This window comes from Barbus barbus (genome assembly GCF_936440315.1).
Source record: "Barbus barbus genome assembly, chromosome: 36".
Taxonomy (NCBI): Eukaryota; Metazoa; Chordata; class Actinopteri; order Cypriniformes; family Cyprinidae; genus Barbus; species Barbus barbus.
The window spans coordinates 24,832,340-24,954,235 of NC_136714.1; the positions used below are offsets into that span (position 1 = coordinate 24,832,340).

The window sequence follows — 121,896 nt, forward strand, 5'->3', positions numbered from 1 at the left end:
TACATATATGTATGTGTTACATATATTGCTATGTGTGTGTGTATGTTTTATATATGTACAAATTATATATATATTTACTATTATGTATGACATAAATAATTTTAAAGTATTTAAAATTATATTATATAAGGACTACAGAAGAATATCTACCATGCAAGCTTATTGCCCAATAAATCAGACAGTTGCTGTGATTCTCATTAACCAACTTATGCTTTTAAAATCACATAGCTACCTTAAAATGATGGTTTGTATGTAAGTATGTATGTAACACAGACCTTTTTTACTACCTCCACTTGCAATTTCTGAGGAAACACATGGCTTAAAAATGCTGCAGTATAATTCTCTGGTTTTAGCACTTGTTATAAAAAAATGTCATGATGCAAAAATTCTAATGATCCTAAAAACATGCTTTATTTTTCTTTTTTTTTTAATTAGTCCTCTTCGTCCCATGTGAGACATAATTATCTTTATATACAGAATATTATGCACTCTTTTTCTTTATATTTGAGTGATTTTAGGACTAAGTGTGAAACTAGCAGCTCTCTCATTTGCAGTGTAGCCGTCTTTGTTGATTAATAACGTGTGTTCCAGTTTTGTCTTGCAGACGGAGTATGCGTGTTCAATAATTGATGTTGAACAAAATGAGCAAATGGTTTGTCGAAGTCTGTGTGTGAATGTGTCGTTGTGTTCGTGTCTGTGGTGCTTTCAATTACTACGATTTCTTCAGCTGTTGCCATGGGCAACACACATCGGACACATGCGGTGAGGGTTCACACTCGACCCCATTCCACCACACACACACACACACACATTATGCCTTTCGTTCCTGGGAATATACAGCAAATTAAATTTTCTGTGTTTTATTGTCAGTATGTGCAATAAACAAAGACTCAGACAGAGAAAAGAGGCATTAAAACCGAAATGACAGGACAATATAAACCCTGCAGACTCTGTCACTGTGTATGTGTGTGTGTGCGTTCTGTGCTCTTATTGGTGATAGTGATTTTGTAAAGATTTTCTCTTTGGGGACCCAAATGTCTTCTGTTTTCTGTCTATATAAATAAGTCATGTTGGCTGCAGTGAAAAACAGGCCTGCTGAAGGAAATAATACATTCAATCAGTGACTATTTATGTGGACATAGTGACCTCGATCTCTCTCTCATTAATTGTGGGACAAATACAAAGATAAACAGTGATAAACTACCTCTATTCCAGTCCCTAGTGAGCTCCCTAACTAGACAACAGAGCATCACAGGTGCAAAAGCTGTTCTAAATTAGTAATATATGATAAAAGACAATGATGTTGGGTGTATGTTTAGATATGCAAATCACAGAATGCAACAAGCTAAGTGAAAATATTCATCTATGATGTCTAAGATGAGAAAAATGTCAATTTGAATGAAGAATATAGATAAAAAAGATCAAATATTGGCTATGTATTCTTATGTTTATTACAGTAATGCATCGGCTGGTCATGTGACTTCAACATGATGGCCATCATGAGGTCATATGACTGGAGTCTCCGAGTGCATGTCATTCATAAGCAGTTCTTTTATTTGTTTATGGTAGCATTAAATGTATTACAGGATTGTAGCTGTAAAAAATCACCTTGTTTAAGAGATGTGCCTAATGAGTCGTCGTGCAGATGTAAATGTCTGTGTTTGTTTATATTCTCATTGGAGCTGAAGGAGTGCGTTTTGTGTCAAATGAAGTGTGAGTCAGTTAATCTCTTAGCCATGATGCATTCATCCTGCTTTATATTGATTTGTTTTGGACAGTCAGAAACACGCACACACTCACACACTGATTGAGCAATGGCTGAGATCGATATGAGTTCATTCATTTAGTTTGGAAGGAAACAGATCAATACAGCACAGGACATATTACACCTGTGGAGTGAGAAACACACACACACACACACACACACACACAACCTCACGTCCCTAACCAGTTGCATTCAGCATGAACTAATAGTTTAGTTCTTTCATTAACACTGAAGTAGCTGCTGCTACTACTATTGTAAAATCGAATTAATATTGGATATTTGACCAAATTCTTCTATCCTTTCCACATTTCTGAAAGTTTCTAATACTGTTCAAAGGCAATGCCAGATTCATTTAAAGAGAATATTTTAATTTGGAGAATATGAACATTTTGAATATTAGTTAAAATATTAGACTACAACAATAAAGACATAATAGCATTATTATGTATTATTATTAGCATTATTATAATATACTATTATTATTACTATTCAAACTAGACCCTATATTCAGAGAGAATGTATTAATTTGGAGAATGTGAACATGCATTCTGAATGTTAAAATATTATTAGATTATAACAATAAAGCCATAATAGCATTATTATTATTATTATTATATTATTATTGATAATAATAATAATGAGAACCCATATTTATTTAAAGAGAATATTTATTTAGGAAAATATGAATATTCATTATAAATATTTGAATATAACATGCATTATGCAGGGGGCAGATAGAGAGTTGGACTTGTAACCCGAAGGTCGTGGGTTCGAGTCTCAGGTCCGGCAACCACGACTGAGGTGAGACCCTTGAGCAAGGCACCGAACCCCTCAACTGCTCCCCGGGCGCCGCATTGATGGCTGCCCGCTGCTCCAGGTGTACCTGGATGAGTTAAATGCAGAGAACGTCCCTTTCCCCCTTCCCCTTTAAATTTCTTGGGGGGAAGTCGTGGCCTAATGGTTAGAGAGTCGGACTCGTAATCGAAAGGTTGCGGGTTCGAGTCCCCGGCCGGCAGGGATTGTAGGTGGGGGGAGTGAATGTACAGCGCTCTCTCCACCCTCAATACCACGACTGAGGTGCCCTTGAGCAAGGCACCGAACCCCCAACTGCTCCCCGGGCGCTGCAGCATGGCTGCCCACTGCTCCGGGTGTGTGTTCACGGTGTGTGTGTGTGTGTGTGTGTGTGTGTGTGTTCACTACTCACTGCTGTGTGTGTGCACTTGGATGGGTTAAACGCAGAGCACCAATTTCGAGTATGGGTCACCCTACTTGACAATACGTCACGACTTTTTACTTTATTATGGATATTGTACTTATTATTATTATTCATAATTTATGTTCATATTCTCTCAAATATTCTCTCTAAATTAATATGGGACTTACAACAACAACAAAATAATAATAATATTGCATATTATGGTTTTATTGTTGTAGTCTAATCATCAAAACAATTATTAGAAATATGCATGTGGGTAATGCGACACTTACAATCATCTGGTATCGGTCAAACAATATCATTATCAGGTGATTCCAACTTTAAATGAATTTGTTCATACTATAGCAACTGAAGTAAATACGGATTTCAAGTTACTCTGTGTACTGAATGTTCCAGTGTTAAATGTCTGAACCTCGATTCAAATCCGTCTGTATCTCTGCTACAGATTACTATCATTCAGATGCTACTGGATGGAGGGAGTGAATGGGAATATATATTCAGTCTGTTTCCTCTGGATTCCATTGGGACTCACCTCTGTTAACACATCAGCGCCACACTTTCACACTCACAGCTGCCCTTAAGAGCTCATAGTGAACCTGCGACCATGTGAAATGATTCTAATGTTTTGACCAAACGTGAACAGCGTTGAACACAAACATTCTAATGAGGCCTGTATAAGAACAGCTGGTGAGCACAGCCTACACACACACACACAGAGACCCTCTCTAATGAGTCCCGTCTCAGAACTGTCACCCTGAACTCTGAAACGCCAGCTGAGGAATCGCAGCAGACGGGAATGAACCATTTTTAACTCATTATTCCGCTGTTCCTTTTCCCTTTTGTTTAAATAAGAAACAGTTTTTCTTTTAGTCTGCATTGTGGAGTTCAGTCACACTTTTCAGGGCTTCTGTATGTTTTATTAAAGTATATTGAAGCGTTCTTAAGACAGTTTAAGCAACACAATGAGTTGTATTAGCAACACTTTAAAAATACTACCAAAAAAGCATACTTGTTTTGCCATAATTCCAATGTGAAGCGTCACTTTTAATTTTGAGAGAGAGAGTGAGGTAAGATGGAAGTAGCGAAACATTTAATATTTTACAACTCTTTAATTATAGAAGCAAACTACTCAAGATTTTTCCCAAACACGGCTGTTTGGAATTGAAAATATGGTATAATTTACACGATTCAAGTAATTCCTGACTGAATGTGACGAGACACAAAACATTTTCCATTTTTCACATATTAAGCATACAAATAAGAGCGCATGTTATGAAATGTTATTGGCAAATAGCTCAAAATAATTACTAGAGTTAGACCTAGAATTTCCTTCACTATTCTATTTCTTTATGCTGTATTAAAAAAATGGTCCTCCACAGTGTTCAAGGCTGAAAGTCTAGAGTAAGGAGTGTATGGTTAGGCTTAGTATTGGGTAAGAACATATTATGTGACTGAGCAAATACATGTAAACTCCCTCTCATCTTTAGTATGATCTCAGAACTGTATCCTTGATCTTTATATCAAAATACAAACCAGAAATAGCTGCTGTATATCATCACATCACATATGATGTTTGTACCACACGCCGCTTTCTAAAAAATGGCAAACAGAGATTGAAAGATGGAGAAAAGCGCCACGGGCAAGACTGTGTTGCTTTTAAACTTTTCTGTAGTTGTGAGCTCCTTCAGCTTGAGACTATTTTCAACAGCATCTTTTTATCATTTCACAGGCTCATATGACTGATAAAACAGGGAGGAGTGTCATAGAGAATGAAGAGGCACAAAGAAAACTTGAGAAATGACTGAGAGAACGACACTGAAGGTAAATTTATCTGATGGATAGAGAGGCGCTGAGATTGTGTTGATAAGGCGATGGAGGGATTGTTTTTGGAGGAGTGCGAGTGGAATGGTGTGATTGGAAGGGAAACGCTGTGGAGTGTTGATCATGACTGTCAGGATTCTCTCTCTGTGTGTGTGTGTGTGTGTGTGTGTTTCGTGCTCATTAGTATAGAGGTTTAAGTTTCAAACCTGTCAGTACAGGGTGACGGCAAACTCACCCACCCGCCCACAATCACACTCTCAGTTTAACAAAAAGAAAGAAAGTATTCCTGACAAGAAAAAGATAAAAATAGAGAAAGAGAAAGAGATGGAGAGATAGATAAAAAATAAGAGCTCATCATGAAGGAATATTTGCTAACGCTACCTGTATTACAGGATGATTCTGATGTAATTCTAGTTTAAACATATGTATATATAATATATGTCAGGGACAGTTAATGTATAAGTGTATATTCTATGTATTTAAATTAATAATATATATGTGTGTGTGTGTGTATGTGGGTGTGTGTGACCCTGGACCACAAAACCAGTAATAACAGGTATATTTGTAGCAGTATAGCCAACAATACATAGTATGGATCAAAATGATTGATTTTTCTTTTATACCAAGAATCATTAGGATATTAAAGGGGTCATATGATGTTGCTAAAAAGAACATTATTTTGTGTATTTGGTGTAACGCAATGCGTTTATGTGGTTTAACGTTTAACAAAAACATTATTTTCCACATACCTTCTGAAACGCGTCGATTTTTGCAAAGCTCATTGTTCTGAGAAGCGAGGTGTGCTCTGATTGGCCAGCTATCCAGTGCATTGTGATTGGCTGAATACCTCAAGAATGTGATGTTACGCCCCTTACCGTATTGTGATCCCATGTCTCAGCGCAACGACACAAAAACAATAAAACCCATTATAAACAAGGCATTTGTTGCATCCAGTGGGGACATAATTACTGATTATAATGACTTATACCGTCTTTTTACCGGCTGTGAGTCAGAAGAGTCATAAGGACAAGACTGTCCTTGCAAAGTTGGAATTGCCTCACTTTATAGAAACAGCCTTTGTTCACAGCTGGCATTGTAGGCTACTCTCCCAGGATCAGGAAACAGTCATCTGTTAAATGCGCTGCACGTACTCTAATATTTGGGTTGAACTGTTCTGGAAAAGTGTTGTAAATACAACTTAACCACTGATTTCTAGTTGTGTCCTCTTTTGGAAGCCCAAACAAAGTAGTTTCGCTTTCACAACGAAACACAGCGTGTCCAGGACATGGCGCCGGCAGCAGCAACAATACTACAGCGAGAATAATAGTTCCACCTTCTTTCATTACGTGTATGTTTGGGCGGTGTTATGCACATCTCTCCACACCGTGATGTAGACATGTGAGGGCGTGTTTGAATGAGCCGTTTTAGGAGGGCGTGGTCGAGTCTTAACTTTTATAAAGATTATCTCTTTTGTTTTGAGACTCTAGTCTTTGCAACTTTAGGAATCTTATCACAAACTATGGTGTTATTTTACTGCCAAATGTCGAGAGCACATTTTTTCAAATTTCCTTTGCTCTTGCACAAAACCAGACCACTTAAAACGTGTCTCTCCTCTCGCTCAAGTGTGCGTGTGCGCGCTCAAACTTTGTCTGCACTTGCATATCTCTCCGTGCTCTTGCACTAGATATTAATTATTTTCACACTTGGATTAAACGTCAAAAGTGATCAACCAATCAGATTTTTCTATGACTGACCCGATGAAAATACAAGGCCTACGTGACAAACAGCTCCAAAGAGAAAGGAAAACTTTAAATCGCATCATATGACCCCTTTTAGTAAAGATCATGTTTCATATTTTGTATGATAAAAAGACATTTTGTAAATTTCCTACCGTAAATATATAAAAAACTTAATTTTTGATTAGTAATATGTGTTGATAAGGACCTCATTGGACAACTTTAAAGGTGATTTTCTCAATATTTTGATGTTTTTGCACCCTCAGATTCCAGATTTTCAAATAGCTGTATCTCGGGCACCAAAAATTGACCTTTATGACTGGTTTTGCGGTCCAGGGTCACATATATATTATGCCGAAAATTCAGCTTTGATCACAAGAATAAATTATATTTTAAGGTATTTTAAAATATAACATTTTAAATTATAATAATATTTCACATTTTTTCTGCATTTTTGATGCAATAAATGCAGCCTTGATGATCATAAGAGATTTCTTTAAATAATATAAAAAATCTTACTGATCCCAAACTTTTGAACGGCAGAGTACAGTATATTCATTGATCATTTTTTTATATTATTATTGTGTAATATTTCATAGAAAATTTTGCAATTATAATGTGCCACAATAATGTAGTGTCATAAATGTATTTCTCAGCAAAAAGGTATTTATATTTAATTATTTGTGACCAGCATATCATATAATTTATATAAAATGTTAATCAATTACCAACATAGTTCAAATCCAACCTCTTGTAATGGTTTTGGACTGTTTTGTTCTGTATTCCAATTGTTTCCTGTCTGTTCTTAGTTTGCTTATTTCTTTTTTCATGTATGATTTGATTTATATTTTGACATGCCATGAATTTTTTTGTTCTCTTGTGTCTTCATTTGTAGAGTAGAGCTCTTGAGTTTTTGACAAAAAACAAATGCAGGGTTTTTGTTTTTTTATTGTATCTGACAGAAGAAAAAACTTGGAAGATGACTAAACCTGACTTGACAGGACTGTCAAAAGCTCATTAAAACATTCAGTTAACACACTGTAAAATATGTCACTTTGTTAATAAACAACATTAATGACACTGAGGTGAGAGAGAGAGAGCAGAGGTGAAGGTTTGTTGACCTCACGGTACATGCATATCTCTTTTTTCACTGTCCTCTCGGTCTTTCTTTGTAGTAAAGCTAGTGTGTCTCATTTCAGGAGCTCAGCTCCTATTAAGATCCATTTAATCTGTCTATCTGCTGCTGCGGTCTCTTTCTGTCCTCGTTCAACGAACGAATAGTTGGTTAACAATTAGTCAGTTGAGCCAATTTGCAAATAGAATTTACAAATGAATAGCCTAACAAAATAAACTTTACATTATTTTTTTTTTATTAGTGGAATGTAACATAATATATTGTGTAATATAACAAAAGTTTGAAAGATTTTTTGAAGCTTCCGTTAATTTGAAACATGTCAGCAACAAGAGCTTGGGCTGTTTCTGAGAAGTTAAAGGACACTGAGATCGTTGTTTGTGTGATTTTGCTTTTACACACCAGTTCAATGAACAAGAAGTTAATTTTTGAGTAGCTTTCCACGCAATATTTCCAGTTTCTGAGCTGTTGCAACACACAGTAATAGAGCTATTTTTTTCCTAAATGATTCAATGCTTTTGAACAAATGAATGACTCAATGATTCAGTCATAAATACAGTCTCTTGTTTTTAATGAATCTGTTAAATTAATCATTTGGCAAATTAAATACAGTCTCTTGTTGTGTTCCTGAAGAAGTTTGTGTTTTTGAACAAATCAGTTGAGTGAATCATTTAATGACTCACTCATATTTCATTCTTGAATGAATGAGGAGCATCTTGCTGCAGCCCACAAGATCCAGGGGGCGTGGTTGGATCCAGGTCCAACTCCTCCCACCTTACATATAACTAAACCTACCCATCTCCACCCCCTTATCCCTAAACCCATCCCATCTCCACACCTAAACCTACCAATCTCCACCCCCTCATCATTTAATGACTCACTCATAAAGGCAGTCACTATAGTTTCATTCCTGAATGAATTAGTATTTTTGAACAAATCAGTTGAGTGAATCATTTAATGACTCACTCATAGAGGCAGCCACTTGTTTCATTACTTGGATGAATTAATGCTTTTGAATTAATTGGTTGAGTAAGTGATTTAATGACTCACTCAGAAAGGCAGTCACTTGTTTCGTTCCTGAAATAATTAGTGTTTTTTAATGAATCAGTTGAATAAATGGGGCGTTGACTGGCTCATAAAGACAGTCCTTCATTTCCACCTACTGGCTAATCGATGTTACTTGCAGAAAAAGTTACTGACAATGTGATACAAATAGAAAAAAATCATAATACTGTTTTCAGTGTCACGTGATTTGATGCTCAAGAAGCATTAACTATTATTATCAATGTTGAACACATTTGAGATGCTTAATATTTTCATGGAAAGAGTTAAATAGAATAAATAACACTATGCCTTTGTCATAACATCTTTACTGTCACTTTTGATCACTGTATCCTTGCTTAATAGTGCATCCTTGCTTAAATGTTGTTTGAAATGTTTCCTGTCAGCACTCACTCAAACCTCTTGCCCTGCCTCGTCAGGTTAATTCAGGTTTGTGCGCCTGTTTTTTGCCTTGTTTCAGTGCAGAACTTCCGTTCGTCTCTCATCTTCTGATGATGCAATTTCTCCTTGACACGAATAGCCTTCGGTTTTCATCAAGTGATCTTTCACTCAGTGAGGAGCAATTGTTGTACGACATGACAGGAACAGGAGAAGGAAGAGGAGATGACATCTCATCTGCAGATGAATAATTAAAAAACAGATTGATCAAAGTGGGGCCAAATGCACCCTTTCATTCACCTGTCATTAACGGAAGGTTTGGCCTCTGTAATAATTCATCTTTTTGTTCTCTGACTGCGTAACATGGACACTGATATTCTTGCTCCAGGGCTCATCAGGATGTCATATTAGGATCCTTAAATGCGGCTTGATACTCTTGACAGCAGATATATCTCTCCCAGTGCGATCACATCCCTCTTCATCTCACATTGTTTCCTGCCTTCACAGACTTTGACTTTGAAAGTTCAGAAATGCAGCCCATCAGCCTCATGATTGGTTCAATTACTTTTCTATTCTAATTTTGGGAGAGGAAGTGTGTGATTCTGTGTGAAAAAATGAGACGAGAGCATATACGTGTGTATAAAAGACAGTGGAAACGTGTGTGTGTGAGTTGGTTTAACTTTTCTGAACTGGTAAAAAAAAAATTAATAAAAAAAAATCCCAACCAAGTTGCTAAAACTATAATGTGCTTTGTGAAAATATCCATAAAATAACTACTAAATTTGTTATTTTGCCAAGTAAATGAGAGTTTATTAATAACTACAAAACATATAAGAAAACAGAAAAGAGGAAATTCAAGATGACTTCTAACATAAAGACTATATTTTACTTTACTATTATATCAATATTTTCGATAGACTTTTCTCATATGTACATAGATAGATAGATAGATAGATAGATAGATAGATAGATAGAAAAGAGAGATGGAGTGTGTGTGTGTGTGTGTGTGTGTGTGTGTGTGTGTGTGTCTGTGTCTGTCTGTGTGTGTGTGTGTGTGTCTGTCTGTCTGTCTGTCTGTGTCTGTGTGTCTGTGTCTGTGTCTGTGTCTGTGTCTGTGTCTGTGTGTGTGTGTGTGTGTGTGTGTCTGTGTGTGTGTGTGTGTGTGTGTGTCTGTCTGTCTGTCTGTCTGTCTGTCTGTCTGTCTGTCTGTCTGTCTGTCTGTGTGTCTGTCTGTGTGTGTGTGTGTGTGTGTGTGTGTGTGTGTGTGTGTGTGTGTGTGTGTGTGTGTGTGTGTGTGTGTGTGTGTCCGGAGCCTCACTTGAACTTACTCTCTCTACTCACTGCCAGAAACAGCCTATTACCCTGCAGTACTGAAATAACAACGTAAAGAGCCATATGTTCATTATCCTTTTGTTGTACTAATCAGTGCAAATAATTCAATTAACACTAGTATTTCATATCACAAACACAGTCAGAGTCTGGATGAGGTGTGTGATAGCAGTTAACACATTTTCTTCATTGAATCTGACTTTTGGTTTGCTGTAATGTACAAGTGTGCCTCACTTCACTGCTACGACCAGTGCTAACAATCTACTGATGACAGGCAGACAGACAGACAGACAGATAGATAGATAGATAGATAGATAGATAGATAGATAGATAGATAGATAGATAGATAGATAGATAGATAGATAGATAGATAGATAGATAGATAGATAGATAGATAGATAGATAGATAGATAGATTAATCGTGTGTGGTTTGATTGTAAATGAGTCCCTGAGTCTCCAGAGATGAACATCACACAGAGAGACTGATGAATTTACACATCAGACGCCTCTCTCCTCCTGCACCTCTCTCGCTCTCTCTCTTCTGTGAGTTCAACCCTCCTTCCACAGGCTGTGATAGAGAAATGTACCCTGGCTTCTCTTAATGTGAAGCACGTTCCTTCAATTCACTTCCACAGATACTTCTGCCTGTAATATCGTCAAAGGTGCACTTTCCATTTCAAAGCTTTCCTGTCTCTCGGTGAGAGTGATCGCACCCCAGTGTCCTCGCAGTGCGCCTTCATTTCAAAAACTCCTAAAGGCCATGTTTGCTGTTACAGCTTTATTCTTTCATTCATGCTGTACATAAATTATAGGAACCTTTATGTCTGTAGCTGTCCTTCATGACGTCCTCTCTGCTTAGATCAATGGCCGTCTATCAATCTCAAGAATACAGTATTTAGGAAGGAGTTAAAATAAAAATGTTCAGAATAAATACTGGCATACTGCTTATTGTATAGCTACTGCATGGCTACTGTCTACTATTTTTTTTAATAACTATCATTATGTAATATGAAACGGTATTCAACAACATCAATAATAGGCTATGCTGTTTTTGAATGACCTCGCATGTTTACAGTAATTCAGTACCAGTGTTTATCTTGTATTTTAATCATTTATGCCTTAACATTTGTGTAAAATACCTTAACTAATATTTTTTTTCTGCTAGCAATCTGATGAGATATGGACGTTGAGTGACTTTCCTGAAGTAAAATTTGTCATGAGACGTTGTTTATTCCCGTCTTTCTGCATTTGAAAGTGTTTTGTCAGTTTCAGTCCAGTTTTGAGTAAAATATCTGTAGGCTACTCAAATATATATATATATATATTTTTTTTTTCAAGCGAACTGACGAGATATGGAAGTTGAGTGACTAACCTGAGGGCAAACAAACCATTACTTGATATGTTTTTCACAAGTTGTTTTATTTACGTCTTTCCATGGTTAAAAACACTCCATTGTCTATTTTAATCCAGTTTTGTGTAAAATGCCTTAACAAAATTAGTTTTTTTTCTAGCGAACTGATGAGATATGGACATTGGGTGACTTTCCTGAGGTAAAAGTAACGCCACGTGACATGTTATCACCTTTTTTCACGGATGAAACGCGTGTTTTGGCAAGTACACGAGAGCTACATTTCCATAAATTGTGCTCTAACATACTCAATGTTCATTTATAGTTGTCATGCTACATTTACTAGTAATGAGGGATGATCAGGTACATAGAGCGATCTATCTCGTAGTTTGCTTTAATGAGGAATTAATAATAGCAGCCTTTGCTATTAAACTACACTGACCATTCCAGCACTTATCTATGGTTGGCTCAGTTTAAACTTCAGTTCATATTTTAGAGCAGAATCTGCATTTGAGTAAATATTGCAGGAGTATGAATTTTATAACCCAACAATAACACCTTGGGCATTTTCATTAAAGACAAACTGAATGAACAAGATTTGTCAGCAATAAGAGGAATTAGATTAAGTTTTCTTCTTTACTTTGTTAAACTGTCTGGATCAGTAACAGCGAGCTGTGTGATTGTGGTCTCTCACAGCTGAGATGGGCTGACGTGCCGGATATGTTAATATTCCCTGCTCCAGCCCTGCAGTCGGGGCTGTTTGAGATGGATCTAGGCCAGTGACATGGGGCTCTTGAGAAAAAGACTCCAGTCACTGAGCTCTGGGTTATTACAGCTGTCTGTGTGCACTTTACTACCTTCAGTTATAGAGAAAGATCTTGACTTGATTTATATTTAATATCGGGAAAATAAGAAAAAAACTATCATTTTTTTCAGACTTGAAGTCTAACTTCAGACTGAAGTTAGAGCAAGTTGTACTTTGCTGGACAAGCTGTACTACTAGTCAAATGTTTGGACACACTTGCTCATTCTTATTTCCTGCTCATTTTATAACAATAGTACTGTATAGTTGTATAAAAAAATATGTTTTTAAACTGCTTCATTGTCTAGATTCCAAAGTGCAGTTTTAGGGTCGTCCAATCTTAGAACTTAAGAAATATTTCTTAAAAAAAAAAAAAAAAAAGTTAAAAAATCTGGTGAATTCAGGTAAATTTGAAATGACTCGGGGAAAATGTCCCAATTAATCAGATTTAATATATTTAGATTAATCAAGACTTGTTCCATGATCTGTTTGTTAAACCAGTTTTTACATCCTTGGATTGTTCTTCAAGGGTGGTGTCCAAAACTAGAAGATTATGTTTTATAATGTAAAACTAAGATATAAAAATAAGACGTATTTCTGTGTGTCTAATCAAGTAAATGTGTTTCTTTGTACAGGCGGTCAGAAGTTCTTGTTCCATTGAAGCACAAGATCCTCAGTGGATCATCTCAAGTCATGCTGCAGAACATGATCATCAGGTTTGTTCATGTCAAAATAATAATCATACAGGGATCATTCCAGCTTAAAGTAAGTCACTTTCTGGTTTGTTTAAAGAAAAGCTTTTTCCGGCTTTGTTCCAGTGATATCCTTTCATTTCACTTGAGTATTTGACATGTCCATGCGTCTCCTCTTCTGCAACTCTACATCGATGTATCACAGTGATAACAGTTATCAGATATAAAGATGTATATCTGATATCAGATATAAATTTATCAGATATCAAGAACACTACTGGTATCAATTAACATTTATTATTTTTAAATAATACAATAAATATACTACAAATGAACATGGGCTTTGGTAGAGAGTTACAACAAACATCGCTCTCTCTCCATTTCACAATGAAGGACAGGCCTGTTTTCATCGGAGCACTGAGAGGATGTATCATACGGCTGATAAAAAAGAAATGTGGCTGTGGGAAGAAACATGAACAGAAAGCTTAACATTTTCATGCATACAGAAAAGTTTTAATGCTTCAAAAGACATACAAGGGTGGGTGGACACAGTAAACCTGAATTTATTGGCACAAAACCAATATCTCTTCTATCTTCTCGTACACAGGTTTGACACGACCGCAAATATTACAAAGACAAAAAAACAAAACAGAATAAACTTTATTGGCAGCATTACTGCTGGTTTTGAAATTTACAGAAGAATCGGTTGAAATTTGTTTCGTACTGATAAAATTGTGTCAAAACCGCATATTCCATGTTGAATCCTCTTAAAAGAAACAGTTCAAGTCATATTTAATCAAAAATTAGAGCAAGAGCTTGCAGTAGCAGGTCTAGTGGTCAGAAAGCAGAACAAAAGAGTGCAGGAAAATGTCTAGTGGCAAAAGCTGTGATAGATGAGTAACAAGATGGCTCTAGTCAATGACAACAGGTGAAGGAATATACACTAGCGAAATTTTGTAATGTACAACATACTTGAATAATCACACAAGACAATCTGATTCTTGGTCTTCAAGTCTCTTAAATTAAGAGAAATCTCTTTGGAAGGAAAGCTGAAATCGGCAGTCGAGTTAACTATTCATTCCTCTAAGCATTTTGGTTAAAATATTCACAGAACCCTCCAAAAAGATCTAATGAATAGGTCCCGAGCTAATTCTCCAGAGCGGTTTTAAAAGCTAAAACTTTTAGTGAGTGAAAAGGCATTTCATTTCCATCGCTTCTGTTAGCTAGAGTAACACTTTACATTCCAGGATCCACGTTACATGTGATACCTCAATCAAAACAGCATTAACAGTAATTGTGCTCCGTTTAACCATTTCAGATCATGTGAATAGAACGTTGTAATGTAAAGTGTTTGGAGGACCATAAATTATCTCCATATAACAATCTGGACATGGTCAAACATGGTGAGGAAAAACGTGTTCTCATCTATAAATGAATATGATTTTACGGCATGCATAAAAATACTTCCCCACCTCGGGAAGCAAAGCTAGGACTTTGACAGAAGACATGGAACCGCTTGGGCATCACCGTAGAGCCGTTTTCAATTACAACACACAAGTACAGGAAAAAAGGTATATATTTTTAGCACCACAGACAGAAGGAAATAGCACCTAGTTTACCGATATTGTGTTTCCTCAGTGTGATGGTGTGCTCTTCTGATACAGGGAAGCACCGAGTCATGAACGTCAGATCAAAGATTCCCCTCATACAGGTGGGTCGCGATCTCACAGACCCACAGAAGCCACTTCAACATGACAGGTAGCAAATTAATGCTCACATTACGGCTGTTTCTTACTTTTATTGTCATTTTGTTGTTTAAATTACAAAAAGACGTTGTTCACATCTGGAATAAGACATTTTGTCGTATTTTAATCATTTCCTTTATTTTCTCTTCTTCAGATTCACTGGAAATTTCCTCAGGCTCTTATTTGGGGGGGGATATTTAATTTTTTTCCAATAACCAGCAGCTCTGTCCTTATCGCTCAATGGGTTCACATGCATGTTTTGAAGCCAGACCCAAAAAAAAAACACTTCACCGGAAAAAAAAAATATACAGAAAGTACTTACAAACATAGAAAAAAAATATTTATATATATTTATATATATAATCACCATTCCAGGGAATGGAAGACAAGTATGCACAAAAAAACAAAGCTTAGAAGTGGAAAGAGGAACAACATAAAACCCAAGCAAACAAACCAACAGAAAAGATTTCTCGTACGAGAAAGCCCGAACCGGACGTGTGTACAGCTACGAGTCCAAGAAGAGGAGGGAAATCAAAGGATGGATCTAATCTGTCTATACAGCCAGTGGGAGGGGCGAAGAGTTGGATGAGTGTAAAGTGGGCGGGGCTGGGAGAGACATGAGTGATGACCTCATCCAGTTTCAAAACTTGCATGTGATGCAGAGGGTACACTGAGGTTAAAAAGGTTGCTCTGTTATAAGAACCCATTGTTTGGACATCCATTCTTCCAATTTCTTTTATCCTTACTTTGGTATCTGTTGGGTTTGTTTGGAAACACAAAACTTTACAAATAAGTCGTCCTATTTCTTTCTTGTGTTTTGTTTTCAGAGAAAATTATATGTTTTGTTCGCGTGTGCTCGCTGAGCAGTCTTAGCCGATGAAGCAGGCCGGTCCGACCTCAAAGCCGAACTTCTGTGTCGTTCCGCCGAAATCGTTGAACATAATGTCAACAAATGGTACCTGTTCCACTTTTGGTGTGTTGATCTCAAGAATAGTCTTTTCATAACCCTTTTTCAACTGCGGGAGGAAAGAAAGTATAAAGAAAGAGTTTTCAGTCTAAACTTGCTAACAATTCGGAAACCGCATAATATTACGATGTATTTTTAAGGTTGAAATAGTAAGTTAATATGCAGTTCTGAATTCAGCAAGTATTTCCGGGTCTTACCGCGCATCCGTCGACGGCGGCTCTGATGTACGGGTTGTTATCGTAAGACATCTCCTCATCGTTGGAACCCAGGAAGCGGATGGCTTTATCGTAAGAGTCCATGTCCAGGTCGTGCCAAGCCACCGACTGATAACAGTTGTAGGTCAGGTTCTGCCGAGCCGTGGCACTGAGTAAACGCAGGAACGTCATCTGGACCACTCCGATCGGATTGCCCTCCGCATCCACGTATGAGAGCTGCGCAGACAATCAGACAGCGGTGCGGTATAGATTACTGCCGAACAAACACCCCCTAGAGGTTCTGCTGAAAACTACACATCACACCCCTCTGATCCTACGCTACTTTGTGATCGCTGTTGTTTTAGATTTGGGTTCAAAACTGCAATGGCCAAAAAAAAAAAAAGAAAAGTTAGTTCTTGTTTGAGGAATATTTCAGGTGAAGTGTTAGAAAATAATAATAATAATAAAAATAATACAATTACCAAAGAGTTACGGAAATAAGATACATTACCTGAAAATAAGACTTCTTATATTCTTCTTCTTAAGTAAATTTTTGTCAGTTAAATATTTTATTGAAAAACAAAACTTAAAAAATGAAGGCAATTTTGTATTTGCAGTGAAATTAGTTATCAATTATTTGTCAGAAACCATTGTCAATCTTTTTGAATAAATACTTAACAATTATGTACATACAGTGCCGTTCAAAAGTTTGCATTTTGCATTTATTTGATCAAAAATACAGTAAAATCCGCAATATTTTTAAATATTATTATCATTCCAAATAACTGTTTTCTATTTGTTAAATTTTAAAATGTAATTTATTTCTGTGATCAAAGCTGAATTTTTAGCATCATTACTCCAGTCTTCAGTGTCACATGATTCTTCAGAAATTATTTTAATATGATTCGCTGCCCAAGAAACATTACTTTCAATGTTGAAAACAGTTGTGCTGCTTCATATTTAGTGAAAACAACATTTATATGTAATGCATTTTTTGTAACATTATACATGTATTTACTGTCACTTCTGATCACATAAATGCATCTTTGCTAAAAAAAAATAAAAATAAAAAATAGAAAGCAAAATCACTGCATAAATAGTGTCTAAACACTCTTGTTTCATCAGTCAGGCAAGAGCAGGAAACTCTTTTCCCAGTACAGATCAGCTCTGCATGTATTAAACACCAAAATTCATTTACACATTCAAACATGGAAGATAAACTTGTTTTGTTACAGACTCCACTGAAAAATATCACTAATATATTCAAATGAGTTGTACTGGTTTATATGCAAATTCTCCCCTTGTGGTGTGATGCAACATTTGCATTACGGAAATATGCAAATGTTTTGTTTTCATTTTTAAATATACCAACCCATGTTTAGAAGAAAACTCCATCTCCTCTGATCCACAAACACACACACATGTGACTGACTGAGAGAGCGAGCGCATGCTCCATGCACACACACACATCATTATATACTTACGATTAGGGGGTCCTCTGACACACTCATATGCATTGACTTTGCATGCATGCATGCAACCCACCATGAACACCTGCCCATTACCACATTACCTCATGATCACAGTTGAATGTCAAGAGAGACTGAACCCAGAAGCTCAGTGACTGCGATCTGCTACGGACACAAAGGCTCTGTTCCAAACGCGTGAATGTCTACTGTCTATCTTCAAAGGCAGCTTATATTACATTTATCTAAAACTATATATGCAAACTTACTTCTGCAAGTTGCCAACATTTCTCATTTTCATTTAGTTACCTTGATGTACTAAAATAAATAAAACTGAAAGTAATTTTGTTGTGTTTTCATAAAATGTGTTAAATATAAAGTGAAAACAGAATATCTAAAAAATTGAATTAATTCAAAATATTAACAAAAACTGTAATAGTATATCAATGGTACTTAAATAACACTGCCTCATAGAGACTGATTTGAAATAATCTTCATTAGCCAGAATTTAAATATAATCAAAATAATCATGAAGCATGGCATTAGGACTTTTTGTACTGTTTTTTTTTTTTTTTTTTTCATAAATAAGGTTATTCATACTTTTTACCTCAGAAAAATAAATTGAATAATATTTTATGGTTAAGTATTGTTAAATACAACATAGATTTTAACAATATATTGACTTAATTATTTTCAATTAATTAATTTAGCTAAAAAGTTTTCATATAATTTTACCTTAAAATTACTTTTATTGTTTTGTTGTATCTTATACATGATTTTTGCTTTATATTGACACTTAGTCCAATTATAATGTTAATATTTATTTTCAATGTTGAAAACAGTTGTGCTGCTTCATATTTAGTGAAAACAACATTTATATGTAATGCATTTTTTGTAACATTATACATGTATTTACTGTCACTTCTGATCACATAAATGCATCTTTGCTAATAAAAATAAAAAATAGAAAGCAAAATCACTGCAAAAATAGTGTCTAGCTTAGTCCAATTATAATGTTAATATTGACTAAATGCTGGGTTTTAATTTTTTTATATAAAAACTACATTTACTAACTTGACCTATGGTTACAGTTGATTCCAATACAGTTTGACGTTACCATGTTCTTGATTTGAATAGTGTATTTTTAAGATTGAACTATTTTCTATTAAAGGGGTCATATGACGTTGCTAAAATTAACATTATTTTGTGTATTTGGTGTAATGCAATGTTTATGCGGTTTAAGGTTCAAAAAACTCATTAATTTTCCACATACTGTACATTATTGTTGGTCCTCTATGCACCCCCTTTCTGAAACGTGTCGATTTTTACAAAGCTCATCGTTCTGAAAAGCGAGGCGTGCTCTGATTGGCCAGCTATCCAGTGCGTTGTGATTGACCGAATACTTCAAGTGTGTGATGGAAATGTTACGCCCCTTACCGTATTGTGATGCCGTGTCCCGGTGCGACGACACAAAAACAACAAAACCCATTATAAACTAGGCATTTGTTGCATCCAGTGGGGACATAATTACTGATTATAATGACTTATACTGTCTTTTTACACATTGCATTGCATCGCGCCGCATTACCATGTCTGCATTTGTGATCGGTGAAATGACAAACAACAAGCACTACTCTACTCTGCTAAAACTCGCGTTTGAATCGTCAGTGGCAAATTCTTTAAATAAGAAAACATACTTACAGGATGTGAGTAGAAGCACCAGTCTGTCCTTGCAAAGTTGGAATTGCCCCACTTTATACAAACAGCCTTTGTGCAAGCCAGCATTGTAGCTACTCTCACAGGTTCAGGAAATAGTCCTCCGTATAATGCGCTGCACATACTCTAATATTTGGGTTGAACTGTTCTGGAAAAGTGTTGTAAATACAACTTAACCACTGATTTCTAGTTGTGTCCTCTTTTGGAAGCCCAAACAAAGTAGTTTCGCTTTCACAACGAAACACAGCGTGTCCAGGACATGGCGCTGGCGGCAGCAACAATACTACAGCGAGAATAATAGTTCCGCCTTCTTCCATTGCGTATACGTTTGGGCGGTGTTATGTAAATCTTCCCACACCGTGACGTAGGCATGTGAGGGCGTGTTTGAATGAGCCGTTTTAGGAGGGCGTGGTCGAGTCTTAACTTTTATAAAGATTATCTCTTTGGTTTTGAGACTCTAGTCTTTAAAACTTCAGGGATCTTATCTATGCACAAACAGCTTGTAACACTCCAAAGAGAAAGAAATACTTGAAATCGTATCATATGACCCCTTTAAACCTTTTCAATACTGTAAAAAAAAAACATCTATACACAGCTTTTCACTAAGCTCATCGCAATGCGATCATTTTCGATGCAAAGGATGCATGCAATTCTATAACAAGTTATCGTAAATGGAAGCTGTTTTGATACACCTTTTGCATCTCACTAGTATTTGGAGCAGAGCGACAATCGTGTGTTAGCAGACTCAGTCACTTCAAGGTGATTTCCTCAACCTTACAGGAACAGAAGACAGGTTGGATTCCATCAGTCAGATCTTTCACATGAACAAATCTACAAATTCTAGGGAAGTCAGGTTTATGTCAATCACTTTCTTGAGTCTTTTTGCTAGGGCAATAGACTGACTGACGTCTCCGCCCACAATCCTCAGATTGCCCATAAGTCTGAGCAAACACACTTTTTGCTGCCGTTCTGATGATGACCATGCTCGGCCACGAAGGAATCCAAGAAGCATGCAGAAGCACGGGCCACCAAGATACCGATGGTCCGGAAACACTGAGGATCCGCAGACCCTCGGTACTGGCCCGTTCTCTCATGCACTCCTACTTACCATGGACCCTCTCTTGTAGCGACTATACCATGTGCCTGGACTGTCTTTGGGCCAGCGAGCCATTTTGCTCTGTAAAATAGGAGACTAGTTCAGGAGGACAAAAAAGAGGAGTCACTCTTACCAGTTTACCACGTTTGAATTCACTGAACCACGACCCTGGATTCTCCTTCACCCAAGAGGTGAGTCTGGCCTGAGAGAGAGAGAGTCAGCTAGAGTCAATACTGAAGACAGACAGACAGGAAGTAACAGGCAGCCTGTGGGAATAATTTTGATCTATTTTGCAGTGTAGTTGTCAATATGTCTGAGGCAGAGGTTTTCACATATGACATGTTCTTGCAGACAAGTGTTTGAATAGCCGTGTACATAATGGACGTCATAAATGAACACATTAAACCTACAGCCCTACAATTAACAAAATACAATCCTATGAAAGCGAGCTTTACACAACTATTATGCAATCTATAACTATAATCAAATCAAATAATTATTTAATAATATTTAATAATTGTTTTTTTTTGCTGAGCAAACTAGGCCACTATATACTCTAAAGAAGTTTTCCAAATTGATATAAATGAATAGTATAATTTTTACATAACAAATTTTTTGTGCGAACTACAAAAATGCCACTTTTTGAAAACACAAAAACCTAAAAAGTATAAAATAATAATAATATAATCAAATAATTCCGTTTTTATGCTACAGACTTTGCTTTCATCCTGAATCAACAAAAAAACCCTAGAACTCAAATATGACCAACAAAAAATATTTTTAAGTTTTTTTTTTTTTTTTGCATCCGGCGTGGAGCAGTCCTGCAGGATGCAAGGGTTGGTTTGAATTTAAAGCTTGCCCTGGTAAATATTTGTGTGAGGTGAGAATAAGCCTGAGGGTTTTTTGTTTGTTGTTGTCTGCATCTGCTGGTGTGAAGAGTGAACCTGTGGAAGAACTGAAGTTAGTGCTGAGAGTCACCTTCACACTCATCAGTGACGCTTCTGAGACTCATTAAGGCAAATAACTCGTCACACTTGTGTGCAGAATCTAATACACAAACATCATTAAAGATTAGGATGTAAGAACCCTCCTTTTATTCAGGAATGGTGCTTCTGACTAGTTTTGAATAACTGGTAGAGACCTTATTCAGGTTGATGTGAAAGAAAGTACAGGTTGGTCAATATGTCATTGTGATGTGCAGGGTATGTCTTCTCATAGATTTTCAGTGGAGAAAACCCTCTAAATCAGATGTGACCTTAAGACAGTGTGACATTGAACAGACTGTACCTCTATTCCTCTCTGCATGTTAAGCTGAACAATTTCTCTCTGGAGGTTTTTCAGGAATCCGTGGACTATTAACTGTGAGATGACTCTAGTGTGTTTTTGTCTTAATTTTGATATGATGCTTTTTAAAGAAGTGTTGTGCTTAGAGATTCTGACATCAAAGCTGTTTTGCTCTTGATGTGGACTTGTGGGAAGTTTTCTGCTTTGTGGCTGTCAGGAGAACATTTCTTACCCCTTCACTCTTTTTATCAGGGAAGATGCAGCTCTCTCCACCTGCTGTGAAGTTACAGTACACTTTGAAAGAGTCTCTGGAGCAGCCCTGGTTTGGATCAATCCAGTATTCACCTGAAAACAGAGAAACAGGGGCCATCGTAAGCTTTATGTATTGCTGTTATTTTCAAACGAGGCTCATATAATACAGGGCTGAGAATCGGATTGTTTTAATTATGTGATTTGGCACTTAATCATTAAAATGAATTGTGTATGTCACTATGCATTCAATTAAAGCTTCCGAATGAAGATAATTCTTGGACAAATCTTAATTAGGGTTGCAAAGGTGTAGAAAAAGTATGGTAAGTTTTCAGCAGCATTACAGAACATTTGGAAACTTTCTAGAATTGTTTTGAAAACTTTTTTGGAAGCTTTTGTAAAGTTTCTGAAAATTTAACAGGACGTTTTCTGCTGCTTTGTATCCTTAATTTTAATTAAATGCATTTTTTTAAATGTATTAAATTGTTATTACATCTATATTGCTAGGTTTATTTTATTTGCATCATGACTTTGGGTGTTGCGTGATCATTTTGGATAGTTGATAGAGTGTTGCAAAGTGGTTGCCAGGCCATTACTACTGTAAACAACAAAACTCTCCACATAAATGTTTGGATGGTTACTAGGGTGTTGTTAGGTAGTTGCTAACTGTGTCGTTACAAGAATGTTCTAAGTGGTTGCTAGAAGGATGCTAAGCCGCTATTAGAAAACATGAATAGTGCTTGGCCTTGCACAATGCATCACCTTAACGTTTGAGTGGTTGCTAGGATGAGGTTTGGTTACTAATGTGTTCTAGTTATTTGACTGTAACTAGGGTGTTGTGGGTGGTTGCTAGAGCTTCACATTTTCTCTTTATGTTATTTTTTTTATTAGCATCATGGTTACCCTCTGTCTCTCTTTATTATTGTTGTTTTTCCTGAGGCTTTGTTTAAAGCAGTCATTAACACACTTGGAAATGTGTGTGTGTGTGTGTGTGTGTGATACATACCATCTGGGAAATCTGGGTGGCACAGCTGCAGGTCTTTGCAGGTGCGGGCGGGGTTACTCTGTGTGCCCAGCGGGTGTTTCATCTGTTCAATCTCTAGTTTGAGAGAGTTCAGAGAGCCAAATATCTCCTCCATGCCGTCCTCATAGTCTTTGTAGTTGGCGTCTGCAGCGTCGTCCATCATCTGGCTGGCGTCAATGTTCCTCTTTGCCCGTTTGGGGCTGGACTGGAAGGGCAGAGGGTGGATGACATCACCAGGTGGACCCTTGACGAGAAAACAACCATTAATATTCACATATCATGCGTTATTTAGAGCTAAGGTGTTCTGAGGGACTCTAAGGTGTTCTGGGTGGTTGCTAAGGTGTTGTAAGGAGGTTGCTAGGCTGTTACTAAAAAAACTGGCTTGGCCACATTTGGGTGGTTAGTAGGGTGTTGTTAGGCAGTTGCTAAGATATGCTGAATGGCTGTTTGTTTTTTAGGTGGTTGCTATGGTGTAAATAGGATGTTTTGGGTGGTTGTTAGGATGATGTTGGGCAGTTGCTAGGTTGTTACTGAGTGTAGGAATAATGCTAGGAATAATAGTGTGCTCATTAGCAGTTGCTAAGGTGTTCCGAGTGGCTGTTGGGTTAGGAGTTTTTTAGGAGGTTGCTAAGGTGTTGTTAAGGTGGGTGGTTGTTAGGCAGTTGCTAAGCTAATTTGAGTGGCTTTTAGGTTTTTTTTAAAGTGTTGCTAGGGAGTCACAAAATTGTTGAAAATTTTGAGTGTTGCTTGGCCTTTATCAATTGCTATGATTTTTCAAGTGGTTGCTAGAGTGTCGTGAGTGGTTGTTAGGGCACTACATTCTCAATGCTTCTAATTGTTTCCTGTTCTATGACTCACTCTATAAATAAAAGTGGCATAAAAAAGCTCAGTAATAAAAACTACTGTAATAAACCTGACAAATAACTGTATCTAGGATTATCCATCTAAACAATTAGACCTTTACACTGACATTAACTAAACACTTGCATTTCTCTCTGTGTCCTAAGGCTGAGTTACTCAATGTGTGGAAACAGCAACCGACACAGTCTGTAGATGTGAAATATCAGGGTTTCTCAAGGAAGCAAAATCCACTGGAGCTCTCAGAGGAACCTTAACAGATTTGCTTTACACCACATAATAGAGCTCAATTACACTTACGTAGCATCTACTGCAGAATCATCTGTTTAAATATGTGCTTATCTCACAGAGGAATAACTCGTTTGTGTGTTGAGTTTTGGTTTGTTTTATAGTTCAGTTTAGTGCAGTTACGTACTGGGGGTCCAGGAGGTCCTGGCACTCCAGATTCTCCCTTCGGTCCAGTCTGACCCTATAAAGACAGAACCAGAAGAAGGTTTAGGCAAATCAGAGCTAATTAAAGATGATAAATGAATCTGCTAATTAAAATGCTATTTAAATGAATAAGAACATGAACTTACAGATGATCCTTTAGCACCTTTAGGACCAGGAGGACCCTGAACAAAATTGAAACATATATATGAATCACAATTATGAATTACATTTAATATCCTTTAAAAAAATAAAGGTTAGAATTACAACTAAAAAGATGAAGAAACTTTTTAATCTACACACACACACACACATATATATATATAATTTATTTTTTAACACAAAATACTGATTCAAAGAACCACATTGCAACTGAAGTACCTTGTACAGGAAATAAATGGTTCTTGATAAGAAAAAAGTTATTTGCTGCACCACTGAAGAACTTAAAGTATACATAATAAAGAATTTCAAAAAAACATCAGAAATGGTACCGGGAGACCAGGAGGTCCAAGGGGTCCAATAGGTCCAGAAGGTCCTGAAATACCCTGCAGAAAAAGACCCATATTGAAGACTGCTTTATGAAAATACAAAAGATTTAGAACGTTTATACTAGGTTTTTATTGCTGTATGTGTGTGAACATGTTTCCATACAGTGTCTCCTTTAGATCCTGCAGTTCCCTGTGGACCTGGCAGCCCTCTGTCTCCCTTCTCTCCCTGTTCTCCGGGAGGTCCGATGAGTCCAATGAGACCAGGATGACCCTGAAACGAGCCGCTTGTTTACTAAACACATCTGTAATGAACATACTCCTTCATAATCAGCAACGCCAGCCAGAGTTCAAGGAATGTACTGGACATATAAAGTCATTACTACAGCTGTGTTCCAAACACTAGAGTATCACCTACCTAGACTGAGTAATAGTGCAGTTAATTAAGAGCATCAAATATGGATTTGCTTCTCTCACCTTTTCACCTTTAATACCAGTATCTCCCTTCAGTCCAGGCAGTCCAGGAGGACCCTGAGAGAGAGAAACATAAGAAGAGTGAGGACTGTAGATTGTCATTTAAGAAGTAATGAACTCATTCTCAGAGGAATATCATGTCGGTACCATCGGTCCAGGAGGTCCATCGGGTCCGGGAGCACCGGGCAGTCCTTGTTCTCCCTACATCAGGATCAAACAGATCCATTTATTAACACAAAATCACTGCCTTAGAACTGTATATGAGGTCTGGGATTATATTCTGATTATATTCGGTTGAAAGGGTGATTTTTACTATAATTATTTCAACCAAATTAAAATAATTATTCGTTATAGTAATATGTTTTATTATAGTATTCTATTATATATTGTGAACGGTACCAAAAGATTTTTGCACTGTGGCTTTTTTGTTTTTAAAGCAGCATGAATTAACATACTAGAATGTGTGTATATATACAATTTACAACGATATATGCAGTATCTCCAAAATGTCTTTATCATGCCAAAGAAATTATAATATATATATATATAAAATTATTTATATATTTGTGTGTGTGTGTGTATATATTATAATTTCTATGGCATGTTAAAGACATTTTGGAGCATTAATATATAATTGGTATTTTTATGTTACAAAATAGTTTTTAATCATTAATAAAACACAATTTATATACAAATTTTTGGCGCATTCTAGAAGAAAGTTATTTTTCTTAAATAAAATCCATTTTTAAAATAAGTAATCTTTGTCGCATTCTAGATGTAAGAGTTATTTTTTAAACTTAAAATAACAATCTTACATTTTTGGCTCCAAATTCTATATTATATATATATATATTTTTTTTTTTTACTCTGTAGTGAAATATGACCCGGGTAGGTTATATACAGGCTTTGTGAGATTGACAAAATACATTTGGCGCAAAATACACTTTACATAATGCGCCATTAGGAAATAATGAGCTGTGCCCCATAAGCACTCACCACTGGTCCAGGCACACCTCTCAGACCATCAGGACCAGGTTTCCCAGGGCTTCCCTGAGGACCAACTGGACCTGTCTTACCAGGTGGACCCAGGAGACCAGATTCACCCTGATTCAGAGACACAACACCATTGAAAGCATTGCTGTAATGTATTTGTAGCTGTATTGTAATAGCACTTAAGTTAATGAAGGTGTGTACGACTGTGTGAATGTTTGCATGTTACCTTGCCACCCTTCTCTCCCTGTCTTCCTTCAGGTCCAGCAGGTCCAGGAGGTCCCTGAAGAGAAAGAATGAAAATTGAGAGCCATATATGGGTATATTTACTTTAATATTATTAATATTAATGGATAGTCAGAAATATTTTGTTAAATATTTGTAATCAAAATTATATTTATAAGCATTACTCACTCTCTTTCCTGGCGGTCCAGTGGGGCCAGTTTCACCAGTAGGTCCAGGTGATCCCTGAAAGAAACAACATTATAAAAGCAGCAAACATTATAAAACACACATTTGCATGCAGCTGACACCAGAGATGTCAAATGACTGTATTTAAATCATACTCACCGGCTGACCAGGCTCTCCATCATCACCCTTATCTCCAGAAGCACCATCCAAACCCTGTAGAGCAAGAAAAAGAATGTCACTTCCGGAAACAACCTGAACATGTCTCTGTAATTACTACATTTTACATGAATAGTACTTACAGCTGGACCAGGCTCTCCAGGAGGACCAGGATCACCAGGGAAACCACTTGGACCCTGAAAATCAAACCACAGCATTTGAACATTTCTATATTTGATCAGAAACATGGTAACTGCAAGGTCTCATAAGCACGAAGAGTAAGGTACGACAAGCTATGCTTATTGACCAATAAGCATGCAGAACCAATAATACACTCTCAAAAATAAAGGTTCTAGAAAAGATTAAAGTATCTTAATTTCTTATTCATATTTTAGTACAAAAAAAAAAAGATGTAAAAAAAAAAAACTAAATAAATTTGGTTTTAAAAAATCATTTAAACATTTCAAACTTTATTTACATTTTTATTTAATATTTTTTTTTAAATGTCATACAATTTAATACAGTATATATGGTTGGATATAATGCAATGTTTACTTTTGCCCCACAATCTTCAATCATATTAGGCAAGGCAAGTTTATTATTATATTATTATTAGAATAATAAAGAAGATAGAGCACAATATTAAAACGTTTGGGCAGTTGCTATATGCAATTTTGTCAAAATAAATAAATAATAATAATAAGTAAATAAATGGCCAAAATTTTAATTCTATGTTCTTCTAATAAAAAAATAGCAAAATAAACCATATCTGCTCGGTTCAAACAGCGGCGCAGCGCAGAGCGAGCTGACGAGAGCAGAACACAAATGACTGGTATAAACTAGTATCAGTCCATATCAGTCAACTGATATAAACTAGTTTAAATCCAGATAAAACAGTGCTGACAAACAGCAGAAAAACACTGTGTGCAACGAGACAGTCAGAAGGCTTTTCAATCTACAAATCGCCATCGTTTACCATGGATTTACTGTAGTAACACTAACTGCACCATGGTATTGTGGCAGAAATGTGGGGCTAGCGTTTGTGCATTTGTAATAAATGTATTTAGACTACTGTTTTACATATAAATAGGCTACCTAGAAACCATATAGTTGCATTTTTACCACAGTATCGAGGTGCTATATGTGTGGTTTTAACTGGTTATCATGATGTAAATGTATGCTACTATGGAAGAACAATGGTTAATTTTAATAAAACTCAAACAGTCAGAAAAATAACATTTCACCAATAAAAAAGGAGGTTGTTGCAATTTTTACAGATGTTACTGATTTTGATAATGAACATAAATTTACATATGCATCCTAACTCAAACTACTACTGTCAACTCAATGTCAAATGTGCATTTCTAAGAGACAAAAAAAATTATATTATTATATATATGGGCGTGTATAAATATAATACGGGGAGGGGGATTACCATATGTGTACGTGGGGGGGGGCCATGAAAAAAAGGTTGGGAACCACTGTTCTATGGCACTGTTGCACAAACCTCCTTTTGGAAGCTTTATTTTTAAGAGTGTCTTTTTCAGACACCAAAGAAATCATTAATGGTGAGAACATACAGGGCTTCCTTTAGGACCATCATCTCCTGGTGGTCCTTTTGGTCCGGGGGGCCCAGCAGAACCAGCGGGTCCGGCTTCTCCCTTTTCGCCTCGCTCTCCTCTTGGACCCTAAAACACACACACACACAATATATGAGATATGAGTGTGTTATTCTGAGACTTACAGCTTTCTTTTTTATGTTTTACAGTTTTGCATGTGTGAGTTTGTTGTTTATTTTGCCGTACTGGAGGGCCGACGTCTCCATGTGGGCCTGGTTCTCCAGCTTCACCGGAGTCTCCCTACAGAAAAACAGAGAGAGATGTAAAGTAAAGTAAAGTAAAGTAAAGTCGTGACGTATTGTCAAGTATGGTGACCCATACTCGAAATTGGTGCTCTGCCTTTAACCCATCCAAGTGCACACACACAGCAGTGAATAGTGAACAAATGCACACACACACACACACACACACACACACACCGTGAACACACACCCGGAGCAGTGGGCAGCCATGCTGCGGCGCCCGGGGAGCAATTGGGGGTTCGGTGCCTTGCTCAAGGGCACCTCAGTCGTGGTATTGAGGGTGGAGAGAGCGCTGTACATTCACTCCCCCCCCCACCTACAATCCCTGCCGGCTGGGGACTCGAACCCGCAACCTTTCGATTACGAGTCCGACTCTCTAACCATTAGGCCACGACTTCCCCCAAGTATGGTAGGGCTCTTTTTTCTCCTCAACACTGCAGAGATTTTGTCCACCGGACAGAAGAGTCAGCATTATCATTCACTGTCTTGTCAGCAAATCTGCTTTCCTCTGCAGAACGCCACATTCTAGCACCAAAATCTGCACGACATCGATATTCAGACCAACAAACGACCTTGATGACGACCAGTTCCATCAGACATCAGTCGAGAATGGAAATCATTATATGTATCCAGACACTTCTGAATTGGAGCGATGACACTTTGAAAAATGAACTAGACTTTGACGTTTTCTGAGGACGTGAGGGATGCTCTTGCAAAACTAGCTGTCATTATTCTCCAGATTTGTTGGTGGTTGTTTAGCATTATTGTTTAGCATAAGTCAAGAGCCCACAATACGCATCACAACATTATAATGCACTTAGAAATTAAAGTGTTATTAAATTATGCTTTTAAAGTTTTATTAAATTATTATTATTAGAGTAACTTTAAGTGAGCATTAGATGACGGCAAAGGTAATCGAAAGGTAAAACAGTGATGCTTCCCTAAATCAATCAGTTTGTGACTAAACATGCAATATCGTCCATCCTCCCCCTGTTCTTTCTCTCGTGCTTATAAACATGTATATGAGTTATTCTCTGTGCTCTTAGAGGCTGTTTAAGTGTGTGTGTGGATACTTCTGCACGTCTGCCATATTGAGGGATTAAGAGTCTCTAAGCCGCTCTGAACTGCATCATTCGTGTGTGTGTGTGTGTGTGTGTGTCAGTCTGAGGTATCTCTGTCTCTCTGTAGTGGGATAAGAGGTCTGTCAGAGTGAAGTGCTGAGGTAAATCTTCCAGACTAACAGCAAACAGCCTTGTCTCCAGGTCTCATTCTATCATCTTTATCTGTTTTCTTTAAGTCCTCCCCTCATCTGTGTTTTTCTGGGTCGTTTCTCTGGGCGAAACTCCTCTCTAAGCACAACTGAAACGGGTCCTTGGTTCCGAGGCAGAGCAATAATGCTGAAGTGCCATATTAAATAATATTGACAGTGGCTGGTGCTGAGGTGATGGAGCGCAGTCATGCGAACGCACGCTCTGCTGAGACATACACAAAGATACAGACACTCACAGCTCACTGTCATACAAACACACACTACAGAGAAAAAACTCAAGATCACTGCACTGAGCATAAAGCATGAAGTTAAGCAACGTGTTACTTGTTGAATTTTGCCATAATACCTTATCTAGTAAAGCATGTTTAATGCACGTTTAAAAAAAATCTTGTCACACCATTTAAAATGAACTTCACACAGCTGCTAAAGGCAAATAAACTGAGAAACTGCATTAACATTTTTAATCTTGCTGCATTATTTTGTTAAAAATGTCTTTTTATGACATAACGTATTTGTTGTCAGAAATACACCATATTTTATTTTCAGCTATATTATTATTATTAAATCATTCAGATAAGAATTAACAAAGCTATCAATACGTCTACAAAGTTTATAGTATTTGCTTTAAAATTACATTAAATTCTTATTATTGTTATTATTAATAATAAATCATTAATTACAACTAACAAAATTACTGATACATTTACCTGTTTGGTCATTGCACACTAATTAAATTAAAATACATTTTTATAATTATTATATGATATATATATATATATATATATATACATATTTTTTTATTATTAATAATAATATATAATAATCACTAATTAGAATTAACAAGGCTATTGATACATTTACCTGTTGTATAGTCACTATTTAAAATTCTTGTTATTATTATGATTATTTTATACTAGATATAAATGTATTATTAATATTATTAAGAAATTAATTAGAATAAACAAAGCTATTGATACATTTACTAGTTGTATAGTCACTACTTTAAAAAAATATTATTATAAACTATACTAATGTATTATTATTACTGTAAATCACTCTAATTAGAATTACCAGATCTACTGATATCTAAATGGTGTATAGTCAATGCTTACTCATTAAATGAAATGAAATCATTTTGATTAGAATGAACAAAGCTGTCTGTCATTATTGCATAGAAACTAACTCTGGTTAGGCTAATGCTGCTGGTCGTGAAGCTCAAACCAAGCATCAGAGACACCGTGTTACACTTTTTGAGGATAATAATCAATGAATGGCTTACTTACAGTCTGCACATTAAACTGAAAAGTATTTAACACTCACAGACACACAATCAAACACGTACAGAGCTTTAACTCTAGAGAGACGCTACAGGAAACCAGAGTCACGAGAGACACGCAGATCCTGAACTGACTGAGCACGCACACACACACACACACACACACTGGGATCATTACTGGCACATTCTCCCTCAGATCATTAAGGATGTCGGTTTCTAATTAAAAATGAAATGATAGTGTTTTGTTCGTGGCGTTGATGCGGATCACCTTTTCTCCCACAGCTCCTGGGTTGCCGATTCCTCCCGGGGGTCCCTGTGGTCCATCGGCTCCTGGGGGTCCGGAGGGGCCTCTGGGGCCAGGAGGACCAGGTGGACCCTGAGAGAAAAGTCAAGAAAATGTAGAAAGAAAGCTCAGTTTCTATTAAAATACAATGAGATTTAATCAAAATGACTGCATGGATGTGGATGTGTACCATCTGACCGACGTCACCAGTCTCTCCCTTCTCACCCGGGGGTCCAGGCAAACCCTGCACACAAACACAACTAGTTAAAACCAACCGCAACTCATACCAACCGGTTCAATCCTGTCCAAACTACATAAACAACATTTACAGTCCACATTAAATGCCATTTGCAGTCCATTTCACTTCCACAATCTGACATATTTCCAAGGTGAGACTTTTATCCATCTGGAATAAATTTGCTGATGAATTAAAAAATATATTATATTGTGGACTATGGTGCAATAACGGTTTAAGATGGGGATATCATGGTATTTAATGATTATCATATTCACGTGTAATTCCATGCACAAGTTCAGGGTCAGTAAGCGTTTTTAATGTTTTTGGAAAAAGTCTCTTATGCTGACCATGGCTGCATTTATTTGATCCAAAAATATAGTAAAAACTGTAAAATTGTGAAATATGATTCCATTTTAAAATAACGGTTTGCTATTTTAATATATTTCCAAATAGTAATTTATTCCTGTGATGCAACGCATCATTACTCCAGTCTATAAAAAACATTTCTGTATACTTGGAATAAAATTAATGTTAACTGAAATAAAATAAAATATAAAAAAGCCTTAATCTTATTTTATTTCAACTAGTTGCTAAGCCAATATTTCTATATTTTTCTATATTTCAATATTTCTCTAGTTTAAATTGAAGCTCTAAAATAACTAAAACTGAAATCAAATTGACAAAAACTACCATCACATAAAAAAATTTAATTAAAAATGTTAACAGAAAAAAATAATATTAATATAAAAAGCCTTAAACGTATTTTTTATCAGCTAGTTTCCAAGGCAACAGTAGTTTAACTTAAAAAAAAACTATATAAAAAAATATTTAGACATTAAAAAATCTAATAAAAATGATAAAAACAGCTGAATGATTAAAATATTTTTCAAATTAATATTAGTCAAAATATGAGTGGTAAATATAAGGATTACAATAAAAAACTTAAATTTAAATATGAGTTGTAAATAAAAGAATAACATCTAAATCCATTTAATCAATTAATAAATTAAATTAAAACACTGTAATTTTAGTATATTTGATGTACTATCATAGTTTTTATTAAACAAGCAGAAACCAAACTTTGAAGTTCTAACCTGAAGGCCGACGGGTCCGGGTGGTCCTGGGAAGCCTCGTGCGCCCTCATCTCCCTTCTGCCCAAACAGACCCTGCTGACCTCTGGGACCTGGCTCTCCATCAGCACCCTGCAGGGAGGAAGTGACATCAGTAACACCGCTTACACCACAGCAAAAGACACACGCCATGTGAGAAATGGCTGATTTCATTAAACTCACAGATGGACCCGGCTGACCCGAAGGACCTTGGCTACCGACGGGCCCTGGAGGACCCTGAAGAATGGCAGAAACAAGGAGGGAAAAAAAATTAATGAGAAGAAAAAGCAAGCAAGTACAACTCATTGATTTTCATAACAAAGACAACATCTATATTCATAACAGCGCAGTGGTAATAACAGAACGAATGATCGTCGTGGGAGAACGCCACAAACAAACAGACGAATCCAAACACAACTCATTGAATAAATAATGTTTTCAGACTCAAGTGAAATGTAAATGTAAAGAGTAAATTCACTCACCTGCTCACCCTTGTCACCTTTGCTTCCCTTCTGTCCTGGCTCTCCAAGCTCGCCCTGTCACAATAACACAGCATTTATGCAAATCTGATCTGATCTAAAACAATATCTAGCAAATATGTCACATGAAACAATAATACAAATTATACAAATCCAGTATCTGTTTCTCAAGACCAGTCTTTTCAGTAAAATTGTGAAATATTATTGCAATAACTGTTTTCTATTTGAATATATTTTCAAATGTCATTTATTCCTCTGATGCAAAGCTGAATTTCATTACTCCAGGCTTCAGTGTCACGTGATCCTTCAGAAATCATTCTAATATGCTGATTTGCTGCTCAAGAAACATTTCTACTATTATCAATGTTAAAAATTCATTTTTATGAATATCATGAATATCTTTTTTAGGATTCTTTGAGTAACAAAGTTCAAAAGAACAACAGAATTTGTTGTGACATCATAAATCTCTTTACAGTCATTGCTGATCAATGTAATACAACCTTTCAGAATAAAAGTATTATTTTTTCAACTTTTGAACAGTAATGCATTCATATTCATATGGTATTTCCATGAAACTCCAAGGAAAATCAAATAACACAATGATATTAACATTGGTCTCTTTTTTTGAAGGAAACTAACACTGTTATTTATTCCTCTGACTATATTTCCCAGAAGGCTTTGCACCTGTCACCTGTAGAGCCAACACATACATTCTTCAAATATCGCTCACACCTTAAAGCTGCCAATGCTAACACAAGTTGGTGTCACACACACCCTAAATCTGTGTGTGTAGGTGTGTGTCACGGTGATGTAATTTCCCTGACACGTTCACCTAAGTGTTGAATGAAATCATTTCCAATAAGGCTAACTGCATATTTGATTCCCTGCGCTGTAATATCACGTATATTTCTGTGTCACATATATTTCTTATTTGAATGTGACATTGCTATGTTGCTAATCTAACGGTTTGATACTCTAATAAACACAAACCATACAGAAAACACCTAGTATTTAATGAAATAAAATGTAATGCATGCTAACTTATGAGTTTAATCACAATTAAACATGAATTTAAAGTTAAAAACCTAGTATTTATAATAAACGCTTCTTTTGATTCTCAAATAATTGGTCAAGCGCAGAGCAAATACTGAATCATCCATCTATTCCTCTAGAAAAACTATTGATCAGACAATGGAGTCATATGATCTCTGTGTGTGTGTGTGTGTGTGTGTGTGATGTGACCTTCACTTAATCATCTAGCAAACCCACCAGATTCATCCATGATCATCAATTTCATGCCCACATCTCTGTCTTTAATTCATTCATTTCTCTTCTCAAACCTTCTTCTGTCACTTCTTTTTCTTCTGTACCTTATCACCGTCCTCTCCCGGGGATCCGATGGGTCCGGCCGGGCCTGGAAGTCCCACAGGTCCCTGAATACCATCTCTACCAGCTGGGCCTTGAGGTCCTTTCTCGCCCTAATAGGAGAGGATATCCTCAGTTATTTAATCATGTGACAGTAAAATGAAGCTCAGAAATGAAGATGGAGGAAGTACTCACAGGTCCACCTTTCTCTCCAGCAGGACCCGGGGGTCCTTGAGGTCCGGGTCTGCCTGGGAGGCCGTTAGGTCCAGCTGGGCCAGCAGGACCACGTTCACCTGGAGAACCCTATGAATATGTGAAAATAAAAGTTCATAACTGATATACTTGCAACGACTGCCATTTACTAATGAAAGCTTGATGATCTGTTTGATTAATTATGCATTTTTTTTTTTTTTTTAATCATATGGAGGCGTTGACAGCCGACATGCATATATGATTTTTAATGCAGAAATAAATGCTGTGTTTTCAAGTTACTGATTATATAATTACGCATATTGCAACGTTATATAAGATATCAGTAAATCTGAATATTCAAAATCCTGGTGTCAAGACTGCATGAAAAGAGAGAGAAAAGAAGAACAGATAAACCTTTTGATCGTTTTTAATCATCTATCATTTATAAATATACACAAGTCTGACTTAGATTTTTTCCTTTATTTATTACTATTTGCCACATTTTATTTTAATAGTAAATGTATTTAAACATAAAATATAATGATATAAAAATACATTCATTACTATATTAAAACATTTAATATAAATATTCATATTTGAGCATCTTTTTGTAATCACACTCATTAATAAGATGTTCACATGTACACTACCATTCAAAAGTTTAAGGTTTTAAGATTTAAGATTTTGTAATGGTTTTGAAAGAAGACATTGTTTTATTTACTTTATTTTACAAGGCATCATTGCTTTGATCACAATAAAACAGTAATATTATGAACTGAAATAAGTGCTTTCTGTTGTAATATATTTCTTTAACAATTGTTAGACGAATAGAACGTTTAAAAAAAAATCAGTGTTTAATTGAAATAGTAATCTTTTGTAACATTATAAATGCCTATGCTGTCACTTTTGATGTATTTAATGCATCCTTGCTGAACAAGTGTTATTTTCTTACTGACCTCAAACTTTTGAATGGTAGTGTATGTTGAACACTTGTTGATGCTTTTTCTGCACTATCCACTCTAAAACATGAATTAAGTAGTATACAAAACTAATTTCCAGCACGTACATAAAAAAAAAATTTAAGTTTTAATGTTTGCCTGGTACTGTAAATCATCCATGTCATATGAACTAAATCACTGTACTCACTGAAAACCCAGTGTGTGGAGCAAAAGGAGAAAGAGAAAACAAGGTAAACAAGTGAATAACAAAGCAGTTGGAGAAGAGATGGACAAAAAGAGAGAGCATGTCTACTTACAGCGGGTCCAGGTGGCCCTGGAGGTCCTTCAGTCCCTTTCAAACCTGCTGACCCCTGCAAACACACACACACACACACATAAACCTGCTGAACGCACACAAACCCATCCATGTGCTGCTGCACGACACGTTTGATGGGTAGAGGTGATACGGGGATGTACTATTTATACTGAGCAACAAACTAAAAGCTCAAAACATGAAAAGTGAGATGCTCACCTGTGCAGAATTTAAGGGCGAGTTACACAGAGTGTAAAACTTGGGGTTAGGGGTTTGTTCAAATCGCGCGTTTCGTTCATGATACTCACCACAGGGCCTGGTAAACCTCTCTCGCCTGGGAACCCTCGGAGTCCTGGAGGTCCGTCTTTACCAGTGGGTCCTGCAGGACCTGGATCTCCCTATAAAGACCAGATATGAATCGATGAATAGATAAATGTATTTGCATCTGTGTATATGTAACTTTATTGCGTGTAAATGTTGAAGTGCGTATGGCCTGAATTTGTTCGCACCTTTGCTCCCTCTTTTCCTGCAGGTCCAGGTAGACCCTGTTCACCGGGTGGTCCTGGGGGTCCAGGGTGGCCTCGCTCTCCCATTGGTCCTGTCTCACCTGTTGGTCCCTGAACAGAAAGAGAGATGGATTATGGTTAAGGTAGTGGGGTAGATGAATCTTTAGGGTGACAATGAATCATTTCAATTGATGATTCCTAGTGAATTAATTCAAAACTGATTTGCAATTTCAGAACGGCTTAATTCACCAGTTTTCATGTGATTTATATATGCATATTTCTATTTTAACAAAACATGATTAATTCAAATGATAACATTTTAAATCTAAATGAAAAACAAGATAGGATATTTCATGCATAAATAAACATGAATATATATTATATATCTTATAAATTGTACATCTTTAAAACCTGAAAATTCAAAAACGAAAATATGAAATAAACTTTTAAAGATAAACCTATAAACATCTATCATTGATAATTATACACATTTAAACACAACTACTTATTTGACTTTATTTATCACGAATTTTCCACATTTTATTTTAATAGTAAATAACTAATAAATTGATAAAACTAATAAAAATGATTTAATTCACCTCAACAAAGCAATTTGCAGAGTTTGCACATGATTAATTTATGCATAATGCTATTTTAACAAAATAAGATTCATTCAAATGCTAACATTTTAAATCTACAGCAAAACAAATAAATCCTTATTACGAAGTCATATTTAAAGGTCAATTTTTAATCGATGAATCTGGAACACAAGGAACGGTTGTACTCCTAGTTCTTTCATAGTTCAATAGTGTGTTTGTACAGTATAATCAAGGACAGCAATCAAAAAGTCTGGGAAACATACATTAATAAAGATGCTACAGGTGGATCAGTGGATATGCTAATTATGCAACATGAAGAACGAAAGAAAGAAAATCAGATTATATGCATCCATTTGGATGGCAGAGCATGTGTACTTGAACATCCATATGTGTGTGTGGCACTGTTGAAACCTGTGCCCACCTCAACATTTGCATAAAAAGCAGAATATCATGATAGCTTATGAATAATACATTACTAAGTCAGCGCCAACATCTAACCGCATAAACAAAAGCATGTCAGGAGACAAAGCACAGACAGGCCAACAAACGACCCATATGTAACCTAATGGAGCCATTATGATTCCCCGGTGACAACCTTGGGACACCTTTAAGATAATCTAATGAGTGAGTGATGGCTGCTGACAGCCTCATGAATATGTAGCACATGTCTCTGGCCTGGAAAAACAGATGGGTGAGTGGGGCGTGCTGTTTTCTAAGCGAAATGCTTTATAATATTTTATTCTTCTGCGGATGGTAGATGTGGCCTAGAGTGGAGCGTGTCTAATGCCCCCAGAGCATTAAAGATACAACAGAGTGTAGAAGCAGCTTAAAATGCTTGAAAACAGCCAAAATTAGCATAGCACTGGAAAGCAGATTTTTACATTTCCTGAGGGACTCTGACTCGTTTAAAACTCTCTGTCAATTCGCTAGGTTGTTGTGAGAGGTAACTAGAGTATTGCTTTGTGGTTGCTAGGGAGCTCTGGGCGGTTGCTAGGTGGTTTTTTGCTGGTCCAGGTCAAAAGGTCACAGGTCTTTGAAATATTTTGATCCTGGATTAAAGAAATGTCTGGACAATGTTGTTTTAGTATTAGTTATATACTATTGTACTCATGTTTGAATTTGCTTTTATTTTATTATTTTCATAATTCAGATTTTTTTTTTCAAGTTTTATTCATTTGGTTACGTGTTTGTGCTTTAGTTATGTTTTAGCCATAAGTCATTTTATTTCAGTTTAGTCATTTTAATAATACAGCTTAAACATTTATTTCAGTTATTTAATTTCAAGGCAACATTTCTAATTGTATTTTTAGTTTTTCATCTAATATTTATTTTTCCTATTATTTAAACTTGATTTTTATTCCAGAAAATAGTTTTAGTTAACAATAACAACACTGTCTAAGGTTAGTAATTTTAATAGTATGTATGTGTGTGTGTGTGTGTGTGTGACCCTCTCTGTGAAAACCCAGCTAAAGTCATTTTTTTGTGATTGACTGTTTTCTACATGAAATCATCCAGCATAATGTAAAGAACATTCTGTGAAAATATTACATTGGTATCTTTAATATTGACTGAGTTAGACCATGTCAAAGATTTGCTTAATTTCGGATTCAGAAAATCATGTTTTTGAGAAATTCCAACGGAAAGAAAAGCTTATATTTAAAACTGCAACACATCTGAACCATAATAATCCTGACTATGTGCCATATACCACATTAAAGCTGAGATTCTCCCATTTTCAGTTATATATGTCACATTTATGGGAAAATTCTTTACGTTTCGTAAAACAGGTCCATTTATTATGATGTGCATGTCCAAAAAGCCACAAGAGCTTGATTGTAGCAACAATTCAATGAAATTATTTGTATAAGGTTATTAGTAAAATGAAATAAAAGTAGAAAATGTCATTAATAAATTAATTAATTAAATATGAAATTTACGTAAATAATGAAATTTAATCTAATTCATTGTGAAACATTTGGAATAAATCCGGCAATACACAAAAAAATAATTATCACTGTATAGTCTTTATTGTAAGTATTTATTATAAATAAACTGATTATTCTTAGCTACTAAAATTATTCACTCAAGAGCAGCAAGTGATTCACTTCATTTTCTATTGTTTGATTAATATTAATGGCATAGACGGCAACATAGGCTAATGCATAGATCTAATATTTGTTACACATTAGATGTTTTTCCCCAACTGTTCCCCAAATGTTCAATTAAGTCATAAACCGACTATGTTTGCTTGAATACATGCCAAGACTTATTTTGAGATACTGTAATTCTGTGTCTGACCGTTCATTCGGGATCCAGGAGCACATGCTGTCTGAGAGACGCATCTTTCTGTCGGCGCTGCAGGTATGTGTCCATTTTGTTGGAATCTTACTAAAGGCACTATTTAGTGTGTAATTCTAGAATCATTTTTGAAAATTTTAAGATTCTGTGTTCCATTTACCTGAGGTCCGACTACACCTGGTGGTCCGGGAGGTCCAGTTTTACCTTGGAAACCCTGCCAGAAGAAAATACAAGTGAGTTTTTTAAGCACAAGTGTGTGAATGAAAGTGTGTACAATCATAACAGATGCCACTCACAGTCTCTCCTCTCTGGCCAGGGTGTCCGGGCAGCCCGTCCTTTCCGGGAGGACCCTAAAAACAAGAGAGAGAGAGGAAATCAGGACAGATGATCGGATGAAAGAAGAATTTATATAGTTATTTCTAGTGTTAACATCACTTACCGGTGGACCCTTAGGGCCGGGGAATCCAGTAGGCCCCGCTGATCCTAACGGACCCTACAAGACAGGAAAAACAAGTGTTAAATCTCTCTCTCTGAAGCAATAATCGATACTTTGGAAGGATTTGATTATTATTTATACCGTACCCGTTCACCGGGTGGTCCTGGGGGGCCGTCGCTTCCTGAGTTGCCCTGTGAAGGAGGGGAGGAAAATTAAACAGAACGTTTTAATATTTCAGAATGTTTGTATAAACGTCCATGCAAATGCGATTAATTATTAATAACGTAAAACTTATGCTTATTGCCCGAGGTATTGAGTGCCATTAAAGATTTGTTTGACTGATAGAGGATATGCAGATCGGTAAAATCCCTGTTGCATTTGGATTCGCTCCAGCTAAGCCATTGAGACAAACCTTGCGTTTTGAAATGGGAGCACCATTTGCTCCTGTCAACACGTTTAGCTTTCACAGCACAACAAATGATGAAAGAGGTTTAAAATATCCTGAAGCCCGAGATGTTGTCAATCAGGGTGTGTGTGCTTTTCCTAATTGAATTTTTATGTGCCAAACACTTGTTTTATGTACGCTTGAATGCATGCATGATACGATTTTCTTGGTGTTTTTACATTTGCATGTCATATTATTTAAAAGACCCTGAAAAGGGACTTTGCCTCAATATGTCATCATATTCATTATACAATCTTACAAATGCAGAATATTGTCACCTTTGGTCCTGCTTTACCAGTTGGTCCCCTCGGCCCTCTTTCACCACGGGGTCCCTACAGAATCGATCACAAGAAGTATGAGAAAGCAGCGTGTGAAATCAGTCATAAACTGATCAGCAAAAGGGCACGCATTGTTTGTTTTTGTCCTAACTTTGTTGCCTTACCGTGGGTCCTCTCTGTCCTCGGGGTCCCGACTTTCCTGCTGTCCCCTGTTCGTGAGAGAGAGCATAACGTGAATTAACGGAGAAAACAAAAACAACAAATTTATGTCAGTTCCCTATTATTACTTTTATTATTATTATTATTTTATTTTTAAAAGATATTATAAGGAATACATTCTAATAAAATAAGATGCATAAGCATTACTAGATATTTGTTATATTTAATAAATTCTAGTAAAATAAATATATAAATATTTTTAAATTAACAATAATATATAATAATTAAACCATTGAGTGAATAATAACTAATTTCATATGATTAATTTTTAAAAGGTATTTGTTACATTTAAAATATTAAAAATACAATAATAACATATAACTACACTGGATAAACCATAATTAATGTAATACTATTTTTGTTTTAATAAAACATTTACTAAAATGTAGGAGAAGTAGAGATAACTAAATAAATGTTTTGCTTTTAAATTCCTATGCTTCAATTTATGCTCTTTTCAACTAATTCAGTCATTCAAAATTATGGTAATTATTTTTGTAATTTCAACAAAACCATAAAACCAATATTTCTTTCAGCCTAGTAGAACATTGTGATTCATTTGATTATCTGTAGATTATATTAGCATCTCTCCGTCTCATGAATACTTCATGCAGATAGTTATGGTGGAAAAAAATAAAGCTTTGCATCAACAAATGAGTGCAGTGTGTGTGTGTGTTTAATGGCTTGAGAGAATAAGAGGTTTTTGGATTATAATGTGCTTATGGGAGACTGCATTGTCTTCCTAATGGCAGCCGGCTGCTGCTCTCAGCTTAAATGTGATGATATACAGCCAATAAAGCATTGGTGCAGAGAGCTGGGGGGGGGGGGGGGGGGGGGGGGGTTACTCAGAGAATGTTAGCTTCCATACACTGAGACAAAACCGTATCGTGTGCACAAATTGAAATTATTACTTTTATTACATTTATTTGTCATTTTTATTTATTCTGCTATGGTATGACATGACTGTGAGTAAAAGTATTATTTTAGTATCATTTACTTTTTAGTATTATTTGTATCTTTTTATATTTTCAGTTGTCGTTTTAATTTTTGGTTTAATGTTTAGTTTTTGGTTTAATTTTTAGTTTAAATATTACTATTTAGGTTCATTTTTAGTTCAGTTTTTGTTTATTTTTATATTTTCAAATTTCATTTTAATTCTAATGTTCAGAAATGTTATATGCTTTTGTAATTATTGTTTTTTTATATTACATTTAGGCTAAATGTATTTTTATTTCAAAAATGTATTTTTATTTTTATTTAATTTTAGTTTAACGTTTAGTAACTTCATGTTCTTTTGTCATTTATTATTATTATAAATATTACTATTTGGGCTTTTTTTTCTATTTATTTTAATAATTTCAGTTTTCAGTTAATTTATAGTTTTTCCATCTAATAATATAGTTTATATTACTTCAGCTTTATTTCAATTAAAATGTTTTTAACAATTTTAGAATTAGTTAAATATTCCCCTAACGGTGCTTCTGAATTTCTTTATTTTTAATATCTTAAAATAACATGATGACAGAGAATAAAAATCTAACCGGAATAGAGCTAAGTGAATTTTCTTGCTCACTTCATAAGATTAATCAAATTGCCTTTATTGAAATGGTTTATATTACATCAGTCCTATTCTACATGTTATATTCTATCTTTTGCATTATGTTAGCCTAAATGATTACCCTGCATTTCTTTCTCAAAATCCACAAACTTGAGAGAAATCCAGTGAGAGTATATCTTTTCGCTACTCAAAATACATAAATAAAATAAGATGAGGAAAAAGGGTGTGTGAGATAAACAAAATGAGGCCATACGGATCTCTTTTTTACACACCCTCGCGCCTTTCTCTCCGCTGGTTCCTTGGAATCCCTGGAATCCTTGAGAACCCTGAAGAGGAAAAGAGAGAGAGCGATTAATTCACAGGTCCATCAAAGCGAGGAGGGAGAGAGGGATAAAAGGAGGAGAAGAGAAGAAAAGTGCTGTTGCAGCAGTGCATGCTGGGTCACGGTCAAATGGAAAGCTGACACCAGATGGCATTATGGGTAAATCCACTTAGCTTTGATCAAGAAGTTCAAACATGTCTGCCTTCCAATCCTGCTCTAATGCATGCGCACACACACAACCTTGTCCTTCTATCAATACATGAACACACTCGAACTGTGGATGCTGGGTAATCGCAGGCAGATCGGGTTTATTTACCTTGGGGCCTTGTCTTCCTGGATAACCTGGCAACCCGGGCACACCGAGCTTACCCTAAAACCAAAGTACACAGAAGAAACATAACTACTCAGTCGTGACAAAACACTGACAAACTTCACGACGCATTTATAGATATACACTCACCTTCTCTCCGGTCGTCCCGAGTGGTCCAGCGTCTCCAGGTAAACCGCTTCTTCCTTTGGGTCCCTCAGGCCCGTCTTCACCTCTGGGTCCAGCAGCACCAAGTTCTCCCTGAATACATTAGGGTTTATATGAGACTTTTCCCTCAGAAACGAGAGATTTTTATATTTTTTAGAGCCCTGTTCCGATGAATGATACATACAATGATAGGATAAATAATAGCTGTGTGCCAGCCAATCATATCAGAGAATACTTCATTTACATTTACACTAACATTTACTGATGTAATAATTGAATGCATAAATGAAAAAAGTTGCTTTCAGGGAAAAACTATTCCCTTTAAATTACTCAGCAAACTTCCAAGTGGGCCTCAAAATGACAAAACAGGCTTTAGAATGAGCTAAAACAACCAAAATTACAATATTTTTCAATTGAATTCACCCCCAAAATTTCTAGAATGTTAATTAAATTATTTAAAGCAAACTTCCAAGAGGGCTTCAAGATGTTTTAATAAAAGACAAAAAAAAAAAAAAAAAAAACTTTAAAATGAGTAAAGGTATCTTCGAATGTTTTTGGTTGGACATCTTTGAATAAGCGATCCTAGATTTTAATAAAGAAACAAGTTTGTGTGTACAGTTAGTGTGTGTTTGATGTTTTTGCCACTTTAGAGATATAATAGGCAAAGACTGGCACTTGAGCAGCATGGGAATAGTGAAATGTGTGTGTGCGTGGCATTTAACAAGAGTAAATGGTAATTTGGGACAATGTCCACCCACTTAAATCCAGAAGCGTTTGCATATCGGTCCCTAAAGCGGTGCGCGTTTGCTCATTACAGACTTTTATCCAGCGCCACGGGTGAGTCAGCAAACTTTATAACAGCAAAAAATCAGATCAATTAGGCTGGGTGAATATTATACATGCCCTTCGACTCACTTCTGGAGTCCTAAATGACAAACTTTCTCGGCATTTTGTGTGAAAAATGTCAGTGAAATAGATTCAGGAGCGTGTCGTCTGGGGATATGTGATCGCTAAGGTGTTTTTAACACATTTCGATGTGGCCGAATTCCCACGTTATGGTCCTTAGGGCCCTTTTTTCTGTGGAGCAAAACTAATAGTGATGCACCACTAAATATAGACCCACTGTGATTTATGTGCCTCCTCAGAGAAGCTCTGAGAATTAAAGATCGACCCAAGTGAAAAGAGAAATCAAATCCCATAATTCTCCAGAGATAAAGACAAACATAAATAACCTCTTCAACCTGCGAATAAGTCTCTTACCCTGTCACCTTTGATGCCCATATCTCCCTTAAATCCCGGAAATCCGTCTTCTCCCTGAGAAGGAAAGAGATGAAGATTTGTCACTGAGAGCCTTGCAAACTTCCTTTCGCACATAATACCCCTTTTTTGACAAATGCAAAGGGACGGATCTCCATGGCAACTGCTATTTCTGCTATTTGCCGGGGCCTGATCTTATTTTCTGCTGCACTCTCGCAGGATACAACTTTTTAATGACCAAAGCAGGAAGGTCAAAAATGCATCTTGGAGTACACTGGTTTCAATATTCAGCAGCAGAAATGAAACATTAATGACACAGGAGCAGTGCATTAGCCGTCGGCACACACACACACACACACATACACACACACAACAGCTCGTCTCCATACAGACGCACTCTGAAATTACCTTTTCACCCTTGTTTCCTTTCAGCCCGCGGACTCCATCAGCACCCTGCAGACAGAAAGAGTGAAAGAGCAAAAGAAAAAAGATCAACAGAGTTCATCTAAACTTCAAACATCTCAGAAACTGAACCCCTGCGATTGACTCAATGTATCACGAACACTGACTAGAAACCATGAAGGTGATAAAAGCTCTCAAACTCTAACAAGCTGCATTACACTCTACTGTCTATATCCTGTAGGCAGCAACCAGACTCACTGTGCATTTTAATTGAATTACAATTTTTTTTTTTTTTATCTATGCTTTAATTTGGTATGAAATACAGGTATATTTATATTAAACAATTATCTTATTATTCTTCTGCCATTTTGGATAATGCATTCTTCACAAAGCATTCTGGGATTACATTTTACATAATATAATATAATATAACAGAGCTTTCAAAACGATTAATCACGATTAATCACACCAAAATAAAATTGTGATTACATAACATAACATAACATACTAAAATTGGTGCTGTCAAACGATTAATCGTGATTAATCGCATCCAAAATAAAAGTTTTTGTTTACATAATATATATGTGTATACTGTGTATATTTATTGTATATTGTGTATATTAACTCATGCATGTATATATTTTAGAAAAATATGCTGTTTATATATTAAATATATTTATATATAACATAAAATATAAGAATATGAATGTATAAATGTATAAATGTAAATATTTTCAAAATATATACTGTATGTGTGTGTATTTACATATACATAATAAATATACACAGTACACGTACTTATATAATGTAAACAAAAACGTTTATTTTGGATGTGATTAATCGCGATTAATCGTTTGACAGCACTAAATATAATATAATATAATATAACATAATATAATATGGCTGTAAAATCAATTAATCACGATTAATCGCACCAAAATAAAATTAGTTTACATAATATACGTTTGTGTACTGTGTATATTTATATGTATATATAAATACGAACACATACATGTATATAAGCAATGCATGTAATATATATTTAAATATATATATATATATATATATATATATATATATAAATAAATATGAATATATATTTTGGTGTGATTAATTACAATTTGAATAATCGATTTGACAGCCCTAAACATAATATAACAAAATATATTATTTATTTATTTTATATTTCAGACTTTTTTTCATACGATCGCAGGACAGTTGAACTACCAATCGTTTTTCCCCACTTTAATTCAGAAATTCATCTTCATATAACTTCAGTGACTGTCTTCTAACAATTAAATCTAATTAAATCTAATCTCTAATCTAATATAATGTAACATAATAATTGAGAAATGTTTCCTCATCACATTCAATTTGGACACAAGTGTCTCATCAAGTCAAGTCACTTTTATTTATATAGCGCTTTTAACTATACAGATTGTGTCAAAGCAACTTTCCAATATCAAAATAGGAAAATAGTGTCAATAATGTAAAATGACAAGATTAAACGCTCAATTTTCAGTTAATTTTCAGTTTTCAGTCATCAGTGAATTACCTGCACTGCCTTACATTGTGCCTTATCTTTGATGCCTAAAATGCTGTCTAGGTAGGCAAGTCTTGGAAGAAGGCTATAAAGTTCAGATGATTCTGCCTCAGGAAAGTATCAGAAACATTGGCAGGGTGCCGTCTCCGTTTCACTACGAGGAAAAAGCTAGAGGCTAAATGAGTCGGGTCACTTTTCACTGACATCTTACTACTAAAGAACTACAATACCCACTAAACAATGAGAGCTCGTTATGAGTTCTGCTATGAGCAATGAAGATTAAAAAACACCTGCCTTAACACCTCGAGGCCCAGGATATCCGATCGGCCCCTGAGGACCAGGAGGTCCCTGTAAAACACAATCAGTTATCGATGGAGTTATTGATCACATCTGAATCTACATTTGTGCAAGAGAACTGTCTATAAAGAAACTCTCCGGCTAGAAGAATGAAGGATAAACATACCAGATGTCCTTTCTCTCCGGATGGCCCTTCTTTTCCTGGGTGGCCCTGTGTTTGTGACACAAAGATAAAGAGAAATGACACGTTATGCTGCAGTAATTAAATATAAAACCATGAAATGTGGATAGAATAGGCATTGAGAATAGATGCAAACAATGTGTGTCTGTGAAGAACTGCCAGGCAGATCACTGTACTGTAATTATTAAAACAATGAAATCTGATACACAAACAATGGAGCTTGAGATGATCAGACGTGAAGCACGTGTGCGTTTCCCAGACTCACCGGAGGTCCGTCGGCTCCTGGCATTCCCGCTAAGCCTGGTTTTCCAGTGGGACCCTGAAAAGAGGAAAACCAGCATAAGCACTCAGCACACACTTCCTGTTTCAACACACATTCATGAAGATCATCCACTAGTGCGATCAATCATTTAAAGTGGTCGGTGTGTAGAAGGGTTAATATCAATGTAATATCAAATATCAATGTCCAGAAATCTACTTTAAAAGGATGTGCTCAATTCTTAAATATGTAAACTTTTTATTCATGCAGGGTTGAAAAAAAAAAACAAAAAAAAAAATTCAATCAATATTTTACTTTAATGACTATAAAGAAAACCAAGTGGTGTAAGTTAAAGTAAAAATTAATAAAATGTACACATTGTCATAATTATTTTCAAATCATATCATTTCTTGTTTTATGGTTTTCATGTCAAATAACAGTAAAATGGCTTTGATTTGGCAGTCAAACTTTTATATATATTATATTCTATTACTACTACTAATAATAATAATAATAATAAAACAAAACTGTTAATAATAAACAATAACAAAATATTTTACCAAAATAATTATTCTTTATTACAATCTGCAATCTTTAAGCCCAGAAAAAAAAAAATATATATATATATATATTATCAAAAATAATAATAAAAATAATCATTTCAATTTAGAAATGAAAAGGTTATAATCTGTAAGATTTTTTTTGTTCTTGAAAGAAGCCGCTTATGCTCATCTGAGCTGCATTTATTTGATCAAAAATACAGTAAAATAAAAAAATATTATTCCCATTTAAAATTGCGTTTTCTATTTGAATATATTTTATTTATTTATTTATTTATTTTTTTTATTATGCAAACAAACATGCTATTTACAGGTGACAAATCAAATACAGAGTAACCAGGGTCAACAAAACATACATGACAGCCAACATGGTTTGTGTGAGTATGAGTGTGTGTGTGTGTGTGTGTGTGACTGGGTGTTGTAGGCCTATTTGAATATATTTTAAAATGTAATTTATTCCTGTGATTCAAAGCTGAATTTTCAGCATCATTACTCCAGTCTTCAGTGTCATATGATCCTTCAGAAATTATTCTAATATGCTAATTTATGCTCAAGAATCATTTTTTATTATTATCAATGCTGAAAATAGTTGTGCTGCTTCATTTTTTCTTTATTTATTTTTTAAACCCTGATACATTTTTCTCAGGATTCTTGAATGAGAATGAGAACTGCATTTATTTGTAACATTATACAGTTTCATGTAAATGTCTTTACTGTCTTGATCAATGTAATGCATCCTAGATTAATAAAATTATTAATTTCTTTTAAAAAAAAAACTTAAACTTACACTTTTTGAACAGTAGTGTACTTATGAAATGTATTATAATCTTCATCACTAAGAATAAATATCTTGTCATAAAACATAAACATTATCAATAGAAACCCCCCCCCCCCCCCCCCCCCCCCCACACACACACACACACACACACACACACATACAAACTCTATATAAAGGCATTGTTCCATTAACCAGAGAAGCATCCTTCCATCGATCATCCACACATGCAATCTCACCTTCTCTCCTAGAGGTCCGATCGCTCCCTGAGGACCTGGAAGTCCCTGTGGAAGATGACAGGATTAGAGGATATTGACTGGTTAATGAAGTCAGCGATAGGTGGGATAGATAATGTCTGAGTGGGCGTGGCTTGATGAATACCTGAGCTCCGGGGTTGCCTTGTTGTCCTGGAGGTCCTGGCTCACCTTGAGGACCCTGATGGTGAAAAAAAGAAGCATAATAATGTGAATATGTGTGTGTGCAGAAGCAAGTTTGTATGTACAGAAGTGTGTGTGTGTGTGTGTCTCAGACTTACAATGTTTCCTTTAGGTCCAGGATGTCCGTCCATACCAGTCACACCCTAAAATAATAAAAGGATCAAAATAAATGAAAAAAATGTACACATTTATATATTCTCACATTTTAAAAAAACTATTAAAAATGATTATTTATAATCATTTATAATTAAGCTATTTATTTGTAAGTAAATAAATACCATGAAGGCTAATGACTTGATTCAGATAAAGATGAAGTTTGTACTCACGGGAGGTCCTGGGGGCCCCTGGGGACCTTTGGGGCCCAACAAACCACGAGGACCCTGAAAAAGAGAAGATGATGAAACAGAGAGTTGTGTTCAGCTGAAAGTGTCGGATAATAGAGGTGATACTGAGATAAAGTGGGTAGCATTCACCCGGTCATGTGACCTCAACATAAATAAAACAGCTTTTTCTATGCCTCTTATATGGTTTCTCATCTCATGTGCCTATTTCTTATTCACCTGAAATAAAAAATAATATTATGTATTTAAAAATAAAATAAATCAGACAAAGCGTGACAAACTTTCTTGTTCAAATAATGCATTTAAAAAATTAAGACGCTATAAAGCGTTCCATTTATTTTGAAATGTTCAATATTTGCACAAATAAAATCAATTAAAGTATTCACCCAGCCATGTAATCTCAACGTGAATAAAAACGGCCTTTTTTATCTTCATCTCATATGCTTCATTTTAAACATACTTAAGTACTAATTAAGTTCTTATTTAAGTCAAATAAAATACATTATAAAATAAAATAAATTAGTTATAAAGTGTTCCACCTGTTTTAACATTTTCAATAAATGCTCAAATAAAATAAAACAAAATGGTTTTTGCCCAGTCATGTGATCCCAACCTGAATAAAACAGCTTTTTCTATGCAACTCCTCACCCTCATGTGCTATATTTTAAACATGAGTACTGTCTATTTCTTATTTACATCAAATAATGCATTTAGAAACAAGATAAAATAAATGTGTTCCACCTTTTTTAAATGTTCAATAAATGTTAAAATAATAAAATAAAATAAAAGTGTTAGCCCAGTCATGTGATCTCAACATGAATAAAACAGCTTTTTCTGTGCCACTTAAATGACTCTTCATGTCATGTGCTTTTTTTTAATAAAAAATACTACTGATTGTGTTTATGTGTAGATGCAAGAGTGGATGAAGTCACTCTCAATCTAAATGGTGAATTTGGAGCACCCCCTGCTGGACAGAGTCTTAAACTGCTTATTTAACTAGTGGTTAATTGACTGAATGTTTTCAGCTCTACTACACTTTCTGTCTCACTTCACATCCATAATGAGTCAAATGCAGCGGACACGTCAAAAAAAGAGTGACATGAATCTGTGGTTTCACTGGAGGAAGCGTTATGTTATGTAACACTATGATCTAGTGGATAACAGAGGATAAGAGAGCATGCTGGGATACTCGAGGAGATGTGAACTCACCGATTCTCCGGGCAGACCTCTGGGGCCGACCTCACCATCATCGCCCTGGGATACAGGAAATGATGTCATCATGACGTCAAGATTCATTTAGATATAGAACAATAACATTGATGATGAAGGAAACAGGAAGGGATTCAAATAAGAAGCTCATACTCTTTCTCCATCCTCTCCTGAAGGCCCAGGTGGCCCCTGAGGGCCCGTCTCACCCTACAACAACAATGACAAAGACGTTTTCATAGAATGAATCACCCTCCTTTTAACATGATTACTGCCAAATAAATAAACGAATGGATTAAATTTGACCTTAACGCAAAAATTGTTTTATTAAATTGGCCAAATCAGAATAATGTATTGCAGAAAGCCATTTAAAAATAAAATAAAATAACAAAGTCTTACAAAAATGTATTTGAAAATAAATTAAAATATAATACAATAAAATAGCTGTTCACCTAAAGTGTTTCACCTATTTTAAAATGTTCCTAAACGTGTTTACACTGTGATGCTTTTACTGCTAAATAAATAAAAAAATGGACATTAACTGAAATAATTTTGTGAAGACTGGCCGATCAGAGGTTGTCGATCAACAAGGTTATTATAGTTCATTTAAACTAAAACAGGAACTAAAATTAAAATTGAAATCAAATAAAATATAAAAAACTTTTTGGCTCATTGCTAATTTTAATTTGAGTTTTTAAATTTAATTTGACATACTAAAATAACTAAAAAATAAAAACAATATAGACATATTTAAAATGATAAGAAAACTGACAAACACATAAGAAATTTATGTTAAACTATAGAATATAAAAATAAAAAAAAATGATTAAAAAATACTAAAATAATCTCAAATATACTCAAATAAGACTGGATAAAAAGCAATAAAATAAAATAATAAAATGTTCCATTTATTTTAAAATGTGTTTACCCTGTGACCCTTTTCTCCAGGCAAACCAGCGAGCCCATCGAATCCTCGGTCACCCTGTGAAGCACACAGACAGGAAACAGTTCAGAATGGCAGGATATTAACATTTTAGAAATAAGAAACTACCTTACTTTCTCTACATGAAATCAAAGTTGACGCTTTTTACTTTCTGGCATCTTATTGTGCACAATTCATTATTGTGTGTTATGCTAAAATATATTTGTCGTAAAATACGTTTATCTCATTAGTTTTACCTTTGGTCCCGTCTGTCCAGGCATTCCTCTGGCTCCATCTGAGCCGGGACGACCCTAAGCCACAGTAAACATGATTCTTGTTCATAAATCTTTTTATACAGAATGATCAGGTTAATAATAATAACAAGAAAATGCAAACGTACCCTTCTACCAGGCTTTCCAGGAGGGCCTATGGATCCCAGTGGACCACGAGGACCCTGAAACCACACACACACAGCTCTCACAACAGCTCTATCCTGCATTAAAATGTCATCAAATAGCTGAGGATTGTGGGTAACATGATGCCTACCTGAGGTCCTGATTCCCCAGACTCTCCTTTCAGTCCAGGAACACCAGGAGAACCCTGGGAAAATCAAATCAAGCACGAAACATATCAGATTCATCATAATATCATAGATATCATCCTTTCGTCAGACTGAAAACAGATATACAGACGTACCAGAGGACCGGGACGGCCCGTCAAACCCATGGGTCCGGTTGGACCCCTCATCGCCAGCTTTATAATAATGACACAGAGCGATTAGTTTGCGTGTGTGTGAAATATAGTGCGCATTACTGTAAGTGTGTGTTTTTACCCTGGCCTGCTGCATGATGGCTTGCATCTGAGCCTCTTGGGCAGAAACAGCAGGACCTTTATGTCCGCTGTCGCCTCCTGTACTCATGCGGAACTACAGAGACAGAACTTATCAACATTTAGACTATGATAGTTTACTTTAGACATGATAGAAAGAGTGAAAAATGTTCCACCTGTTTTAGAATGTTCAACATATGATAAAGTAAAATAAAATAAAATAAAATGTACTTGAAAATAAAATATTTCAATAATTAAAAATAAATAAACATATACATTCATTTATCTTAACATTAACTTTTGTGTGTGTGTGTGTGTGTGTGTGTGTGTGTGTGTGTGTGTGTGTGTGTGTGTGTGTGTGTGTGTGTGTGGAATCCAAAACACAAGTTGAATGCTACATCCAATGAGTGGCATCCAGTTATTGCAATAAATAAAATTCATCTGAAAAATGTTCATTATATGTTCAAAGAAAATAAAATAAAATCGATTTAAAGTGTTTCACCTCGTTAAAAAAATTAAATAAAAATAAAGGAAAATAAAGTTAAAAAAATAAAAATAAATAATAAAATAATTATATTTAAAAAAAGTAACTCTAAAGTGTTTCACCAATTTTAAAACATTCATTATATGTTCAAATAATAAAAGAATAAAATAATGCATTCAAAATGAAATAGATCTAAATTGTTCCATCTATTTAAAAAAATCATTATATGTTAAAATAAAATAAAACAATGCATTTAAAAATAAATCAGTTCTTGAATATAAAATATTATAAAATAGATCTAAAATGTTTCACCTAGTTGAAAATGTTCAGTATATTTCCAAATAAAATAAAATAACTCTAAAGTTAAAATTTGAAAATAATCATTTTATATTCAAATAAAATAAGACAAAAATAAAATAATGTATTTTAAAATAAAATAGTTCTAAATTGTTTAATCTATTTTACAAAGTTCATTATATGTCAAATAAATAAAAAAAAAATTTAAATTGCAGTAGTGTACAGTACGTACTGCAAAAATAAAAAATAGAACATACATACATAAATAAAAAAAGAATAAAATACGTGTGGTAGCATGCAATTCCAAATGTACTCTCGAGCTGAATTCAGACTAGCATAATACTCTTACTATTTCTACCATGTAAAGATAAGGCAGAGATAAGATAAGGCAGAAATAGTATGACTAGTAGTCTGACTAGTATGGTAGTATGCAGTATTCTGTGCCTTAGTGTACATGAGTCAAGTTATTCAGCACTGCCATCTGGTGGCTGAACTCAATCACTACAACTTCCAAGAGTATGACCACTGGTTTCAAAATGAATCTGTGCTTCATGGCTCTGTATGGATTTCCATGGGTATTCGGGTGGGGGGGGGGGGGGTAATTACAATCACATGTTGACTATAAACACATATACAACACGGACAACATCATTTTTTAATGTGGTGTTCAGAACATCTGGATTTGCCAGGGAAGCATTCCAGAGCTCTCGACATTGTGAAGTCGATACACGTTCCAGAATCAAAAAAAAAAAAAACCTGTATTGGAGTAACAGCTGGGAAAGAGGAAATTTGGAAAAGCTGAGAGTATGATGTGGAATTTGCTAAATGTCTCGCTGCATTAACCAGCGTGTGATTGATGGGGAATCACAGCAGCAAAGGGAGCATTATGTTTCTGATATCTCTCTGACATAATTATCACTGTTAAACCACTCTGAAAATAAATCAAGCCAGTGCAAGAACTAATGGTTTAACATTATGACGCACTGCAGATCCCATCAACAGGCTAAAACTGACCTCAGTACAGCGAAACGGGGCTTTAAATTGAAAAAGTTAAAAGACGTGCAAACGTGTATCAATCAGTTGTTTATGTGTCATTTTTGTAAGTGATTGTGCTCAGATTTACATACAGGCAACATCAGGACAGTCCCTGGAGGTCCTGGAAGACCATCAGCTCCAGGCAGACCAGGGCGACCAGGAAGACCCTGTCAAAAGAGCAAAGGATTATGGGTAATGCATTAAACAGCACTGTGATCTTTAATATAATCTCTTTCAATCAGTGTAATCAGGCTCTCTAAAGCTAAAATGTCATTTTATACAGTACGATGAATCACATAAAGAAATGTTTCACCCTGAAAAAAAAAAAAAACATTATTTTTATGACAATTAAACACATTTTCACGCGCACACACACACACACACACACACACACACATACATATTTTTTTCTGTTGTTTGTTTATTTATTGTTCAATACCTTGTTTTTATTGTCATGGTTACTTACCCTCTCACCGGTATCTCCAGAGCTACCTGGGGGTCCCGATGAACCTGGAGGTCCGGGGAGACCCTAAAAACAACACAACGGTACTGTGAGAAACATATAAAGCCATCTCAAACACACAAGGGTGTTGGTCCGGTGAGGTAAGACTCTAGATCACTGCTGGACTCGTTCCATTGCTCCATTTCTCAAGCTCATGTTGTTCTAGTCCCTAAAGAGCCATCAGATCCATCAATGCTCCAGCTGAGAGAAGAGTTGCTTTATAAATAAGTAGGTCAAGAATGAAACTGTTGCAACAAAACAGACATAAAGCTGTTCAGCATTGTCAGCAATTGTCACAGGACTTAGAAAACAGATTAGCTTTCCTAGCAACTCAGCTCAGTTTTCCAACAAGTAGTGGTGTGCATTACTGTTTTTTATGGTGCAATGTATAGCACAGTCTTCTTTGAAGTCGCTTTGGGAAGTACAACTCATTTTAGTGAACCAGTTGGCTTGAATCAGTTGACTCGGAGGATTCAATTCAATTGGGGCGCGTTTAGAAGGTTCATTTTAACGATTCAGTTGACTCAGAGGATTTCATTCAACTGGTTGGTTTTGGAAGGAAAGCAGACTTACTGTGGGACCCTCTGGACCAGGTGGGCCTTCAACCAGCATTCCCTACAAGAACAGAAAAAACACAAACACATTAGAATAACAGTATAAGCAACATCAAAATAAGATCTGAAGTGTGAGAGCACCACAGCTTTGGTCAAAATCATTTACATTTCTGTGGACTGTGTATGTGAGATGTGCGCTTGGCCGCGGGTCTCTGTGACGATCATACCAAACAGCAGCATCAGGAAGTCTGTTAAAGCACTGGTGCCTGTTTCTCATGGCTCTGACTGTTTATGAAGCATGTGAGATGATCTTCAGACTTCCACAGCTGACTGAACATTCCGGAACTTCTAGAATTAATCTGATAGTTACAGTTCCACTGCTAATATCTGACTGAAAGATTGGAATGCCATGCCATGCCAACTACTACTGCTATTTTCATGAGGAAAACTGAAAATGAAGCACTGTGATGAGGGAAAAACGGTTTTGAAGTTTATTTTGAATTAGCATGTGTTTTTATATTTTTAGCATTTATTTTCATTTCAGTTTAGGTTTTAGTAATTTTGTTATGAAAATATTTCTATATAGCTTTAATTGTTTTCTTTTCCGTTTTAGTCATTTTAGTGCTTCAACTAATTTAATTATAATTCTCTTTGAAGTTTTTAAAGTTGACAATCTTATCTAAAATGTATATTTTATTTTACTTTATTTCAATTACCAAAATGATTTGTAATAGTTTTACTTTTAGTTAACAGTAACTGGTTGTTTTATTAGTTGTATTTAAGTTGTATTTATGTGTTAAATAATTAATCATTCATATTGCTAATAATTAATCAATAATTAATACTGTTTTGTGCTAGTTTATTTTTTTATTAGACTACATGCAGCAATCTGATAAATAGTAATAATTAATAAATAAATAAATAAATAATGTTTTTAAGTTAATTTTGAAGTAGCTTTTATTTATTTAATTATTATTTTTCATTTTAGTTTAGGTTTTAGTAATTTTGTTATGTTTTTGCAGTTTTATTATTTCTTATATGTATATATATATATATATATATATATAGCTTTTTAGAATTCAATTATTTTAATTTATGTTTTAGTCATTTTAGTACTTTAAGTTAATTTTTTTCAGTAAGTTGTCAAGTAAATATTTTTTAAAAGCTTTTTCATCTAATATTTTTATTTTGCTGTATATTCTTCATAAGAATCAACCGAAAGTCCTAGAGGATTTAAAACCATCACTGTCTATTAAATCAAACCTCAAAAATATTGGACTCTGGCATAAAGGGAACAAAGGAGGATTTTCAGCCATTAACAAAAACTTGTGACGAAACTGTTGTAAAACAGGCAATAAATGGTTGCCTGAAAACCATAATCAGCATACGGTTATACTAATGAACTATACTAGTTTGTGAAAGAACTGTACATTATTAGTCACTTTGGATAAAAGCAGCCGCTAAACGCATCAATGTATTTATTAAATACTGTGCTTATTAAACATTGGTGCATAATATTGTCAGACGAGGCTAAAAAGTCAAAGTTACAGGGAGTTTTAAACAGTGCATATAGTTTATACATGCACAAGATTTCCATCATTGCATATATGTTCGGGAAAATCATATTAAAATTGATCAACTATAATTTACTGCGATCTGTATCAGGACATACAAGTTGTTTTGTCTGGAAGTCTTCAATCATGATGTGCTTGCACAAGTTGCGTCATAACTACAACAGTGCAATTAACCCAAAAATCCTGTGAAGATTGAATTACAGTCACTGAGAGGTCCAGAGCCCACAGCGCAGGATCATTACATATGCAGAGCTCAGTCTCTCTTAAGATCCAGAGAACTCTTAGATAAAAAAGGACTTGTTAGTCGTAACATTGTGGTCTAATCTGGTGCTTTTTAAAGATGCTGTGGGTCTTCGCTCTGTCCAAAAGGCATCGTCCAATAGGGGTGGGAGAAAAAATCGATTCTCCAATGCATCGTGATTCTCTCTTCAACGATTCTGAATATTTCAGAATCGATTTTGAGCTTGGTTTTTTTTCCGCATATGGCACGTGTGCGCTAGAGATGCGGCGGCCTTCATTGCACAGAATTTGCGCTGTGAGACACATGCACATTGCTTAACCCGCCGTGTTTTCTTTAGATGTGTTTTCATTTATGCCGTTTGGAATGCAGTACTATTAGATGCATGAAACTCACGCACTGACAGACTTTCACGTGCACTTTGTGTTTGTCCTGAAGCTCGATTGCGGCTGCGGTTAAATCCACTTGCATTTTCAAATACTTATATACTAAATTGATGTACACACTGTCAGTTATGTTTTCAGAGCAGGACAAAACATCTGATATATCGAAATAGATCTGTGCATTAGTCTGAAAATGTAGCCATGTGCAGTAATATTGAAAACTGAGAATGTGATGCATCTTGATATTGAGTTGATAGTGATAATCGTAATTGAATTGAATCGTGAAACCAGTGAAGATTCACACCCCCTACTTTTAAGATGGAAGTACTGACATACAGAGATTCGAAACTACAAACAAAAAGCATCGAAACTGCAATTTTGGTTCAAATGTAAAGTTGTAAAGATGTATTTGCACAGCAGAAGAATTAATTTGGGAAAAAATGTAGATCAAGAATCGTTTTGGAATCGGATCGTGAAGTGCCTGAAGATTCCCACCCCTATCATCCAAGTGTGCTGTCGTGGCAGTGGGCATGTTCGCTTAGTTTTGGTGCGTTCCATACATGCCAAAAAACACAGAGTGGACACAGTGTGTGTGTGTGTGTGTGTGAGAGAGAGAGAGACAGAGAGAGAGAGAGAGAGAGAGAGAGAGAGAGAGAGAGAGCAGAAACGAGAGAGAATGTGGGCGCTTGCTGAAAGAAGCATGTGATTTGAGCATTTTTCTTTCTGCAAACCACATGGTCATCCTTCATTAAAACCAGCTGTCCTGATCTGCAAGTTTGTGCTTTTCCTTGACTCTGATCTTCTCATTGATCTGTTCTTGTATCTCTGTAACATTACCCTGAAAAAAACGTGTTTATCTAAAAGCATACCTCCATCAAACTAAAATATATAATATAAGGGCTATAAATGTAATTATTTATTTATTTGGATTTAATGGAAATTATTTGTTTTTATTTTTATGAGATGAAATGGTAGGTAGCTCGATTTATGTTTTTTTTATCCTATAAAATTTGAATTTTCAATATTGTTTATTTGAGAGTAGAATTATTTAATTTAATTTTATTTTTTATGTGTAACAGGTATTTGAACTTCTTCTCTTTTTCACCAGTGTTGAAATGAGTGGTTGGGTTTTATAACATTTTCTGTTGTTTATTTATTTATTTATTTTTTACATAAGAGAAAATATTATATACTTTTAAAAGTAATTTAGCTATTTTTATTGCGAAATTGTTAAAATAAAATAAAAACATTAAGGGGGATTATTAAGGGGTCAATTAATGGGTCAATCATTATTAGATTGACCAAGTAACATTTTGGCTTACATATAAAGAAAATAAGTTAAGTGGTCTTTACATGGTCTTTATATTTTTTGTTGGTCCAAAGTATAATTTTTTCAGTGTACAGACATCTTAATAGTCTGTAATATGATATGATATGGCCTGATATGACTGTGAAGGTAAGATCTTGTCTCTTTCTCCATCCTGATGTTCATTGATAATAAACCCAGATGTCATTCTCTCCCGCTGAGATTGCAGTGACATCTGTTTGAAGTCTCCCAGCTGTTAGAGATCAAGAGCCATGTGAGCAGTAGAGACTGTATGCAAAGACAGACGATGATTCCCATCATGCAAATATAACTACGTGGTAAACACATCTGCAAATATGAGACACGGCAGAGTCTGAAACAGGATTGACTCCCTCCTTTGGAAATGCAAATGCAAATCAGGAGTGAAACCAGATTAATCTGGACAGACGACTGATTCAGGGGTCTTTTAAAACGTGTTTTTAAGATGCCCGAACATGTGCATGAATGCAAAATTGGACGGATGTGAAATTGAGCGGAAGATGCAATAAATGCAAGACCACACTTGGACACCTTCCTTGAGTTTGTGTCAATAAAGGGTTGTCGATATACCAAACAACTTCAGGAAAAAAATCTAATATGCAAGTAAATGCAGCCTTGGTGAGACTTCTTTCAAAAATATGTTAAATACCGACCCCAAATCTTTGAACAGTATTATATATGTATCATATAGTAAGTGACACTTACGGGTTCAATGATGGCAGGCTCTCCTTTCTGGCCTTTCTCTCCCCTCAGTCCATCCACCTTTGGAGACACAACCTCAATTTAATTCAGTGTATATCAGTGTAAACACAATATGGAATAGAACAGTTGCAGGTAATAAATAAATCAATTCTAGCCAAAAATAAACTATAGGTCACCTTCATGTTGTTCAAAGCCTGTCTGAAACCCAAGGTGGGGAATTATATTGAAAAGAGCGGGAATTCTCCTTTTATATTAATCAAGAAGAAAAAGTAAGCCATACAGGTTTGAAACAACATGAAGAATGGAAAATGATCATTTTTTAGGTGCATTATTCCTATGAGTTTGCACAGAGGTGGGCGGAGCTAGAGATCACCTGTCCGTAGATCTCGTCGGTCTCTGCGGGCAGCGCTTTGTCGCCGTCGGTGTACAGGTCATCATATTCATACATCTTCTCCAGGTCTGCGTCGGTGTAATCCTCTTTGAACTTGTCGATATCGATGGAATCTGCCTCTCCACCGATTCCTCCCTGTCCTCCCATGGCAACAGATCCCGCCCCCACGCTGGCCCCAGCGCTGCTGGATCCGCCCCCAACTGAGCCACTCGAAGAAACAGACCCGCCTCCAACGGAAACAGATCCGCCCCCTACGGACACTGAAGTGCTGCTGTTGCTGCCGCCTCTTTCCACGGTATAATCTCCCTCGCCGTATCCTTCTCCATATCCCTCTCCATAAGTCAGATCTACACCGTACTCGCCGTACTGGGTATCATCATAACCACCATCAACCTACACATCAGACGAACACAAGGCTTCAGACATCATAACCATTTATGACTCAATGTTTATCAACTTTATTTATATAGCGCTTTTAACAATACAGATTGTGTCAAAGCAGCTTTACAGTATTAAATTAGAAAAAAGTGTAATAATGCAAAAGTTTGTGCAATGCATATACATCCATCTATTGATTTTCAAAACTGAATTCTGTTTGTGTGAATATCACAAAAACAAAGAAAAGTAAGACTACTTTTTTGTTTTTATGACAAAAAAGCACATAGTTCTTTTTTTAGGAGTCGCAATCCTGTAGTACAATATTTTTATAGTCCTAAAACAGGCTTTATTGTCTTTAAACAAAAATTCTGATTATTTTTTTCAGTTTACAGTATATTTGTTTTTATTAATTGAAATTAAATATAACTTGGACATGTTCCTGACAGGCTCTGATGAAAGAGAATATTGTAGTAATTGCAATAATAAGCAAAACTTTAAAAACATATTAAAGACATTTAAAACACATAGAAAATTCTTGAAATAATAAAATAAAATAAAGACTTAATTCCTGAGTTCAGTAAAATCCACTTCAGTTTAAAACAACTTGCAAAACATATGAAAGATATTTAAAACATAATTAAACTATTTAAAAAAATGTATCATTTTAAAATACAATATTTAATAAATAAAATAAAATAAAAGGTCTTATTAAATGTTGCCAATAAAATCTATTATATCTGAATTAGATTCGATCCAATTCGAGTTCAGTAAAAAACACTTCAGTAAAATAGGATCTTAATACATTATACTGTACTAAACACAAAGTATTTCTAAATAACTGAATTCATTCTCACTTAAAAGTTCAACTGTTTGGGATAACTAGTTCCAACTAAACTCACCGTGGTTGAGCTAGAGCTGGAGCTGGAGCCGGTACTGACTCCAGAGCTGGAGCTGGAGCCGGAGCCGGTACTGACTCCAGAGCTGGAGCTGGAGCCGGAGCTAGTAATGATTCTGGTGCTAGAGCCAGTGCCGGAGCCGGAGCTGGAGCCGGAAACAGAGCCGGAGGTTCCATTGTGAATGACTGTGACAGGTGAGTGCACTCTTCCACTTCCTCCTCCTCCTCCTCCAGACGACGATGATGATGATGTGACGATCCGCCTGTCCAGGTCTCCTCCCAGTCCCAAATCCACCTCACTGCCAAGTCCGATATCCACTTCTCCGCCGGTACCCGTGCCTGTGCTAGTGATGCTGATGGTCCGGGAGCCGTCAGGCCGCGAGGTCGACTCATCGTAGTATGTTTCGTATCCAGTCTCGTATCCATCGTAGCCGTCGTACGGTTCCTCGCCAGTAGTCGTGGTAGAGCTGGAGGATGATGAAGAGGAGGACGAGGAGCTACTCGAGGAACTGCTGGAGCCTCCTGTTCCACTGGTGATAACCGACGTAACCACGCGACCGCTATCCGGAACAGACACCTGGTAATCACAGGAAAGAGACACTTCTTTAGAATAAATAGTTGAAAACAAATGATTTGATGAACGCACTGATTTCTTGATTCACTTTCAATTCATCTGATCCCAGTTAGGAATATTTATGTTACAGACTAATGCTGGGATCTGAACTATTGATGGCAATTTTGAGCAATAGTCCCGCTCCACATTTTTAATTCATTTAATATATTTTTGCAAATATGCCATATTGTAGGAGAAAAATAGGTTACGAACAAAGTTTAATGTTGAATTTAGAAATCAGTATGAAATTTCGATTACTTACTTCAACTAGTCCTAACTGTTCTGAATTATTTTTTTATAATTAAATTCTATTTTCGGTAATTAAAAAAAGCTGACATAAAGTAATATTAAAATATTAGATAAATATCAGATAAAACATAAAACTTAAAAAATGAAAATTAGAAAGGTTGCCTTGGCAACTAACTGAAATAAACTAACTTGAAGTTGAAGTTAGGGCTGTGCAATTAATCGAATTCTATTATCATGCGCATCTAGTCAGTAAAGTCGGTTTCGTGATTCGTGAATCGAAGGTGATTCATCTGCGATTATGAACGCAATATTGCGTAGCTTGTCAGTGAACTACGGCTCTGTGTAGTAAATGCTGCTCCATCGGAAAACAGGTGACGGCGATTTACTACTAATCACGAAACCGGCATTAATGACGAGCCCTAGTTGAAGTTGTAAAATTTGTAAAACTATAGCTATAATAAAAATTCATTTAAAAACTATAATAAAAAAAAAATTATATAAACATAAATATATATAAAAAAAAATTAAAAAACGACAAAAGTACATGATAAAATGACTAAAACTTAAAATTAAATTAAAATGTAAACTGAAAATATAAAAATAAAAGCTAATGCGTTAATTAAATAATTTATTAAATTAATAAATACTACATTTTACATTTATGCATTTAGCAGACGCTTTTATCCAAAGCGACTTACATTGCATTCAAGTTACAGTTTTTACATTTGATCAGCTCTTGGTTTCCCTGGGAATCGAACCCATGACCTTGGCGTTGCTAGCGCCATGCTCTACTATTTGAGCTACAGGAAAGCCTTATGTACTACAATAGTACATAAGTAGTACTAAACTAAGACTGACCGTTAGGTCTTCAGTTTCGGTTCCAGTCGCTTCATCGGTTGTCGTTTCTTCACCGGTTGTGGTCTTTTCAGCGTCCATGTCCTCATAGTAGGGATATTCGTAATAGTAGTTATCATCCTCTGTGTTCTGAAGAGAAATGTAGAAAGTGTAGAAGTGTTATTACATATTAAAATACTGTATTATCACAAGTGTTCCAGAAAAAAATCTATGGTACCTTACAATTAGTTACTAATAAAAATATTCTAAAGTGTGTTAGCATGCATTTAGTCATTTTAAGCTTTCTTAGTTCTTTGTAAGTGCATATGGGTAGTTGACAATGTTCCATGTAGTCTCATGGAATGAGATCATACACAGTGCATGCAAAATAACTATGTTAGCAAAATGCTGTTTAAACTCGTTTCAGATGGAATACAGCACATCCATCCCACCACATATAAAGCTGCACATGGATCCATTTTGGCAATGAGCAATACAAAAAAACAAATGAGTTCTGAGCCTGCGGACATGAACATGAGTTTAGCAGAGTCTCTCAAGAGTCTTTCAAGCATAGACATCTCGTAATTATGGTAATTATGAATGCAACATATGTTTAGAATTTGTGTAAATATTTATAAATGAATATATATTGTAAAAATAATTATAGCAAACTATTTAGAAAAATATTTGACACTTTAAAGGACATAATATGTAGAGTATTATAATTTTGCATTATTATTATATATAAATATTTAAAATTTGATAAAAATATATATGGTGTTTGCATTTCATTCATGAGTTATAATCACAGCATGCTAATTAAACAATTCAAGAAGCCGTCTTGATTTAATAGACTCAAATTCTCTGAGAAGAAAGAGCAAAGGAAAGGAGGGATTCCCTCCGACTGAGTCCAGCGGAAATCCATGTTCTCTCTTATCTAGCGAGAAAGAGAAGAACGCAAGGAATTCCAACCGCTCGCCGACCTCTCGCCCGGATGCACCGTTCTGCCTCTCTCTCCCTAATTCCCACACATTAGCACTAGATAACTCATCACGTTTTCATCTGTAAAGAGGTTTCGCTGATATTTAAACGGCAGACTCGACTTTTGAGGGGCTGATCAAAGATGCAGCGGGTTTTCTTTCATGTTGCCTCCTACTAATACCCCACACTCAGATTTACAGCTCCTGACACACACAAAACTGAAAAAGGTGAACGTGAGGTCAGCAGAAGGACATTTCTGTGCCAACATGCTGACATCAAAGCCCTGAAAGATGTAAAAGTCCATGCATGGCTGAAAACGCACCATATGTTGCAGTCACGTGCATATCATTTCGTTTTACAGGCATAGCTCAGAGACAACTTTACCATATGTTGGCCCCAACAGTTTTCCAGTAGAAAGCTTTTTATTAAGATTACTGACAGCTGTATTAATTTTTTGCATTTTTTGTTCATCTGTGTTATTGAATATCAAATGGTAAAGCAAGTCGCAAGTAGCAACAGCAAGGTCATGGGTTCGAGTTAGAAAAATATTTCCAAATGCAGTCAAATACACATTTTGAATGCAATTAAAAATCCCAGCCTGAATATGCTGGAATTAAATATTCCAATATGTAAATGTGCGATTTAAGACAAGACACTACAGGTGAACAGGGTAAAATATTTAAGACTTCACCATACTTACCCAGCTGAATGATTACATCAATAATTGCTAATGTTTTCTCAAATGTCATCTTTAAATCAGGTTTATTTTGTTGACCACAAAATTTTTCAAAATTGAGATTTATGCATCATCTGAAAGCTAGGATAGGACAATATATTTAAAGATATGTACTTTAAGTGAAATCTTAAAAACACAAATAGATAAAGTGCAATAAAACAAAAACTTAAAAGTATTTCTTTCCACGAGTCTGAAACAGCACATCATGAAAAATCTCAAAATTGACCAGTGTCTGAAAAACAAAGTTTTGCCCATAAGCCGCAAACTCCAGCACTATTAACACAGAGTTTTACTTGTCACATAAATATAAAGTGTGATTTTGCACCTGTCATTTGCATTAAATTAAGCATTTCTCCACTTTTTGACATAGCCATTCGTTTTGCCCCGTGGTCAATCCCATAATTCTCTCGAGCCTGCCTTTTGCTCAGCTCCCATAGAGAATCAATTGAAAACGGTTGGCCATCTCTGTGTTACTCAGCTTAAACTATTTTCTCATCTGTTTCACATGCTAAATCTCCCAGTCTATCATTTAATGCCTTCTCTTCCTTTCTCCATAGCGCTCAGAGGATATTAGCATCTGAGTGAATCCAGATGGACAGAGACCGAATATGAACACTCAATTTTTTTAATATGAACAAAACATTTTTTATGGTTTTTAGTCCATATCTGCTCATCTTTATGTTGTTATACTCATTTTACTCAAACATATAATATTTCTACAAGAAAGACTTAATTTAGTGACAAAATAATTACCTTTCTTTACACATTCATTAACCCAGCCTGAATTAACTGGAATTAAATATAGTAATATATATCTATGTAATTTAAGCATTAAATCCACTAGAAAGGCATTAATGGCAAATTTTGAAATCTCATCTTGTCACATAAATGTGAAATGTGATTTTTCTCTTCTCATATGTCTAACAGAAAGACATGAATATGAAAATGATGTGTTTTTATTAATGAACTTATTTGTTTTTTACATTTTAAATATAAATGCAAGATTCGATTTGGAAAAACTTTATTTCCAAATGCAGTCCATTGAATGCACATTTGTTAATCCAGCCCTAATTAAATGGAATGAAATATAGTAAAATACATCTGTGTGATTTAAGCATCGAATCCACTAGAAAAGCACTACTGGCCAAATCTGAAAGTTTAATTTGTCACATAAATGTGAAATGTGATTTTTCGCTTCTGGTACTTGATATGACTATAACATTTAATTTTTAATACAGTATGTCAGCAATGCTGATCCCAGACGTTCTACAGGCTGAGACCTGCTTCAGAGCTCTCATCTCCTCCCTCTATCTCTCTCTCTTTCGTTTCTCTGGCTGATGAGGTCATACATTTGGTTGGAAAAATAAATTCTAAACAGACTGCCTGCAGCTGGGTCTTTTCCGATGAGATGGAAAGAGCCATAAAGAATTAATACGCCTGAAACACACACACACACACAAGTGTGGGCAGGTATTATTACTCCATTTTAATTTGTCTCTCATTCCAAAGACTGAATGAAAGCTGAATAAATAGTCAAAAAGCGAGCGCTTTGTGCTGTCAGATATGCCAACTGTAACACCAAAACCAGATTCTACACTCATGGAAGAAAATATGAGCAGCACTTGCACTAAATCATTTACCATTTAAAATAATAACGGTTCACCATTAAAACGTATCTGTTACTAAAACCGCCAAGGCTAGGGATCATTGTTAAGTGCTTGGCTGATGTGATGATTTTATTTTTGATTTAAGATTTAAAAGAGCTTTGGGGTGCCCCAACACTCGATAAGATGTTCTTGAGTTCAATAGAGGCGAATCTCTGCTGTCTGTTTTGGTATGGTGTTGTTCAGAGGGTTCTGGCATGTCCTCAATGCTCTTCCAGCTCTAAAGGAAATGAATGTTGGAGGAAGTACAGTATATGAACTTACATATTCATCAGTGTTTGGGTCTTGGTTCTGGGGCTGTTCAGGTGCAGGAACCTCACAGTCGGGGCTGTAGTGCTCACAGTAGTCAAATGCAGCGCGATGGTCCGAAACAATCATCAGCTGCTGGATGTCACCCTGGAAACAATGAAATCATCTGTTAGAACTTCTGAAAATAGCACAAAACAAATATGGAGGATTGGCATATCTTTGTACTTGATGCAGGCCATGTAAGAGACAAATAAGACCAGAGAAAGCAACATTTCTACTCCCTATAAGACAGGAAGTGGATGCCATATTTCATTTGATGCAAATGAAAATGAGGCTGTGAGGGAAGGGAGTACAGTCCATTCAATGCACTTTTAATAAACAGTTATATCTTATAAAGCATACAAGGCTCACATTTACTAAGTAGCTTGATTTACTAATGTTTAAAAGACCCAGCTAGAGCTAAGGTATCAAAAAAAGCTAGATAAAAATAATTTATATAATTCCAAACATTTATGTATAATAATGTATAATGTGCATAATAATGTACAATAATTTTAGTAATAATACAATTACATATTATTACAATTATATATAATGAATAATATAAAATACATTTTTATTGCAATTTAATACAATTCATTAATATTAATTATAAGGTCGTTATATTTTTAAATGTACTAACATTTTCCACACACACACACACACATATATATATATATATATTAATTAATTAATTAATTATATGTAAATATATTTATAAAATAATGTTAATTGATTATAATTCATTAAAATATAAATTTAAATACAGTTAATTATGTACATATTATTCATAAAATGTTCTGTTCTCATTATGTTGCCAAATGATGAGATCTTTCAGATTTCATGTGAACCAATCTAAAAAAAAAAAAACATAATCTGAAAAATTAAACATCATTCAAAAAAAAAAAAAATGTTTATGCAGCACAGAGTCAGCAGGAATGAGGTTCACTAATTAGTCGTTCTCCTTTTATATAGCGGTTGAGTGAGTGAGCCAGATTACTTCACTAACTGCTCAGACTGATTCGTAAGTGTTTGGAAGAATGCAGACGTCCAAGAACCATTAACAGAAAAACAGAATAAGAACTGTTCTTGGTTTGCCAAACCTAACATTGAATTGTATACTAATGCATGAAGAAACATCTACAATAATATTCTTCATATGAATCAGGAAGTCAAAACAGCATTATGTCAAATTCATCCAAAATTCAAAACACACATAGAAACAGGAGAGAAACAGCTGTATCCTTTCATTCAATAACCATGGTTTTTGGAAAAATAATGAATACAGTATGGAAAAGGGATGAAACACCTGTTGCAATAGGACAGGAAACACACACACATACACACACACACAGTGAAAGTGGGTCACATTCTGGGAGGAGAGAGTTGAGCCAGAACCTGAGTGAACGCCAAAACTGTCCAATTGAATTAGGGCACAATGACCAGCACCTGTACACTTACACTTACACACACACACACACACACACACACACACACACACACACACACACACACACACACACACACACACACACACACACACACACACACACACACTACGAGACAGAAGCATTCCCTTACCATCTGAAAAGGTAATTTTGTGTTTTACTGTGCTCACAGCAAAACAATAATCCACTTGTCCATAGTTACTATCATTTGTGAGCATTTCTCTCTCATTTCCACATGCACAAAAACACACACAATCCTTTCGGTTATGACCAGTATAATCTTATAATCACTGGCTCGAATCAGATTGGATGTTTACATGGCATGTAGTTGAAGTTAAACATAAACAGCTTTATTCACTTTAAAAAAAACTTTATTATTTTTAATTTGATAAATGTTATCCTAATGAAATACTAAAATATTGCGGCATCAGCTACACACACATAATCCTTTCAATTATGTGTAGTGTAATCTGATTCACGAACAAATGACTCATGAATCACTCAAAAAGATTCACAAACTCAGAATGAATCAGTTTGAATCAAACTCTATGCTTATATGACAACATGTAGTTGAGGATAAACATTAACAAAAACGCTTTATTATTATTATTACAATAATTATTAATTTAATAAAATAAAACATTATGACTAGTGTAATCTGATTCTTGAACAAATGACTCCTACGAATCAGTCAAAAAGCCTGACAAAGTCACAAGTAATAATATCAATATTATATAATATATAAATAAATACAATAAGTAATATATAAATCTAAAATATCAATGTAAATATAAAAATTAAATGGATTATTAATTACATAAGTCTACTTTTTTTATATTTCTATAAATATATACACAGTATACACACACACACACACATTAAAAAATAGGCTTAATTATAATAAATGTTATTTTATTAAAATAATAAAAAAAAACATGAAAATATTGCAGCATCAGCCACTTTCCCATGATGCACTGACGTGTTCATTGTTAATTATTGTTATTAGAGTGTTTATAACAGCAATTGTTTTTGTTATATTCAGTGATATTTAATTGAAGTGATATTTTTAGTTCATTTTGAGTTTTTCCACTCGTCGTGTGTGTGTGCAGCTGAATGAAGAATGCATAATTTATTCAAAAGCTGACATTGCATCATCACTTTAAAAATAGCATTTTTTCATTCCGTTTGTAAATGTGCAGGGAATGCTGCACTCATTTATTATACCAGTCAGATTCATATATCAGTCTAATCTGTGATTCGTGCTTGTTATACACGCACTACTACACATTTTTCCCACAGCGATCTGACAAAACTTGTACAAGCAGGCGGAGAAAATGTGGGCAGAGTGTGAACTCCTGAAGATGAAGTTTAGAGTCAAACATGAAGAGACTAGCGCGCGCACACACACACACACACATTATCTAATGAAGGAGATTTAAATCATCATGGGAAAACAAGAGAGAGATAGAGAGACAGCCGTGCAGAAGGATCTCCAGGCTGTGTGGAGATTTGGCTGTGAGAGCGACCAGACAGAATCAGCACAGCAAACACAAGAGCCACAGGAGATACTGCAAAACAAAATGCTTCTGGAGTCGAGCAAACAGCTGAACACAGAGCTCCAGAGGACGCATTGCATAACAGAATTATGGGTACTTTTTTTCTCAGGGAAACTTTGGTGCAGGGTAACATGCTTTAAGTTTTGCTTTAAGTGAAGTGAAGTGAGGTGACATACTGCCAAGTATGGTGACCCATACTCGGAATTCGTGCTCTGCATTTAACCCATCCAACGTGCAGCAGTGAACACACACACCGTGAACACACACCCGGAGCAGTGGGCATCTATTTATGCTGCAGCGCCCGGGGAGCAGTTGGGGGTTCGGTGCCTTGCTCAAGGGCACCTCAGTCGTGGTATTGAGGGTGGAGAGAGCGCTGGACATTCACTCCCCCCACCTACAATCCCTGCCGGCCCGAGACTCGAACCCACAACCTTTGGATTACGAGTCCGACTCTCTAACCATTAGGCCACGACTTGTTCAAGCAAAATATGTTCAGCAAAAAAAGACAAAATAACGACATTTATAATGTTATAAATGCTGTTCTTTTGAACTTTCTTTTATGACAATTAACATTAGTAATAAGGGGAAGTCGTGGCCTAATGGTTAGAAATTCGGACTCGTAATCGAAAGGTTGCGAGTTCGAGTCCCCGGCCGGCAGGGATTGTAGGTGGGGGGAGTGAATGTCCAGCGCTCTCTCCACCCTCAATACCACGACTGAGGTGCCCTTGAGCAAGGCACCGAACCCCCAACTGCTCCCCGGGCGCCGCAGCATGGCTGCCCACTGCTCCGGGTGTGTGTTCACGGTGTGTGTGTGTGTGTGCATTTGTTCACTACTCACTGCTGTGTGTGTGCACTTGGATGGGTTAAAGGCAGAGCACCAATTTCGAGTATGGGTCACCATACTTGACAATACGTCACGACTTTACTTTACTTTACTTTACTTTAGTAGCCATATAAAGTAACATGGGAAATCCAGGAGACAATTATTTTTAATAAACAAATGCAACATGGAGCATTAAATTTGCACTGTGTATCAGAAAAAAATCACATCTGAATTTAAGTCCCAGATGCTAAATCTTTTTCATTAAATCATTCATTTTTAGTGATTAGGCATGTACTTTGCATGTAAATGCACATTTGCATGCAAATGAGATGATTCAATTATGGCTTAAATTCAAAAATGCATGTAAAATGAAATTAGCATGCCGTTGTTGTGCACTACTGTTCAAAAGTTTGGCCTCTTTTTTTAACTGAAGAAATTACTTTTATTCAGCAAGGATGCATTAAACTGATCAAAAGTGACAGTAAAGACATAATGACATAAAGTGTCACAGAACACTTAGGCCCCGTCCACACGAAGACGGGTTTCTCTGTATACGCATACATTTTTTACCGTATAGGCGTTTCGTCCACACGAAACTGACGTTTTCGAAGAGTGAAACCGATCATTTTTGAAACCGGGTCCCAGGGTGGATAAATTTGAAAACGCCGGTTTCATGTTTTCGTGTGGACGGCGAATCCGTATATTTTCTGAAACGATGACGTCATCAGACCACGTCTCGCCCCTAATCAGACACCGCTACGTCACATAACAGCGACAACAACAACAACAATGTCAGACTACGTGCCTGTGTTCGTGCTGCAGAACCTACTGAGCTCATTAGTTTTATTAAAGCAAAATCTTCTGCTTTGTGTGTTAGTTTATATTCAGGTTTACGCACATGGTCCAAGTCTTCTTCTCTGTTTTTTTGTGTATCTCTGTGGCAGAATTACAGCGCCACATATTGGTCTGGCATGTGTACTACATCGTTTTCAGTCGTTTTAAGTGATTCCGTGTGGACGCAGATATTTCCTGAGACGACTCCATGTTTACAGAATTTGAGGCAAAAAAAAATATTGGATACGGAGAAACCCGTCTTCGTGTGGACGTAGCCTTAGAGAGCGCCGTGGAAAAGACGAGGTCTGGGTCCAAATGCAGGTAAGGCTCTCTTTAATAAACGAAACAAAAAGCCAACAAGGCAAAACAAAACAGATTAGAAACGGGATACATCAACGGCAACACAGTGCATGTATCCCCAGAGTTTCAACAGTGACTAAGACTTATACAATAAATTACAATTAATTCACCCAGGCAAAGTGGTGAGAGAGAGGAGAATATATAGTCTGTGGCAATGGGGAACAGCTGAGGGTGTAATAATGAGTGTCAGGTGAATGATATGCGGCAGGTGTGTGGAGTTAGGGGAATGGAGTCCGGGAGGATGGGAGATGGTGAGAGAAAGGAAGAACTGCAGCCCGGACTCGTGACATGAAGTTTCTATTTCTCATAAATAGGGCTGGGTTTCGAGTTCGATACTTTTTAGGCACCGACCGAATTGCCTTGATACCACCGAATATCGAAAAACGTCTTGTCGTTCGGTACCAAATTTCGATACCTAAGGGGTTAATATCATTAACGTCAGTGAGCCAATAAGCCTGCAGCACTAGGTGTGTTTGACTAGAAGCGGCGCGGCGCTGATAGATCAGTGTTTGACATCCGCGAGAGCGATTAGAAAGCGTACGGAGCAGTCTGCTCTCTATATCGCGCAGTTTCGCTTACTTGACACAGACTGAAGCTCGCGTGACATTTCAGCGTCTGCCGTCTCACTAAACGAGGACATAAACACATGAACAACATCTCCAGAACTGCTCTGAGAGTCACTTCATCAGCATTTTACCGTTTGATTCGAGTAAAACTTGCGTCATATCATATACACACAGAACTGTAAAGGTATTCCCGGAAACCCGTCAAAATAAAAGTTGGTTTAACTTGGAAGACACTGCGGCAAAAATAAATTAATATTGTTCAGCAGAGTGTACATACTGCTACTACTAGGCTACTATTAAAATTATTAAAACTCTTATTTTTTAATTAATGATCACACAACATTTCTTCCATGTTTTAATTTTAATAGTAAAATTTTGTTTGCCAAAATAAATAAATAAAGTTTTATTTTCAATAATTTAAAGGAAAAATGAAATTAATGTTTTATGCCTTCATTTGAAAACCAGATACAGAACACAGAATTTCTGAGGAAAAATAAAATATTTCATAAGGCTGTTTTAAGAATAAATTTGAATAAACTAAGTAGTTTTTATGCATTCAAATAATTAGGCATACTACAACATAGAATTTAATAACAATAAAACATATTGTGAAAGAAAATAAAACATCCACTTCTGAAAGTGGATAAAGATTTTAAATTTCTTGAAGTCTTTAACAACCTAGAATAAATGAATAGAAATGATGATTCTGTCTGAGCTATGCGTTTTAAAACGAGCACGCACTAGTGTAAACTGAAAACTATTTGAGCTTTATTTGTACTGATTTATTGTGTTGGCTATATTTTGTTCCTTTGTGCAGTGGCTCAGGAGATGAGTCTTTGAGTCTGTATACATGTCAACAAGCTGAAAAAAATAAAACCAAAGTTTTTTGAGATAATGTAATCTTGTTAAAACTGTTTTCATAAAATTGGTATCGAAAAAAGTATCGTTCAGGAACCGGTATCGAACTCAAGGTATCGGTATCGGTATCGAACATTTTTGAACGATACCCAGCCCTACACATAAATGCTGTTCATTTGAAATTCTATTCATCATATAATCCTGACAACAAAAATATGAAGCAGCACAACTGTTTTCAACATTGTGAATGTTTCTTGAGCAACAAATCAGCATATTAGAATGATTTCTGAAGGATCATGTGACACTGAAGACTGAAGTAATGATGCTAAAACAAATTCAGTTTTGCATCACAGGAATAAATTACAATATATTTAAATACAAAATAGCTATTTGAAATTGGAATAACATTTCTCAAAATTCCTGTTTTTACTGTTTTTTTATCAAGTAAATGCAGCCCTGGAAAACATAAGAGGCTTCTTTGAAAACACTTCATGAAGACACAGCATCAGTGTCTTTCCAGGATTAATTTCCTGTTTTGTTCTCTTTGTCACTCGTGACATTTTCCTAAAGCTTTACTGTAGGAACAATGACTGCAGTCATTTCTTGCTGACTGTTGCTCTGGATTGTATGCCAGTGTAAACATGTGTTTGGACTTGACACCAAATTCAGATCCAAAATCCAGAGTCTGCTAAATCCACACACACTTCAAACCTTTCAAACCGGCCAAACACACACACACACAGACAAATCTACTGTTCTTAATGCAAACTAAATATAATCACAGAGTGGTAATTTTAGCACAAGCTCTTATTCGAAGCAAACATCTGTTGACAAGTAAGCTTTCAATTATTATTTCACCACTATCAAACACATTCAGATGAGCCCTAACCTTAAAATAAAACTTTTGGCAGTTCTAGACAATATATAGTCCTTTATAAATCCCTTGAAGCTATGATTAATCACCCTCATCCTCCTCTGCTCATAATCTAACAATAGTACAAACTGAACCGGCCGTCTTCTCTAATACTTATTTCTCTGTCATCTGCAAATATTAATATTTTCAACCGGAATAAATCTGTAAAACGATCCCTTGGACTTTCCACATTACTCCAGATTTGAACATACAATATTTCTGTTTGCATAGCGTATGAGGAGAAGCACAGCAGAACAGGCAAGAGGAAAGCAGAAACAGAGGTGTACAGAGACGACAGATCTATTCTGAGAGAAATTTATCACATTAATCTGGGACAGAGAGAGGGAGAGAGAGAATAATAGACACTGCAGAGCGTCTTTTTCGCCAAAAGTTCCCCACATCTCTCTCTGGAGTCCGAACTAACTGTTTCAACAGCTGCCTGTGATGACGTGTGCAGCCAAAACATTGTATGCACACACACACACACGTTTCAAATGTTTCAAAATAACACAACTTTTAGCATCACATGCAGTCAACAGAAGGGGGCGATAGACGGCGCTGCTGCAAATGAACAAAAATGGAGGAACGATCCCAGACTTCTTCTGGTAGGGAGCCCAGAGTACAACACATTCCCTTCAGTACTTGAAAACATCTCGATTCCTCGTTCTGTTCTGCCATATTTCATTTCGACACACATGCGACATGTTCACACACACACACATGCACGTACTGTACACACGCATTGAATTAATCTCATGAAAACACGTCTGACTCATATTGCAGCCCAAAATCCCATGCATATAATTAATTAATTATTTAAATTATTATATTATTTATCTTACTATATATTAGGGATGCAACAATACAGTTAGCCTACGGTTCAATACATACCTCGGTTTTTTAACACGGTTTTCGGTTCGGTTCTGATGGCTTGACACATAAGTGTTTTTTTTGTTATTCTATGCTTAGGCAATAGGAACAGTAAGAGGTTAAGGAGAAAAAAATAAAAACGATTTATTGCAATGCTCCTTTATTTTACTTAAAAGCAAAGAACAGTAGCCTACACTAGTTCCTAGTGTATTGTATAATAAATAAAAAATTAACACTGAAATCTTAGAGCTGCTGGTAGCCCATGTACAAACTGGGGAACACATAAATTTGTTGTTTCTTTTGCTCAAATAGCGTTATAAAAAGCTTATTTCTCAGGCTAGATCAGCCAGTGCGCATGCGCAGTCCTGAGCGCGAGTCTCAGAGCGCTGACTTGCAACCGGGACTTCTAACGGCAGTGACGCGCTGACTTTACTGATTAACGATTGATTCTTTCATTCAGAAGGCGGGGCTTCCTGCGATTGAGCGGCCATTTTTCCCCATTTAAAACAATACGAGTGACATGTCTTAGGTATTCTATAGTCTTTGATTATACTCAACGGCAAAACCGAAATGTCTCCACATCGCGGATTTGAAAGACGCCGGCGCTTCCTCGTACTGTTGCCTCACTTCACCGCCGCTCGCCATGTTAAAGTGTGGAATGATGGTTAAGCGCCCCCTAACTTTAGAGCATATGATTGAATATTCACTCGCGGGAAGGAGTTTCCTCATCTCAGCTCGTAGACTTACAGGCACACACAAACAGTCAATTCGGAGAGAAATAAAACGCACATAAATTATTTAAACGTAAAACCGAAATTCACAAGCGCGTATTGAACCGTGGATGTCGTACCGAACGGTTCAATATTATATTGAGAATTGTGGCATCCCTACTATATATCTATTTGATCATAATTAAAATATATATAAAATGGCAAATATATCATATAATAAATATAAACTATTAGGATTACAATTTATAATATAATTAACATACATACAGTATACTTATACATATATATTTTATATATTCTATTATTACTGATATTATATGGTTAAATAATAAATAATTATTAAACAATAAAATGTATAATATAATGAATTATATACAGTATATATAATTATGCAAAAATAATAATAAATATAAAAATATTAAATAATATATTAATAATATTAATATTATAATGATCCACATTATACTCTATATCTATACACACACACTGTGTGTATATATATATATATATTAGGGGTGTAACGGTACACAAATATGATGGTTCGGTACGTACTTCGGTTTTAATGTTACGGTTTGGTATGATTTCGGTACAGCAGGGGGAAAAACTAAACTTTTTTTTTTTTTAAACAGTGGTTTAGAGGAGTCACGTGACGGGGTCATGAACCTAGTCGCACTTGAATAGAGCTCCATACATTTGGCCCCTTTTTGCTGATTTTTTTCATTAATAATACTTTCCCTGATGGCATACAATCGGAAACAACAGGAGTTTTCTCCGTCGGCTTCTCAGATTAAGAAGAAATCCAAGTCACCGACCGCAAGCGATATGATGGACAAGATGGCGAACACTGTTCCACACTTTGAGGACATTCTAAGAACCGAGTTGACGGCAATGCAGAACGAGTTCGCTTCTCACACGTCAGTTGTTCAGTCGCTATGCTCTAAACTGGATCTTCTTACAGGGGAGATGAGAGAACAAAAGAAAGTCGTTGCAGATCACGATAGACGAGTAGCCGCGCTCAAGCAGCAGGTTGTGGACTTACAGGATCACAATAGGCTCAGCAATCTGCATCTGGTCGGATTGCCTGAAGGTTCCGAAAAGGACGACCCTATGGGTTTTTGAAAAGATTGCTACCGACATGGCTCCCGTCTCTGGCTGGCAAAGAGATTGAAGTGGAGCGAGCACATCGCGTGTACACAAGGCTCTCCTCAGATCATCTGCTGCGGTACATGGACAGGGAGCTCATTCTGCGGGCCACCAGACTTCATGCCCCGGTGAAAACTTACGACGGAGCAACGCTGTCTTTCGTTCCAGATTTTTCTCCGGTCACCACAAAAATAAGTGTATTTACGACAATTAGGAAGGAGACGCTGGCATCCAGAATTTTCTCCTTTATCCTGCAACGCTGAAGGTCATTCTCAATCAAAGTGAACCTAAAATGCAATGACTGTGTCTTTTAATGTTCACTTCTTAATTAATAGTTCATTGTGCATAAAGTATCGCTTACTGATTATGATATTTTATTTGTTTTAGTTGTATTCTTTATCTCTCTTCTCTGTTTTTTTTTTTTTTAATAGAAATACTACCTAGTCAATATGGGGCCAAATGTTGGTGCTACAGTAATGTGCAGGTTTTTGTTGACGCCACGGATCATATTAAGGGGTGCTGGCAGATCAAGGTTTGTTCTTGGTTTGATCTGCCATAGTTAAGGGGAATGTGTTTGTGTTTTTTTGAATGGTAACGGGGAGGGTGGGGGACGGTTTAATGGTAGAATCAACTGGTTTTATTCTCAAACTTGTATTTTGTCTTATTATGCAGTAATTCTGTTTGATACCTATGACTGACCTAATATTGTTGTAATATTAATGGCCTAAATGGCCCTCACACACGTACAGGTTTTCTGGATTTTTTGCGAAGACGAAAGATTGATATAGTTCAAGAATCCCATTTGAAAGAGGAGGATATACGCAGGTGTAATATTAAGTTTTATGAAGTGGTATCTCACTCATCTTCGGATACTAAAACCAAGGGTGTCCTAATATTGGTGCGTAGGACTTTAAATATTACTATTTCAGAGAAAGTTTGTGATACAGACGGTAGAATAACATATAAAAACAATAGTGGAGAATAGGAATATTGTATTTCTTTCAGTTTATGCCCCTTGTACTCCTGACCCTACTTTTTTCTCTGTTTTATCAACCTATCTCTTGAATCTTGGTGAGGATGTGCATGTTTTGTTTTGCGATCAGGTATGGGATATGTTTGAATTGTCTTCTAGGGGCCCTGGTCGCCGGGTGATTCATTCATTGGAGGTTGCTGCGTGGGGTTTGCTTGACTCCAGTGAGACATTTTTGTACAAATCTGTCATCTAATCTCTGTTTTTTTATTTTATTTTTATTTTTTTTAGGAGTGCCCCCCTCTCTCTCGCCTTTTTGGACTCGGCTCTCACGGGACCTATCATGTTTGTTGGGTGCTGGGATGTGTTTGACTTGTGGGGCTTCGCCTTGTCTGCCCGGCAGGGATCTTTGCTGTTGGCTGCTCTCACGGCAGCAGGAAAGTTGCTGGTCAGCTGTTGGGGTCCTCCTCGCGCAGTGGACGGGCAAACCTGGACTGTGTATCTTTTGGACGTTGTCGCGATGGAACTCTCCGCTTCTTGTATGCATGGATCTATTGTGGGGGCTGTGGATTTGTGGCGTTCGGCTTTTGATGTCGTCTCTTCTTTTCTAGGATCTTTGTGGAAGTTATTTTGTTATTTGGGTTTATCTATTAATATTCATTTATTTTTATTATTGTTGTTTGTTTTATTTTATTTTGCTTATTTATTTGTTTTATTATATTTTGGGGGTCTGCCGGGGGGTGGGGTGGATTCTGGATTTGTACAGCATCTTTTTGTTTTGGGCTACTGTTCCCGGAAAAGATCAATAAACATTTGTTAACAAAAAAAATTGGTTGGTTTACACAGTGGTTTACTGAACAAGTTGCTCTTTCTTTAAATACATTCAGTTATAGTTCAAATATTCTTAGTGATAAAAATCTACCTCAGCTTATGCTTAAAACTATAGGGAGCCCTTTTACAAAATAAGGTTACAATTAGGCCAAACAACTTAACCCAAACTTGAATTTTATTAATATTTATTTTTAAATAGATGATCACGGTGCGTGTCCAACAGCGCATGCACGAGGTGAATGTTGAAAGAGTGCAAGTCAAGTTGGTGGTACTGCGCATGTGTCGAGCTCGTCCTTCCGCACTCATCCGCGGCGAGTATACCTTGAAAGCTACGCGGACGCGTCTGTGAAAGTGAAGTATACCCAGGCACACAGGAACAGGAGCTGATCGCGGCCACTCGAGTTTGCTTGTTTTTATACCAGCACGTTTCTGATGCGTCCCAGAAGCGGTTCTCCGAGGCGTTTATACAGCGATCTATCATGCCACATCAAAGACTGTCAAAAAGCCATTTATTATTTGAATTTCCTGGAAAAAATAAAATTAAATAAAATATTTGTTCGGTACACATGCGTACCGAACCGAAAGACCCGAAACGGTTCAGTACGAATACGTGTACCGATATGTATATATATGTATATATATATATAATCATAGATAATGAGACAAACACAGCTGGACAAGAATTAACTGATAATCACACTAAACAAGGACAGGAAACAATCCAAATATGGAAACATGAGACGGGAACACAAGACACACACGACAGAGGACTGACATAACCGTACCAGTTCCACTGGGGAGGGGGGTGGGCACACATGGACAGCCTTACAGGATGGGGCTCTCCAGAGTGGAACAGACAGATCGGAGGCCATGGCGGAACTCGGAGCTCCGGGGGCCATGGCAGTGCAGGGAGCTCCGGAGGCCATGGTAGAGCAAGGGGCAGCTACAGGGTATAAGGAGCCCTCCGGGGCTAGACAAACAGGACAGGACAGCCCACAGGAACAGGAAGCCCTCTTAGGGCTGAGCTCGGATGCTGAGGCTTCCTCTGGGCATGACGAGTTTGATAACAATAATAATGTTCTTTATAATAATTAATTTATTTAAACATAATTTTTAAGGAATATCATGTTTGTCCATGTTTCAACTTAGAATACCTCTGTTGTGCAGCACTTTGCCAAAAATAAAAGTTGTTAAATTTTCATTTGATAACATTAATTAAAATGTTAAAGTGTGATATAGATATACATAAGGCTTATGACTTTATTTTGTAATTGTTTTTTTGTTTTTGTTTTTTTTTCCTCAGAAGGGAGGCTTACTTTCATTAAAATGATTGCAAGTTTGTTGCAATAAAGGATTTGTTCACTCAAATAACTTATTCTTATTATTTTAAGAGTCATTGTTACTGATAAGAATTATTGTTTAATATATACAGTGAAACCGTGATATTTTCTGAGACGATTAGCATACCGTGAAAATCTCATACCGTTACAACCCTAATATATATATATATATAGTAATAATATCTATTACTATTACTTAGAATTTAGTTTGCATATGCATCAAGAAAATATAACTTTTATGGTAGGATCCTTTACATTTTTTTGGATTAGCATACGTTTTTGTGTAATTCTTTAAATTATCATAAAAAATTTACAATGTTAAATATCTTAATAGCCCTTAACACTAGAAATCCCAGAGTTTTTTACCCCTCCTTTAGCCAAGTGGATGCTAACTGGCTAGTCTTTTGGCTATCATTAGCATCAATTCATGTGTAAATGTGGTCATTACCTGAGCAATCTGCAGGGGGGTTGGGGGTGTGTGTGTGAATGGTTGCTGGTGGCTTGTTTGTATGTGTGGGGGAGGGAGGGCTGCTAAAAGCAGAGAACTTCATTGACCATGTCTCACATTGGCATAGCCAAGTCAGCAGTCTTCTCCATTATTGTTGTTTCAGCGAAGAGATACCCAGAATTTATACTGTAGGGATGGTCATTATTTGAAACTCAAATGTAAATATTCTAATATTTTGAGATACTGATTTTTGACTTTCATCAGCTGTAAGCTATAATCAAACAAAAAACAAAAAAAAAAACTTTTGAAATGTTTTACTTTACATGCAATGAATCTAAAACATATGAAAGTTTAACTTTTTGAAATAACTTACAAGAAAAAATGAACTTTTTCACAACATTCTAATTTATTGAGATGCACCTGTATATTTAACCGTGGTAATATTTTAATCCCGGTTTGTACTAAACTCATCTGGTGGGTTTGCTGCCAAAAAGCTCTTTTTTCAGTTTCTTCTGACCATAGAAGCCAGTGCCATTTGAAGTTCCAATCGTGTCTGACAACTGAATTTGTTGGAGTTTGTTTTTGGATGAGTGAGGAGAATTTTCCTTGAAACCCTCCCGAACATGTAGGTGATGTAGGGGATGTTTAAATGTTGTTTTTAGGTTTCTGACCCAAAGACTCAACTAATCTTTACAATTTTACAGCTGTGTCCTCTTCCAGGCAGATTTTTAACATCTTTAGTTGATTGGAAAGAATTTTTCAATGCTTTAACTAATTTCTTATTCTGCACATCAGAATTATATTCTTAGGTTTTACTCCTTGTGATGGATGATTAAGGGAATTTGGCCTTTGTGTTCCTCATATTTATAATCCTGTGGAACAGGAAGTCATGGCTGGACAATATCATACTCTTAGTCACCCTCGTGTGCTAAAAAATATAAATATGAATGGGAATATATGCACATACACGTACATATATAGCTACATATACGCGTGTGTGTGTTATATTACACAATTCAAGATAAGGGGGCAGGGAGGGCTGCTAAAAGCAGAGAACTTGATTGACCATGTCTCACATCGCTGTCACTTGCGCATAAACTCCTTAGCCGGAAAACCACCATCCTCGGCACAGTCAACAAGATTCGCCGGGAAATCCCTCAATCCGCTAGACACACAGATCGCAATGAATTCACCACTCAGGTATGTTGCAGGTCTTTTGTGGTTCTATGTTTATGTGTTTCTAATTTTTAGAATCAACACCGCCAAGTGTGTCATTGTGTGTAAAAGTGCTATGAAAATAACAATTTATCTTATTTATTAGGTGTTTTCAACCACTGCTGCTACGCTGACGGCGTATGCGCCCAAATGGAAGAAGACCGTCTACATTCTTAGCAGCATGCACAGCGTGATTCAGACTGATAATACCACCAAAAGGAAGCCAAACACTGTCACCCTTTACAACACCACAAAGTGGGGCGTGTACTCACTCACTTTTTAATATCATTTGTAAATGTGTACAAATGGTTGGTTTCTTTTTTATTTTATTTTGTACTGTTTTTATCAATAAATCTCAGCAACAAAGGAAAAAAAAAACATGTGTGTTGATTTCTCCCTAAGATGGCAAAGTGAAACACCAGTTTCCTTGAAGTGGCTCAGCATGGCCCCACATTGTTTACATAACAAAAGCAACTGTTCACAGCCAATTAAGGATATTAGCCTAAAGCCTTCCAGCCCATCGGCTGTCCTGCGGGTTTTATAGGTAGAAAAGCCAAATGGCTGCTCTCTGGGACTTCTAGTGTTAAAACTGCTGAGTGTCTACTGATTTTGGAGTTAAATATGACCTAGACATGTTAGATTCACCCACACAAACACACTCTATCCGGTCGAACCACAGTTTCAAAGCTTGAGGTCTTGTACTTATTAGGTTTGTTTAAAAATTACATCATCGCAGCTGCTTATGACCTCATCAGCCCAAGACACAGGAATCAGGCCGCATGTGATCCGCATTAGAACATGGACCCACAAGATCCATGCGAGAGATCGCAAAGATTTTAACAAAGCAGCATGAAACGCTCCACAAGAGCGACTCAATATCTGGGCGAACTTGGGACCGCAATTGCCGCATGCAGACGCTCACACGTGTGACGGGGTTCACACACACACACACACACAAATCCAGACAGCGTCTGGCCATTCTCAAGAGTCAAAAAAACCAACCACAGAAACCAAACCATCCAATGACGTGAACACACACACACGCCACAGTGGCAGCGTCTGGAGACCTTTAAGATCTTTGCCAAAAGCAACAGGCATGTCTACCACTGCATTTTCCATGCGTTCCTTTTGTCCACCAATCCTGAGTCAGCATTCACCCCTTCATTTCTCCTTTTCTCCATCACTCACCTCCACTTTCACTTCTCCGTTTGATTATAATGCCGTCTCTGGCCCTACAGCAAAAGTTTCTTGGTCTTTTATGTTCAGCTTCCTTAACTGCAGCATTGAATGATAGATTATTCAGACTGTGTTTTCACTAGGAACCATTATGAAGTTGAATTTGGAATGCCGGGAAACTACTGAACCAAAACATCTGTGCAATGTATCTTTAATGTTCTCCCTCATTCGACCTGAGAAAATGTATTCACCCAATTTACATATAAGCACTGCGTATTTAAATTTGCAATTTGTAATTTAAGCAGCACCAAGCAAAATATTTAAACAAATACAGTCATTTTAAAGAAAAATAAACAAATATTTTACTTGACTATTTGGGGATGCAAATATTTGTGTTTGATTTTTGAAAGAAGTCTCTTATGCTATCAAGGTAGCATTTATTTGATTAAAAAAATACAGTAAAATCAGTAATATTGTGAAATATTATTACAATTTAAAATAACTGTTTTCTGTTTCAAACTATTTTAAGATATAATTTATTTCTATGATGCAAAGCTGAATTTTCAGCATCATTACTCCAGTCTTCAGTGTCACATGATTCTTCAGAAATCATTCTAATATGCTGATTTACTGCTCAAGAAACATTTCTGATTATTATCAATGTTAAGAAATGTTGTGCTGCTTAATATTTTTGTGGAAATGCTATTTTTTCAGGGCTCTTTGATGAAAAGAAAGTTTAGAATAACAGCATTTATTTTTAAATAGAAATATTTTGCAACATAATGTCTTTACTGTCACTTTTGATCAATTTAATGCATCCTTAAAGAATAAAATTAGCATTTCTTAAAAAAAAAAAAAAATTGTAGAGTGGTGTATATAGGAAAAATAATATAATCATATCACAGCCTAACACATTTCAACCAATTAAATCCTGACTATCAAGTCTTCTACACGGTATTTTGTTCCACTCAGAAATGCAGAACATTATAGAAGTTACATGTATAGTGATTGCAGTTTCATGTCTTTATGTCAGCTCTCTGCTGTTGGCTTCTTTAAAAGTGAAACTCTAAACATTAAGCATTTCTTTCTTTAAATGTCTTTCTTCTCTCCTCTCTCATTTTCTCTTTCAGTCAGGTGAGACAGAATGATAATACAGATCGAGCAGACAAATGCAGTGACTGACATGTGAATCATGCTGATTTCAACCACACATCTGTAGGATTTGAGAGATTCACACACACACACACACACACTTCTGCTGACCTGTACATGTGCTGTGGAAACCCCCTCAATGATGTCAAGAGACATGAGCTTCAAACTCCTCATTCTGACCAGAACTTTCCACAAAAACATCACCTTTGTCTCCGTGTGTGAGATATTTTCCATCTGATACAAACCTAAAACTGATAACAGTGAGATGCTGCAGGATTCTGAGGATGAACATCTGCATCTTATAATAAAGCAAACAGTGCTTTCCTATGCAAAACTCCCTGCTAGAATTAAAGGGCATCATTTATAATTTTAGTATGAGGGTAGAGTAGCATAAAATAAGTATAAGAATACATACCAAATATTGAGTGCATATTAACTAAACAGAACTATTTACAGTATATCAGTATTTTTCATAAAAGCCCACAAATGAAGTATATTATTTATAGTCAAAATGTCTCATCTGCCATGTTGGATGAAATCACCGAGCTCATCCCAATACATTCTGGGATTGTCTTATCTATAAAGCATACATGCTGTCGATTTCAGCCAATAGAAACAGTATGGTTAGAAAAAGTGTGACTATGATGCAAAAAAAATGGAACATGCACAAAGTTTTGGAACATGCATTATTTTATATCATTTTAAAGAAACAACTTGGGAAATTTAAGCACTTAAATCCAAATAAACCCAACAGGTCAACTTTGTGCAAACAACACACCATCTAGTGCACGCTTTTTGTACATTTCCTCTCTGATTTTGAGATTCCCTCTTATTTCTCTGTCTGTCGTCTATTCTCTCTTTCTGTTTATCTTAGTGAAATGTGTCAGCATTTAAGGGAATTGAATTACACATGCAGACTCTGAAATGAAATATGATTTTGCTGTGTGTATACGGCAGGGGTTTGTTTAAGGTTCTGTGGTGACTCTGTGTCTCGCTCTGTGGAAAAAAACACACGGCTCTTTCCATTTTCTCCAAACACTTTAACTTCAAACAGAAAGGTAGACCAAACCTTAAAGACATATCAGCATTCCATGAACACCGCATGTCTGCGGTCAAAACCCTCGGGATGAACACTAACATTACCTACAGTCCTTCTGAATGACTCACATCCACTAACCGACCGTTCCAATCCCACAATCCGTCAGCTTTTGCTATCAGGACGCACTGAGATTAAACAAACAGCAACAAATTCAATTTTCTAAGATGTTTTGGGTTTGCATGTGTTTCTGAAAATAATTGCTTCCTGCATACAGAACTGCACTATTAATTAGCATTTTTGTCCAATATTGTGCAAAAACATTTTGACTACTTTTGACTAATCTATCACAAAAACTAATATTCTAGAATATTTGCATTTGATGCAAAAGTATTGCATTTCTCTCAAAGAACTTCACGTTTTCGCACAAAATGTTTGCATTTTCTAACAAAATATTGCATTTCTCTCAAGAAACTTTGCTTTTTCTTGCTTAATATTTGCATTCTCTCGCAAAAGTATTGCAATTCTCTAAAGAAATGTTGCATTATCTCGCAAAAGTATTACATACCCCCCAAAAAACTTTGCATTCTCTTGCAAGAATTTGCATTTTCTGGCAAAAGTACTACATTCACTCAAGAAATTTAGCATTTATTCACAAATAATTTGGATTCTCTGAAAAGTTTTTTGTGTTTCTTTCAAAAAAAAAAAAACTTGCAGATGAGACAAATATCCTTTTTCCTCCCACCACCTCAATTAATTCAAACACAAATGTCTTGTATGCAAACAAAATTTCTCAGGAAAATGCTAAAGTTTTGCCAGCGAACATAAAAGAACTGAAATATAATTTAAAAAAAAAAAGTTTTTAATCTCATCTCATTTTTTACTATCTCTATGTCTATTTGGGGGACACACTGACAGCATAAATAACATGGGTACTATGATATATCTTTCTGAGCAATACAGTCTGACCGAATACAAGCAGAACCACACTTCACATGTACTGTATACTTATTTGAAACATTTATGGTCGACCTGAACATTACACACACAAGCACACATGACAGTCTATAAACCCTTGTGCCACAGGGTAACCCTACAATCTTACATTAGCACTACATAACCACAACTAGGTGCTAAACAAACACCCACGTGTTCCTCTCTCACATCTCCACTGGACACAGTCACAGAGAGATGCGGAAACATTTCATCACTCAGTGAAGACCACAGACACATGTCCGCTAAAGACTCACAACACACTGACAACAAGACCAAAGAAACACAGCTCAGTGCAAATGAGATCTGAGATCTTCTACTGTATCTCAATTCTAACTCTAAGACAGCAACGGCTCACATCAAACTGTTGGGCCATGAAAGAGCAATAAGGAAGCCTTTAAGGAGATGCACTGAGAAGACGTGAAGAACTTTTAGACTAATATTCTGTAGGAAAGAGCTGCTTCTTACCTCAAACACCTCCTCATCCAGGATACGCGTCCCGAAGACCACGATGCCTTTGGTGTCGATGATGGGGTGAGGGCTTCTGGATAGCGTCCGTGTCACCTTTTTCTTACAGTCCAAAACCAGAGTGATGCTCTGTTTGTGAACACTGATCGCCACACGGTGCCACCTGACACAAACACACACACACACACACACACATATGAATGAGGTTCTATCCATTTATCCATCTACACATCTATATATCTGTGTATCCGTATATCCAGCCATCTATAGATCTGTCCATCTGTCCGTCCATCCATCCGCTGTCTATCATCTGTCTGTCTGTCTGTCTGTCTATCTATCTATCTATCTATCTATCTATCTATCTATCTATCTATCTATCTATCTATCTATCTATCTATCTATCTATCTATCTATCTATCTATCTATCTATCTAAAGATTTCCATATGCATATATGTTATTGAAGTGTTTCTGCGATGTTTATGTAGTTAGACAGGGCGTCACACCTCCGTCTGCTCACCTGTGCAGGTGTTGGCTTCACACCAGTGTGACAGATTAAATATGTCACACATCAAAGCTAGTAATGAAAACCAAACACACTAAATCCTAACCAGACATTACGTAACCGGCACTAAAGTTTCCAGTGTCAAGAAAATCGTTCCTGACAGTGAAATACTGTGACAAAATCACACAACATATTTCATATTTAATACACAGCTTGTGCGTGTGTCTTACTTTCCGTCTGCCAAGTTGACCCCTCTGAAGAGCGGGTAGTCCTCCGGGCCGGGTTTGCCCAAGTGATCCTCGTACAGAAAGACAGGAGAGCGTCCTATTTCCAGACCGAGCTGCTGGATGCCCTGTTCGTTATACACCGACAGCAGGAAGGACTGACTGCCTTTCTTCGGCCTCACCGTCGCCAAGATGGAGAAGTCCTCAGGAAACAAGGACGCTAAAGAGGGAGAGAGTGTTATTTTTTAAAATCCAAAGTGTTTTGGGGGGTTTACTTGGCACAAAATATTGAAGACAGTGTGTGACAGAGCATTACATCACGTCTATGAGCGGACAGACGCTGTCAGGTAACAAAGATAAAGGGTTTGACATGGATAAGAGCAGAATGGAAAACGGTTGGATCTCTGGCACATCTTTGGGAAACTCTGTAACAGTGTGTGTGTGTGTGTGTCTAACGGTGTTGATAAGAGTCTTGGTTCTACTGGGAGGGAGTAGAGAGCGCGAGAGAGATGGAGAGAGTAATGAGGAGAACAGCTGTTCCCTAAGAGACATTTTATTACTCTAATTCATCTAGCAGAGAGAGGTGGAGAGAACAAGCAGAGAGAGAATCACAAGTACAAACAGAGACATTCTTAAAGGAACAGTTCACTGTTTACTCACCATCATGCCAGCCCAAACTATGACTTTCTTGTGAAGAACATAAAACGAGATGTTTTTGGGAATCTCAGAGTTGACTCTTTTCCACACAATGAAAGTGAACTGGAGAACTATCGAGCTCCAAAAACACCAGTAAAACATCATAAAATTATCATAAAGTGGTCCATTTGATTTGTGCACTATATTTTGCTGAAAAAAATTTGGAGTCAGGAAGTTTTTTTTTTTTTCTGAAAGACAGTAAAGACATTAATAATGTTACAAAAGATTGTTGCAACATTCATAATAATAATAAATGTCTCATGAGCAGCAAATCTTCATATTAGAGTGATTTCTGAAGGATCATGTGACACTGAAGACTGGAGTAATGATGCTGAAAATTCAGCTTTGCATCACAGAAATAAATTATATTTTCAAATAAATTTAAATAGAAAACCGTTATTTTAAATTGTAATGATATTTTACTGTATTTACAAAATAAAATTACTGTATATACAAATAAATACAGTCTTGTTGAGCATAAGAAACATAAAAAATCCTAGAGACCCAAATAGTAGTGTATTTAAGACCAAAATGTAATCTTTTGTTTGCTTAAAAATGCAAACTTTCTGTCACCGAGTTTAACCTGATAACGTATTTGAAACTAAACCTAAAAGCAAACAAGATCTTTATGGTGCTTTGTTTTGTCTTTTTTGAAGCTTGAGAGCTCCTTGTTCCTGTCTGGAAAAGAGCAGCTTTTAGATTGGCATTTTTGGGTGAACTGTCCCTTTAAGACTGAACTTTAAGTCCAGTCAAACTTCGAAAAAACAAAGAAAGAGAAGGAAAAAAGGGTGAAATTAAACAGTCTCTTTCTAAAACGAGAAAAGCAGACTCTTTCTCACACAAACACAACATGTGCCAAACAGATGCCCGTCGCCAGGACCTCTGGGAAAATCTAGGCTGCTTGGACAGGAAGTGAGTTTTCCAGTCATCCAAAAGACAAAGCATCCATACATGTGTGCAGTAAACACACCTAATGATTGCTGCAGTGTTTAGTGTTTATGCTTTAATCAACAGCACAGGTTTAGAGTCCATTACTGGACTTCACTAAGTTTCTAATGATTTACAGAGAACATGTTACTAAAAACTCTCAGACGGCCTTCCTGGAATCCCGTCTCCATGTCTAACTCCTCCTTTTCTCCTCTGTTTATGTCTGGAGATATTTTTTAAGTCTTCAGATGTGATTCTGCTCGAGTCACACCATTACAGACATCTCTACATCTCTAAAAACCTCATACAACCTTCATCTCATAAAACAGATTTCTAAAATATCTCCGTTCTCTAAGAACAGAGAGGTTCATTTCTGCTTTTGTTTACATTAAGTGCTTAATTTCACACACTGTGTAGAAATGTAAAAAAATAAAGCAACTTTGTATCTCACAATTTTTATTTATGAACTTGCAATTACTCATTTAAAGCACAATTCTGTGAAGAAAGTTAGATTTGTAAGAAATCAATTTAAATATCATATATTTATAACTCAAAAAAAGTCTGAAATGAGTCTCAATTACCTTTTTTATTACCTTTTGCGGAAATGGACTTCCATATACAACAATCATAAAAAAATATAAAATATAGCATATATTCTGTATCACAAAATGTCTTTCTAAGGGATTCTACACTGGGTTCATTCTTTGTGAGATATTCTAGATCTTTCCCTGCTGCTAAAGTGATTTTCAGAAACAGATATTCTAGATCACTTCTCTGTTGTAAGAAGCCTTTATTGTTTGATAAGTGATATTCTAGATCACTTTAGTGTTCATAAGAAAATTCTAGAATGCTTTACTGCTTTATAAGCAATAGACACAGGAGATAAGGACAGAAAAGAGAAAAGAAGAGTCTGTTTTTCCCATTATTTGTCCTTCATGTCACTCCTGATCAGTCTGTTCCTTCTCCAGAAATCCATATGTGACATGCATGCATATGAGTGTTTGTGTATAAGTAATGAAACTTCACATGATGCTTTTATGATTTCATGAGTTTTGTGCCATGTTCACACAAACACCAGCTTCACACACACGCACGCACGCACAAATACACACGACAACAAGAGATGCTTTTGTCCTGGTTTCCTATGTTAAAGACAGAGCTGAAGGTCAAAGGGCAAGAGCCAAGGGCCATCACTCTGGAGACGAGGTATGCCCGTCACCAGGGCAATATGAAACAAAACCAGAGTTCAGAGAGGACGACATATCTACGGTCTCATCTCTCCCTTCCCCTCCAGTCAGAATTAGGTCTTTATGCAGAAACCTAAAGGAATTCTGGAGTCTATGACGCTGAGGAATCACATTACTCCTGAATCCTTTCACCCACTAACTGAAGTGATTTCAAGAGAATCATCCTGCTGGTCATACCTATAAATACGACTGAAAAGTTGTGAATTAGCTACTACACTGAAAGAAATGGTGGTCAGAAATGGTCAGAAATTGCTAGTAAATTGAATAAATAATTAAAAAGAAAAAGTAATTAACACATTGAATTACACATAGTAACACAGTAAAAAATAAAAATTTATTTTAATTTTAATAAATTTTCTTCCCTGGGTTATATTTTAAAATAAAATAAAACAATTGTCATAAATTATGTTATTTAGTTTTAAATAGATACATAAATAAATGTATCTTTATCTTAAAAATAATTATAGCTGATGTTTTTATTTCGATTAAAACAAGTTTAAAAATCAGCATTAAACATAACATTTTGAAGAAGAAACACTGGAAATAAAATAAAATAAAATTTGCTTCCCTGGGTTATATTTTAAAATAAAATAAAACAATTACCATAAATTATGTTATTTTGTTTTATATAGCAATAAATCAATAAATGGATACATAAATAAATGTATCGTTATCTTATAAATAATTACAATTAATGAATTAATTTAATTTGATTAAAACAAGTTTAAAATCAGCAATAAACATCAAATTTGGAAGTAGAAACACTGAAAATAAAATAAAATAAAATAAAAAGTTAAATTAAATTAAATTAAATTAAATTAAATTCCCTTAGTTATATTTTAAAATAAAATTACATTTAATTTAATTAAATTGAATTATCATATTTTTTATATTGTAAAAAATGTAATTGAATATTTACATTAAAAATAATTAAAATTATTTATTCATTTATTTATTTAGATTAAAGCACTTTTTTATATAAAATCAGGATTAAATGTGACATTTTGAAGCAGAAAGATTAAAATAGTATTTTCTTGTAAAACATACTCCAGTAACCTTTGTTTTATTTACATCAGTCAAAAACTAATTTCATTGTTTACAGTGCAGTCTAAACTGGTTTGCTGATATTTCAACTGGTTTTCAAGACTGGCCATGTTCTCAAAACCCCTTTAAAATCAGCGAATCAGACCAGACGTTTTTGGTGCATATCCTTTTTAGAGTCTGAAATATATATGTCTAAATCTGGAACAATCATCTCTGTCTGTACTGTTGTGACCTGGCTCTGTTTTTAATCATGTCATTCTAGAGGTTTGGCTTTCCAGCAGGTTTACAAAGCATCACCAGAACTCCAGTGAAACTACGACCCCTCTCTGATACCCTGGAGACACGTCACAAAAGGAAGACAATGGCTTTATGGGTATGCATGAGAAGGAGGAGCAAGACAAGAAGAGAAGGAGGAGTTAAGAAAAGAACTTCTTGGCCAAGAGAGCTTTTCTTAGCCAGCTGCATTAGTGTGTGTGTATAAAGTAAATCCTGAGCATCTGAGTGAAAAGTGTACAGAGAGAAAGAACAGATGCATTATATTTGGAGCGATAGATGATTCATTTCTTCCATATGCTTTCACTCTGCCTGTGCATTTCTCAAGCAGTCAAGCGTGTGTGTTTACTTCGCTGTATTTAAGGGACAAAACCATCCCCAGAAGTGAGCTAAATCTGACAAAACCTCCCTTCTGGGGACAGCTGGGGACATCCTCAAAGGTAAAATGAGTTAGAAATGAAGGGATGTGTTTTTTTTAATTAAGACAAAAAAATGAGTAAGCATATTCAGCTGAAACCAAATGCAACAGAAGTCAAGTACAAACCATATCCCCTTTAAATAGCTAAACGAACGTGTAAACATTGGGAAAACTATACTGAGCTGCGTTTTAAGGACAAAAATGGCTAGATGAAGCATAACGGAAGGGAATATCTAGAAAAAGTCAAAAATTTTATTAAGGAAAGTAAAAAAAAAAAAAAAAAAAGCAAAATAAAATAAATTAACATTTCTTCTTCCTCGGTTTTATTATATAGATATGCTTATTTTTTAATTGTTTAATTTAAATAAATTAATAACAATGAATCTATTAATAATTATTTATATTTTCCTATACATAAAAGCTTTTTTTTTAATGTTCAGCATTACATACATATTTCCTTCTCCAATAAGAAAACTGTGCCATGTGATGCATTCGATTTTAGCTGGGTGTCACGGTGCACACAGCAGGGAGGAACAAGGAGCACGCAGACGAGGATGTAAACTCAAATCACAGTCTTTAATGATGACATCAAGGCAAGGCAAGGCAAGGCAGACACTGACAGGAACACCGGGGAGTAACGAGTAGACCAGACGAAATCTAACTGAACAGACAGGACTAATATACACAGGTAAATCATAGATCACACGAATACGGCTAGACAAGAATTTCAAAAACACCATCATTTAGCACATTCTGACTGAAATGCGGTCGCCTCATTCGCGCGAATCGCGCCACAGGATGTCTATTCGCGTCTTTGCATTGACTTAACAAGTAAATCACTAGCGCTTAAGGGGCCGTTCACATATCGCGCCTAAAAACGTGTGGAAAACTCTGGGCGTGCAGCTTTCTCCTTTTTTCCAAACCGCTCGGGCGGTTGCGCTCCGGAGGCGTCGTTGCTAAGCAACCATCAACTGCGCTCTCCGTTACAACAAGGAAATTTCAGCAATGGATTTCCACCACCGAAAAACCCTTGCTGTAACTCTGTTACAAGATTTATTTACTAAGAAAAGTAAAAAACGCCGCAGTGTTTGGGTGCACCCCATACTTCAAAAAAGCTGCTGAGGTTTCAAAGTAACAGAAAAGGCGAGGAAGCTGATTGGTTGGTTCTTGTCACATGACCTGCGGTGCACTTGCGGCATTCTGAAAAGCTGAGATGTTTTTATCTCGATGCGGCGCGGACGCGCCTGGAAAAAACGAGCGTGTCGCACCGCGACCGTGTCGCTTCCATTATGAGCACGCAAACCGCGCTTCTACATTTGAAATAACGAACTTGAGCGCGCAAAAGACGCGATATGTGCACGGGCCCTCACGCTTCATTCGCGTCTGGTGCAAGCACCATGAGATGTGTTTCCTGTCGTATAAGAGAGTTTTGTGAAACAGTTACGACAGATTGTGTGCGCTTTGTCTACGACACGAATTCCATTCCTGTACTCCACTGGAAAACCAAAGTTTTCCCACACAGGAGACTTAAATGTGTCCAGGGGATCTGCAATTTCAGTACTATGTGAAGCAGCCATCCTGCATATACTAGCAACCGAGTGTGACGCTCACTCCCAAGTCACGTGAAATGACATGCACTTGGAAAACAGTAACTTTAGAATATAATATTTAGAACAAAATTTAAAAAGCTCTTATTAGTCGTTACTAATACAATTTAATCAAATGTAAGCAAAGAAAAATTAGTTTAAATTAATAGTTAGTTAGCGATAAGTGCCATTAACCTCAACAATGGGCAGCAGGGGGCGTGAGAGTACCGCGATTCGTGTCGTGGGTGGTGTATCGCGATCTTTCGGTTCGGTTTGTGATATTGTTACACATATACAGTGCCCTCCAAAAGTATTGGAACAGTAAAGACAAAATTGCTCTGTTGGCTGTGGAGTCAAGACATTTACAAATATGATTAAAAGATGAATATGAGACAAAACTACAGAATGTCACATTTTATTATTAGCCGTTTCAACGCATATGTGTTTTACCACATAAAAAGAACAGCACTTTTAGAGTTCATGTGAGCATAAGTATTGGGACAGTTGAACATAAGGCAGATATAAAATATTAAAAGCTATTATTTAGTTGCAGATCCCTTGCACACAATCACAGCAGTGAGTCTGTGACCCATAGACATCACCAGACTCTTGCTCTCATCCTTTGAAAGACTTTTCCCAGCCTTTAATGCAGCCAATTCCAGTTGTTGCTTGTTTTGGGGAGTTTCTGCCTTTACTCTCCTCTCCAGCTGGTGAAATTCATGTTCAATCAGATTTAAATCTGGAGATTGACTTGGGCAATCTAAGACTTTCCATTTCTTTGCTCTTATAAACTCCTTGACTGAACTGGCAGGGTGTTTTGGGTCATTGTGCTGATGCAATATGAAGCACTTCCCAATTAATCTGGTGGCATTTTCTTGAATATTGGTAGGCAAGATGGTTTTGTACCCTTCCAAATTCATTCTGCTACTGTCATCATACATTAAGTCATCAGTAAAGTTGAGAGGGCCTGTTCCAGAGGCAGCCATGCATGCCCATGCCATGACACCACCTCCACCATGCTTTACAGATGAGGCTGTATGCTTGGGATCATTGCAGTTCCCTTTTTTTCCTCCACATTTTTGCTTTCCCATCACTTAGATAAAGGTTCATCTTTGTCTCATCGGTCCATAAACACAGTTCCAAACTCTTCTGGCTCACCTTTGTGCTTTTTTACAAACTCTAATCTTGCCTTTCTATTTTTGGTGCTGGTCAGAGGTTTGCATCTTGCTGTGTAGCATCTGTAATTCTGTGTCAAAGTCTCCTGAGGACAGTAGATTGTCAGAGCATCACCCCAGCTTTCTGGAAGTTGTTGGTGATTTTACAGACATGTCTTTTAGGATTAATTTTCACAGCTTTTATTATTTGTCTGTCATCAACTACTGTTGTTTTCTCAGCCGATCAGGTAGTTGTTGGTTGCTGGTGTCGCTGGTGGTTTCCAAACTCTTGATTTCTCCATGCCCTTTGTTTCTGCTAGAGCTCTAACTGACTTCCTCTTTTCTGTTAGCATCCAAATCGCTTGCTTTTCTCTCAAAGTCGGCTCCCTCGTCTTCATCCTGGTTTGTGTGTGTCATCATCGAATGCAAGATTCAGAATACAGAAGTAATGTATATAACTGATACGACACGTTCCCTGCTTTTAATATCTGAAGAATTAATGCAACAGGATACAGCTGATCACTTAGAAAGACCTGAGGCAACTGTTCCTATACTTATGCTCACATCAGATAGAGGGAGGAAACTCTAAAAGTGCTGAACTTCTTAGCGAGTAAAACATCTATGTGTTGAATCACCCAATAATAAAATGTGACATTCTGTAGTTTTGTCTCATATTCATCTTTTAATCATATTTGTAAATGTCTTAACTCCACAGCCAACAGAGCAATTTTGTCTTTACTGTTCCAATACTTTTGTATATATATATATTTAGAACAGCCTTTGTAGCAGTAACAGGCCTAACAAGCTCAAAAATACTGTCTATGTAGGCAGCAGACTAGAGTTTGGAATACAGTCAGTGTGAGCTGAAGTAAGAGAGTCAGTTTGATCTAGTCTCATCTAGTTTAGTCTCATTATGCTGGTTTTGCATCTCTCTCATCTGCCTCGTCTCTCCCTCCTTCCATCAAATTCTTGAGATTTTCAGAGTTCCTGCCAAAAGGAGGGTCTAGGGCACAGTGGCTGCGGCCCACTGTGTAGTGATGAGGAGCTCAGACACACACAGACAGGTCAGAGAGCGACACATACAGTAAAGCCCAAAATATACCTAACAGTATAATTTCATGTTTTTAGCCTCGTAAGCTTTTCATCATCCGAAATACGCCTGAATGGAATTCATAAGAAAACGAAAGAACGTATTGCATTTGCAAGGGGTGCAGCAATGGATATTAGCATAAAAGTCAAGTCCAAAAGTCTGAGAGCACTAGTGAAAATTACTATTTTTATCCTCCCGGGTTTTGTTTAAAAATAAACAAATTTATTTTACATTTAAACTTCCAGGATTTAAAAAAAAATAAAATAAAAAAATAATTTCTATCACAATTCTTTTTTTTAATTCATGTTAAAATAAAATTGTCCATGCAACAGGACCATGCACTGGTCAAGCGTTTGCATCTGTGCACTTGCATAGAAACTGTTTCTGGCCCAATGCGGTCACATTAACAGAACATTGCGTCATCTCTCTCATCTGTCAAAATAGATTATACAGTATGTCTGCAGAGGATGGGAGGATGAAAGAGTTTCTGAAAGAGTTATTTAGGGCAGAGTGTCTGTGTGCTCTGAACAGACAGCAGCAGCCCAAACACTGGAAAGATGGAGAAGAAAAGTAAACAGGTGCACCTGCATGTGTTTATGGGTTCATGCATGCTAACGTGTGAGTGTGTTTGTGTGTGTGTGTGTGTGTGTGTGTGTGTGTGTGTGTGTGTGTGTGTACTCACAGGGGTAGAGTTGTTTAGTAGGAGCGCTAAGCTGTGCATCTTTTGTGACTCTGTAGGCAACATCAGGCCCTTTTGACGACTTCCGGTGTGTGCAGAAGCCTGTAGTTTTCGTTACACCCTCCGGCAAACTGTGAAAATCTAAAATCTTTAGGAGATTGGCTGGCTCAGCTGCAAAAAGAGAGGCAGAGAGACACAAAATTAGTTTACAATCATTTCAAAACACTTTTAAAAACCAACAACTGTCCCTCAAAAACAATAACACAATATAGTGTGTCACACTATAACACATTATACCCCGGTTTCACAGACAAGGCTTAAGCCTAATCCTCGACTAAAATGTAAATCTGAGCTGTTTAACTGAAAGAAACTTGCACTGACTGATCTTAAAACATGTCAGTGCCTTTGTTTTGTCTTAAGATGCACACCAGTAATGCTTTATTCTAAGGCATGTTTATAAAAATGACTTAAATGTCCTAATTAAAGTGGCCTAATCCTGGTTTAGGCGAAGCCCTGTCTATGAAACCGGGCATATATTTAATTATATTATATTATATTATTAAAATAATTTTACCTTCTAGGGTTTTATTATACTTTATTTTATTTTATTTATTTTATATAGTAATACAATAAAATACAGTAAAATACATACATGCATATGTACATATATATATATATATATATAATGCAAATAAATAAATAAATAAATAAATAATCAATCTTTACCAGAAATCTAATTTAAAAAATATTTAGATTAAAACTAATTTTAAACAAAAATTTCAGTAGTGAATATATATTTACATTCCAATAAGAAAATGGATATTATATTATGATTTTTTTTAGACTAACATTTTTCATATATTTTTACTTTTTATATTATAATTTTTGTCATTATTTGTCATTTTTATTTACAAATACTTACAGTATGGACAGTAAAAGTTAAGGTATCTTTAAACAAATAAATACATTAAACATGAAAAAAAAAACTTGTGTTACAAAACACTTGACAACTTAGTATACTATCATGTCAGAATGCATGTTAAAACTAGTATGCGTTACACATTATACTGTATACTGTGCTGTATGCAATAATGCCCTAAAGTCATTATGCCCACAAAACCACAAACATGTCATTTGCAACCTAAAGCACCATCGGAATGAGCGACCACGGAACGACAAACCCAGCCAAGTGTTTCATGTGTTTAGAGGTCGGCTGACCATACGAACGCTGTATACACTGTCTACAAAATCACACACACACACAACCTTTCCACTCTCTCTGGTGGAGATATGGAGTGCAGACCACACACAGTTCATCTGCTTTAAATGTGCACACACACACACTCATGCTAAAGTGTTTGTGTGTGCTAAGGTGATCAACTTGAGAAACAATTTCATTGTCTGCAAATCCCCTCCAGCTGCAGCTTGTTAAAATCACTCGAGGAACACACACACACACACACACACACACATCCCTGGTCATTATCTCAAGCAGGTCTTATTTACATGAAGACAGAGTGACAGGATGAGGCAGACAGACAGTGTTTATCACGAGCGCTCGCTGTGATTCTGATCAGGTCAGTCTGATTTAGTCTAAGAGAAGACAGCGCTGAGATGCTGCACAGCGTTTACATTTTTCCTTGAGGTATTTACATTAAAGTCTGTCTGTTCATTTCACTGCCACTCGCGAAGAGCGACTAAAAAGGATATTTGGATCTAAAATGAACAACTTTAAAACTGAAGTGTGTCACCAAATACGACCCTATTTACTTTTTAATACACATTCCTGGTCTAATTCTGAATGATTCAATAGTGCACAGTAACAAAGAAAATATTTGTTTTCATAATCTTTCATTAAAATACAACAACTTTCTCATCCTCTGAAATTACTTTGGATAATGTTAATTTTATATATATATATATATATATATACAGGTCCTTCTCAAAAAATTAGCATATTGTGATAAAGTTCATTATTTTCTGTAATGTACTGATAAACATTAGACTTTCATATATTTTAGATTCATTACAACACAACTGAAGTAGTTCAAGCCTTTTATTGTTTTAATATTGATGATTTTGGCATACAGCTCATGAAAACCCAAAATTCCTATCTCAAAAAATTAGCATATCATGAAAAGGTTCTCTAAACGAGCTATTAACCTAATCATCTGAATCAACTAATTAACTCTAAACACCTGCAAAAGATTCCTGAGGCTTTTAAAAACTCCCAGCCTGGTTCATTACTCAAAACCGCAATCATGGGTAAGACTGCCGACCTGACTGCTGTCCAGAAGGCCATCATTGACACCCTCAAGCAAGAGGGTAAGACACAGAAAGAAATTTCTGAACGAATAGGCTGTTCCCAGAGTGCTGTATCAAGGCACCTCAGTGGGAAGTCTGTGGGAAGGAAAAAGTGTGGCAGAAAACGCAGCACAACGAGAAGAGGTGACTGGACCCTGAGGAAGATTGTGGAGAAGGACCGATTCCAGACCTTGGGGGACCTGCGGAAGCAGTGGACTGAGTCTGGAGTAGAAACATCCAGAGCCACCGTGTACAGGCGTGTGCAGGAAATGGGCTACAGGTGCCGCATTCCCCAGGTCAAGCCACTTTTGAACCATAAACCGCGGCAGAAGCGCCTGACCTGGGCTACAGAGAAGCAGCACTGGACTGTTGCTCAGTGGTCCAAAGTACTTTTTTCGGATGAAAGCAAATTTTGCATGTCATTCGGAAATCAAGGTGCCAGAGTCTGGAGGAAGACTGGGGAGAGGGAAATGCCAAAATGCCTGAAGTCCAGTGTCAAGTACCCACAGTCAGTGATGCTGGTGTTGGTCCACTGTGTTTTATCAAGGGCAGGGTCAATGCAGCTAGCTATCAGGAGATTTTGGAGCACTTCATGCTTCCATCTGCTGAAAAGCTTTATGGAGATGAAGATTTCATTTTTCAGCACGACCTGGCACCTGCTCACAGTGCCAAAACCACTGGTAAATGGTTTACTGACCATGGTATTACTGTGCTCAATTGGCCTGCCAACTCTCCTGACCTGAACCCCATAGAGAATCTGTGGGATATTGTGAAGAGAAAGTTGAGAGACGCAAGACCCAACACTCTGGATGAGCTTAAGGCCGCTATCGAAGCATCCTGGGCCTCCATAACACCTCAGCAGTGCCACAGGCTGATTCCCTCCATGCCACGCCGCATTGAAGCAGTCATTTCTGCAAAAGGATTCCCGACCAAGTATTGAGTGCATAACTGAACATATTATTTGAAGGTTGACTTTTTTTTTTGTATTAAAAACACTTTTCTTTTATTGGTCGGATGAAATATGCTAATGTTTTGAGATAGGAATTTTGGGTTTTCATGAGCTGTATGCCAAAATCATCAATATTAAAACAATAAAAGGCTTGAACTACTTCAGTTGTGTTGTAATGAATCTAAAATATATGAAAGTCTAATGTTTATCAGTACATTACAGAAAATAATGAACTTTATCACAATATGCTAATTTTTTGAGAAGGACCTGTAGTTTTCCATACATTACCAAAAACTTCAGCTCATTTAATTTTAATGTGAATTAATTTGCAGCAATTGTAAATCAGACATCATGTAATATAATGTAATATCAACTGACAAGATCATGTAAAATCATTTTACTAGTCCACATCATGAACAGCACACTTTAATCAGAGATGCACGCTTCTTTTAGGTGTACGTACTAAAATTACACAGCAACTGCGATAATTAAACTGATTACACTATATGACATTCTTCTTTCAGTTCAGTTTTCTGTCCTGCTGAGCTGTGATAAGCACCTGTGCAAACTCGGCGTCAGAGATGTGAATCGCCGAACCACGTTGAGGTCTCTGATTAGCCAAAGCTATTCAGGCGTCCCTGTCAAAGAAGCAATGAGGTTTGCCAAGGTAAAACACACCGCTATGGTTTAACGATAAAGGCGAACCGAGGGCTTCCCCAAAATGAGCTGTTTTATATATAGGTCTTAAAATTACATACTTTAACAGTTCGATGATAATGTCCTGTGTCAGTCAAAAAAGTTTAAAGCATCATTTAGCATCATTTAGCAAGCTGTGGAAATGAAAACCATGCCTGAACTTCACAGTTGCGGTAAAATTTGATGGTTTGATATCAATAAATGTGGTAATAGTTGGAAATATAAAGGTTTGTCGCACATATACTGCACAAAAAGACCAAATGCTTCACTATAGTGTGTATATAATGAACTATCTCTCATGTAAACACATGAGATGCTGCTAATATCAACATTTAGGGGGGAAAATACGAGCATTTGCAGGCAGAGCTAATATTTACCTCAGTAAGCATTAGCTACAGGTCAAACTTGCACAGAAGTATATATATATTTTCTTAAGGATGTTTAGTGGGAAATCTGTAAATGGAGGCGATGTTGCAGCTGTTTTTCCACACAAGTATCGGCGTCCGCCAGCTCTAGACCCACAGCAGGAAATCAAGACCTGCAGACACACTGTGACCCAGTAACCCACTTACAGAAGCACAGCATTAAAAAATAGACCGAGAAATCCATTACACAGCACATCTACACCAACACTCTTAAAATACAGTGGTTTTGTAGCACATTTTGCTGTATGGTTCTCTAAGAATTAAATATATTTATTATAGATGCAGTTTGGGTTCGGTAAGATTTTTTCATTATTTTGGAAATGTCTCTCATGCACAACAATTGCATTTATTTGATTCTAAATCCAGTAAAAACAGTAAAATTGTGAAATATTATTACAATTTAAAATAAGTGTTTTCTATTTGAATATATTGTAAAATGTAATTTATTCCTGTGATGCAAAGCTGAATTTTCAGCATCATTACTCCAGTCTTGAGACTCCAGTATGCTGATGATGCGCTGCTCAAGAACATTTCATATTATTATCATGAATGTCAAATGTTGATTTTTTTATGAAAGTTGGATTTTTTTCAGGAGTCCTTGATGAATATAAAGTTCAAAAGAATGTGACATCATAAATATAACATTATACATGTCTTTAGTCACTTTTAATCAATTTAATGCATCCTTGCTGAATAAAAGTATTAATTTCTTAAAAAAAAAAAAAAACTTCATATGCGTGTGTGTGTGTGTGTTCTAATTGGAACCTTTATCTTTAAAATTCTAATATTCTGAGTTCTGACTCTAATCTGATTGGATGTTCCAAGTTTTAAATTCACCAGATCGGGGGGGGGGGGGGGGGGGGGGGGGATTATGCTGATCCTAATAAATTTCTAAATTTACTAAACATTGGTGCCTTTTATTGCTGTGATTGCTGTTCCCTTTTATTTTTATTGCTGTTGCTGCAATAATCCACTCAAAGCAAATTCAAATTCAAATTTTATTTGTCACATACATATACATACGTAGTACGACATGTAGTGAAATGTATTGTACGACTGTCCAACAAATTGTCCAACAAAATTAAGAAAAACCTCAAGTTTACAAAAATACAAATAGAAAAAGCACAGTAAACCTATATACAGACATAAACTAGCAATAAAATAAAATAACAAATAGATATGAGAATAAAAATAGATATGAAGAATAAAAATAGAATATGATTCTATATAGATTCTATAAAAAGTAAAGTGTATGTCAGTGATAAAGTGTCCGTGTGCTGTGCAGTGCAGTAAAGTGTATAAGTGAGTAAAGGAATACTAAAGACAAAGACAAATGGTATGTAAGTCCCACTCATTTATCCTTACGTAACCCTTCTACAAATTAGTGCCTTCTACAAGCAGTGTGCTGCAATGATTTTACCACAGTTCAAGGGTTTCAGGTCTAAACAAAATGCCACTTACTATGGTAAAAAAAAATTAAAAATCACTGTAGAACACTGTCACAGGTGACTTATTTTTTAATTAATCAGATATAGAATTGTGTGCATGGTGCATGGGTTGAGTTCTGTTGGTTAGGTGTTCATTTTAGCCATTCAGGTGGGTATGTGTGTCTTCATATTTACACCGTAATTGAATCTGATGTTTTACATGTTTTACAGCTCAGGTTAAATGGAATCTATCAACATCCTGTAAAATGTCATGTTAAAATCACCCACACATACAGGACCTGCTCAGGTGAAGCACTCGGGTTCACCTTACAGTCACTCAGCAGGAGTGTTTACACTGCGTGAGTGTGTGTGTTTACCCTCTTAAAGACCCGTCCCAGAGGAACACAAACATCACCCGTTGAGATTTACTCGGTCACCGCAGTATTTCCCTCGGCAAACACCCTACAGACAGCAGCTCAGGTGTGTGCAAACACTCCCATTCATAAAAGAGCACTTATTAGAAAGACCAATTCATTTTCCTAAACATCAGCCGCCACACACACATTTCCTGAGATTATTATAATCAGACAATTAAAATACACAGGAAATAAGCATAAATCAAATGAATGTAATGAGTAATCTCTCCATCTGTCTCAGCATTAAACGTGCTGGGCTTCAGTGCCAACTTATAATTACATATTGACAGCAAAACAGCTGCCACGCACACACACACAGTCCAAAAAAGAAAAGCACATCAAAACAACCAGATCCAAAACCGCATGACACACAAAATACACACTGCTTCACACACACACGCACACACACACACACCAACAACTCCTATTCTCAGAAATGTGACCTTATTGTGGAAAGCCGCCCGAGATATACACATTAAAATTAAAAGTTAGTGACTTGCTGCTTTAAAATCTAAAAATAGTTGTAGAACTATGGAAATTATGCACATATAATGTATGATAATTAAACAAATCAGCACATCTCACTTGAACACTCCTAAAAGATCATAACGAGTCAAAACATGACTGTTTGATCACTTTATAAATGTTTAAGCTTCTCAAAACCTCATTAAACCAAATCATACTGAATTAAAGAGCTTTACTGTAATGCTAATACTTGATCTGAATTTCCTGAGGGAAATAACTGTGCTTCCAAAGCAGCAAGAAAAATGTGAACGTTTTAGGCAAGTCTACATTGAAATTTGGTTTGTATACAGATAAATACAGATTTAAAAAGCCCTACCACAATTCTAAATGCAATAAAGAGGGTATATACTCACATAATAATATTATATACATTACTGTTCAAAAGTTTGGGGTTTAAAATAAGCTCACTTTATTTGATCAGAAACACAATAAAAACAGTAATATTTTGAAAGATTATTGCAATTCCAAATAACTGTTTTCTATTTGAATATATGTTAAAATGTCATTTATTCCTGTGATCAAAGCTGAATTTTCAGCATCATTACTCCAGGCTTCAGTGTCACATGATCCTTCAGAAATCATTCTAATATGCTGATTTGCTGCTCAATAAACTTTATTATCAATGTTGAAAACAGCTGTGCTGCTATAAGTTTTTTGTTTTGTATTTCTATTTCAAATAAACAGCATTTATTTGAAAAAGAAATCTTTTGAAACATTATAAATATCTCCACTGTCACGGTCACCAAAATTTCAAACGGCAATGTATAAATGTTAATATCATTTACAGTTTTTATGCATTCTTTAGATGTAGGCCATAAAGTCTACAAAAAAATAAAAATAGGAAGCACATCTAAAGTTGAAATTATAGACAAAATGCAATGTGTAATTTCTTTCCCACTAAACCTCTTTTGAGGTTGACCTATCGTTGAGGACGGGTAATTAACGGCGAGCCCATCACATGATGCCAGGCCGGATCTCAATCCCAGAATCAAACCAATGTTCAGTATTCAGCACAGAATGATGTTTGGTTTCAGCAGAGGGCGGCCGATTGGCTCTGAGCTTCTGCTCCGCCGGGGTCACTGAGGTCATTGTTTAAAATTAATCATCATGACCTCCACTTGAGCATGACATGCTAATTTTTTTCAGTATGCACACAGGGCAGGGAAACAGTTTGGATCTTGCTCACTGGATTTGGCTGAGTCCAGTTGTGTAGCTGCTCTTGAACACACAATCAGACACTACCAAACACACACAGGAAGGTGAACGGAGGAGACACAGGAAGACAGTTGGCAAGACTAATTCTCTCTCTCTCGTTCTCTCTTTTCCCATCCTGAGACAGTGACCAGACTGACTTATTATTTTTAATCACAAAACAACAGGAAATGGATGAGATAAGAGAATGACACACACATATTTATTTGACAGACATAAAGTTTTATAAATATTTTTCTGAAACCCTACTAAACTTAACCACTGTCACTAGAGCCACTTATTGCACAGACAAAGCACCCCAGCAACCAAATATGAACATGCTACACAAACCCTATATATATTTATCATCGTGCTTGTATTAATCAACATAAATAACAGACCCAACTAGTACAAACACACAATCATAGAAAAAGAAGAACAAGATTTAGTAGAACTCTTAATCCTAACACACGTACTGTCTGTCTGTCTGTCTGTCTGTGTGTGTGTGTGTGTGTGTGTGTGTGTGTGTGTGTGTGTGTGTGTGTGTGTGTGTGTGTCGCTCTCTCACACAGATAGCACAGTGTCTCTGTGAGATGGAAAAATTGACTCAACACAAGATCAGTGCTCTGAACACAAGCAAACTTTTTCATCTTGTCATTTTCAAACAAATATTCACCATTCACATTTACAAAAACTGAATTTTCCTAACCATTTCCATCTCAGTGTTGTACAGTAATGTAGGATAGATAGATAGATAGATAGATAGATAGATAGATAGATAGATAGATAGATAGATAGATAGATAGATAGATAGATAGATAGATAGATAGATAGATAGATAGATAGATAGATAGATAGATAGATAGATCTATCACACGTCACGATGGAGAAACTGCTCTCATACGCTGCTACTTCAGATAAATCTGTGAGAATCTGACCCTCAATCAGACCCTAAAAAAGGTGTAAATCACTGATTGAAAGCACACGCTAATGTGGCTGTTAATCGAGGCGCAGCTTTACAGTGGCATTTGATTCTGACACATTTTAGTGGTTTGGAATCATTTCAGGAAAATGTAAGATCTGTGAAGCAATGTCTTCAGAGAGAGAGAGAGAGAGAGAGAGAGAGAGAGAGAGAGACTGCATACATGAGACAACAGTTTAAAGGCTGCTTCTGAAACACATTCCTCATCAAACACATTGTTTGGTTCAAAGCCGGTGTGTGTGTGTGTGTGTGTGTGTGGGTATGTGTGTGTGTGTTTGGAGGGGCAGTGGGGCATCTGTTCAGGTTTTCTGAAGAAAACGTTGTTATGTGGTTGCTAAGTGTATTGGGTGTTTGTCAAGGTGTTGCTATGTGGTTGCTAGGTGTTGCTATGTGGTTGCTAAGGTGTTTTGGGTGTTTGTCAGGGCGTTGCTATGTTGTTGTTAAGGTGTTCTGACCAGGGTGTTGCTAAGGTATACTTTGTGTTCTGAGTGTTTCCAGGGCATTGCTAAGCAGTTGCTAACACATTTTGAGTACTTGTCAGCACATCACTAAGTTGATTGTATATTCTAGTGTAAAGTTGCAATGATGTTCTGAATGGCTGTTATTGGTTGCTATGCGGTTTCTAAGGCATGACTAGGTGGTTGCTAAGGTGTTCTGAATGGTTGCAATGGTATTGAATTGCTACCCTGTTGTTTTGAGAGGCTGTTAGGAGGCCTGTGCTGACAGTTTAATGATAGGTCAGTGATTGACAGCTCCTCAACCAACAGCAGCCAATCAAGTGGGAGGAGTGCCCTGTGGGTGCACGAATGGTGATGGTGAATTCTATATTACGACCTCACTTCTTCCAAATGCAGGAGGTCACTGTCCACCAGTTGACCTTTGAGCTGGACAGAGCTGTAATGAGAGGGAGGGCAGGGTTCAGAGGGCAAACGGGTAAAAAGGCAGGTATTGGACCAGGTGCTTTGAGCTTCTTACGTGGCTTAAGTTTATTTCCTGTCCTTCGGCACACAATTAGACTTGTTATATATATGTATATTTTCTTCTCTCTCTCTCTCGCTCTCTCTCAGTGGGCTGTTTGAAGTACACCATAATGGTATGGTTTGGTTAGACTTTGTGGTGTTCATTGGTTTCCACTAACTAGAGCAGCAATCAAAACCAACTGATTCAGCAAAAACCATTTCGTCTGTCTGCAACATTCACACACACACACACACACACACACACAAACTTAGACACTTTTAATCAGATTTGATTGTCTAATAAAGTGAAAATAGCTTCTTTTTCAGGAAAGAGCATGTGTAACGTTTTTCCGTGTTGAACAGCTCACGTTCACTGACTGAATGGCTGGCTGTCGTTCAGCATGTGCATTAGACGCTGGAAACCATGACTCATGTGGTGCTGTACCACAACTCAATCACACACACAATTCATTTGCATCCAATTTCATCAGCACACGCAGGGATAAATGCACACTTAGAAGAAAGCAGCGTGCATCCCTTACCGTGAAATCAAACACACATTTAGTACAAACAGAGTCATCTCTCACACACACATTAAAAGCATAACAGAATAATCAAAGTCGACTACAACTTCATCCAAACCCATAAAAACCAGCTTCATGCTAACATCAAAGTAGACAAATCTGAAGAAATCTCCAGCACACCAAAAATACTGAGATGGTACCATGGTACAAAGATTGTAGGCTATCTGATGGAAATACTACAGTGTTTTGACATAAATTATGTTCTTAAATGATTACCATATATGACTGTAAACATGGTATTAGCATAGTACATGTTCAAACAAATTAAGTATTAACATGGTATCATGTACAAAAATAAGGTAAATGTGCAAAAAAGCATGGTTAATCATGGTAATTCCATAGTAGTGTTCAAAAATTAAGTTATTACCAGGGTAACGTACAAATATACGGTCTTGCCATGGTACGTTTATACAAAGCATGGTATTATCATGGTACCATGTACAATGTCCAAAAATATGATTTTACCATGGTAAATGTCCAAAAAACATGGTATTATCATAGTACATGTAAAAACATACAATAGTATTTCCATGGTGCTATGTACAGAAAATATGGTATTGCAATGGTAAATGTCCAAAAACATGGTTTAATCATGGTACATGTAAAAGCACAGTATTGCCATAGTATCGTGTTCAAAAAATATGGTATTACCAGGATACATTCTATAAAAATATGGTATTGCCATGTAAATGTCCAAAAAGCATGGTTTAATCATGGTACATGGAAAAGCACATGATTACCATGGTATCCTGTACAAAAAACAAGGTATTACCAGGATAACATCCACAAACAAATATGGTATTGCCATGGTAAATGTCCATAAAGCATGGTATAATCATGGTACATCTAAAAGCACAATATTACCATGGTATCATATACAAAAAAAAACAAGGTAATAAAATATTGTATTTCTTTGGCACCTCGTACAAAAAAATTGTTTAACTCTAACATAATCATCGTTTATGTTCATATTCTGTTGCAGTTATTTCTGCACCACAAAACCAAGATCATAAATGCTGAAAAATAATAAATCATGAAACGGCTCGTCAAAAGACATCATCATTTCATTAAGATGACTTCAGTCATATGCGACACGATATAGTATAGATTATTACAACTCTGGAACAAAAGCCTCTCTGTCCTGCACTCAAGCGTGAGTGAAGTGTGAGTGCAAGTGTGTGTGTTTAATTCTTTCTGGAGAGAGCTGAACGTTTCTGTGGGTTTTGTGGCAAGTTCATAATGTGCTACTGCAGAGAGACAGAGAGAGAGAGAGACTATTTTATATTCTCAGTATGAGGCCAGTGGAAGGAATGTCAGCTTTCCGCACACCACTCCAGAATCCTAAAGTTCTTCTCGCATGTCTGGACCTGCTGGGTTCCCTAAACATCTCATGAATAACCGACTGAACATTATTAATGACTCATTACCCACTCCACGTATCGGTAACCCAGAAAAACCAGCAGGTATTGACAACACAAAACCGTTCATTTGCATGAACGTATTCCAGGTGTGCAGGGTCATAAGGGAGCTGATGATGTCACTGTACTATGAATGAATGAATGAATGAACAATCATATTGGGATTTTGTACTGGATGCATGGCACAAAATTGCTTGTTATAGTATTTGTGCATTTTATGTGCATTAGGTGCAACACACAATTTTGCATAAGTGTTGCATTAAGTGACAAAATCACAGCCAAAGGGAACATGCTTGGTAAAAAAAAAATTAAAATATAGTCTGAAAAATTAAATACAATTCAATTAAATTAAATTTTAAAATTAAGGATGTAAAATAAAATTTGGTACATATTTGTTATATATGTGATATGATGGTCATCTCTAACATGTAAAATAAAATAATCTGGAAATGTGTGTTTGGTTGTTTGATATGTACTGTATAGGAAAGCACTGTAAAACACTTAAACACACATAGACACACGTGACCTTTAGCATACTGCTCAAATGAAGCGTTACAGGACCAACTGCTGCCCTCAAGTGATTCCTCATCCACAGGATAATGAAAACCTTATGAAAGCTCATGTGTACTGACCCTTACAAACATTTACCACAGCAGTCATAGTTTCCACCAAAATACCATAATTACTACAGTTATTGTTTCAATAATTGTGGTAAATTGGTATTTGTGACTACTGTTATATATAAAAAAGAAAACGCACAAAACAATAAACACTGTTTGAAAGAGATCCCTAATCCTGCGATAAGAATAGTACAGAAACCATGCTATTTTTTGCCGAAACTATGCTTATCATGGTACATTTTAGCGAGCAAACAAAAAATTGCCTAATTGTGGGTCGTTATTTGGATGAGTGATGCAGTCTACATTTGATGTTTTGTAATGATGTGAACATCTGTGGCATTTCTGAGGCACATGAATGAAGGTTTTTCATCTGTTTGTCACACAAAAAGTCTCTTCTTTCCATGAGATGGAGAAATGCATCAATAGTCACTCACATAAAACCCAATAAAAGCTAGAGAGAGCTGTATGTGTGTGTGTGTGTGTGTGTTGGTCATACACCCCAGACAATCCCATAATTCCTTGTTTCAGGGTCATGAATGTGGCATGTGAGATATTAGGGTTCTTACATGCCACAACAAAGGTCACCACACACACACACACACACACACACACACACAAAATACACAATCACACTCAAGGACAAGCATCTCAGTTAAGTGGCATTCATATAGACAGAAGTGTATAGGGACAAAGCGACAGGAAGTCACTCATTTGTACTGGTGATTTGAGGTGACATGAGTGTCAGAGTCTGTTGGCAATGCAACAAAGCTGATATGTGGAAAACCATTTCAGAACCATTTTAAGAACCATTCTCTGTTTGATTCATACATCACTTATATGATTTCTGTTTTCAATACCTATTTGCTATCATATTGAAATGATGAAGCCAGTCCCCCAATAACATTACACAGAAATAAACATCTTTCTTAATTAGAAATTATTTTATATATATATATATATATATATATACACACAAAATATTTTAATACATTTTGTTTAGAAAATTGGGGGGGGGGGATTATATTATAATTATATAATTATATTACATTATTATTGCAACACTGAAGTATGTACAATTAATATGATATGAAATAATTTTTAATTATTGTTATTTTTTTATATTATTATTATATATTATAAAATCAATTTATATAATAAAATAGATAATGAATTCTAAATTAATATTTAGTAATACAAATAGTTTTTATTTATTTATTATTAATTAATTAATTAATTATTTTTATATTTTTTTTAATTAATTTATATTGTATGCTTTTTAGAGTAATTAAGGATGTTTTGATAATCTGAAAAAAAACAGATCATGATTTTTTGCAGTGTAAGTCATTTGGCAGGAACGCCACTCACTCACTGACCTTCAGCGATAAAATCTCATAATGCAAAACACTCCTTTCATTCAGAACGTGTTAACAGAATGACAAATTCTTTTTGAGATTGTTTACAGTGTTCGAAAAACATTTCAAATACACTAAAGCAAAAACCCTGAAAAACAGATGGACGTGTCCCAACCTCTCTTTCCAACTCACACATGCATAAACACACAAATAAACAGATATGCATGCATAAACCTACAAAAAAGTGGGTCAGGTCAGTGGGTCTGCATGGGCACAACCGCTTAAAGAGTAAAGATTTGAAATTGGTGTGAATTCGGAGCACGTTTTGCGACCCTCCATCTCACTTGATTTTGTGTGAGGAACGTGTAATTTTCTTCTGTCTTAATGAAACAGTATTTTATTCCTCTGCTGTTTCAAAGCGAGGGGAGGGAAGAAAACATCTGGAAGACATTTTTCCTTTTTTCCCCGCTCTTTTTTCCCTCTTTTTCTCTGGGATCAGCAGACAGCACAATGACGGCTATAGCTTCCAGATGTGAGAACACAAACTCTCGAATCCCAAATGCCAAGAAATAAAAGAAAACCAGCGATGCTGGTCCATCTATGGCTTTTAGCTGCAAAAACACACATATCCCATGATGCTCTGGGGTGCTCTAGTCATGCTGACACAGAGTTAGCGGCTCTAGCACAGGTATGTAGGGAATGTTATTCTAGAGGAAGTGTGTGCACATGTGTGAGCTTCATGACAGCACAGGGGAACCTCAGGCTGTCGGAGGGGTGCCAGACACACACACACACACACACACACAGACCCCCCTCAATTAATTACATCAAAGCCTTAGCAAAGCCCAAACATGGCGTCCATTTAAAAGCTCTGTGAAAGAGTCCATTCATACAGAATAGAGCAGACAGAAATACAATACTCAAAAACTTCAACTCTGAAACTCTGGGAACCAGAAATCTAAACACACACACATACACGCATGCATGGCAGACAATAATGTGTATGTATGTGTGTGTGTGTGTGTGTGTGTGTGTGTGTGTGTGTGTGTGTGTGTGTGTGTGTGTGTGAGCAGCAGGGGTGGTGGGCTGTATCAAGACCAGGTGTAATCCGAAAGACTAAAACTCTGTCCATCCAACATGATCCTAATGCAACTAGACTGATTTCATAAAGAAAACGTGAGCAGAAACCCATGTAGAACTCACCAATGCGGTCCTATGACGTTGCCAATGTGCTCTGAGAACTTTTAGAATGTTGCTAGGTTAAGAACTTTCTAGGGTGTTCTATTTCATTAATAAGGTGTTGCCATGCAGTGAAAATGTTGCTACGGGGTTTCTAGGGTTTTCTCTTTCGTTACTATAGGGTTCGCTATGCAGTGAGAATGTTGCTATGGGGTTTCTAGGGTGTTCTATTTTGTTACTAAGGTGTTGCTATGCAGTGATAATGTTGCTATGGGGTTTCTAGTGTGTTCTATTTCGTTACTAAGGTGTTGCTATGCAGTGATAATGTTGCTATGGGGATTCTATTGAATTTCATGTGGTTACTAGGGAGTTGCTATGCAGTGAGATTGTTGCTATGGGGTTTCTAGGGTGTTCTATGTGGTAACTAGGGAGTTGCTACGCAGTGAGAATGTTGTTATGGGGTTTCTAGGGGATTTTATGTGGTTACTAGGTAGTTGCTATGCAGTCAGAATGTTGCTATGGGTTTTCTATGCAGTTACTAAGGTATTCTAAAAGGTTTTAGAATGATCTGTGGGATTTCTAGGGTGTTAATGTGGTTGCCAGGAGTTTGCTAAACTAGGGGCTTGCTTAGCAGCTGCTAAAGTGTTCTAAGAGGTTTCAGAATGTTGTTATGTGGTTTCTAGGGAGTTGCTATGCATTTGCTGAGTTGTTCTGGGAGGTTTTAGAATGTTGCTATGAGGTATCTCAGGTATTCTATGCAGTGGCGGCTCGTTTAGGGAGGCAAGAATTTTGAGGTGAAAATGGGAGGAGGAGGACGATTTAATGTTAATAAAATTCACAATTCATTTCAGTTCATGTCTCAAAATGTGTATTTTTTGTTTGTAATTTCACAGCTGTAATATCATAACATGTTACTGAAGTTGGAAAGCGGCGCTTTTCTATCTCGAAACGCGAATGTGCCGAATCTGCTGATGTAATTACAACTGCTAAGTGATAGAGAAGGGGAGGGGGAGGCCGGGGGAGAGCTGAGCTCTCGTGCCTCCGTTGGTAAAAAAAAAAAAAAATAGCCAATAGACCCTTTTTCTGTTAGTAAACATTGTGACGTTTTTCTGTGGCCGGAGCTTAGCTGGAGGCAGAAAGAGTCCCCTGACCGCTTCACTAACGCTACCTATGAAGTCTGTTTAGCTTGTTTTTTTTAACCATATCTGGAAAAATTCCGATTTTACCTTCATATGTAAAGTCATTCATTGTCCGGGACCGCGATTGTTATTTGAAAAGGTTAACTTTAACGGACAAAACCAGATTGGCCGACCCGCACACGCTTTTACATAGTAGTGAGATGCATAAGATGCCAATCTTTAGACGCTCCCAATAACAACAAAAGACAATACTTTATTGAACCTTTTCTGATAAGAAATGTGCACTGCAAGCACGAGCATTTTAGATGATTGTTTCTGTCCAGTCCGCTCGTTTTATCTTGTTTAACCACAGCTGTCGTCATTTTTTTGTCTGGCAGAGGCATGAGATATGAGTTAAAATTTCTAATTGAAGCTTCTATTTACTACATCGATTCTGGCACCCAACATCAGAACAGGATGATATTCTAAGCTCCTTATGTAGCCGAATCTGTGCTGGTTTGAATTGGCCGCCTCCAGTTCTCCCTTTGTTTTGCCTCCAGCTAACGCTGTGACATAACTGTGACGTCGGCCCTAAAAGGGTATATCAGCATCAAGCGTTTGCTTTCAGCGCTGAGGAGTGTTGCGAAAAGAAACCTAGCAAGGGAGGCTAGCCTCCCTTCTGGTATATCAACCAATCGTTATAGAGATGTAAATTACGTGATATTAGTTTGAAAGTCTCCCGCTGAGCTGATAATGTGAGAAGTAAGTTACTTAGCCATATTGAATATTTGATCGCCAACAGATTTACCAAGCTGTCATTCATGCAAATTAAAAATAAAGGGAGAACACTAGATGTTGGCTACAGCAGTCGGCTTTTTTTTTTTCTTTTTTTTTGTCTCCGCTACATTCAAAACACAAAGAGGTACGTATACTAGCAGTATATTGTTTTTTTCCGCTTGACTTGCACTTCGCAATGACACAAGCTTGTTTCTGCAAAGATGTTCAGCATTTTTTCTGCAAAAAAGTCTGACGTGTTTACATTTTACATGGCGTGAGGACGTGAAAAAGCTAGGCTAAATCCGATCTGACTGGTCAGACTGAAACGGATCTCCAGAAATGCGATTTGAATAGGATTCCAAACCACATACGAATGTAGCTCGAAACGCATTTGCACAAATCGGATTTCATGTAGTTCGTTGCTGTTCAGACTATTTAAATATGATCGGATTTCAATCGGATTTGCACAAAAATTTGATTTGGGCTGGACGAGGCTTAAGGAGATGCTATGCTGATGCTAAGGTGTTCTAAGAGGTTTTAGAATGTTGCTATGTGGTTTCTAGGGAGTTGCTATGCATGTGCTAAGTTGTTCTGAGAGGTTTTAGAATGTTGCTATGGCGTTTCTCTGGTGTTCTATGTGGTTACTAAGGAGTTGCTATGCAGATGCTAAGATGTTCAGAGAGGTTTTAGAATGTTGCTATGTGGTTTCTAGGGAGTTGCTATGCATTCGCTGAGTTGTTCTGAGAGGCTTTAGAATGTTGCTATGGGGTTTCTCGGGTGTTCTATGTGGTTAATTAGTAGTTGCTATGCAGTTGCTAAGCTATTCTGAGAGGTTTTTAGCATGTGACCCACGCACAAGTCTCTATGATATTCTGGTCTACAGATATAGATCTGGTCCGTCAAAGTCTATGGGATTTTTTCAACCATTTTATCATCTGCAAAAATTGCACAATAGCATGACAAATTACATGCTTTAAGGTTTAATTCAAAGTCATGAACAGTGAAAGGTTACATGCAAAAACTTAATCCTTAGGGTTAGTGTTTAAATCATTAACCCTACATTTACTACTGCTCAAAAAGTAGGAATGACTAAGATTTTTTAAAGAAAGTAATACTTTTATTCATAAAATGCTGCATTCAATTAAAGAATGTAAAGACGTTTATAATGTTACACACTTTAAGACTTTAAGTATACCACTTTTCATGTCAAAACAGAGTGAAATGGATCTCTGTCTCTGTCTGCACTTAAAGTGATGTGTTTTCCAGACGCTGTTTCTGGGGTGGAGCACTGTAAACCTCTAGGGTGGTCATAATCTGAAGGTCACCACCCACAGTATGCCACCTTTAACCTCTGACCCCGTGACCTCATCTCCTGTAGGTCTGCTGTCAATAACTACTATAACTCACCTCCTTTCCTCCCCTCAATCACTCATTTTTTTCACTTTCCCCTGCCATTTCCCTCTGAAACAAGCACATACACGCACAGTCCTGAACACTTCTCAACCTCCTTTCATACTAGAAGATTCATTTTAGCAATTCAGACAATTCGATTCAGTAAACTGGTTCAGAATATGTTTCACTAATTCATTTGACTCATCACTCAAAATATTTTTAAAATATATTATTTTTCAGCAGTAGATTTTGCAATTATCAAATAATTTTGTAACTCTTAACTGAATCACTGCAATAAAAGTTGTTATAATTTTTATTTTTATAATACATAATATCTCTCCTGTCTTCAGTGTGCTTGATAAATATAACGGAGTCCAATAACTCCAGTGAACTTTATGTGTGTTTGAACCCAGCCGATATGTGGGTCAGGGTTTGGTCCTCACGTCTGAAAGAGGCAATATCTGGTTTTTATAGTGTGTGAACTGAGACCTTGAAGGTTTCACCAACTATCACCCTCCCAAATGCGGCTTTAGATTGAAGGGAGACTTGAAACGCTTGCAATCATAAAACAATGTGACTCTAAAACACAAACTATAAAGCCCAAACCACACAAACCAAGAGGGAAAAAAAACGTACTTCTACACTTGGCCACAAAAACAGCACTGTCTAATACAGTACAAAACGTACAACATTTCTGTCCTGTGATCCCAGAGCTGGACCTCCTACACGCTGAAGGCTAGTGCAGGGTCGAGGGCTGGTCTGGTCTTACGTAACACACTCAAAATCATAACTGCTGCCACGTTAACTACTGCTGACATGGTAACTTTTCAAATACTTCTACTAACTTTAAAAAAGTACATACTGTGCTTTCAAAGGAAAAGCTCATGCTTTTAAGTATGAAGCAAGCCAGCCCAACATACACACTACATTGTCATAAAATTATGTATTGATGCAAGTTTGCAAACTAAAGACTCCATCTATGCATTATGCATGCTTCAAACCTATTTCAGCATACAGTACTATGACTTGAAATGCACTAATACTACATAAGATTGATAGTAAGTGAAAATATGCATACTTTGAAGTATGTAGTAAGCTATCTGGACACCTTTGACCTTTGATGCTGCACATATGAGGAAGCATATGTGCAGCATCAACATAATATTTTCAACACTGAGATGCACTAATATCATTTGCATGCTATAAAAGACATTGTGTGTGAACTGATGCACACTTCAAAATTTTGTCAACACTGATAAAATAGACACTATGCAAAACGACACATACTTAAAAAAAACAATGTAAATTGTACACCACCCATGCATTCATTTTCAACATACTATCTTTTTGAGAGGTGCACTCATCTTAATATTGCATGTTATGTAGGATAGATAGCATGTGAATAGATGCATACTTGTATATTATGTTATCCAGTCATTATATTGACATAGTATGCCTTAATTAATCTGGCATACTATTTATTATGGAGAGCATGAGACTGATAAAATCCATTGTAAATACTACGCAATCCAGTCACTGTGACATACCATTTTAAAAATATTTTTGAAAAACATGATTTGATATGCACTAATTTTAAGGTTGCATGCTATATCAGATACTAATATTGCATGCTGTATCAGTCACTACCGACATCTTAATTTCAGCACACTATGATTTAAGTAGTTTACTTTGAATCTTGTATACAATTTAATATGGAGAACATGAGACTGATGCAAACTTAAAAAAAAATCTATTGTAAATACTATGCAATCCAGTCACTTTTGACATAATATGAGTTTAGTACAGTAGCACTAATTTTAATATTGCATGCTATTTAACAGAGATAGTATGTGAACAGATGCATACTTGCATACTATGGCAGCCAGTCACTACTGACATAGTATTTCCAGCATACTATGATTTAGGTAGTTTACTCTAAATCTTGCATGCAATTTAATATGGAGAGCATGAGACTGATGCATACTTAAAAAAAAAATCTATTGTAAATACGATGCAATCTAGTCACTTTTGACATTCTATGATTTTAGTTGCACTAATCTTAATATTGCATGCTATATCAAATAGATTGTATCTGAACATATGCATACTTGCATACTATGGCCTCCAGTCACTACTTACATACTATTTTCAGCATACTATGGTTGAAGAAGTTTACTCTTCATCTTGCATACAATTTAATATGGAGAGCAGAGCATGAGACTGATCCATACTTATAAAATCAATTGTAAATACTATGCAATTAAGTCATTTCTGACATACAGTGCTATGATATTAGTAGCACTAATCTTAATATTGCATGCTATATAAGAAAGATATTATGTGAACAGATGCATACTTGCATACTATTGCAGCCAGTCACTACTGACATACTATTTTCAGCATACTATGATTTAGGTAGTTTACTCTTAATCCTGCATACAATTTAAAATGGAGAGCATGAGACTAATGCATACTTATATAATCCATTTTAAATACTATGCAATTCAGTCACTTTTAACATACTATGATATTAGATGCACAAATCTTAATACTGCTTGCTATATAAGAGAGATAGTGTGTGAACAGATGCATACTTGCATACTATGGCAGCCAGTCACTACTGACATACTATTTTCTGCAATGATTTAGGATGTTAACCAACTATTCAACATGAAGAGCATGAAACTCGTTCATACTTAAATGTTATTATGCCATTCAGCCAGGAGTGATTTGGAGTGTACTAATCTTAATCTTGTATACTAGTTAGTATGCAAAAGACAAGAGATTCTGGGAGTTCGATTAGGTGGGAAACCCTTCATCCTCTTCCTGTTGGAACTAGACTGGTTCCTTTTAATAGCCAAAGGGAGACACTGCTTGTTCTGTTAATAGGAGCCATGGAGCCAAAGGCAACACGAACCTGATTTTTCCACAATGTTAATATTCCTCTCTACGATTCTCACTGAATCAAACTCTGATTGAAGAACCAGGACGGCTGAAACAGACAGCTTGCTCTCATTACAAAAGAAACATTTTTAATGTTTCATAACAAGGCTCCAAGGGTGTGAAAGTTTGGCTCCAAACATTCCAGAGTTTCTCCTCTCATGGTTTTAAGGGTCTGCAGAACACAGCAACAACAAGAGTAACCAAAACCAAAGACAACACACGTGGGAAATAAACAATCGTTACAATATGCCATTTGTTAAAAATAATTAGTTTACTCTCAAAAGTGAAGCACACACCCAGCAGGCTGAATGAGCGAGGCCGGTCTGCCGAGAGTGTTCGTAAAACACTCATAAAACAGCACTAGTGTGAGTAATAAAGCAGAATAGCACTGCACAGGAAGTGCAGCAGCATCCCCATCAGCCATTTTTGACTTTACAAGCTTCTGTCTACTGTGATGTAACAGCGTCGCTGTATCCCACAATGCACTGCTAGTCCCACCATAAACTCAGCAAGTCACTCTGTACCTACAGATGCCATTCGGTTAGTCCCGCCCACTGCATGACATCACTGTAAGACCACATGTGGTGGAAGCAGTGAGTGTTGCTGTGCAACCCTGCCAGTCTGGCTGCAGATCAAGTCCACCCTCTTTCTGCATTACCCTGCTACACATGTGCTCTAAATAAAATTGGAACCATACAGAAATTAAGTGCACTACATAGGGGTCACAGCTGTATTTAGCAAAGCATGCTAGATTGTGAAGCAAACCAAACAACTAATACATTTCAGTCTGATGTGACTCTAATGAGCGTGTTTCTATCGAAATGTACTCAACAGATGCTCAGTGGCAGATGTTCTTAATATATAAAACAATCAATCAAGTCGATGAATCACTCCAATTAATTCAGCCTTGACTCATGCAAGCAAAAGTGATTAAGTTGAGTGATTTAACAGTTACGATATACTCTTAAATTGGCTGAAAATTAATGGCTCTCAAGAGCAGCAAAAAAACACTTTTGGCTGTTAAAACCAGTTTTCTCACCATTTGACCAATTAATTTCCATGGTATTCCCAGATGTTCATGTTTGTGTCAAATATTTCAGAGCTTAACATAACTAGAAAATTTTTATTTCTATGACTTTTCCAGGTCTGTTTTAAGATTCCAGGTTTTCCATGCCCCAATAAGGTTCTTGAGTTGCTACAAGTTTCTTTGGAGATTAAAAACCTCTTGGTGTTTCATTATAGGGTCTTCAGATCAGTGTTGTGCTTTCTGGGTTCTTCAAATAACTAGAGAATATATGATCAGATTATAAAACTCTTCTAACTGGAATCTTGATTTTTAAGAGTGCATCTGCTAAGATTTGGTATCATTGCCAAACTAATTCTCTAATAAATACTGTAAGACAGCATGTTCTTGAGAAGTTCTTGGGCCAAAATGTTCTCAATAATTCCATCACTATAATGAGCAGCCAAGCGGCCATGACCAGACACGAAGCTAATCACACATGCGGAGCAGAATTTCCAACCCCCCTCCCTCTATCCCTCCCTCTCTAGCCTGAAGAAAGAGAGAGAAAGAGAGAGAGAGAGAGAGAGAAAGGGGTACTCCCTGGGACAGGCTGGAGAAACGAGTAGGATGAGAATGAGAGATCATATCCTGTCTGCTTTGGCTCCGTCGTTACTGTACAAACCACAGATTCAGGTTCACAACTAATAAACTCCACACTATCAAATCTGAGTGTGATAGAGCTTCGTAATGAAGTGACACTAAAAACAGATGTCAAACAACTGAAGTAACCATAGAAAGTTGGCTCTATGTGCTAAAAAAATTAACACATTGTTATGCATATTACATGCATGATTTAAAAAAATCTTGGGTTTGTACTAATGGCATATTGCAGATGAGATCGGAATGTATTTGATGCATGGAGTTGCTCTACAAGAACTGTTTTACATAGTCTCCTGGGTAATTTCTTATAAGATTTCTTATAAGATAATTGCGAGTTTCACCTCGAGCATCTCTGATCTACTAGAGAAGACACGCGGCGACTCCACCCTGACCCACTGATGTTCTTCATTACAGATCATCCAGGAGCCAAGACTTAAGACTAACGAGCATTCATTTACATTTATATCCATTTTTTTACTAAACAGAGAGCCAGAGTGATGCATTTGTTTTATGAGCCTATGGAAAAACATAAACTTCTCTTTGTCTCTGTCTCTTTCTCTCCTGGTGTGTTTCTCATCCTGCATATTTTTCCAATTACGTTCAGCAGTCAGCGCGCCTGCTGGAGGAAAATTGCCAGGTCCCCTAAAAAGCATGTGAAACATCTTCCAAAAAGTCTACAAACCCAATCTAGGTTGCATGGTTTATGTTCACACAACACACACAGTCTGAAACCATAAGCGGTCCTGTTATCATACAACCCTAAAGATAAAGGTTCCTTGAAATCTTTGAGATTCAAGAAGAGTTTAGGTTCTTCAGATTCTGGATTCTGGTGAAGCATCAGTACATAAATGGTTTTCTAAAGGATGGTTCTCCAGTGACATTGATTCTACCTGAAAAGTTCCACCAATGACTTTTTAATCTCTATTTCTAGAAAACTAGCTGTTTTACAGATGCCAACCCAATACCATGAAGTGAAGAACCTGTAATGCAACATCAAGAACCCTAAACATTTGCAAAGACACTTTTTTTAGGTTTGCATATGAAATCCTGGAATCCAGATTTCTTCTATGACGGCTTTATTTGCTAATTTGCATAAGAATAGTGAGTGTTACACCAACTGGGAGCAGCGTAAACGAGATGCATCACGATCTCCTCACGCAGCTGTTGCATAGCACGGGAAAACGTCCCTGATTCCGTTATTCGCCGCTGCTCTACTTCGGACGTCCCTAGTAGAAAAATCCCACTCTAGGGCCCCTACCATCCCCTCCTGGACCGTGGAGAAGCGCGGCCCGCGGCACAAAGTAACAGTTTGGGAAGAGCTGATTCGCCGCTTACCTGCGCTGACTCGTGAGGTGACAAACATCAGGAATACTAGGAGTACCGACAGCCGCACCTCCTTAAACCTCCGCTTTACTTTCCATCTGATAGGTGTATCCATGACCACCTGCGTCCGTCCTGACGCGAAGAGTTCGGTTATATTATTATGACAACTGCTTAAAATCAGGACAGAAGCAGTAACCCAACAGTCCCGGAGAGAGAGAGCGCGATAGCTCAAAGCCTCTCATGCAGCCATACGTTAATAAAGTCCTGCGGGAACATTCAGTGGATGGATAGATGGATGGATGGGGCACCTCTCTCCCTTCTTTTCCCTTCTGTTCTTTCCTTCCCTTCAGTGCGCTGCAGTGATGCCCCCGTCACTGAAACTTCGCGGAGCCAAAGTGGGAAAAAACTTCAATCACACGGACTGTCAGTAATGCGGCGAGCGACCAATGGGAGAGCAGCACTGACAATGCGCGGCTTCTGATTGGCTGGTGCGGTGGGTAGGCGGGACGTTTACAGTGTGGGACTTAATTTTCTCTCTTTTTTTTGTCTGCAGGAATCGAGTCCATTGCAGTCTGTCTTTTAGTATTTTTGACTCATCTAATTTGATGGGTGTAGCAGCAGAAAACTTTAAAGGGCAATTATCTAGTTAAAGGATCCTTTTAAATATAATATCCTAAATAAATAATGCAGAAAAAACTGTTCTTTATGTGTCTGGCATCAAAAAGGTAAAAACACATGGAAAACTGAACATATATAACTTAAAATGGATTTTGCATTACCCAGAGGGAGTTTGTTTTTACAATAATGATCGTCTGATTGCTTGCAACATGCCTGCTTATTAAAACAACTGAGTAAATGCACTTGAAATATTGATTAGATACCAATATTCACAAGGCCACAAGGGTGATGACTTTTCGACACGGGTTCGAATGTACAGAGGGGAAGGGAATCCTGTTCAGGTTACATGTAAAACAAAATGAAACCACTTCCCTTTTAAATCAATCAATCAATTAATCAAGTTTTAAATAAATGCATAAACATTTAAAAGTAGATAAAAGAGGTGCAATATTATGACAAACTCAGTTGCAGTATTGTATAAGTTAATAGATATGGAAAATCTCCTTTGGCTTGTATTAAATACAAACCATAAAACCGGGTGTAATCGATAAAGCCTTGGTTAGTGTATTAAGTCAACATAAAGTACTTTAAACAAATATGACTTCAAACCTTTTATTTATACAACATTTCATTTAAAATTTTGCATATTTTTACTTATACAGTACAAAAGTTTGGACACATTACTATTTTAATGTTTTTGAAAGAAGTCTCTTATGCTCATCAAACCTGGATTTATTTGATCAAAAATGCAGAAAAAAATATATATTTAAAATTTAAAATAATGTATTTTATTATTATTATTATTATTAAAAGTATTACATTATGCTTTTATCCAAAGCAACTGACAAAATCATTTCAAAGAGCCAATAATATTCATAATATATATTGCCAGGTTTAGTAGACATGTCAATAAACAAGCTAGAGCAAAAGTCATGAGTATATGAGATCTAATAATATGGCAAGTATATCCATTGTGTCCTTTGGGAACTGATTGACCCATGTGACAATAAATAAAATAATTAATTAATTC

General features: G+C 36.4%; 1 protein-coding gene across 1 annotated transcript; it reads right to left on the reverse strand.

Annotated features, from left to right (window-relative positions):
- Positions 1 to 15,771: 15,771 nt before the first annotated feature.
- Positions 15,772 to 120,600, reverse strand: LOC306856129 (collagen alpha-1(V) chain-like). Its single transcript, XM_079395160.1, has 66 exons — positions 120,261 to 120,600; positions 96,009 to 96,176; positions 86,898 to 87,111; positions 86,165 to 86,327; positions 66,410 to 66,541; positions 62,789 to 62,914; positions 61,073 to 61,645; positions 59,778 to 60,188; positions 59,408 to 59,464; positions 55,182 to 55,223; positions 54,573 to 54,635; positions 54,199 to 54,273; positions 52,295 to 52,387; positions 52,159 to 52,215; positions 52,009 to 52,062; positions 51,863 to 51,916; positions 51,720 to 51,773; positions 51,469 to 51,522; positions 50,697 to 50,750; positions 50,544 to 50,588; positions 49,320 to 49,373; positions 49,092 to 49,136; positions 48,938 to 48,991; positions 48,796 to 48,840; positions 47,228 to 47,281; positions 46,948 to 46,992; positions 46,779 to 46,832; positions 44,948 to 44,992; positions 44,543 to 44,596; positions 43,268 to 43,375; positions 43,124 to 43,177; positions 42,758 to 42,811; positions 40,876 to 40,920; positions 40,712 to 40,765; positions 40,135 to 40,179; positions 39,992 to 40,045; positions 39,849 to 39,902; positions 39,713 to 39,766; positions 36,659 to 36,766; positions 36,458 to 36,547; positions 36,154 to 36,207; positions 34,902 to 35,009; positions 34,712 to 34,819; positions 33,345 to 33,398; positions 33,046 to 33,099; positions 32,848 to 32,955; positions 31,706 to 31,759; positions 31,501 to 31,608; positions 28,631 to 28,684; positions 28,406 to 28,513; positions 26,969 to 27,022; positions 26,829 to 26,882; positions 26,673 to 26,726; positions 26,488 to 26,541; positions 26,265 to 26,372; positions 25,416 to 25,469; positions 25,272 to 25,325; positions 24,961 to 25,068; positions 24,801 to 24,854; positions 24,459 to 24,494; positions 24,296 to 24,349; positions 23,005 to 23,266; positions 21,982 to 22,094; positions 20,599 to 20,667; positions 16,191 to 16,424; positions 15,772 to 16,042 (listed from the first exon to the last, which is right to left on the reverse strand). Exons 1-66 carry the CDS (start codon positions 120,361 to 120,363, stop codon positions 15,896 to 15,898), a joined length of 6,081 nt encoding a protein of 2,026 aa, XP_079251286.1. The 5' UTR covers positions 120,364 to 120,600; the 3' UTR covers positions 15,772 to 15,895.
- Between the last annotated feature and the right edge of the window lie 1,296 nt (positions 120,601 to 121,896).

Coding starts and splice junctions, on each gene's coding strand:
- LOC306856129 (XM_079395160.1), bottom strand. CDS start 120,363: ATGGATACACCTATCAGATGGAAAGTAAAGCGGAGGTTTAAGGAGGTG. Junction 50,589..50,696: donor CAGGAGAGGATGGAGAAAGA/GTATGAGCTTCT, acceptor CCTGTATCCCAG/GGCGATGATGGTGAGGTCGG. Junction 25,470..26,264: donor GAGGTGTGCCTGGACCAGTG/GTGAGTGCTTAT, acceptor ATCCTGATGTAG/GGAGAACAAGGACTGCCCGG.